We start from the raw sequence: 111,073 nt of genomic DNA, 5'->3' as shown, positions 1-111,073 counted from the left end.
CTTAGGAAAGGGGTGAGGTCAATAGTAGACAGTCTAAGGTTAAAGTTTTTGGGGTTTGGGGAAGAAACTACAGAGTCGGGTAGAGTATTCCAGACATTGACCACTCTATTGCTGAAGTCGTATTTCCTGCAATCAAGTTTGGTGCGGTTAACTTTGAGTTTGTATCTATTGTGTGCTCTTGTGTTGTTATGGTTGAAGCTGAAGTATTCATTGACAGGTAGGACATTGCAATGTATGATTTTATATACCATGCTTAAATCAGACCGAAGACGGCATGTAATTCAAGGTTTTCTAGTTCTAGAATTTCAAGTCTGGTGGCATAAGGTATTCTACAACGAGTAGAGGAGTGGAGAACTCTTCTTGTGAAATATTTCTGGACTTTCTCAATTGTGCTAATATCAGATATGTAATGTGGGTTCCAGACTGATGAACTGTATTCGAGTATTGGTCTAGCAAATGTTTTGTATGCTCTGGTTAGTAGTGTAATATTACCAGAGATATTACCAGAGACTTCAAGCCATGTCTCAGTCTGTTTCAAGAATAGAAAGTCCCATCTGCCTTGCAGTTGTGGAGAAGTCAAACTGCTGTGGGGGTTTTCTTTCAGTCCTGTTTCAGAGGTGGTGGTTTCAGAGAGAGAACTGGGCCTTTATGATTACTAGTATTTCTAGTAATCATAACCTTTTCTAGTAATCATAAAGTGCAGCTGAGTTACATTCGGGGATATCCGTTGCCATTTTAACTGATCACACAGATGTTTTATGGGGATGCAGAACTCAGGATGCATCTCATACAGAGGCTTCCATGCACACTTCAGTCATCTCACAGCACGACAGTGTGTGTCTTGCCCTCGGTTTGGAAATCTCAGCTTCAATAAAGACTTCACTGCCGCTGAAATGGGCCTGAATCATTTGTCTCTGCTTCACAGGACTTGTTTTGTGATTGGACAAGCCATATTTTATATTCCTATATCATCTCGTTGTTTGTGAAATAAAAGTAATAAACTGGTGTACTTGGCTGAGCAATGAGGCTGAACAGCAGAAAGGCTCTATATATTTTTTTCACAAGTTCAAACTGCTATAAAGAACCTCTGAAGTAATTAATATAAACACGGTGGAAGGACAGCATGCTAATGCAAAACACCATTAGTCATTCAGTAAGTTTGGCATAGTTGGCATGCAACATTGTGAACTTGATAGTAGTACTGTAGAAAAATTATTCCCATAAGAATAGTGCTATAAAACCAATGAAATTAATTCCAGGAGTCAGACTGAGAAACAGAGGGCAAGACTACATTACAGTTTTAAATCAATTTAAAGCCTATTTAACTATCATGGCTCTCATCCAAGGAGACTGGGAACTGTAGTTCCGTCAAAGGATTAGGAGTTTCTAATGAAGCTGGAATTCATTGGCATCTAATGCACCACTTGTGGCAGCAACTTTTTGCAATAATTTAAATCACTCATGGGAGTACTTTAGGCTGATGTTAGATGTGTGAATACACTTTTCTCAGTAGATCCTTTAATACCGCTTGATCTCCTAAAATAGAATCATTTGGATGTATATTTTAGTGCAATAGTGAAGATCAACAATGGGCTGAAATACATTTTCATGTATTGGTTTATTTCTGATAATTTGCAATAAATTGAGAGGGTTTCTATCTCATAATTATCAGTAAAAGCAATATGAAATGGAGAAAAACATCTCTTAGGGTAACCAAGATTGAATTTTTATGTGAAAAAAATATTTTTAATGATGAGATTTTGTATAAAATGCATGATAATTTCTCTGTTAAAATATTCTTAAGAAATACAAACTAATCTCTTAAATTGTACTCCAAAATGTACTTACTAGGAAATGAAAGATCAAGTCAAAAGTCCAGGGAATTTGGGCTGGATTCTGAGTTATTACACAGATATATTCACACTAGGGTTTTTTGTTAAAACTAACAGGGAAGTGCCTTATCACTGCCTTATTTCCAAATAAATATGCATGAGGTGATTTCATTAATAAAGTTTCACGGAACTCCTGCCAAAGAATTCTATGAGTCTACTCTTACTGAAAAATCAATCCCAGTGATTCAATAAGTCCTGCTAAAAGGCCCCACAGATATTGTAAAGCAAGTGAAGAAACAATTTGGGCATGTAAGTGAGTGGCATTCATTCATCTGATGGTAGGAAATATATCCATTCTGACTTAGCAGCCTATCTCACCAAGTAAGATTCTATCATTAGGAACTTCCTCATCACACTAAGCCCTGAGTTTGTTTCTATAGTGATTGTTTACTTCAGTGACCAAAAATATTTTCCCACTGTTAAAATGTATTTACAATTATGTTATGGGAAGTTTTATCCATCAAGTGTAATGAAAAGGGCTTCCTGAAATTCATCCAACATATTTCCTTCACCACTTCTCTATTTACATGATTGTTATGATTTTCTGGTAATCTAACACCGGTATGTAGCAATAATGCTCAATAACCCTGTTGATATAACATGCAAAGAAACCCTAAATGCAGAAGTCTACTAGGTTAACAGGTATCTTCACAATGTACTCAGGAGTCACTGGGGATGCAAAATGGGTACTGAAAAGATTCCTGTGACAACCAGGTTGTCTACCCTTATCCTAAGAGGTATCCTTAAGTATAGAATATTTTCATATGTTTTATAAAGTTAATATCCTTCATAGATTCCCATTGTTGGAACTCTCTTTTTGGAACTGTGAAAACATCCACTGGCCAATAGGATGCAGCTGAAAATGTATCAACAGGACATGAGTCCTCTGGAATTCCAAGAAACTATTATACTCATTCCAATTCTTAGAGCAACGAGAAGTTCTAAGTCCTTCATTTCTATGGCAAGCAGCCACTTGAAAAATATGCTGCTATGATGCATAGATATATTAATTTATATACGTAGGAACACAAGTTAGCACTCATAATGACTGCCAAAGGTCCTGCTCTCACATCAGATTTTCAGAAAGAAACCTTTCCTTAGATCTGTTAATTTTCATCATTCTGCTACAGCCTAATGTTTTGCAGATACATTTGTACTCTAATTTCAAAAACTGTTGGTCTGCATGGGCCTTGGTCTAAAGATCCCAGACTCTCTTTTTCTGTTAATCTGATCTTGTATTCTGACCAGAGACAGGAGAAAGGATGAGTTATCTCTTGACTTTATTGGGCTAATTTTCAGCATTCAAAGGTAATCTCTACAGGATTATTTTAAAAACTTGATTGTCCACACCACTGAGTTACAAGTTCCAGAATCTTCAGCCTACCTCGTAAAAAAATGCTGCCCTGTAACTCTCTATCTGTCTCTAATATTCAACTCCATGGAAATCCCATTCTGTCAAGGCCACACAACAAAATACGTACCATTAAGGAAATCTTCATTAGTTCCTAAATTTCATTAATTTTTTTCCTCCAAAATCCAGTATGTTCTTTCTCTTATGTGTTGTATCTAATTGCCAGAAATAGCTCTACCTTTCACTTACATTTGCTTTCTATTTTTGCAATAATAGTTTGAAAGACTTTTACCAGTAGTTCTTCTGCTGTCCTGATGAAAGTATGCCAAGATTAGAAATGAGGAAAGAGATGGGAGAAGCAAGTTATGTTTGTTTCAGATACATTTTTCTAAAAAAAAAAGAAAGTAGAGATGCAGAAGGGGGAAATTTGAAGGACCCTGAGAGCTATTCTGCACTTGCAATTGATCATGGTATAAACATACTGTAGCAACTTATTTTATTTAAAATATGGTTTTATTGTGCTTTATTATTTTTATAAATAAACCGGGCAGCAAATATGTCTAATACTCCTTCCCCCTCCTCTTTTCCCCACAACAACAACCTTGTGAGGCAATTTCAGCTGAGAAAGAATGATTGGCCCAAAGTCACCTAGCTGGTTTTCGTACTTAAGGCAGGACTCAGAGTCTTCTAAACCAGCACCTTAACCACTAGGATCAAACAACTCTTTTCTCCCGTCTCTCTATAACAGGGGTATCAAACTCAATTTCATTGTGGGCCACATCAAGGTTGTGTTTGACCTCCGGGAGGGGTGGATGTGGCTGGGAGGGCATGGCCAACTCAACATCACTCATGTCGGGGCACCTGTGGTGGCCCGGGCGGGGCTGGGGGGAGATCCATTGTCTCCAGTGGAGGAAGGCCTTCCTTCCCTTTCCTTCCTTCCTTCCTTCCTTCCTTCCTTCCTTCCTTCCTTCCTTCCTTCCTTCCTTCCTTCCTTTTCCCCCCCCTTCCCACTTCATTCTCCTTTCTTCTTCCTTCTCCTCTTTCCTTCCTTGCTCTCTTCCCATCTTTCCTTCTTTTTCTTTCTCTTTCCTCTTTCCCTTTCTCGTCCCTTCTTGGATGTTCAAATACAGAAGGGGAAACATTTCTCCTTTTGTTTTGTTTTGCTTTTACTTTGTTTTGCTAGCCCTCTGTCAGCGAATACAGAGCTTGGGGGAGACGTGCTACCCCCCACCAGGCCCGGTTTTCGGCCTGGATGGCCTCCTGCAGCTCTTTGCCGGTGAAAATGGAGCCACCATGGGCTGGTCCTTCGCTGTTTCCAGGGTGGCGGGCTAGGTCTAAGCACCCTGCAGACTGGATCCAGCCCATGGACCTTGAGTTTGACACCCCTGCTCTGTGATATTGCCTCCATCTCATCCTGAGCCCACAAATGAGACAGAGTTAAGGTCATCCTTAACTACACCAGTATTCACAAACTATTTCCTCACTTGTTCTGACAGCTTCAGAATAATCCATTATGCTTTGCCACTTGTCACCTTGGAGGGAAATCAGGGGACTGCAGGACTCACAGCAGAGACAATAGCCGAAGAGCTCCAATTTTTGCTGATTCAAGATGGACAAATAGTAGCTCAATTCGAGATGAGGAAAAGCCTCAGAGCTTTTCTCAAATACAGGTTTCTGCTATCCCCAGCCTACTAAAAGGGGGTCCAGATCCAGGATTTACTTAGGCTCAGGCAAGTGGAACTGGAATGGATTTTATGATGTTTTTCCTCTCAGCACCTGATGGTGGTACAAATCATTGTGCTGCTCTGTTGCCACTGGAGTGTGTAATCTCTTGATTTCATGGAACTAGTTTCATGATTACAGTATCTGGATGTTAGTTTTTGTGCAGCAAAAGCAAGGGACTCTTCTCTCTGTAATTGGGTAAATCCCTACAGAAAGAAATTCTCATTTAAACCTGGCACTTCTTCTCCCGACTATAGAAAGCAGGAAATGTCGCTGTATTTGCATATATATTTTTTACACAGAAAAGGGAACTAGCGGCTGGGAAATACAATGCTGTTTCCCTACTTCAGTAGACTCCAGTTTCAACAGGCCAACGTCATGTAGCCACAATAGTAAGGAAATTGCATCTTCGCTGGACTCTTCGTGATTGACAGAGGCCAGGGTGGCATTTCCAGGAAATTTCTTGATGTGGAGGAACTCCTACGCAATCATTCAGGGAACTAGGTTCAAAGAAAGGAAAGAGAAATATCATCATACAATTCAAAGAGGAAACCAAAGATACCTGACAAGTCTGAGTGTCAGAAAATATCCCAGTTTCTTCTAAAAGCAAACTCACTTTATTGAGAAAGTCAGGGACTTAAACCAGAATCATTCCAGGAGCCATCCTTTCTGGGAGCAAGACAGACTGAATTCAGATACCTAAATATTACTGCTCCAAATTTACACTGTAGTTTTTTAAAAGTCTTTTACAAGCACTGTCTGTGTAATCTTCAGAATTTAGATTTCAGCAAGGCATTCGACAAAGTAGACCACAACCTACTTCTTAATAAGCTAGAAAAAAGTGGAATAGATAGCACTAGATGGACTCGCAACTGGCTGGCAAACCGTACTCAACGAGTAGTCCTTAATGGGTCTAAGTCTACATGGAAGGAAGTGAGCAGTGGGGTGCCACAAGGTTCCGTCTTAGGCCCAGTACTCTTCAATATCTTCATTAATGACTTAGATGAGGGAATAGAAGGGGAACTTACCAAATTTGCAGATGATACTAAGCTGGCAGGAATAGCTAACACCCAAGAAGATAGGCTCAGGATCCAGATGGATCTTGACAGACTAGAATACTGGGGCCATATCTAATAAAATGAAATTCAATGTAGAGAAAAGTAAAGTCCTACACTTAGGCAAGAAAACCCAAAAGGACACATATAGACTGGGTGAAACCAGGCTCAACAGCAGTAACTGTGAGAGGGATCTTGGAGTCTTAGTGGACAACCAGCTAAATATGAGCCAGCAGTGTGCAGCAGCAGCCAAAAAAGCTAATGCAATCCTAAGTTGTATTAACAGAGGGACACAATCAAGATCAAGGGAAGTACTAATACCACTCTATAAAGCCTTAGTAAGACCACACCTAAAGTACTGCATCCAGTTTTGTTCACCACATTATAAAAAAGATGTTGAGACTCTAGAAAAAGTACAGAGAAGAGCAACCCGGATGATTAGGGGACTGGAGACTAAAACATATGAAGAACGATTACAGGAACTGGGCTTGGCTAGTCTAGTAAAGAGAAGGACCAGGGGAGACATGATAGCAATCTTCCAATATTTGAGGGGCTGCCACAGGGAGGAGAGGGGTCAAGCTAGTTTCTAAAGCGCCTGTAGGCCAGACAAGGAATAATGGATGGAAACTGAGCAAGGAGAGATTCAACCTGGAAATAAGGAGAAACTTTCTGACAGTGAGAACAATCAACCAATGGAACACCTTACCCTCGGAAGTTGTGGGAGCGCCATCAGTTGGGACTTTCAAGAAGAGATTGGACTGCCATTTGTCAGAAATGGTGTAGGGCCTCCCGCTTGGGCGGGCGGGTTGGACTAGATGGCCTACAAGGTGCCTTCCAACTCTGATTATCTGTTATCTGTTACTGCATAACTTTGTGTTTTCTGCATTCCTCTGTGCATGTGTGAGTGTGCAATCAGAACTAATACCTAAGATAAAACTCTGGCTTAGGCTTATGGCAGTTGTGTCTGGGTATCTGAGGAACCACCTAATCCCAAGAGACTAACCCACCCCACACATTCCAGAGGAAAGAGCCCACTTTCGATCCCTTCAGCCAAAGACTCTGTTATTCTATTCTATTCTATTCTATTCTATTCTATTCTATTCTATTCTATTCTATTCTATTCTATTCTATTCTATTCCTATTCCTATTCCTATTCCTATTCCTATTCCATTCTATTCCTATTTCTATTCCTATTCCTATTCCTATTCTATTCCTATTCTAGATGGCAGGGTCCAGGAGAAGAGCCTTTTCAGCTGTGGCCCCTGCCCTCTGGTATAATATTCTCAAGTCAGAGGTGAGATCAGCCCCCATACTCCTGGCCTTCCGGGAGAGGCTCAAATTTGGCTCTGCCAGTTGGCCTGGGGCGCTGACAGGAGCTTGCTACATTGGGCTGAAGGGATAGACAAGATTCCTACCTCCAGGCAGCCCATCATCTTGGATTTTCATTTTAAAGTTTACGGTAACTTTTTATTCTGTTTTAATTGTCTTTTGCACTTCCTAACTTTTATTACATTGTAAGCTGCCCAGAGTTGTTGTATTAGTCAGTTGGGTGGCATAGATATCCAATAGACAAACAAACATTTCTAAATGGCCCCAGATTAGGGAAAAGGCCAGAGTATGTTCACACACACACACACACACACACACACACACACACCTGGAAGAACAGCATATGCTTTGGTGGTCATGCAAAAGGATAGCTAATAAATGATAGAAGAAAAGTACTTGGCCTGAATTAAATGGTATAACGTCACTTTAAAAGGTTTAGGGGAACATACATTCAGTTGTATCTCCACTCCTGGGGATAAATAAAACACTCATCCGTCCAAATTTCAGCCGTTTTCCTTCCTTTCATTTTAAGCAGTATTTACTTCTTTTTTTTTAATCAGCTGGTTTGCCTGGAATTTATTTTGACATGATGAGAGCAGAATTCTTTTGGTTTCTAAGATGGCTGAGTAAATTTCTATTCTAAGAAAATGCTTTTTGGAAAATACCCCACATGCATGATGCGTGTACAATATGGAGGAATGTTTTAATCAAAGCAAGATTGCTACAACAGACGTTGACCATCATTCCTGTCTACCTCCCCCCCCCCCACACACACACACCATTGCCATTTCCTTCCTAAATTGGGAAGACACTCATTGAAGATGACAAGAAACACAATGTCTCATCTCACTGGCATTAGAATGCCGTCACCCAGGCAAACAGTCTCCATGAAGCTCCTCCAGAAATCTGAGTTTTGAAAATTTGAGGAGATGCCAGCTGACCATGAAGGGGAAACAGGAGGAGGGTTTTAGGAATCTTTGCCACCTTGAGTTACTTATAAAGTAATAAAGATGGGGTAACAGTCTAACCAATCGATCAATAAAGATGGGGCAAGCTGGTTTGGGGCTGAAGAGAAAACCTTACTGTAAGACAGCATTCAGTAAGACGAACTCTTCCTTCCTTTGTGAAAATTCACTCGTGGCATATGAGTCATATTCGTTTTGGATCTTAACCATGAAATAACGATATTCCAACAGCATCTTTTTTTTGCTTACAGTAGTTTGAATGGCATTGTCTTTCCTTCATCCCCAACCCATGAGTAAGGCAACCATATCATCCTTTGCTGTGCTGAAAAGGCCTTCTCTCCTCTGCTTCTGACACTCTCCGAGATGGAAGGAAGTCAGATGACTAGCAGCGATGGGGGACAAAGATAAATAGAAAAGAGATAGAAATTAGCAAGAAGGGACAGCAACTATCATATCGTTATGTTGTTTTCTGCTGACTCAAGGATGGTTGCAAAGCATTCTATTCTGGTCATGGAGAAAACCTATACGCTGGTGTTGGAAGAAATATCCTTCTGGGTTCAGTTCCAAGTGGGGGAAAAGACACTGGAAACATGGAGGCTGTTTAGAAAGATGGTTTAATGGTGGACAGGACCACGTGCCTTGGAACTCCTGGGTGAAAAGGGAAGGGATGCTGAGAATCCCTTGGTTTCATACCCTCTGTTACGTCCCTACCTTAATGTTTCCTGTTCTTGTGTAAGAAATGTATCCCATTGACTGTCAGACTCCCAGGGGCGGGGGTCTTAGCTAACTTTGTAGGCTTTGTCTGGACCACATGGCTTCACCTGAGTGCTGGCTACTGCAATCTTCCCAAGTGCCATGTGGTGAGATGGGTAATCCTATCATTTCCTGAGGGCCATGTCTTAATCCCATCACCCTGGAACTGAAGTGGGAGCAAGGAGCTGCAGGAAGCTGCTTTGTCTTTAAAACGTGTTTCTCCTTTTCTTCATCCAGGAAAATATAATAGTCTGCCTTTTTAATATTTCCTTGGATATTTCATTCTTCTAGGAGAGGGGTGGGTGCTAACTTTCTACACTGGCTATCTTTATTTGCCAAAAGAAGAGCATTGGATCCCTTTTAAATCTGTCATCCTGGGGGTTTGTCATTATTTTCTGGTGTATTTTTTGGTAACTCTGTCCTCTCAATAAATGCAAACACTCAACAGTGTGAGCGTGAGTACGTATTAAAATTGGGGCAAGTTATCTATGGTCACAAAAGGTAGTGAACTACAGGTAGTCCTCGACTTACTATCACAATTGAGTCAAAAATTTGTTAAGCAAAACAAAAATTTGTTAAGCAAAACAGTTGCTAAGTGAATTTTGCCTCATTTTACAATTTTTCTTGCCTCAATTATTAAGTGAATCACTGCAGTTGTTAAGTTAGTAACATGGTTGTTAAGTGAATCAAGTTTTCCCATTGACTTTGCTTGTCAGAAGGTTGCAAAAGCTTATCTCCTGACACACACACCGTCCCCCAGGACACTGCAACCATCATAAATATGAGTCAAACATCCAAATTTTGATCATGTGACATTGAGAATGCTGTAATGGTCGTAAGTAGCTACATAGCCAAAAAGGCATTAAGAGTTGTTAACCTAATCCTATGTAGCTTTTTCTCTGGTAATATTACACTAATAACTACAGCATACAAAACATTTGCTAGACCAATATTTGAATACAGCTCATCAGTCTGGAACCCGCATTACGTATCTGATATTAACATAGTTGAGAAAGTCCAGAAATAAGAGTTCTCCACTCCTCTACTCGTTGCAGAATACCTTATGCCACCAAACTCGAAATTCTAGACCTAGAAAACCTAGAACTACGCTGCCTTTGGTCCGATCTAAGTATAGTATATAAAATCATACATTGCAATGTCCTACCTGTCAATGAATACTTCAGCTTCAACCATAACAATACAAGAGCACACAATAGATACAAATTCAAGGTTAACCACACCAAACTTGACTGCAGAAAATACGACTTCAGCAACAGAGTGGTCAATGTCTGGAATACTCTACCTGACTCTGTGGTTTCTTCCCCAAACCCCAAAAACTTTAACCTTAGACTATCTACTATTGACCTCACCCCTTTCCTAAGAGGTCTGTAGGGGGTGTGCATAAGTGCACCAACGTGCCTACCGTCCCTGTCCTATTGTTTCTGTTTATTTTTTTTTATTTTTCTTATATGTATCCATGTATTCATAACTATGTTTTTACTTATACCTATTATCTTGTAAGCAATTGACAAATCAAATAAATAAAATAAATAAGTGTGAAAAAGGGTCATAAGTAAGTTTTTTTTCAGTTATGTTGTAACTTTGAACGGTCACCAAATGAACTGTTGTAAATCAAGGACTACCTGTATTGTAATTCTCTTGCTCCCTACACCTTCCATCACTTGCCATCAATATTAAAAGTCACAGAGTCTGTTTGTCATAACATTCTTCTGCATATGAAATGAGACAAAGTTATGGACTTAGCTATTCTATTATACCATCTTCTGTTAAAAAAATTAAAATGTAATAAAATTTATAACAAGAATGTATAACTATTTGTTGGAAGTGGAATTAGAAGAGGAAATGGGATCAAAGGGATCAATGATTGCCTGGGCAAAAAATGTAGGGCATAATATAAATTTAGAGGATGGGGAAAAATGTGGACTGATAACTGTAAATTGACATTGTCAAAAGCATTTAAAGAAAATCAATATAAAATGTTTTGTAGGGGGCACCTAGCCCCAGCAAGACTGGCCAAAATGTATCCAAACACAAAAGCAGAATGTTGGAAGTGTAAATATAAAGAAGGAACATTATTCCATATGTGGTAGCAGTGTCCAGAGGTTAAAAAATATTGGATGAGGGTACAAAGATGGTTATTAGAAATTACAGATCACAAATTAGAACTCGAACTGGAAATATTTTTATTAGGAATAATTAAGGGAAAACTGAGCATGGTCATCCGATACATCATTATAAATATCATAACTGCAGCGAGAATAGTCTTCGCACAGGGATGGAAGAAGGAAAAGATACCATCTGAAGAAGACTTGACACAAAAAATAATGGATTGTGTGGAACTGAATAAATTCACAATAGAATTAAGAGGCAAAGATGATTCAGACTATTACGCAGTTTGGGATAGGTGGTACAGATGGGTGGAGGATAGAAATAAGAGTTGATGTTTATGTATAAAAGGAGATGCATGTATTAATAATGACATGAACACTGTTAATGTGAATAGAGATTTGTATTTTTGTTTTTTAAAAATAAAACATTTTAAAAAAATTAAATGTAATCCTTTACATGGTGGAAAGGTTTGGGCAAATTTCAGATGCTAAATATCATCTTTTAGGAAAGTGAAATGAAAGCTCAGTTGCACTTTTGACCTCACACATGACAGCATCCCAGTCGCTTAGTGTCTTTCTGTGGTTCCTCTTTTATGCTCTACTCAAGCTGTCTGAGTTAAACTTACCAGGGCAGAGCAGCCTGGAAATGCTTTTGTTCCTATAGCACCACCATACAATGTGTCTTTTGACAACATACAGGGGTTGCTCTGGATCATACGGTTTTATAAAATAATCAGGTGCCAAGCTGCAGCTTCTGATAGTCTTCACAGCAGTTATAAATATGATTATATTATATAACCTCTTTCTTTAAAGATATATCATAACACTCTTTTTTTCTATATAAACCCTAAATCACATCTTCTTCTTTTTTAAGCAAAAGGTCCACAAGGGGTTTCCAGTCACCAATAAATTTCTCTAACCAAAGAAGATAGTTTAAACATCTTAGCAAGATTTGTCAATTTCATCAACCATCCCTCCATAGTGAGAACAGATAGTCCTCAACTTAATTCAGGACAGACCCCGCAAAAAGTGCTTACTACCCAGTTCTGAAGTTCCAATGGCCACCCCTCAATACAATCACATGTTGGTTAGGTTTATCTAGAGCTCAGCCTACCTTCCCAATGGCCTTGGTGGAACAATAAAAATGTAGTGTGACTCACAACAGTTGTGCCTCTGTAACAGGGGAGTAGATGGGAGGGACCCGTTTTATATGTAGATAATTTTAAAAGATTTTTCATTCTGTTTTCATTATTTTTTATAAATAATTCAAGGCAGTGAACATATCCATCATACTTTCCTCTGCCTATTTTCCCCACAGCAACAATCCTATGAGGCTGAGAAAGAGTGACTGGCCGAAAGTCACCAGCCAGCTTTCATGGCTAAGGCAGGACTAGAATTCACAGTCTTCCACTTTCTAAAGGTAAAGGTAAAGGTTCCCCTCGCACTTACGTGCTAACCATTTCCAGCTCTAGGGGGCGGTGCTCATCTCCGTTACAAAGCCGAAGCGCCAACGCTGTCTAAAGACATCTCCATGGTCATGTGGCCGGCATGACTAAACTCTGAAGGTGCACGGAACTCTGTTACCTTCCCACCAAAGTGGTCCCTATTTTTCTACTTACATTTTTGCATGCTAGGTTGGCAGAAGCTGGGACAAGTAACGGGAGCTCACTCTGTTACATGGCGCTAGGGATTCGAACTGCCAAACTGCTGACCTTTTTGATCGACAAGCTAAGCGTCTTAGCCACTGAGCCACCATGTCCCTTTCCATTTTCTAGCCTGGTCCAAACTGGCTCTCTAGGGGAAATGAAAGCTGAATCCTCGGGCCTCTCAGCATGAGTTCAATTGACTAGATGTTTTAGGGAGCACTTCTGTGCCATCCATAAACTAGGAGGGTTATTACACCTCTCCAGTAAGGATTTTTGCAGATGGATTCATTTGAAAACTGGCCCGAGCAACATGATGAAAAATGTAACATTTAGGCAAACTCACATGCCAATTTTATAAAGAAACACATGAGTTTGTTTATTTATTCATTTATTTGATTTCACCTCACCACAATCTAATAGACTAAGCAGTTTTCAAGTGCAATATATATATATATATATATATATATATATATATATATATATATATATATATATATATATATATATATATATATATATATATATGGTTCTTAAGTTTTCACGTAGTTCTTTTAAAGTTGTACCGTATTCAGCTTCATCTGCCACATCAGGTGTATTTTGTGTGTGTGTGTGTGTGTGTGTGTGTGTGTGTGTGTTCCACATCATTAAGTAGTTGTGCTTTTACTTTAAAAGCACAACTATAATGACGTGGGAAAATACCCGGACAAAGCTGAATACCATACATACACACACACACACAAAAAAGCCATCATAGCATCAGAGAACAAACATCCAGTAGAAGAGCCATCTTCTGGAAGCTAGCCAAGGTTGGAACAAGTCTAACCTCAGATGGGAGGCCGTTCCAAAGGGCTGGGTGTCACCACCCAAAAGCAATGCTTTCGACCATCCTCCTCCTTGACGTTCCAAAGGTGTGGAGGAATCAATACCTTGTTCTCACACGATTGCAACATTTGGACCAACGTCATTAAGGAGATGCAGTCATACATGTGGTTTGGTGCTGAGACATAATGCCTCCTGTATGTTAACTCTGGCACTTTAATTGTACTTGGAAGCCAATAGGTAACCAATGCAGGGCTTACAAAATAGGTGTCACGTATTCCCACTAATGGCTGCTAGGAAGCACTAGGAGTGTTGCAATCTGTATCAACTGAAGCTTCCAGATGGTTTTTCAAGGCGGACCCATGCAGAGTGCTTTGCAATAGTCATGGTAATGGGGATATAAGCGGCCATCACAAGATTCCCTGAGCCCAGGAAAGGCCACAAATGGTGCACCAGTCAAAGTTAAGCAAAGCCTCCACCTGCTGTTCTAGAAGAAGCCGCAATTCCTGCAGGCCTTCCAAATTGTGGATCTGCTCCTTTGGGGAGCAATGGCCTCCCGTCCACAATAATCACTGGGTCTCAAAGTGAATCCCAATGTATAAGAGCAGTTCTGTTGTGCTGGAGCTTAACGTCAATATCTACCTGTTTTCTTCCATCCAGGCACTGAGAGAGTATTTCAGCGGGATGAATTATCGCTCCAGAGAAGTCTGATTTGCAAGATGCAGCTGGAAAACAAAGGCAACTTCCTTGCTGCTTAAGTTCAATTCCTGTGAAATATACACTAGATACAAGGTCAGGATTGAAAACCGGCCCCAAGTTCCACATTCAGGATGCCAAGAGAATTGTGCCAAAGCTGAAGTTTATTTATTTGTTTGTTTGTTTGCTTGCTTGCTTGTTTATTTGTATAAAAAGGAAGGATTGTATATACATTTGCTATTTCTTAGAATTTGGTGCACAGGATTCAAAACGCTCATCCAAACTAGCCCCTGCAAAAATAAATTCGAATAATTGCTTTGGTAGTGGTGCAAGGATTAAATATAAGAAAACATGGGAAATGTGTTGCATAAACTGTCCTCATGATAATTTGAAAGGCCATCATTGTTTAGAGTGATTTATCCAGGCATCTTGTGATGCTTTATGCCACTGTTCTCTATTCACAGGATCACATGAAATACATGGCAGGAAAGTGAGAGGGGAAAAGATAAAAGCCACAGCCTACTTGATCCTGTGCATTAGATAAGGAAGCGTAAAAGACAGAAATGAAAAGTAGCTTTATACAGAATACAAAGCTTTTAGATGCTTGAGATAGCTGCTGGATGTTTCCACGCAGCTTGTCCTGCATTAACAAAAATGCTCCTTTACCAAAATAGTCACTTCCCAGCAGGCTTCGCAAAGCCTCTCTACTGCCCGTGGGAAGCTGGTGCCCTCCCCCCGCACCTTTGGGCGCCTGGATTCTCCCACTTGGCATATTTCCAGAACAAGTTTGCTTTGATTCCATACAGGTTGAGCAAGAAGTAGTTACTCCCTTCCTCCCTTCTGCCTATAGGGCAGCTGGCAACCAGTAAAAGTGGGTGGAATAGAGTTCAGCAACACTTACACAATTATACATGGGGCCTGCTTCCCGTCAGCCTGTACACAACCACCGCATGCTCTAGTTTTATCATCTGCATGTTCTACACCTATCATACACGTACACATCTACAAATCTAGTTCAATCACCACCCTTGATTCCTCTCACCTAGTTCTCAGGTTACCACCTTGGAATCAAAACACTATATTCTATGTTTCTCTCTAGAGGGCTCCTTGGTTTCACAAAACAGCTTTAAATGAAAGAAGCTGAAAAGGGTAAGGAGGGGGGAGGGGAGCCCCTTCAATGTTTTCTTCACATTTCTACCAATCAGGTATTTCCAGTAAGTGTGGTCTGTTAGCTGGCGATCATGGGAATTGGTATCTAATACATCTGTAAGATACCAGTTGGGGAAGAATTGCTTATACACTGCTTGATAAATATACTAAATGTTTTAGGACGGATTACTATTATCCCAATGGCATAACCAATATGCATTTTAGTCTATCCATTGGATGCCTGGTGAGTATTTTAAGGGTCTGCCCAGAGTATGGGAAACAGATCAGGAAAAATCCTAACAGAGCAAGGGAAATAAGACATAAGCATTACAGAAATGAGGTGAGGTGATACACAGTTGGAACATAGCCCTGCAAGACTACAACTTACTCCAAAGAAACAGACTCAACAGAAGAAATGGAAACACTATACCACTGTATATGTTAATCTATTTTTCAGTCACATGTATAGATCACTGTAATTCTAAAGGATTGTTGGTGATTCACAAAGATAAACAGAATAAATAGTTTGCAATTAAAATACACAGTTAAAAGAATCTGCAAATTAATTAATAAGCAAATTAATTGCATTAATTAATAATCAAAAAATGCAAAATGTATCAATAACACCATTCAAATTGGTGTCTGGGACATGATATAATTATAAAGCCTTCTAGAAAAACTGTTTTCAGGACAATAGTCAAAGTGGGTGCTAACTGGATGCTCATTGGGAGGCCATTCCAAAGGATTAGCCATACTGTCAATGGTGGCCCCTCTCACTTCTTGAAAGAAGGGAACCACTACCTCTAATCTCTAATCTCTGCTAGATTGAACTGGCTTGGCTAGGCCAGTTCTAATGAGAGAAGCACTCCTGCAGGTAACCTGGTACCAGATACACAGAGAAAGCATACGCCAGCATGGAAAATGTGGGTAAGGATAAAAGGAAACAAAAAGAAAATAATATAATCCTAGGAATTATTGTAGCCTACCTAGATAGGCAAAATGTATGGATGAGTTGTTTCTGTGCCAAGTAACCACAGAAACAGACTCTTTTAAAAAGTCAAGCAATTGTGACAATTGGAGATTTCCATTATCTTGATATCCATTGGAATCTAACTCTGACAACCATAATAGAGTTCAAGCAAACCCTTGTCCTCTTGCTGACAATTTCATTTGTCAAAAGATAGAAGAAAGAAAAAGGAGATCTAATCCTTCTAAAAAAGGGAAGGGATTGGAGAAGAAAGGTGACTCAAACCTCAAGGAGAAATTCTATGACTATATTCTTCAGTTCGTGATATCAAGGAGAGAAGAAATAGAAAAGGACCAGACTTTTATGCCAAACTTCAGAAGAACAGATTTCAACCAACTAAGAGGATAAGTCAGATCTAGTGGCTTAAACTACAGTACCATAAATGGAGAGCAAACCCCACTGCCTTCTAGCAATGAAGATGTTACCTAGTTGGATAATGAAACGTCTGCAAGAAAGCAAACAAGCTCAGAGAGCACGAAGGACTCTACAATTTTTGGATTTGTTGCAAATGTGTCATATCTGTTCAGAAGAACACCATGGACAACATACTGTACTTTGACTGCAGCAGCACGTTGATGGTAACTTCATTAATAAATCTGAAATATGGGCTACATTATTAGAAGCATTCAGGTAACAGGCTGAATAATCATAGTCAGAATATATTACTGCATAAATGGCTCCACATGAAGTGGAAGAATAGGGTCGAGTAGAATACCACAGTGTTCCCGCACCTTTCCACATTTTTTAAAATTTATGACATGGCTGAAGGGGTTGAGGCGATGGTTATCGTTTGCAGAGAATATACTGTAAAATTGGGGGAAGGGACTAAAGTATTAGAACAGAAAAGCAAAATTCAGGAAGATCCAGACAAGCTTGAACAGTACTATGAGCTGAAACAAGCAAGATGAAATTTAATAGCAAGGAATATAATGTCCTGTATGTGGCAAGAAAAAATGAAAAGCATAATATAAGACGGAGGAGATGTGGCTTGGCAGTAGTACATGTGAAAAGGTCCTGGGTGTTCTAGTATTACTGCTCATAAATTGAACATGATCCAAGAGTATGGTACAGCTGCTAAAAAGGCCAGTGGTATTTTGCAACATATTAATGGAAACTTACACATCAGATCATAGGATATAATTATTCTACTCTATTTTGCCTTGGTGAGGCCCCACTTAGAATCCTGTGTCCGGTTCCAGTTAATGGAGTACAAAATGGGCATTAGCAAAGGACAGAGTTCAAGGGAAGGCAAGCAAGATGATGACTGGAAATGATCCTATTGGGAATGTTTTTGGAACCTGAGTAAGTTTAGCCTATAGAAGAGAAGACTGAAGGGAGAGGAGTCACCAGGCTTCATATAATAAAGAGCTGTCATACAATGTAAGATATAATAAAGAGCTGTCATACAATGTAAGGACAAGACTTAGTTCTATGTCTTCCTGAAATAAAGTAGATTCAGATTAGATATTAAGAGGATTTTCTTGAGAATAACAAGGGGAATAAACTGCCTAATGAAATGGTACGGCCTCTTTCACTGGAAACAAGATCTGGATAAGCGGTTTCACAGATAATTCATCAAGCAGGAGATTAAATTAGATGACTTTTGAGATCTTTTTCAATTCGCTAATGATCCCATTTCACTATCCTTATGCTAAAATTTATCCTTGTCTCATTTAATTAAGGTATGTCAGTAAGGGGGATACCAGGAGTCAAAATAGAGTTAGAGCAGGTGTGTCAAACTCAAGGGGTGGTTAGATCTGGCCTGCGGGGCTGCCCTGGAAACAGTGAAGAACCTGCCCATGGTGCCTCTGTCAGCGAAAACAGAGCTTGCGAGGGCTGCGCACAGCCCTCCTGAGCTCCATTTTTGCTGGCAGAGGCCATCGCAGTTGAAAACAGAGTTCAGGAGCCCATTTTTGCTGGCAGAGCGTTCAGGCACCATAGGTGCTCTCTGACACGAGTGACATCATGCTGGCCACACAGCCCAGCCCCTCCCCCCCTGAGGTCAAACACAACCTTGATGCGGCCCTCAACGATATCGAGTTTGACACCCCTGAGAGGATCCAGAGTCACTCAACTTTCAGTTTAAGGCAGAGCGGTGGGACTTTTGATGCTCCAGATCTTCATACATTACAATTTCATTTATCACGTTAGTCAAGATGGATGGAAATTGGCAGAATATTTAAGGGTCACAGATAAATGTGCCCACTTCAATCACATATAGCTGATTTTCCCAACCGAATGTCCTCTGGCATTCTAGCCCCAATGTATCAAGTTGGTGTTATATTGGGTATCTTATACTGTAGACATGCACACATTACACGTCCCATTGGATCCAGTTTCCTTTAGCTTTACTCATTAAAGGATCTGGGGGCAGGAGATTGTTTGCTAGATATATTGTGCTAGCTGTAATTTAGTCACTCACATTTTACCAGTCTGCTATGTTGGATAAATCTAGCCTTCAAGTTACTGACATTTCAATATGTCTTGCAACCCAGACTACTGCATTAATTGGTTTAGTTAAATATAGATATTCATATGGTGTCATGTGAACACAGCAGTGAGTTATTTCCAATAGCTCTTAATCTGAGTTTTGCCTCAACAACTGTTAACTTTTCCTGCAAGGTCCATTGCAAACCACAATAATACCAAAATGACAAGTGTGCAATGACATCATCATGTAAGTGCTGTATTTTTGTATTTCTGTCCCCATCTCTGAGACAAGTATGTAAGCCACAAAATTATCATCATTATTCATATGATGCCCACTTGTTACCTCACAACATAGATGTCTTTCTTTTTATCAGTAACTAGAATAATTTATTGGGCACTTAAACACACATATATCATACATATTACCTTTGTAGGGTAAGTAATATTATAAAAAGGCACCCAAAATAGTAAGGAGTAGCAAATAAAAGATACTGAAGGTAGAAGATAAAATAAAAGGAAATTTAACTACATTTAGTTTATATGAATATCATTCTTTATATTTCTCCATATGTGTCTATCTTGCAAGTCATTATTGCTTTGACCATACCAATACTCCTGTGCATAGATTGTTATTTTTAAACTTCTCACCTCTTTCCTTCAAAGGGTTTTATCAGCTCAATCTGATAACCATCTCAAAACCACAATTTTCTCAGACCTTCCCCATCCTCTCAATTACTCCTTTTTCATGACTTTTGCAATTTATTCCTAATTCATTCATTGAAAATGTTGGATTAAATATTGACTGAGATATTGATATCTTCAACAATATTGAATATTCTGCAAATCGGTCAGGGTCTCAGCCAACAATAGTGCATTGTCTGCATAAAAAGTAACATTCAATCCCAACCAACACACCTTTAATGACATTACAATCATTCCTTACACTTACTTACTTACTTATTTACTTACTCACAAATACTGTACATTAATCAAAAATAAATACTGTGGAAATCATGAAGAAACCTGGATCTGTTGCTTTTTTTCCCCATCAGTATATTTAAGTCTGAATTATCTACAGGGATTGAAAGTATTAGTCTTTGTGAATCAGACAGGTACCTTTCCTATCTGGAGTTGCAGATTTTGAAATGGAAATCTTTGGCAAAGTTTATTCTATGGTTGCAGCAAGACTCATCAAGACTCAAACAGCAATTTTCAATACAGAAACTCAGCCCTGAAATATATGAAGTAAGTTCAAGGAAACAGAAGAACCATTGAGAAGATACAGAATGGATACCCTCGCCACTACAGAGCCCTCACAACCAAAAGACAGAAGGCAGAAAAGAGGGAGGATGAATGGATAGAGATACCTAAAAATTAAGGACTATTGGCAATAATCACTGTTACGGATAATCCTATAATGGCAAGCATTAAATTAAGTAGCTCTTGAGAGGATTAGAAAAGTATTGATCTATGTATCCCTCAGCACGTAAGTCCTTCTCTCTTCCAGCCAGTCCTTATACTATGCTTTTGTGGCTGAGTTGGTACGGGTGAAACCTAATTGAGAATCATGACTAATTTGTTCTTTGAATAACATCTCTGTACATCCCTCCAGAAGACGCTGGTGGGAATAAGAAAGGGAAAACTGAATCATAGCTCCTGGACAGCCAGTTATATTGCACAGAAAAAGGAAAAGAAACAGATGTTTGCCAGGACTTTGATTATAGCATACTACACAAGAACAACATGGGACTAATGTGTTTTCCCAACCCCCCATCTCACTGGGACCACCCAGGGCCATGGAGGCTTCCCTCTCCTACTGCCAGTTGCCATGGATCCTGTAAATAATGACCTCAGTAATAAACCATGAGACAGACTGAGTTAAGGTTGAGAGAGGGACACACCGTTCTATGTACATGAACCGGTACACATATGGCCTGTGTAAGGACTGGGGAGAAGAGAGGGCATGTCTTGCCATTCAAGAATCTATATGGAGAGACCGCCTTATTTTTAGACTAACCGAACCGAGGCAGACATCCCAGATGGTAAAAGGGTATAAAGTGGGCAATGGCAAAAGCCTATCCTGCACCCCTAAGTTAGCATGCTAAGGATAGTGCCCTACAATGGTGGGATTCAAATTGTTTTACTACCGGTTCTGTGAGTGTGGCTTGGTGGGCGTGGCATGGCTTGGTGGGTGTCGATGGCTTGGTGGGCGTGGCAGGGGAAGGATACTGTAAAATCTCCATTTCCTCCCCACTCCTGGGGGAAGGATACTGTAAAATCCCTCCCCACCCCACTAACCTGCTTTCCAGTTCTGTTCTCCTGTGCAGGGCAACAAAAGAAAACCCAGCCAATCAGCTGGGACTTGGGTGGCAGAGAATAGATGGGGGCGGGGCCAGTGCCAGTCAGAGACGGTATTTGCCGGTTCTCCGAGCTACTCAAAATTTCCGCTACCAGTTCTCCAGAACTGGTCAGAACCTGCCGAATACCACCTCTGGTGCCCTCCCAAAAACAAACCAAGATTTAACAATCAGACAGACAGCTTTTGATAACAGAGATAATGTGCGTGGAGAGCTCCTTGCCTTTCCAATCAAGGAGCAAAATATCTTAGCAGAGATCCTACCAATCTCTGGCAATTTTACACTAGCTAACTAAGCAAATGCAAGTCCTTCATAATAGAAGAGGCAAGTCATAGACATTCTGTCTATTCTGCCCCAAAGTCAGCAAGCAGAGAGCAGAGCTGGGAGAAGATCCACCCTTGGGTCACACACCCCCCAAAGAAAAAGGAAGAAGAAGAAGAACTGCAGGATGGGACAGGACTTTTCTAGCTATGCTTACATAGTGGAAAGGTTTAGAGTCTTTCCAAAATAGAAAGTGTTGTCATTTTACAGAAAATGAAATACCCATAGTGTTGTGAATCAATAAAAAAGTAACTAAGCCCAAATGCAAAGCGGGTTTTGAAAGCCTGCACACCTGATTGGTCCTTAAACAACGAACAAGGATTGGTCCATAACAAGTCCCTGATTGGCCCATATTAGGACACTTCTTATTGGGTATTAGTTGAACTTGTTGCACATATTATTGGTTAATAAGGTAGCAGCCAACCCTATAAAAGGGTTACTGCTGCCCATAGCCTTGCTCTGTTCTGTTCTATCTACTGTTATTAAAGAGTTGAAGTCACTGGTCAGATGTCTGGTCTCCATTATTCTCCCAACATAACACTGGCGACGAGGATGGGATACGGAGACCGAAGAGCTGACTGATCTACAGAGCAACCAACAGAGCACGTGGTCGAACACGCACTATCAACGGCAACATGGCCAGCGGTGCCGTACCACCCGCTCCATTCGACCCAGAAACCGAAGACTGGGAGTCGTACATGGATAGGTTCCAGATGTTTCTGGAGACCAACAACTTGAAAGATGCAACAGCCAGCAAAAAAAGAGCTGTATTTCTAACCCACTGCGGGCCTACCGTGTTTAAAATGGCAAAATCACTTGCCAAGCCAGCCGAAGTAAAGCGATGGACTGGGACGTCCTCGAGCCTTTGCTACGGGCCCACTACGCGCCCACCGTGCCAACCTTAGTCAGAAGGCACGAATTTTACCAGAGGGTCCAGCGGAAAGGCGAAAGCATTGCCAACTACGTTGCAGACCTCCGCAACCTTGGAGGCCTCTGCGGATTCTCTAACTTAGAAGAAGCCCTCCGAGACCGCCTAGTTCTGGGCCTAGAAGACTGCACGATCCAGAGCAAAATCATGGCTAAGGGGACATCAGCCTCACCGATGCCCTTAAAGAAGCCACTGCAGCAGAGGCGACCAAGAAGTCGGCAGCCCGAATCGCCGCACCAACGCACTGCTACGTCAACTCACCAATGATACCTCGCCTCGCTCAGAGAGACACCCGGTATCGACTCACCATGAAGACCTAGAATCCCCGTCAGAAAGTGATGAGGAAGAGGTCAACCGACTCCGAATGGAGCGAGACCAGTTCACACAACGCTCACTTCGACCTTGTGCAGGATGTGGGCGAATCACCCATGATCCAGCTGTAAATTCCTCGACGCACTCTGCGCGTTTGCGAAAAGAGGTCATATCGCAAAGGTTTGCAGAAGCAAACAAAACTCCAACTCCAAACCCCGACAGGCGAATGCCAGTCTTCAGGATTCATCGGCACACCCGTGACAAACTGAATCACCAATGGGGAAGCCACTCCTACAGAAACAAACCGTCCACCACTTCCACCAGGCGGGAAGAAACCAGGCGGGAAGAGACCCACCAGACAATTACCATAGGCCACGCTACATCCCTAGATGCCGGGAAAATCAGACTGAAGGTCGCTATCGAAAACAAACCTTGTGTGATGGAGGTGGACTCAGGATCATCCCTCTCGATGGTGTCATGGAAGACGCTCCAACAGCTCATTCCGACGATTCGCCGCCAAGACCTCAACCCTCAAAGGGTTATACTCAAAGATTACCAGGGTAACCGAATTCCCGTTGTCGGGTCCCGCCGATTCCAGGTCTCTTTCAAGGACCGCACTGTCGCACTGCCACTGACTGTCGTTGACCGTGACCGGCCTAGTCTCTTAGGCCTGCAATGGTTCAGACCGCTCGGAATCACTGTAGCGAGTCCACCGTGCGAGAGCAACGATTGGGAGGAAGCCCTCGTGCAAGAATTCCAAGACGTTTTCGCGAACGGACTAGGCAAGTACAAGGGGACCCCGATCTCATTTAACTTGAACCCTGAGGTAGCACCCATCCGCCTTAAGCCGCGTCGGGTGCCGTTCGCCCTAAAACCTAAAATCGACGAACAACTCGATAAGCTAATAGCACAGGGCGTGCTGGAATCCACCGACCACGCCCGGTGGGAAACCCCAATAGTGACGCCTATCAAGCCTGATGGGTCACTGAGAATTTCTTGGAGACTACCGGGCCACCCTAAACCACGCACTTCAGCAAAGTGCATATCCAGTGCCGGTAGTGCAACACCTGCTCCATTCCCTGGGCGGCGGGAAAGTTTTCGCTAAATTAGACCTAGCGCAGGCGTATCAACAATTGCCTGTAGATCCGGCCACCGCGGAGGCGCAAACTATCGTCACGCATAGGGGCGCATTTAAATGCAACTGGCTCCAGTTCGGGGTGAGCGTCACTCCAGGAATCTTTCAGAGCTTAATGGAAAGGCTGTTACAAGGAATAAGAGGGGTCGTACCGTATTTCGACGATGTACTCATCGCCGCCCCTAACAGAGACATTCTAGAAAAACGACTCCGAATGGTCTTACAGAGGTTCCAAGACGCCGGCCTCAAAGTTAAAAAAATAAATGCCAGTTATGTACCGAAAGGGTGGAGTTCTTGGGATACCTCCTGGACAGTCAAGGAATCCATCCCACTGAGGACAAATTAAAGGCAATTAAGAAGGCCCCCACTCCAAGGAACAAGGCAGATCTACAGGCGTTCCTTGGACTTATCAATTTTTATAACGTCTTTTTACCCAATAAAGCAACGGTAGCTGAACCATTACATAGACTCTTAGACAAAAAAGCAACGTGGGTTTGGGGACAACGTGAACAATATGCTTTCCAACAAGTAAAGAAATTGCTAACTTCTGATTCTGTACTTATGCAGTACAACGAAACTCTGCCGTTAACTATTACCTGTGACGCTTCACCTTTTGGGGTTGGAGCAATCCTGGCCCACATATTACCGAACGGAGCAGAAGCTCCCGTCGCGTTTTTTTCGCGAACTTTAGCTAAAGCTGAAAGAAATTATAGTCAGCTTGATAAAGAAGCTTTAGCTATTGTGGCTGCAGTTAAACGATTTCATGAATATGTGTATGGGCGTGCGTTTACAATAATTACTGATCATAAACCACTACTGGGGATTATTGCGGGTAATAAACCAACCCCGTATATATTGTCCCCCAGAATGACCCGCTGGTCTGAATTCTTGGCGGCGTACAACTACACCTTGCAACACCACCGGGAAATCAATTCTCCACGCTGATGCATTGAGCAGAACACCGCTCCCAGAATCGGTTGAAGATCCAGCCCCAACCATCACAACGCTGCAAATTGAGGCTCTACACGCGCCGCCATTGACGGCGAGACATTGCCCTCGAAACAAAACGAGATCCGACCCTGCAACACATCCTACGCTGGGTTGAACGTGGTTGGCCAACAGAACAACTATCACCTGAATGGGCGCCTTTCAAAGCCCGCCAAACCTAACTGTTTTCCCAAAAGGGCTGCATCTTGTGGGGCGATAGAGTCATAATCCCGGGCAAACTACAACGAACTGTTTTAGCGGTATTGCACGACGGACATCCGGGCATCGTGCGAATGAAAGCACTCGCACGGAGCTACGCCTAGTGGCCGGGAATCGACAAAAGAATCGAGGCCTGGGTCGCTACTTGTCAACGTTGCCAGGACGTCAGCAACGCCCCACCTAAAGCAAGCCCAACTGAATGGGAAACTCCGAGGGGACCATGGTCCCGTATTCATATTGACTTTGCGGGGCCTACAAAAGGGCACACTTTCCTTATTACAGTCGACGCTTATTCAAATTGGCTCGAGATCCATCGAATGAACACAACTACAACGGACGCAGTTATCAACAAATTAAACAGGTTATTTGCCACACATGGTTTTCCGGACGTTCTGGTTTCAGATAACGGCCCACAGTTCACAGCATTACCATTTGAACAATATCTTGCTGACCGGGCATCCGCCATGCGCTAACCTCGCCCACGCACCCTGCGGCGAACGGACGTGCAGAGCGCATGGTACAGTTTGTAAAAAGACCCTCCACAAAATGGAATTCGGCGACATTGATGAAAAAATCAATCGAATTTTATTGTTGCAGCACATCACGCCCCACAGCGTTACCAACAAAACGCCCGCCCGAACTTCTCATGGGGCGGAAACTACGATCGCACCTTGACCGGCTCCACCCGCATACGCACCCGAAAAGCCTTTCGGCTCCAGCAGCAAATGCCGGGAATTTAAGGTAGGCGATTTAATCTTTGCCAAAAACTTCTCCGGCGACCCTTTATGGATACCCGCAACCGTCACCCACCTCACAGGGCCTAGATCTCACCGCCTGCTAACAGGCGATGGGAGGGTGTGGAAACGCCACATAGACCAACTCCGTTCGAGATTACCACCCAGCGCCCATGGCTCCCGGGTTCACCAACTGAGGGGAGGAAATATCGAGAAATTGACTTCGATATGACAGATAGCAGGCCAACGGAAACCCTACGGCCCAGCGAAGTACCGGGAATCGAAGCAGGGAGGAGTTGACTTTCCCATGGGACGTGAACACGGGGAAACCGAACTGCGAAACCCGAAGAAACACTGATTGGTGGGGACAACCACAACGAAAGCAACACGGAATTTCCGTGCAGCGAAATGGAGCTTAACAGAGATCATCCAAACGCCTCACCGGAACCGGACTTTAGGCCAAACCCGGTGGAACCACGGAAATCATCCAGACAGACCAAACGGCCTGTCTATCTTGAGGATTTTGTTACAGCTCCCCTCAAACGAAGCCCAAGGGGGAGGGGTGTTGTGAATCAATAAAAAAGTAACTAAGCCCAAATGCAAAGCGGGTTTTGAAAGCCTGCACACCTGATTGGTCCTTAAACAACGAACAAGGATTGGTCCATAACAAGTCCCTGATTGGCCCATATTAGGACACTTCTTATTGGGTATTAGTTGAACTTGTTGCATATATTATTGGTTAATAAGGCAGCAGCCAACCCTATAAAAGGGTTACTGCTGCCCATAGCCTTGCTCTGTTCTGTTCTATCTACTGTTATTAAAGAGTTGAAGTCACTGGTCAGATGTCTGGTCTCCATTATTCTCCAAACATAACACATAGGAATGGTATGCTCCACCTGAAAGAATACAGTACAGGCCGTCCTCGACTTATGACCACAGTTGAGCCCAAAATGTCTGTTGTTAAGCAAGACATTTGCGATGAGTTTTGACCCATTTTACAAACTTTCTTGCCATAGTTTTTAAGTGCAGTTGATCACTGCGGTTGATAAGTTAGTGACCCGGTTGTTAAGTGAACCTGGCTTCCCCGTTGGCTTTGCAAAAGGTGACCACATGACCTTGGGACACAGCAGCGGTCATAAGTATGAACCAGTTGCCAAGCATTCGAATTTTGATCACTTGATCATGGGGGATGCTACCGAGGTTGTAATGTGAGAAATGGTCATTTTCAGTGCTGTTGTAACTTTGAACGATCACTAAATGAACTATTGTAAGTCAAGGACTACCTGTACTTTAAATAAACTTAACGTGAAAAATAGGCATAAATTTAGTAGTAATTGCCAGCTTTATATTTCTCACATGATTGTTACTGCACTTAAGTAATTTCTAATTAATTCTATGCAACCCTAAAGTTTCCATCCGTTACTTCTTGTCTTGTCCTCAGGTTCTTTGGAGAATAGATACCTGAGGGCAAGACAATAAACTAATCAATTAATTAATCAGTCAATCAGTGGAATGGTTTATTGACCTCTATTACAAAGCCATCCCATGGTAAAGGTAAAAAGAAAGAGGACATTGAAGTTACCATTATAATAGCATTTGAGCAAGCATGCAGAACATCCAACCTTTCCACAAGTATAGTGAGATGCATTATACTTATGTTTAAAGTATATCATTATTTCTGAAGTTGTTTCTGTACCAATCAATTAACATATGTAATTCTTATGCGAATATGCTTTGCCTTTTCTCCTCTTCGGGGGCAACATGTTTTCTCTTTTAGTAATGTAAAACTGGACACGCTACTCCTAGAGGTGTGGTTGTGAGGTGAAGAAAGAGACTTGCGATATTCATTACGAGTGATGATATCACAAGGTTACTCAGTAGGTCCCATGATCCTTACACATACATATTCCCGTAAAAAGGTTTTCACTAACTGGTAAAGGAACGAGTTTTTGTACTACAAAATACTGTATACTGGTTGCGGAAATAATTTTTAGAACATAGGAACAACAAAACATACTCAAATATTCATTCAGTAGATTATGTGATCTTAAATGTGTTTCGTGCATTCAAGAGCTCTTCGCCCAAGGGGGAAAAATAACACAATCACTTACAAATTTCAGCACAGAATACTTTCTGACAACTTGTGTCCGTTGCAGTGATTTTTTTTTTAAATGCCCTATTCTTGTAATAAAAGAAGAAAAGAACCCAGGGAACCGCCTACGTAAGAGAGGCACAATAATCTGCATAGTGCCAAAACATATTCACACACATTCATGTCTTGTTCGTTTGGAAAAATTTCTTCACAGCACCCCTCTCCATATCTACAATAATAAAACTACGAGTGAACCAATGGCTGGGAAGAGGGAGGTCTTGTCCTGACACTGACTAGGATCTGGCTCTCATTGATTTGCTGTTATTGAAGCAAGTAAGAGTGGATGCTGCGGTCGGGAACTCAGAAGCTCCCTTCAGGCATTTCCTGGAACAGGCATTGCTCATACGGCCTTCAGTTTCAGAAACTGCACACAAACACTTTTGCCTCAGATCTGGAATAACTCCCTTGCTTTTGCATAAATAGGTGGACGTGCATTTCTATATTCTTTGTGGTGTTTTTCTTTGGAAGAAGCTCCGAATGATTGTTTGTCACACTGTTAATTACACAGAAGACTTCTCTAGGGACATTTCCCCCACTTTTCACTTCTACCGTCTTCACAGCATTATCCAGCCATCACTTAAGTGATAGCTTGTTGCTTTGATTATTTATTTAAGCACAACCAAGACTTTTAGTGTCTTCTGGGCACTATACATTGCTATCAAGGAAATATTCCAAAGGGGCATAGCCAATTAACTCTAAATCCAGTTTCGTTCAAGATTTTCATAGGTTATCTCAGTATGAATTATTTTTAAAAATATTTCTGATGTCATGGAGCCATTCTTGTTACCCCATCTGTTTTGTCAGCCTAACTCAGAATAAGCTGGTGCCCAATATCAGCACAGAAGGTTGGCTCTCAGAAACATTCACTGGGAAACATTCAAAGAGTTTAATAGGTGCTTAGCTTTTGCTTACATTCCTAAGAGTCTAAATCCCTAAGTGCAGCCTTAGTAATGTTTGTTTGGCATATTTATAGGCCACCCAACTCAAAATCACTCTGGGCAGCACACTTATTGCATAAGGTTTTCCCCACCATCACCATCACTTTGTGGTATACTCTCCAGAATCATAGCCAGATCCATCTTAAAGTCCTGATTTTATCTTTAAAGCCTGATAAGAATTAGGATCACATTCTTTAAATGTCTCCTTATGAGCCTAACCTTCAAATCAGCTAGTCAAGAAATCAGGCTTCCTTGGTGGTAGTCCAGAAACCCCTTCATGTTAATTTGGGTCTTAGGCTGTACAACTCTTTAAGCAACTAAAACCTCTTTCTTCACCTCTATTAGATTGGGATTATTTTTTAAAAAAAACAACCCTGAGAGTTCCTGCCCTTTGTGAGGTTCATGGAATCTGAACAAGACAGCAGATCTTTTCTGGTGGTTCATGCACTATGGAACATACATCTCCTGGAGGCTTAAAGGGTTCCTTATTTTCGGGAAGAACATTACAACCTTCCTATTCCTATTTCTATTTGGCTCCATTTGACTGGGCACCTCTCTCTATTAATTTACAGTTTTTGTTAGGTTGCACTGGTTCTCTTTGTATGACTTTTGTTTTCTTTGCTGTACACTCCCCACAGTCAAATGATTGGGATGGTTTATAAATGTTGTAAAACCAACCAACCAACCAATAATAAACTTCACAAAGTAGTCTGTATCCCAAAGGCTACCATATTGTTGCAGACAGGGGTGGGATGCGACAGGGTTAACTATCGGTTCGGGATTTATGAGCTTCCCTGCACGCTGTGAGCCATGCGCCTATAAATCGTCATCAGCATGCTGTGTGCAGAGATGCAGCCTTTGAAACAGCCCTCTTTTCCTGCTTTTTTAACTGCAGCTGTGCCTCGTTCGGCAGCTGAAGTTGAAAAATCAGGAAATAAAGATCAGGTAAGAGCCCGGGTGGGCAGGTGAGCAAACACATCAGCAGACATAGAACCGGTCGAACCGGTAGAAACCCACCCCTGGTTGCAGCCTTCCTAGCTCTTGCTTCTACAAAGATGTGTGAATAGATAGGGTTAAAATACCAATTTGGTAAACACTGAATTAAGTAGATAGTTCAATCTGCTTAGGCCCAGTAAAATAAAACAAAATTGTTTTATCAATATTTTTTACCAATAAAGGAGACAGGGAAGTGGATTTTTTTTGTTCATAAATCAAAATGTTAAGACTACATATTTTAGGAGCCTTCATGTTCCAGAATTAAAGTTCCACATCTTGGAGCCTGGTGACTTGGTGCTAAGATAATTTTTCTTCTTCCCAGTCCATTGCCTCTCTCACTATCGTATTAACCATGGTCAATTGAACAGGGGTCCTAGCAGAGACGGCTAGGATCATGTTGGTATTTGTAGGAGGTCAGGTATTCTTCTCCCTAGGGATAAATTTTGTTCCCTGTCCATGAACCAACCCCTGGCTGGGCCCCAGGACACAGTCATGACTCACCTTTTGCCATCTGGTTCCTGCATGCTTGGGAGCATAAATGCATGATCAATCAGCTTGGCCACAACCCCACCCTCCCATTTTGTACATATTTCCTGGAAGTGAGTTAAAGTCACCCTTTCCAGTTTTGGAGGAGGGTGGGAAATGAATCATTGTCTTGTTGCATGGATTCCATCCATAATATCTGCTTTAAGGAAGAGTTAAAGGATTTCAAAATAACTCAAAATTAACACCATTGCCAGCTTTTGACAAGGCACAAGACTATGGTCTAGAAAAAGGCTATAGTGAGCCGTGGCCCAAAGAAAAAGCTCCGCTCCTTTGAGGTTGACAGCAAAACCCCTAAGCATTCAGAAATTCAAGCAAGACCATTCATGCAGGAGATTGTATCACTGCAGATGTCTCAGTTGAAGCACACATCTAAAACAAGAATTAAAAATACATGCATAATAAGCAGAGGTGGTATTCAGCAGGTTCTGACCAGTTCTGGAGAACCTGTAGTGGAAATATTGAGTAGTTCGGAGAACCAGTAGGGAAAATTTGAGTAGTTCGGAATACTACCTCTGACTGTCGTCGTCCCCACAATCTATTCTCTGACTCCCAAGTCCCAGCTGGGTTTTCTTTTGTTGCCCTGCACTGGAGAATGGAGCTGGAAAACAGGTTAGTGGGGTGGGGAGAGAATGGAGATTTTGCAGTATCCTTCCCCTGCCATGTCCACCAAGCCACGCCCACCAAGCCAATGCCCACAGAACTGGTAGTAAAAACTTTTGAATCCCACCACTGATAATAATAATTTAAGACTTAAGTCAGAAGGAGTGCCTAGAATAAATTACATTTATACACAAAATGTACATATGCCTTTGAGTTTCGTTTGGCAGAAAAATAGAAGGTAAATATTTAAAATAAATATAGATTCAGCATATATGCTGAACAAAAGAAGAAGAAGAAATATTTGACATTTTAGAAATTATTAACCCATGGGAATATGTGGATGGAGACTAATGACAGTGAACCCAGGGTTAAGATCTCAAATGGTATACAAAGAATAAATATCCTTAACAACAGACAAGCACAAAATGTATGTTTGTGTGAAAAAGTGAAAAAGAAAATGTTGAAGGCTGAAAATTGTGATTACAGATACTTAGCACAAGAATAGGAATTAGGATTAACATCAGTTGTTATCTCTGAAAACATCTGTTTTATGTCAAAAAAATCAGAAGGATATCAAAATATTCTGGTACCACTTTTCTGATAAATATATTTTATCAAAAGGCATAAATTTTTCATAAGCTGCAGTTCATTTCACCAGATACACCATTTCCAAAAGGAACACATCTGGAATATGTAAAATACAAATCTTCAAACACAATCAGAAGGAGTGAATTTCAATAGTGAAATAACCTGTCCGTTATTCTCAGCCCCGCATTGGAATTAGTGGGAAATATCTCACTTGTATAGGCTGGTGACCTGAAACCATGGATAAAACAAGTGCTACAGCCACAAACTTACATATATATTCTATGCTCATTTAGGGTGATCATACCACTTACTGAAAGTGCAGAACTGGGACTGAAATCAGCAAACTTGTTTCTGACTTTCCTCTACCTAAATCTGAACAAGGCTATGATTAAAAAGAATTCTGTATGTCTCTGGAAATAATATTTTCCTCACCACTTACATCCATGAGCAGAAAGAATATGCATTTGTTCCTATTTGCAACTGGTCAGAAAGGCCCTGCTCTTGAGCTTTTTTGCAAAAATGGGGGATATATAATGTCTATGTAGGAAATAAAGAAACAGGAGTCCTTTGAGATGTTGTATGACCAGATTGTGATATGCTGGAGACAGATTTCTTCAAATAAAACTCGTACAATAATCCTGAAAGGGCTTCTCTGTCTTTTGGTCTGGGTGACAATTGCTGGGAAGAAGAAATCAAGTTGAGGCTCAGAAACAGGCCTTAGCATGGGGTTGTCTAACTTCTAGTACTTCAACTCTCCAGATTCACTAGCCAGCATCACTGGCTTGGGAATTCTGGGAGTTGAAGTCCACAGGTCTTAAAGTGAGGTTGGACACCCCTCTGCTTTAGAGAAATTCTAAGCATGAGCAGGGAATGTTAATTAAAATCTTATCATAAGGTGCCAGTTCCACTACAGAACACTGTGTCTGTGTCCTATTTAGTTTTGCAAACATACTTATTTTTTGGACTGTTTGCTTGTGCATTTTTTCTGCTGTAAAAAGAAAAAGAAATTTGCTCTTTTATTTGCAATTTTGCTCTTCTCCCACTGTTTTCATCTTTTTCTTGACAGATGTTTTGAGCTTAATACCAGCATAATAGGTTGAAATTCCCTTTCCTTCCAGGAAAAATTGCACTTAATACGTGATAAACTGAATTTGTAACAGCTATTGTAATCAATTTTTTTTTAAAAAAAAAAAATGAAGCTGCAAACACTTAGCATCTTCTATATGTCTTTGGTACCATCTAGTAGTCATTTGGACTTTTACACCTGGTGGTCTTAGTGTTGTGCATTTCACCACCACAGAGACTCTGTCAAGAGAAGTACAAACAAAATCAGGAAAACTACCCAAGATTGATTGTTATAGTTGTCCTGACTTAGCCTCCTGGAACCACCCCAAAAGGCTGATTCCTAGGAAATACAGTGGATAAGATCAAAAGCCACACAGCCTTTACCTGGTCGCATGCCAAAAAGTTGAGGTGGCCAGGAAAAAGAAGTAGCTCACAGTAGAAGAAAAAAATTAAACTTGCTGAAATTAAATCACACCATTATTAAACTAATTAAATATAGGTAATATGATTTTCTTCCCATGCAACTAATAAAAATAATTAAGATAATTCAATTTACTCCAAATATAGCAAATAATTTTTCTGTTCTGACATATTAAAAATTATAGTTCATCAGCAAAGTTTAGATGGATTAAGGCCTTGAGGGTTTGTCCTGAGACTGGCAGGAGGTGGGGTGAAGGTGCAGGCCTGCAACTGTGGCACCACAGAAGGTGTTGCCTCAAATGGAAATAGTAAGATTAAGTTTGAACATCTCTAGATGTTTGGAGCCAACTTCCAGACTTCCTTTTCATTGTCTGTTCTGGCTGGGACTGTTGTGAGTTGAATAAAAGATAACAGGATTCTATCAGGTGGCTAATCCCTAATTTAGAAGTACTACGCTCAGAATCGACATACTTCCCCAAACTAGGTAGTCTTTTCTGTGAGACGCACACCTGCCTGTGTCAGTGCTCAGTTTCAACAAACAAACAAAAATCCATGGTTATCACTTTCTGTTCTCCTTTTGCAAGAAATTCCTCCTTTGTGAGAAATCCCCAGTTTCTGTCTGACAAAGGAAAAGAGAAGGATCAAAACTGTCTACAAAAAAAGTAGATAGTGACAACATAGTGAAAATGATTGCATGGTTCAGGATTCCCACAAATTGCTATGTCTCTACTCCCAACATATTGTGCAGAAAACACTTGCCTAACAAGTTCTTTGAAACATCAAAACAACCCAAATACTTAATATTCTTCATTCCTTCATAATTGGGTAATAGAATGAGGCAAAACATCCACATTTATGCTAATACACTTTGTGCTCCCAATATGTTACCTTATCTTTAAATTCACTAAAATAAACAAATTAACCATTAAAACTCCATCCCCCTCTTTTTTGGAGAAAAGCCAACCCAACCATATCCAAGTCAATTTTACTCATGGTGCCACAGATGAACTAATTGGCTTACTCAAAAAGACGCAGCCCCTTCCAATTGTTGATTTGAACTCTGATTTCCACTATTTCAGCATGGTCATCTCATGTTTATTTGATTGCTCTGTTTATCACTTTCAGAATTATATAAAGCAGGGGTCTCCAACCGTGGCAACTTTAAGACTTGTGGACCTCAACTCCCAGAGTTCCTCAGCCAAAGCTCCAAAGCTCCAAAGCTGGCTGAGGAACTCTGGGAGTTGAAGTCCACAAGTCTTAAAAGTTGCCAAGGTTGGAGATCCCTGATATAAAGAGACAGATTCCTCTGTATGGAAACGTATGTAGTCATTGCTTGTTCCACAGGCCCTTTCTAAGGCCAAGCCAAGACCTTGGTTTCTATTTTTATGAGCCTGTACACCATATAGCATTTTTATGGATTTCCATTAGGCAAAGTTTTCCATTTGTTCCTTGATTTTACTGTATTCAAAGGCAGAACACAGTTTTACCATCTTAACTATTTTGTACTTGTCGTTTCTCCCTGAATAAATTATAAAAAGGCTACTACTTGCCATAGCAAAGTAAGAATGACAATGAACGACAATGTAACTTCTATACACATATGCACACATACCTTTGCTACATTTTGACTGCACTGGACTATTTGAAGCATGGAGTGGGGAATTGCTATGGTGTTTTTTTTCTCTCCTTAACATCAAATTCGAAGAGACCCAGCCCATTATTCAGGGCAGGGTCTGCTAAAACATTTTGGACAGATGGCGATCCAATCTCTGTTTGAAGCCAGTTCTACAGGTTAGAATACCTCTTACATCAAGAAGTTTCACTTAATACCTATTCTCAATTTAAATCCCTGCAGATCAACACTTTCTGGTCCCACCCTCTGGGACAAGAGAGAAAATATTATTCCCTCCTATTTAGATATCTAAAGATATCTCAGGTTTTTTTTGGTGTGTGGGCTAAACATATTACAGAGTTCTTCAGCTGTTCTTCATAGGACTTAATTTACAGCCCTCACCATCCTAGTAGCCCTTTTTTGAACTAAGCCAGATCTGTCAATGCATGGAGCTTCCCCTAAAGCAGAATAGAGGAAAACCATTACTTCCCATGAATTGGACTCCCTTGCTCCCATAAACACATTCCAAAACAGCATCTGTCATTTTAAGCAGCTGCATCACGTTGGCTCATGTTCAACTGATGAGCCAGTAAAACAGAGAGGTCTTTTTGTATGTAGTAGTACCCGTCCAGATCTCTCCCATACTATTTTTTGTCCCTTTTGTTTTCTTCTTGTTAAATTCTGCCTGGCTTGTTTCAGCCCTTTGTTTCAAGCCTATTTATATCCATTGGAGCTTTTCTTTCTCTTCCCTTCCTGTAAAGTTATAGTCACTCCTCCTATTTTGTATCCTCTTCAAATTTAATAATCAAACCCTTAATCCCTTCAGTCAGATCATTAATAAAAAAATGGTGAACAGCACAGGCCCCAGGACAAAAGCTAGTGATATTCCATTTAACACTATTCTTTTAGCTGATGTGGAACTATCGATGAATTATCTCTGGGTGTGATCATTCACATCTAGCCCATATTTTACCTTTTTTTTTTTTTACTGAATGAAAAAACGTTGTCTAACATGTTACTGAATTCAAGATTACACCAAGTTCATGGAATTCCCCTGATAAATTATACTAATGACTCTTGTCAAAGAGAAGATGTTTCTAAGACATTCATTCTACAATTCTTAATTGTTACATTCTTACTTATGTACTAACTGATATACTATTTAATTATTTGCCCAATACTCTTTCTCAGTGTAGCTGACAGACAGACTTGTCATTTCCCAAGTCTTCTTTCTTCCTAATTTTAAGGACAGGGACATTTAGCCATTTCAAGTTTTCTGAGATTTTATTTTTGTTTTTTACAAATAACTCAAGGAAGTGAACATATCCAACACACCTTCCTCCTAGTTTCCCCAGAACAATAACCCTGTGAGGTGGGTTGGGCTGAGAGAGAATAACAGCTGGCTTTCATGGCTAAGAGGGGACTTGAACTCACAGTCTCCCATTTTCTAGCCTGGAGCGTTAACCATAGACCAAAACAGCTCTCTCCTGGAATTCTCAAAGACTGTTGCAGTTCTGTGATCTCTTCCTGCTGTTCCTTCACTACTGTAGGATGTAGGATTCATTTGGCCTTGGAGATTTGAACTTATTAAATTAGCTAGGTGTTTACACTTTGTCCTTGTTAAGCTATAATTCCCTCCTACTAATGTCAAAATGTTGGCCAGCTAGGGCTTTGTTTCCCATATTGGAGATGACAAGACATAAAATACAAGATATTATACTTGCCATCATTCCTTTCTCCTCACAGTGTACCTAGAGCTTTTTTCCTTTGTTTCTGACATATTCACACACACACACAATCCACCCCCCTGACCTTGGGATATGACTTGCAAGCCTCAGCACATTCCCACTTTAGCCTTTCCAACACATATCCTACAGCTTTTGACAATTGCTTGGTATTTATTATTATTATTATTATTATTATTATTATTATTATTATTATTATTATTATTATTATTATTATTATTATTATTATTATTATTATTATTAATTGAATGCCCATCCTTCCATTTCTTATGCACATTTTTTTTTCTTTTCAGCATTTTAGAAAGCTCTGGGTACATCCATACTGGTCCCTTTGGCTGTCTCTCATCTTTTCTGTAGTAGGAATTGCATGTGATTGGGCCATCAGTATCTCTTCCATCCTTCCCAGATCTCTTTCATCTCCTTTATTTCCAGTCATTGGACCTGATTATCTGCTGCTTGAGTTCACAAAAACTCACTCTTCTGCAGCCTAACACATAAGTCTGTTTCTTTTCTATTCTTCTTTGATTAACCCTTACTAAAAAAGAAAGCAATGTAGAAACAAAAAAAAGCAAATGCTTTCTTTCTCTCTACTGCTTCAGAGGATCACAGGAAGCTCACATATTGATGAAAGCATCCTCCATTATATGTACAAGACGCATCCGCATCTCCAGTGCTTTCATTTCCAGTCCTTTCAAAGCAGGTGCAAACTGACCTGCAATCATTTCCAATGCTGCCAACCTTGAAATGCAGCAAACATGTTGAGATGTCTAAGCCAGTCAATGCTCCTTCGAGCTCATCAATGGCGGGGGGGACAGAATCATTTAATCAGTGACCTAACCTTGTACCCTGCCTCCCATACTAGCTAAATAAATAGCTCCTAACAATACACTCGTGTTACTAGGAAATATTTTATTTATTTATTTATTTATTTATTTGATTTGCCAATTGTTTACAAGATAATAAGTATAAGTGTATACATAGTTGTGAATACATGAAATGGGTACATATAAGAAAAATAAAAGAATAAGAGAAACAATAGGACAGGGACGGTAGGCACGATGGTGCGCTTATGCACGCCCCCTACAGACCTCTTAGGAAAGGGTGAGGTCAATAGTAGACAGTCTAAGGTTAAAGTTTTTGGGGTTTGGGAAGAAACTACAGAGTCGGGTAGAGTATTCCAGACATTGACCACTCTATTGCTGAAGTCATATTTCCTGCAATCAAGTTTGGTGCGGTTTACTTTGAGTTTGTATCTATTGTGTGCTCTTGTGTTGTTATGGTTGAAGCTGAAGTATTCACTGACAGGTAGGACATTGCAATGTATGATTTTATATACCATGCTTAAGTCAGACCGAAGACGGCGTAATTCAAGGTTTTCTAGTTCTAGAATTTCAAGTCTGGTGGCATAAGGTATTCTACAACGAGTAGAGGAGTGGAGAACTCTTCTTGTGAAATATTTCTGGACTTTCTCAATTGTGCTAATATCAGATACGTAATGTGGGTTCCAGACTGATGAACTGTATTCGAGTATTGGTCTAGCAAATGTTTTGTATGCTCTGGTTAGTAGTGTGATATTACCAGAGCAAAAGCTACGTAGGATTAGGTTAACAACTCTTAATATGCCTTTTTGGCTATGTAGTTGCAGTGGGCTCTAGCACTTAGATCATTAGAGGTGAGTATTCCAAGGTCCTTTACAGAGCTTGGGTCATCAACAAGTTCTTGACTATTCAGCTTGTATTTTATTTTCTGATTTTTTTGCCAATATGTAAGACAGAGCATTTATTTGTTGAGATTTGAAGTTGCCATTTGTTTGACCATTCTGATACATAGTCAAGATCTTTTTGTAGGGTAGCAGTATTGTCTGTGGTATTGAACAGCTTTACATCATCAGCGAAGAGAACGCAATTGCTCTTAATATGATCACAGAGGTCGTTTATGTAGAGTATGAAGAGAGTTGGTCCTAGAACACTGCCTTGGGGAACACCACTATTGACAGGTACTGGATTTGATAGGGCGCTTCCGATTTTGACCATTTGTTGTCTGTTTGACAGGAATGCTTCTATCCAGTTATTCAGTTGTCCAGAGATACCATAGGATTTTATTTTTAGGAGTAGTTTGTCGTGTACCACTGAATCAAAGGCTTTACAGAAGTCTATGTAGATTGCGTCTATTGCTTTGCCCTGGTCGAGTTGTGTCGTCCATATGTTTTTGCAGTGTAAGAGTTGTAGATTACAGGATAGTTTTTTCTGAAACCAAATTGTTTATTGGAGAGTAGGTTATTTGTCTCTAAGTGGAGGATGATGGATTGGTTAATAATTGATTCCATGACTTTACAGGTGACACAGCATAAGGAGATTGGTCTGTAATTTTCAACTAGGCTTGGGTCTCCCTTTTTGAAGATGGGGATGACTGTGGCTTGTGACCATAGGTTAGGCAAGGAGCTGGTCCTGAAAGATTTTTCAAAGATTATGCTTAGAGGTTTGGCTATGGCAGTGGATAGCTTTCTTAAGAAGTAGGCACATATTCCATCCGGTCCAATAGATAGAGATGGTTTTAGATTGCGTAGTGATTTTTCAACATTGTCTTCTGTGAAATTGATATGTATTAGATCATTATTGTTATCTGTGGTACAGCTAGGAAATACTGGGCATGATCCATTGCTGTTTACAAATACTGAGCCGAAGAATGTGTTAAAGATGTTGGCTTTAATGGTGTCGTCGTTGCAGTCTTTACCATCAGGTCCTATCAAGGGAGGGATGGACCTGAGTCTTTTAGTTTGTTGTTTACAAAATTGTAAAAAGCACGGGTGGAATTGGTGCTTAGAAGGTTTTCCTCTTGTTTAATGTGATAATTGGTGCATTCGGTCTTTATCTGGTGGCATAAATTTTTGTATCGGTTTTGAAATTGGCAACGTGACCAGATTTGTTTTTCCTCCAGAGTGATCTCTTTTTGGATTGAAGTTTCCTTATTGATATGGGTAATCTGCTTTTTGTTTTGTTTTGGGAGTTGTTGTTGGTACATATAGTTTGATGACTCTTTTGACTTCAAGTAAAAATATATTGTAATGGTCTTCAACAGTATTGCATCCAGTGAATAGAGATTGCCAATCCAGGGATGAGAGATCGTTGTCTATAAGATCATAGTTGCCTTTTTGAAGTTACAATTGGGGATTACATCATTTTGGTGATTTTTGTGTGGACGTATGTTGAGACAAAAGTCAATCATATTGTGGTCACTACTGGAAAAGGGTTCTTTAGTTTGTATTCCGTAAATTAAATTCAAACTATTGCAGAAGATGAGATCTAGGCAGTTGTTTAGTCTAGTGTTGTTGGTTACTAGTTGTTCCAGTCCCAGATTTGTAATAGCATTGTAGAAGGTTGTGCGTATGATTTCAGTTGTACAATCATTTAGGGTCCAGTCAATATGAGGTAGATTGAAATCACCAAGAAAGATAAAAGGGTATGGGCAGGATGCAGCCCATGTTAGTAATGTATTTAGCTTGTTTACATGTTCGATGTCATAATCAGGTGCTCTGTAACATAGTAAGAATCGAATTGTGATATTTAAGGATAGTTCACAGATGATGGTCTCAGGAAGAGCAAGCTCCTGGGTAACTTGGATATTTTTTAGATGTAAGTTTTTTATAGAATATAGCAACACCACCTCCTCGACGATTTTCACGATCTGATCGGTAAACATGATAGTCTCTTACTGTGGTAATGGAGTCGGGAGAGATGCATTGAGCCATGTTTCACAGACAAATATAATGTCGAAGTTAGCCATATTTAGGAGGATGAGAAATTCAGGTATTTTATTCACGAGGCTTCTTGCATTGAGTAGTTTGCATTTAAGGCCAGCAGTAGTTGGAATTGAGGTAGTTGGGGCGTGCGTGCCTAGTCTTGGGTGATGGTGGATCGGTTGAGGTAGGGTTGTGGTTGAGGGTAGAAGCTGAGTATTGGGTTGCGTGGCTTACTTTTGATACCATACAAGTAGTCTTCAATTTATCATAACCTGCTTAGCGACCACTCAGTTACTACGGACCCTCCAAAGGTATTTGCAACTCAGTTCTAAAGTTCCAGTGGCTGCTCTCTGCCCCAGGGTCATGTTACATTTCGGGTGCTAGGGCACGGGTCCACATTTAAGCTGTTTGCAGTGTCCTGCAGTCATGTAACTGTGATTTATATTTTTGCTGAAAACAAATGTTTATTTCCACACAGCAAACAATGGGTTCATTTAACACTGTGGCAGTTGCTTAACAACTGTGGTGGTGGCTTTAGCCCCGTGGTATTCACTTAATGCTCGCCACAAGAAATGGTCATAAAATCAGGTCGATCACATGATGATCTGCTTTACAACTGTCACAACCATAACGGGCAAGTTCTATTATGGGCATAAGTCAAGGATTATCTGTACTAGGTTGTTTATGAAAGCAACTGAAGCTGTTAACATTAATAGCATTTTATACAGTTGCAGTAGAACCTTTTCCCACTGTCCTTATACATGGTTCTGTGCCATCTGTTATAGTGGCTGGAGTGAGAGAGAAGATCTTCTAAGTAATGAAGGAAAATGATAATATTTCCAATTTAAAATACAGGCAACATTGCTCTGGGCTGACAAGGGTTCTAATTGTCTGTGTACATGCTTTGGTTTCTTCTGGAGGATTTTGTGCCTTTCTTGAGCCATGCAGAAGAGGCCCACAGAGGCCAGATTTCCTGCCAAAGTGGGTCATCCCCAAATATCAACAATTGGAAATAATATGCCAATTTTACTCCAGTTTCAAGTGGAGAAAATGCAGCTACTGTATTTTTTTAGGATCAGAAGGGGAAATGGTCGAAAAACTCCCACTTTTCATTTACCAAACAGTAATCTTGGATTAGTGACTTAGTAGAGGACAGATAGTGTGCACCTGTACAGACACATACTTTAGGGCAGTGGCCCCCAACCTTTTTTGTGCCACGGCCCGGTACCAGCATCACAAAATCATCCGCGGACCAGTACCGGCATCAGCACGCATGACAAGGCAAGGCGAGCCGAGCGACCAGCCAGCCAGCCATCCCCCGCTTCTCCCCACCACCTTCAACTCCTCCTTTGTACCTTTGTCGATGGGCTTCGCTTCGGGATGGCTTTGGGATGGTTGCTCGGCTCGCCTTGCCTTGGGTGCTGAAAGAATCCTCGTGCCTTAGTTTCGTTCGAAGCCCTCCCCCCCTTCGATGAAACTAAGGTGCGAGGATTCCTTCAGGACCCAAACGCCGCTTTCCAACTGGAAAAGCTCACCCGGAAGCACTTTCTCGTCAAACAAGATGGCGGCGCCCAGCAAACCGGCGGCCCGGTAGGAAATGTTCCACGGACCGGGACCGGTCCACGGACCGGTGGTTGGGGACCCCTGCTTTAGGGAAAATGAAAAAATCCCCTTCCTTGACAGGTGTGTGCCATTCTGCTTCTAAGAAAATAAAGTTCTCTCTTGTGTCAACAAAGTGAAAAAAAGAAAGAGACTGGAAAAGGAAATTTTCTAGAATCACTTTGACTCTGAATTCCCCTCCAGTGCAGAGATTAAAGGTCTAGCTATGATCTGTGAAGTAGACAATCTGTGGCTGACAAATACAGTAAAGTGAAACAGCAAATGAAGAAATAGGATGTGAGGAACAGGGAAGAGGGACAATTTATAGAACAGGGTAACAAAAATCCAGATTCATCAGGTTTACAGATCATCCTGTGAGATTTTCAGTGCACAAATTATAATTACTTCTTAGGGATGATACACTTAACTTTCCACACATTCAGATCTTTCTTTCTTTCTTTCTTTCCTGCCTCAAGTTGAAATATCCACGCACCTTCTTTCTCCTATTTTCCTCACAATACTTGTAATATAGTGAGCTGGGCAGAGTGCCCCAAAATGATCCAAATGAGTTAAAGGCAGGATTAGAATTCCCTGTCTCCCACTTTTTAGTCTGGTACCTTAACCACTCAACCAAACTGGCTTTCTTATATTTAGGCATTCATCCTTGTATGGTTAGGAGCTGGAATAAGGAACCTCACAATTCAGTTCTTCTTTGGATTCAATTCATGAATTATTTGTCCCTGCTGAATTTTGGCTAGTAACAGAATTGAGAAACCTCTGGATCAGTTTCAATACCTGGGCTTAATGCTACAAAACATATACAGGTAGTCTTCAACTAGAAACCATTCGTTTAGCAACGGTTCAGAGTTAAAACGGCACTGAACAAAGTGACTTATGACCAGTCCTACAACTGCTGTAGCATCCCCATGGTTGTATAATCCAAATTCGGGGCACTTGGCAACCAGCATGTATTTATAATAGCTGAAGCACCCTGAAATCATGTGATCACCCTTTGCAACTTGCTCAGTCAGCTTCTGACAAGCAAAATCAATGGAAGAAGCCAAATACACTCATTGATCACAATGGTTCCCTTGACAACTGTAGCAAGAAAGATAATAAGAATGGGTGGAATTTGTTTAATAATTGATTATTTAGCCACCAAATCCTGGCCCCAATTTTGATTGTAAGACCTGTATGAAACATAATAGGTTGCAGACATAATTTTGATTGCTTTTTTCATGAAATTCTTGTAAGATAATCCTAGTCAAGCTTCTCATAGCATTATTACTTCGATCAACTCATTTCTGAAGCATTCTATCAAATGATACTTTTGTAAAATTTAAAAAAAACTCATTTATTTCAGAATGCTTGTTAGCAGTTTATTCCACTTCAGTATTTATTATTCAGTTTATTTGTTCAGATGGCATTGTAGCTTCCAAAAATCCAGTACGAATAGAGATTTTGGAGGAATTAATTGTACTTCCTAAGCCACTAGCCCTTTTTAATAAGAAATTGATGAAATTGGTATTTATTCATCTTCAGGGATAATGAGCTGGAACATTCTGGCTTAGTAAACTAAGAGAAAATTGCATTAAAACAATATAAAATTTCTACAATCTTCTGATGAGTTTAAGATAATGCTTCTGGTTTATTTAATGCCTGAAAAACATATTAATACCAGTTAGTTACACTATACTTATTGTTGGAAATATAATTCAGTATTCATGAACAACTCTGATGGCTAGATCTTCTTCTATTATTGTCCCTTTTTCTGTTGATATCAACAGAATAATTCATATGATTTTGGATTTTTGGATTAATAACAGTGTATTAGAATGCATATGTTCTTCTTGGCTAATAGAGCCATGGATTTTTCAGAAATTGGAGTTGGCTCAAAGAATTAACACTAGAAAAATGCAATAATGAATTTTTGATATATTTTCTGTCAACTTTGAATTAGTATTTTTAAATCATGGGACAATGAAGAATTTTCAATATGAATAGAAAGTCTTAGAATTGTTGAGTTCCTAACTTTTCAAGCCTTTTTCTCCACTTTGGTGATAATGAAGTTTGAAATTAACATTGAGACATTAGTACTGTTGTATCTATTTACACATTATTTTTGTTAATTCATTTAGCACAATAAAATTGTAAGAAAATGCGTGTCTTGTCTCTCAAGAAGCAAATTTCTCAGTGATGACAACCAAATCAGCAAATGCAAAGGTGACACATATTAAACAAAATATCCAGTAACCTACAATTTAATACACTCTAATTAGTTTTTAGAAGTAGCTATTAGAATTTCATTATTTTGTAAAGAACATGTAAGCTCTCTTTTGTTAAGGAGAATATGAGACAGTCATTGCTTCCAGACACATGTCTAGACATCAATAAGTAAAATATTACCAATCTGCACCTTGTGGGGAATGACATTGCAATCTTCAAGGAAACAAGAAGCCATCTTACTAATGTATGATCTTACTAACTGTATGAAAAGATATGCCTTAGTCAGCCCACGTTCACCAATGGAAAAAACTTTGCTTTTCTCATGTGTCAGTTCCACAGAAATGATAATTTTGCATGATCATAAGGATCAAGTCAGTATAGATATGCTGTTGCACTCCATGTCTCTCTAGCAGCTAATATAGGGTAGTCTTCGACTTATGACAATTGTGCCCAGTATTTCTGTTGCTAAAGCAAGACAGTTGTTAAATGAATTTTGACCCATTTTACAACTTTTTTGCCATAGTTGTTAAGTGAATCACTGCAGTTGTTAAGTTAGTAACACAGTTGTTAAGGAAACCTGGTTTCCCCACTGACTTTGTTTGTCAGAAGGTTGCAGAAGGTAATAACAGGAACTCAGGTCACGGCAAACTTCATAAATATGAGTCAGTTGCCAAACATCTGAACTGTGATCATGTAATTGTGGGGATGCTGCAATAGTCATAAATAAGTGTAAAAATCGGTCATAAGTCAGTGTTTTCAGTCCCATTGTAATTTTAAACAGTCACTAAATGAACTGTTTTAAGCTGAGGACTACCCGTAGTAGGAAGGAAAAGTGCTTAGTTTTCAAGGCAATTGAACTCTAATGTACAGCAGCAAAGAATTGCCAAATATTCTGATCCCAAGAGAGCAAATTTCCAGTATGCATATGCTTAGCCCAAGAAATGCCCTTCCTTAACCAATATGACTTATGATAGAAAGTCACACTAGGGCAGGGGTAGGGAACCTGCACTAGGGAAATTGAAACCACCTAAACTGAAAACTGAAGCTACTAAGTGGAAAAACCAGGGGGAGAATTTCCCCAAACAATGTAAGGCATCACTGAAAATATGTTTCTCGGGGAATGTTAAGGGTGCTATATCTTGTCTATGGCAAAATATTAATTTTTAAATCATCCATTTCGATCAAATTATTCCAAGAGTCACATATGCAATATATATCTCGTCAATGTTGGCTGATATTTCTAATAACAAAGGATTCAATTTTTCATTTAATCAACTGATTAAAAAATACTTTAGATAGAACTGCACACAAGATAAGTTATTTCCCAGGACACCATCAACCAGAAAGTACCCAGAAATTCAAAGGGATCAGTTCAGACTCGGGTCAGTGCGAATGTTGTGTATACGGGTGTGCACACAATATCTAAAAACAGCTCCAAAACAGTTTGTGATTGAATTAAAGAAGATCTAGCATATCTTTCAATATTTTAGGATTAGAAATAGGAGCGGGCTTGTGTCAATGGGTGCTTCAACATGCCTTTTCTTTCTCTGCAGTTAAGGGAGGACATCCAACCAACCAAACATCTTTAATTTAGCAGAGACTGGTACAATGGGGCTACTGTTTCTCTAAGCAAAAGTCGTATCTTTTCTTAAATTAAAAGTCAGGTGCTTGTTATGGCCTGTAACCTGCAACTGATTACAGATTTTTTTTTATATTTTTTGATTCCTGGTGACTGCCTTAATTAATTCCTACAGTTTTCTTGGCAAGATTTCAGAAGTGGTTGGCCGTTGCCCATTACCTAGAATTGAGACAGAGGTACTGCCCCAAAGTCACTTGGCTGGCTTTCTGCCAAGACCAAACTAGAACTCACAGTCTCCAGGCTTCTACCCTGATGCCTTAACCATCATTAAACCATCATTAAACTCACTCTTACAGACTTTTAGATGTGTGTGTGTGTGTGTGTGTGTGTGTGTGTGTGTGTGTATTGCATGCAGTAATCTACGTGAAATTATGGTATTTGATTTTAAGAGCTATGGTGGTGCAGTAGTTAGAATGCAGTATCGCAGATTAATTCTACTGACTGCCGACTGCCAGCAGTTCGAGTCCCACCGGTTCAAGGTTGACTCAGCTTTCCATCCTTCCAAGATCGGTAAAATGAGGACCCAGATTGTTGGGGGGAAATAGGCTGACTCTATAAACTGCTTAAAGAGGGCTGTAAAGCACTGTGATGCAGTATATAAGTAAGTGCTATTGCTATTTATCCAGTTTTTTCAAATATAGATTAATTGCCTATTTATTATATTTATATCCAACCTTTATTTTTGTACAACTCTACAGAATGGCCACATTCTGTTTCCCCCTCAACATCCTTGTGAGATGGATTTAGCTAAAAGAAAGTGACTGGCCCAAAGGCAATCAGCTGTGTTTTATATTGAAGGAAGGACTTGAACTAATGGTCTCCAGTTTCTAGTTCACCTCTACTACTAACTCTTGATTACACTGACATCTGAAATTCCCAAATCTGACTAGTATATATTTCCTAAATATATCCTTTCAATTAGTTCTTCTTGCACTAAAGTTTTACTAAGAAAGACTAAAGCATTATTACATTTTCAAATGGTATAAGAGATACTATGCAATCCAGCTCTCTGCATACCTCCTCAGAAGCAAGATTCATTAAATCTCGGGTTTCAAACTCTTCTTTTAATATATATATTTTACTGAACTCTGGTTAACAAAAATATCAAGTATGTTATTTACATAATGTAACATCTGAAATAAAAAAAAGATCGTTTAAAATACAAAAAAATTATAGAAGAAACAGCTACTCTACACATATAAATTTACTATACAAATTTATCATAGATATAAAATGACACAATATTAATCTATTGCTACGGAGATAAACTAGAAACTCCATTCATGTTTGACAGAACCTTCCTTTCATTATTTTAACAGTGCTTTATCTAATGTAGAAATGGAAAGAGTCTTTCTTAATTCACATCTCAAGTAAATCTTGGACTACAAACTTACCCATCCTTATCTTAACTAGAATAAGTTGTAATGACCTCAATCATATTTTTGCATAGATTGCCATAGGACAGGATGGTACATTTCTTTAACAATTCTGAACTACAGTACAGAAATTTGCTTATTTCCAATTCTCCGGATGTCTGCTATTTAACTCCATAAATGTAAGATTGCTTACGCTTAACCTTTTAAAAGCTTAGAAGTATTAGTTCCCTGATTACATTTAATTCTAATTTTTTTAGTATGGTGAGTTTTAATAGTGAAACAGTCAACTTTGGTGTATGCTATTTGTTAACTCCAGATCCTGCTGAGATGAAAGGTATTTTCCTCTATGCTATGTTCAATAGGAGTATGTTTTTCCAATATTTGTCAATATATGCGTAACCCTTGAGTCACAACTGATTACACATCTACTATTGTGGAGGGCATGGCCTGAGAGTAACAGCTGGAACGGGAAATACCTCAAGTTGTACCAGTTATTGGCATGCAGAATCCATCACATGGATATGATTCAGTTAAGGTAGATTTGTCATGGTGCACTTACGCTATTTATATGGATCATCGACACAGAAGGGCGTTGATAAAGGGATCAAAGTAGCAGAAAGCCTCAGGCCACCAATGACGGCCACCTCTGAGATTTGCTCCAGGATGTAATATGCCTTTTGCTTTTTGAAAATGTGGCCACTTCCTGCAGCAAAAGGTTGCAGACATCTGCTCAACTTGAATTGGGGATTTTCCAGCAAGGGGATGTCCTCCTCACAAACCATTGATCTTATCTTGCCAATAAATCTGAACATGTCATGGACAACAACCAATTATTTGCATGCATCAAAGCACACTTCTGCCTGACTATGAAGCTAAAGGCACCAAACCTAAATCAAAGAAAAAGGAAGAAGCCAATCGTTATTTTTCTTTGCAAAAGAGGTGGGGGGAGAGAGAGAGAGAGAGATAGAGAGAGAGAGAGAGAGAGATCTCAGTTGTTTTTAAATTCTGGATAAAAAGAACAATTTTGAAGGAATAAAAAAAGTATTAAAACATAGGTTCCAAATGGGTATATATTTTGTATTTCAGTTTTCTATTACAAGAAACAAGATTTATATTTGGTTTCTTTCTGTAACAAATAGCAGCACAAAGGAGAGGGCAATGTGGATTATGAAAATGACATTATGGGGAATATTAACCTCCTGACATAAAATGTTGCTGTCCCATTCCAGCTTAGTGTCAGTTGCTTTAGTCCTTGAAAAAGACTTGATTTGAACAAAGATTCACCTTTCTCATATTTAATTTAACTTCAGAATAAGTGTACAGTTGAAAGGGAATCTTGGTAGAAATAATCAGATTGCAGAATTAGGAATACCCATAGAGTCATAGATGAGAATATATATATATACCAGGAACAAACAAACAAAAAAGTATTACAAGAGTTCAGAAGAAGTCCCAGAGGTGGATGCTAGATGCCTATCTAACAAGAATTATGATCAATAACAGATCACTGACATCATGTAAATGCCTTCGAATGTTAATGTTATTATCACACTGAAATTAGGCTGAGCTAAAATCTTGGTGAGTCAGTTTGGTGTAGTGGTTAAGGCATCATGCCAGAAACTGGGAGACCAGGAGTTCTAGTCCTCCCTTGGGCACAAAGCTAGCTCACTTTCTGTTGTAGGAAGGAAGCAGGAGGAGCCTGGGGAAGATGAAGAATGATGCTGTACATTCATACCCTCCAGAGATGATCAGTGGCTCATTTTCGCGCCAGGGCAAGTTATTTCTACAGATAAGCCATAAGATAAAGGGTTCCACGCTGAACAAAGGTTTAAGACAAAGATGTGTGAATCTTCTTAGTTGAACAAACATACAAACAATATTTGTGGTTCTGTTAAAGGTGTATGTTTTGGGGATTTGAACGTGCATGTACTTTTGTATGCAGAGGATGCTCTGTGGTTGGTTGAGAACCCGGAGGTCTGGTAGGGAATATTAGACAGGTCATTTGAGGCAACAAGGAACATGGGTCTGAGAACCTGTCTGTGCAACATGAACATAGTTGTGTTCGACAAAGAAGATGGAGTACACAATTAATGGCAAATTGAGTGAATCAGGTCCTAAAAGCAAAATTATAAATGGCCCAAGCGTAGAGCAAATAGAAGAATTTATGAACCTTGATGGAACATTTACTAACAATAAAAAGAGATTGGAGACATTTTAAGTCATGCAGTTTCTGGTGGGAAGGTAATAGGCACTTTGTGCTTTATTATAATCTTAAACCAGAATTCATGCATATGTGAAGTTTAACCAAAAAGAAAGAAAGAAAACTGTATGACTGCATTAAGCATATACTGCATGTTACTTTAATGCCACCAAATGTATTGGCTGATATAACCTGGTGGTTGAGTTCACATTGTAGCTCTTTGATTCTAATCCACTGTTCAATCTTCTTATTTTACACTTGATTTTAGAAGGTATTCAAGGAGACGTCCAGTGGGCACAAAGCAAGCTCTCTTTCTGCCGTAGGAAGGAAGCAGTGGCAAACCACTTCTGAAAAACTTTGTCAAGAAAACTGCAGGGACTTGTCCAGGCATCTCCCTGAATCAAACACAACTGAACAGAAGAAAAGAAAAACTCAGTAGAAAAAAGCCCAAAAGGAACAACCCCACCTTGTGACACATGCATGGTTTTGATTGAGTGAAGATTTTACTCCAGCGCTCCCACAACAAGGACGTTTAGGGAAGATGGGGGAGGGGGAGGTCCCCCCCTCCCAGGGACAGGTGCAAAATTTCCTATTAGGTAGTCACAGAGAGAAACCACATTTGTCAGAATATGGAACAGGTAGACTTTCCATTAAGGAATGGTAAGTCAGGCCACCCATGTAGTAACAGGCCACCCATGTAGTAACAGACACTAGACAGAAGGTGATTTCTTACTTTTTCCCATTTCTGTGATGTGGTGAAGCTCAGGGCAAGCTTGGCATCAGCACTTGTTGTATTTGGGCTGAACCACTGCTGCATATCTTAAAATAAACATGAACATTTCTTGGAACACCCCCTGTATAATGTTGTTCCAGGACATAGTAGGAAATCACAGCAAGGGAAATGGCTAAAACCTGTGGCACTTTGAGGAGCAATGTTGCTGTTTCCATCGGTGGCACTAAATACAAGAAAGCTCATTGGGAGGGAGGAGAAATTAAATCATCAGAGAATATGATGCCAAAGATACCTTCAAATCTGGGACAGGCCATGAGTCATAGCCTCTCCGGCAGAAAAGCGGATAAATCCGGAGTTGTTTTACAGTACATGGTCATCATGGGAGTTGATTGCTTTTACCTTACTGTAAATCAAACTAGAGAACAAATATCCCGTTATTTAGCCCAGTTTAATACAAACCCTATCCCAATAAGAGCACGTTAAGACTTTATTTATTTATCTGCACAACAAGCCTATTGAATAAACTGTTCTTGTTAGCTCTGGAAGCGTGGGCGCAAGGAACGGAGATGAGACATCGAATAGTGACTCAACTCTTTAATAGTGACTTCGGAACAGAGCAAATAGCTAAGGCAGCAGCAGCTCTTTTATAGAGCTGGCTGCTGTCACAACAACCAATGATTTGAGTTTGCCGCTCTAAAAAGCGTCCAATCGGAGGCGATCCGCTGCCAGCCAATCAGATCAGTCAGAAACGACCAATCACGATTCGCTATTCGCGGGCCAATCCGAAGTGCAGGATTACGAGCCTGCTGTGGAAGAAAAACTATTAGGATTTTAAACGAACGCGTTTGCTTAGTTCGTAACACCCCTCCCCCCTAGGTTCCGTCTGAGGGGTGGGGTGACATATTCTCGCAAATAGGCAGGTCGTTTCACCTGTCTGCTTGATTTGCGCTGTTCCACCGGCTTCGGTCCTGGTTCTGGTTCCGGTGGGCTGTTTGCTGAGCTGGGTGGTGAAGACGGTCCCCCTGCTCCGTTGGATGACTCGGGGCTGTCATCACCACTTCCGTCAACGTTGTCATTCGGGTTCCTTGGACTTGCTTCTATGGCGGTGCTGCTTCGCGGCGAGGCAATCACCCGACTAGGTCCTCCATCGGAAGGTGAGTATCCCATGGTTGGTTGTGCAGTCTGCTGAGTTTCAATTATCGGATCGTCTGCTATTTCTTTTTCGGCCCCCTCGATTTCCCTTCCCCCCCTGGTTTGAGAGTCAGAGGTTGAGCTGGGGTTAGGTGCCAGTCTGGAGCGGAGCTGGTCTATGTGGCGCTTCCATAACTTCCCATCAACAGTTTGTAAACAGTAGGATCTGGGGCCCGTGAGTTGAGTTATGGTAGCGGGGACCCACAATGAGAAGTTTTTTGCAAAGACCAAGTCGCCTACCTTGAAAGCCACTTGCTGCTGGATCCCAAAGGCTTTTCTGGCGTGTAGGTAGGGTGTAGGCGATCAAGGTGTGAGCGAAGTTTCCGGCCCATCAGGAGTTCGGCCGGGGTTCTGTTTGTGGTGCTGTGTGGGGTGATGTGTTGGAGGAGAAGCATTCTGGTTACTTTGTCATCAATATCCCCATGTTCCATCTTGTGTAAGGTCTTCTTTATGAATTGGACCATTCGCTCAGCCCTGCCATTGGCCACAGGATGAGCCGGCGATGTTAAAGCATGGCGGATGCCCCGGTCTGCTAGGTACTGTTCAAATGCCAGGGCAGTGAACTGGGGGCCATTATCTGAGACTAAAACGTCCAGCAACCCGTGTGTAGTGAATAGTCTATTCAATTTTTTAACGACTGCTTCTGTGGTGGTGCTTTTCATTTTGTGGACTTCGAGCCAGTTGGAATAGGCATCCACTGTTATAAGAAAAGTGTGCCCTTTGGTGGGTCCCGCAAAATCGATGTGGATACGGGACCAGGGGCCACGAGGTGCTTCCCACTCAGTTGGAGTTGCCTTTGGTGGGGCAGCGCAAATTTCCTGGCACTTGTTGCATGTGGCCACCCAGGCTTCTATCTGCTTATCTATACCTGGCCACCACATGTAGCTTCGTGCTAGTGCCTTCATTCGCACGATGCCTGGATGCCCATCATGCAACATTTTTAAGACCTTATGTCGTAGCTTCTCAGGGATGACGACTCTGTCTCCCCACAAAATGCAGCCCTTTTGAGAGAACAGTTCAGTCTGTCGGTTTTTGAAGGGTGCAAAGGTGTCGTTGGGTTCGTTTTCAGGCCAACCTCGTTCCACCCAGGTGAGGACTCATGCCAAAACAAGATCCTTCTTTGTTTCTGCGGCGATGTCTCTGGCAGTCAGTGGTGGTGAAGGAAGAGTTTCAATTTGGAGTGCAGTTAGGGTTGGAGCTGGATCATCTATGGCTTCTGGTAGCGGAGAACGACTCAAGGCGTCAGCGTGGGGAATGGCTTTCCCCGGGCGGTGTTGCAGTTGATAGTCATATGCAGCTAGAAACTCTGACCAACGTGTCATTCTTGGCGATAGGATGTGGGGAGTTGGTTTGTCTCCCGCTAAAATGCTAAGTAATGGTTTGTGATCGGTGATTATGGCAAAGGTCTTCCATATACATATTCATGGAAACGCTTGATAGCAGACACAATAGCGAGAGCCTCTTTATCGAGTTGGCTATAGTTTCTTTCAGTCTTTGATAAAGTCCTTGAAAAAAAAGCAATAGGTGCCTCATTTCCGTTTGGCAGGACGTGGCTCAAAATAGCTCCCACCCCAAATGGTGAGGCGTCGCAGGTGACAGTTAAGGGCAAGGTCTTGTTATACTGCATCAATACAGCGTCTGAAGTTAAGAGATCTTTTACTTGCTGAAATGCTCGTTCTTCCCGATGTCCCCAGACCCAGGAAGCCTTCTTGTCGAGTAGTCTGTGTAGGGGCTCAGCTACTGTCGCCTTCTGGGGAAAGAAGATGTTATAAAAGTTAATGAGTCCCAGGAAGGCTTGGAGGTCTGTTTTATTCCTAGGTCTTGGGGCGTTTTTTATTGTGGTTAGTTTTTTTTCAGTAGGGTGGATCCCCTTTTTGCCAAGAAGGTACCCAAGGAATTCAACCTTCTCAGTACAAAGTTGACACTTGTCTTTCTTTACTTTCAGGCCAGCATCTTTAAATTTCTGGAGAACCATTCTGAGTCGTTTTTCTAATATGTCTTTAGTGGGGGCGGCTATTAAGACATCATCGAAATAGGGCACGACCCCTTTTATGCCTTGTAATAGTCTCTCCATCAGGCTTTGGAAGATGCCTGGTGCTACACTCACTCCGAACTGGAGTCTATTACACTTAAACGCACCTCTGTGCGTGACTATAGTCTGGGCCTCTGCAGTCTCTGCATCTACAGGTAGTTGTTGGTATGCCTGGGCTAGGTCCAATTTTGCAAATATTTTTCCGGCGCCCAGGGAGTGAAGAAGATGTTGGACCACAGGTACAGGATAAGCGCTTTGCTGAAGCGCATGATTTAGGGTGGCCCAGTAATCCCCACAAATTCTTAATGATCCGTCAGGCTTTATGGGTGTTACAATCGGGGTTTCCCATCGGGCGTGGTCAATGGGTTCTAACACGCCTTGGGCTATTAATTTGTCCAATTGTTCATCAATCTTTGGCTTGAGTGCAAAAGGCACTCAACGAGGCTTAAGGCGTATGGGCGCAACATCGGGCTGAGGCTAAACGATATGGGGGATCCCTTGTACTTGCCTAGCTTCTCGGTGAACACGTCCTGGAACTCCTGGATGAGGCCCGCTTCCCAGTCGTTGCTTCCGGTATGGTGGATGCCAGCTAGTTCAATTCCCAATGGGGTGAACCACTGCAAACCCAACAAGCTGGGCTGGTCTCGATCGACGATGGTAAGAGGTAGAGTTGCGGTGTGGTCTTTGAAGGACACTTGGACGTGGCTGGACCTGACAATGGGAATTCTGTTTCCTTGGTAGTCCTTTAATATGATTTTTTGAGTGCTGAGGTCCTGGCGACGGATGTCAGGGATCAGCTGTTTGAAGGTTTTCCAGGAGACCATTGATAGGGACGATCCCGAGTCGACTTCCATTACGCACGGGCGATTCTCAATGGTGACTTTCACTCGGATCTTTCTCGCATCCAGGGATGAGGCGTGGCCGATGGTAATGGTTTGATGCGCCTCTTCTCGTCTAGCTGACGTAGCAGGTGCTCGATTTCTGTAGTGGTTGTGGTTCCATTGGTGGCTCAGGCGGTCCCGATTTACAGGTGGGCTACCTGTTGTCTGGCGGAAGTTGCTTTCTCTTCGGATTGGACTAGAGCCTCGCTTGCTTCTGCAGACCTTTGCGATGTGGCCCCGCTTCCCACAGGAACGGCAGAGTGCATCGAGGAATTTGCAGTCAGATCGCGGGTGATTGGCTCCGCAACCTGCGCATTGACGTGAAGGTTTCTGGCTCCGCTGGTCTCGCTGGTCGCGCTCAGACCGGAGTCGGTTGACCTCCTCTTCCTCGCTATCAGACGAGGATTCGAGGTCTTCGTGATGAGCAGTTGTGTGTCTCTCGGAGAAAGGCGTAGTATCACTGGCGAGTTGGCGGTGCGGTGCGTTTGTGCGGCGCATTCGAGCAGCCGACTTCCTGGTTGCTTCTGCTGCAGTAGCGTCGGCGATGACATCTGCAAGGGCGATGTCCCCTTTAGCCATGATCTTGCTCTGGGTCGTGGGGTCTCTTAGACCCAGAACAATTCGATCCCTCATGGCTTCCTCAAGGTTTGCGAAACCACAGAGTCCCCCTAGGTTCCTCAGGTCAGCGATGAAGTTCCCAACACTTTCGCTCTCCTGTTGGTCCCTCTGGTAAAACTCGTGTCTCCGGATGAGTGTTGGCACCGCGGGTGCATAATGTGCCCGAAGGATAGGCACGAGGTTATCCCAATCCATTGTCTTGACTTCCGCTGTTTTTGCAAGTGCCTTAGCCATTTTAAAAACGGCAGGCCCGCAATGGGTTAGGAATACAGCTCGTTTCTTGCCAGGCGTAGCATCTTTTAGATTGTTGGTCTCCAGGAACATCTGGAACCTGTCCATATACGAGTCCCAGTCTTCGTTAGCCGGGTCAAATGGAGCGGGTGGTATAGCGCCGCTGGTCATTCTGCCGCTGTTGGTGCGCTCTTAGCCACGTGCTCTGTTTGGCGCTTCAGCGAGGGCTCAGTCAGCTCTATCGTCTCCGCATCCCATCCTCATCGCCAGTGTTAGCTCTGGAAGTGTGGGCGCAAGGAACAGAGACGAGACATCGAATAGTGACTCAACTCTTTAATAGTGACTTCGGAACAGAGCAAATAGCTAAGGCAGCAGCAGCTCTTTTATAGAGCTGGCTGCTGTCACAACAACCAATGATTTGAGTTTGCCGCTCTAAAAAGCGTCCAATCGGAGGTGATCCGCTGCCAGCCAATCAGATCAGTCAGAAACGACCAATCATGATTCGCTATTCGTGGGCCAATCCGAAGTGCAGGATTACGAGCCTGCTGTGGAAGAAAAACTATTAGGATTTTAAACAAACGCGTTTGCTTAGTTCGTAACAGTTCTGATGACTGCAGAATTTCTGATTTGCCCACATATGAAGACAGTTCCAGATACAATATCATATTCACCAGACCACTCTGTTTATAATCCTTCGAATGGAAGTAATTTGTTCCACCTTGTGAAATCCCTTTGATGTCTTGACTGCCAGGAATTCAGCAGAATTCATTTCTATTTCCCCTAAAACTCTCATCTCCTCCTAGTGGCCAGTTTTTGCAGAGATCTTCAGATGTAGACGTAACTTTCTCATTGCTTGTGAACCTCCTCAAATGCATTTTTAATAATGGTGATAGCAATCACTTTTACAGAAGGCCCAACACAATATACCAAGAAGGAAATAGTTATCTAGACCCAAGAAAATGATTACTTTGCCAATGAATTAAGTGATATTCAGAGAAGAGCATAGACCACATACATGAGTCAGATAAACAAGAAAAACCACATATGCACAAATATATTACAATACTAAATAGCAGCAAGGATGCAATACTATACAGGCAGTAGCAATTTTCGCTTATTTCAAAGATAATTAATTCAACACAGGTGAGGTTGTTTTTCACATTATCTAGCATAGATATAGTTCCTATAGACCAAGAACAGAGAATACTGTCCTGCAGATTTTAAATTCCAAGTTTCATCAAAAGGTCCTAACTGGGGAGTATGAAAAATGTAGTCAACAATCTAAATAAACTAGGATTCCTCATTTCTTGCTATAAATACTTTACAATTCTCCCACCCCACAAAAAATGTTCTTTGTGACTGTTCCCTTCCTTATTCTTTTCAAGCTTTTAGCCATCTTTTTCTGCTATTGTGGAATAACACCAAAAACACTGTCACAGCACATGGGAAGAGAAACACAGTGGGAAGTTTACATAAATTTGTACAAAAACAGGACATCCAGTGTTCTGGCTTTCAACTTCTGTCAAACAGATATAGTACCAAGATGTGAAGTGTAGGTATGTACCTGCGCACATATCTATTAATTAATGCAACAGAAGTCTGTGGATTAAAGGGTTTCAGGGTTGCTAAATGTGGCCACTATGGTTAACTGAGTTCACACCCTGAGGATTTTCTCTGCTTGTGGAAGTGTCACTTCTGCTTCAGCAGCTTGATCTTTTGGTGGTGGTGTGAGACGACAGCCTTTCACTTCCTGAAGATCACCAGATACCCACAGCACCTGATCACCACACCACAATTGAGTCAGACTATTTCCTGAGTGGAAAGTTTGTGAAAGTGATGTGAATTGTAGGTGCCTGGTTTTTGTGCGTCTGCATGCCTACACGGGCATGCCCTATTCTTCCCATTTGCACTCACAAACAATAACTATACCACCCCACCTTGCCACATGTATGGCAAGACATGCCAAAGGCCAGAGAAAGAAGCTCTTTGGCCTATTAGGCTGAGCCTCTTGGATATACCCACACTAAGTCTTGCATGGATGTTTGCTATGAATAATCATACAGGTAGTCCTTGACTTACGACCACAAGGAAGGCTCAAAATTTCTCTTGCTAAAGCAAAACAGTTAAGTGAATTTTGCCCCAATTTATGACCTTTCTTGCCACAGTTGTCAAGTGAATGTGGCTTTCCCATTGACTTTGTTCATCAGAAGGTCACAAAAGGTGATCACATGACCCCAGGACACTGTAACCAGTGTAACCACCATAAATACAGTAGCCAAATGTCCAAATTTTGATCACATGACCATGGGGATGCTGCAACAGTCATATGATCATAAGCCACTTTTTTTCCAGTGCTGTCATAACTTTGAACAGTCACTAAATGAATACTTATAGGTTTTTTTACTCCACTCATATGAATGAAAGGCAATTTTCCAAGATAACAATATCTCTGGGGTTTGTTTTTTTTTAAATAAAAACATTCAGATAATAGTTAAATGTGCAAGTTTAATGATTGTAGAAAACAGTGTCTTTCTATCATCATTATAATTTAGCACAGGTAATTGTAAATGGGGGATCTAGTGGGAAAACAGATTTTAACACTTCTAAATAAGTTCGTTCCCAGTAGTTTTTAATCCAACCCATCCCATCTGACAGGGACGGGCAGGCTCTGGGTCCCCTTTGTATAGCAACGTCATCCAGTGTCATCTAAAAAGAGTTCTCTATCCTGATGCCTGCCATATAAAACTATCTCCTCCTTGAGACTCCTCAATCCAGCTTGCCTGAAAACACAGCTTTTCCTCCAGGCATCGTGATCAGGAAATTTAGTGGAGCCCAGAATGGCTGTGTTTATGTTAGAGCCATTTTTAAGGAGCCTCTACTAGACTTTTTTTTAAAGGAGTTTGCACATTTGTGCTTTTGTTTCCTGTTCAGAGTTCCTCTAGTTATGATGGGCAACCATGTAAATGTGCTTAATAAATACTGAAATAAATAGAAGCTTATATAAAAAACTATTTTCCTCTACCCCAGGGATGTCAAACTCATGTCGTCACGACAGCGTCACGTGACGTATTGGGACCTTTTCCCCCTTTTTCCGAATTCACTTGAGTGTCTCACTTACTATAGCAACAAAAGGTTTGGACTCAATTGGGGTCATAAGTCAAGGACTGCCTGTACCTGGGAGATTGACCTGATTGACCACAGTTATGATGAGCAGCAGAGGTATGTCTCTGTGGACCCATCTGGAGATAATCATGGCATAGGTGAGACTGAAATTTGGAGCATAAGAAGAACAAACATAAAATAGCAAATGACATGAAGAATAGGAGGCGAATGTATAAAACTAAGGGCATTTCTACAGACTGCAGACATTTTGCATAAACCGGCTAGAAACAAACCGAGTTTAAGGAATTCCTCTTCTCCTTTCAACTCTTTCTTCCGCTTTGGCTCAAGTCATGGCCTTCTATTTCTAAACATCCTCCTTGACTGATGGATTCTCCTGCTTCTTCACCCTTACGAAACCAGTAAAGAAAAACAAAGAAAACACCATGGTTATACCAATTTTCCCTCCTTACTTAGTCTGGAAGAGAAAGATGGAAAAACTCTTCCTTTTCATTGATTAAAAACAAAACAATCAGAAGCTTCATTTCCATTAGTAAGCTTGTAAAGACAAGAGAAAGAAACCTCAACTTCGAAAACTGGCTATGAAGGGCATTAACCAGGGATTGAGACAGGATTGTCACAATACACACAGTGGTCAAATGGAGTGGGTGCATCTACCTACAATAAAACAAAACCCAGCAGGCAAACCAGTCAGCACCACTTGATACAGCACAAGTCACTAAATGCAAAGCAAACAAGCAAGAAAAGAAAGAAAAAAGTTTCCTGCCCAGGAGCCTGGGGAAGATGAAGAATGATGCTGTACATTCATACCCTCCAGAGATGATCAGTGGCTCATTTTCGCGCCAGGGCAAGTTATTTCTACAGATAAGCCATAAGATAAAGGGTTCCACGCTAAACAAAGGTTTAAGACAAAGATGTGTGAATCTTCTTAGTTGAACAAACATACAAGCAATATTTGTGGTTCTGTTAAAGGTGTATGTTTTGGGGATTTGAACATGCATGTACTTTTGTATGCAGAGGATGCTCTGTGGTTGGTTGAGAACCCGGAGGTCTGGTAGGGAATGTTAGACAGGTCATTTGAGGCAACAAGGAACATGGATCTGAGAACCTGTCTGTCCAACACGAACATAGTTGTGTTCGACAAAGAAGATGGAGTACACAATTAATGGCAAATTGAGTGAATTGTTATAAAAAGCAAAATTATAAATGGCCCAAGCGTAGAGCAAATAGAAGAATTTATGAACCTTGATGGAACATTTACTAACAATAAAAAGAGATTGGAGAAATTTTAAGTCATGCAGTTTCTGGTGGGAAGGTAATAGGCACTTTGTGCTTTATTATAATCTTAAACCAGAATTCATGCATATGTGAAGTTTAACCAAAAAGAAAGAAAGAAAACTGTATGACTGCATTAAGCATATACTGCATGTTATTTTAATGCCACCAAATGTATTGGCTGATATAACCTGGTGGTTGAGTTCACATTGTAGCTCTATGAGTCTAATCCACTGTTCAATCTTCTCCTTATTTTACACTTGATTTTAGCAGGTATTCAAGGAGACGTCCAGTGTGCAATTTATTTTATATTTCCCCACACTTCATTCTGCATCTTTCTGGTACTATTAGTAGGAGCAGATTGAGTTTAGCTAGACGAATAAGGTTATTTGACTCCCTGTTCTAGGGAGAGTAACTTCTAATCTCAGTGTCCCATTTGAAACCAATTTAGGTGTGTGCAAAAGGGTTCTTAAGTACATGTCTGTTTGTTTTGACAGTAGCAAACTGGAAACATAGATGGGATATGGTCTATTGCAAGAATAAATTGTGGAGGGCTTAAGAACATTCGTCAAAAGAAATAAAAATGTGTTTCTGCTCACATGATACAGAAGCGAGAGTTAGGTATGTCAGGACATGTATAAAAGTAAGCTGAATGCAGTGTGAATGGGGTACTTAAGAAAAGTCATTTTTAAAACAAAAAGAAATGGATTCAGGAAGGAATGGGTATTGAATGAACTTGGGTTGAATACAAAATTAGTGTCTCACATGAAGTAAGTATACTGATATGGTTTGGTCACATGAAGGTATGAATGAACTGTAAGGATGGATGAATAGGTTGGGAGGAAGTGAAAGGCTATGGTTAGCAGAGATAGAGATAGCACCCCAAAAGAAAAACAGTAGAAACCAAAAGCACCAAAAGCAATGTATGACGTTATTATGGAGCTGGTTGAAGCAAGGATAATATAAAAAAGTATGGAGAGGGATGGTGAAATATGTCGGTAGATAATACAATAGATTTAATGTACCGATATTTTTTTTTATCTTTTCATTACATCATGACTTTAATTTCTTTGTTTTGCTATTTTTTACTCATTTTTTTATGCTTTCCATAATGCTGCTTACCATAAAAGGGAATAGCTGGTGTGTGTTTACACACATAATTACTCAGGGTAATTTCTTTTAAATTTCATTCAAAAACAGTTCTGTGCTCATAAAATATGGACAGTTGATTGCATTCTACATGCATTTTATACATGAAGATAAATTATTACATGTATAATTATTTCTGTTTGGAAACAATTTGTATACTAACTTTATTGTTTATACAACTATGGAATGTCCCTGGAATCCAAGGCAGCATACCCTAAATATTGGGTGCCAGTGTGCAAAAGAGGAAGAAGCTCTTCTCATGGCCTCCTTGTGAGCTTCTTAGTATATGTTGTTGGCCTCTAATGCTAAGTAGGTCTTTGGCTTGATCCGAGCAGGGATAATCTTAAATTCTTAAAAAAGGAGGGATCTATGGGAGTGCTAGCACATCACTATGGTAAAATGGAAGGTGAAGTTGGAAATGAAATCCAGAAATGAGTAAGCAGCCAGATCAGGTTCTACATTCTGACAGATATACCAATAGACAACTAGACCCACAGTCAGGTGAATTTATAATCAAGGGTCAGATAATTTATCCAAGCACAAGTAATCAACCCTTTCAAGAAGAAAGCATGTTGAGTGATTTTTGCTATGTTGTTGGCATCAAAAATTATCTAAGAACACAGAGATCTTAACAAGATCTAATTACTTACAAGACTGTGAACATTTTTTTTTCATTTTGAGAGTATCATTAGGCCTTGTTATGGGTGCCCTGGTTGACTACCAATTCAAAGTAATTAAGCTACTGAAACTACATAGGCTCATGGTTTAAACATAAGGTTCTGTATGTATATGTGGTTCATGAACAAAGTCAAAACCAGCTAGAAATAATTATTGCTAGGCCTAGTGACAAACAGCCAATCAAGCCATTTGACTAGGAAAGGAAAAACTGTCCAAGGATATCAGAGGGCAGCAAAACTTATTTTTTCTTTGAACATGCAATCTGGAATGCTTTGTACCACTAAAGCCACGAGGTGGACTTCTGATTAAAATTCCTTAAGACTATGATATCCACATCTATCTGGGATGCTTCCACAGTTTCCTTATTATGCAATGTTTCTGCTTCATTTATGGAATTTTATAGGGAACAGATTCAGACATAAAGTTCTTCTCGATCAACCTGTCTCCAAGTCATTCTGAACCCAATTTAAAGCACCTTCAAGATGAAACTAATCTGTATTTGAGAGCAAACCATGCTACCTAAGCATACTACTGTAATATGTTGCCAGTGAAAATGGCTTGAGAGTTGCATTTTCCCACCCATGGATGCAATGCTAGGGGATACGTTGAAATTGTTCACATTCACATTTTATCAATGAGGATACCCTTACCTTAACACTGAAACTACATCTCTTTATGTAAGGGCTCAGTGTCCTCTATAACAGGAGGAGAGATCCCCAGCCAGAATCTTAAAAGGGAAAGAGTAATAGCTGAAGGATGCCTTTTGATTAATAGTGATAAGAGCCATCTGTTTGGAAACAGCCTCATTGTGCAATTCATCTTAATCCTGGCAGAGAGGCAATTCAAAACAATAGAGCCAGAATGAAATGTGCATAATGGGGATTACATTTAAAATATGGCTAACATCTGGTTGAGCTGGATTAGATGAATCTTACATTTTTAAAATCCCTTAACTTACATCTTCTTCCTGGAATCTAGGAGTTCAGTGTGATTCCTAAAGAGCCATTTCCAAGAAACTCAGCTTTCTTTTCTCTTTACCAGATGCTGATTGCTAGGATTAGCCTCACTGGATCAATTTGCAGTGACTTGCCTTGGGGGTTGATATAGGTTTAATGCAGCACAGCTGCCAGTTGTTCTCCTGCAGGTTTTGTTTGAATGTAGAGCCTACTTCAAGATCTGTCTGCCCAAAACAGACAGGTGGTAGGGTTAATCCATTTAAATATCCATATCATGTTGCCACCCTCCTAAGGGGAAAAAAAATCTCCACTACCTTTAGCACACTGCTGGAACTGAGTAAAAACAAAAGCTCAGCCTAAAAGGGTGTTCGTAAGAAAGGCTGTGTTTGCTCTCTTGCAGTTCTAAACACCTCTCGCTTCCAGGATCCACATTTGCAACAGATCCTCCAGACTTGAAAGCTCCCTTCCCTGGGTGCCTTCTCCCTCAGGAGTCAACCGTATGGACTCAACTGTTCCGTTTTCAAAGCAATTACCAGCAAGGGGCTTTGTAGGCTGTGCTCCCTACCCATTAACACTGGGTTGATTTATAGGAAACCGATGGTTGGGCTTGTCAGAGTATATTAATGGCTGGCAGAGGAACAAGTCAAACAGCCTGGCCAGTGAGAAAGGAAATCCTTGTCTGAGCCTCAGTAAAGGGAAGAGGCAAATCTCCAGCCTCACTTGCATTCCAGCTGGAGACTTCAAAGCTGCACCAGGCAAGGGATGCCAAGGAAATATTTAGAGGAGGCTTTCAAATCAGAAAACAACAATCTGAATTCAAGAGGTCTTTCAGAAAGATTAGCTTTTATAATGAAGAACCACATCAAGAGCTTCCTAAGAGGAGAATTTTATTTGGTTGTTCTTACTATTATATAAATGAGTTTGGTCTGGTGGTTAAGGTACCAGGATAGAAGCTGTAGAAAGATAGCACCCACGCCTCTCCTAGAAGAATGGAGTATTCTAGGAAATATTAAAAAGGCAGAATATTATACCTCCCTGGATGAGAAAAGGAGAAACATGCTCTTGGAAAGCAGCCCCCACCTTTGTTAATAGCCCCAGAAAGACTGAGCCATCTTATCTACAAGACAAAAGACATCTTATCTACAACAGAAAAGACCTGCAGCTCCAGGATGATAGGAATTGCCCAAAGCCCCGTCATTACATCACCCAGCAAGATTCAACCAAGCCTGGGACTCAAGACAACCTACAAAGTTACTCCTGCATGGCCCCCATGGGAATCTGACAACCAATCAGGATACATTTCTTGCTACAAGAAGCAAGTTGATACCCCAACAGAGGGTATAAATCTCTCTCCCTCTCTCACCCCTGCGTTCATTTTTTGCCCAGGACCTCAAAACCATGTGGTCATGCTGTCCACCATTAAACCATCCTTCCAAGCAGTCTCCGTGTTTCTAGTGTCTTTCTTCCCACTTGGAACTGAACCCAGATGGACATTTCTTCCAACAAAACCAAGGAGGCTGTGAATTCTAGTCCTCCCTTAGACGTGAAAGCCAGTGGGATGACTCTCTCTTAGCCCAACTCACTTCACAGGGGTTCTTATGGGGAAATTAAGGGGAAGAAGGAATATTAGGTAGATTCCTCTCCTTGAGTTATTTATAAAAATAAAACGGGGTGGGGGAAAGTCCAAATCTAATATTATCCAGTATAAGGAACTTATAAATGTTAAGTTTTCCCTGAACTTCCTCACTTCCCTCATTCCCTGCCTCCTCTGAAGATCAGAGTTCTCAGCAGAGCTAAAGTTAGTTGATTTAAAATTATTTTTAAATCTCCTGATTTGACAGTACTTTGGGGAAGAATATGAAGTACCGTGTGTGTATATGTTTCTTCAGGCAGTGCCCACTTAAATCAGCTGGAGTGTGGTGGCTTAACTGTAGCACAGAGCGTGCCTTCATTACGGAACTAAGTACAGAGCCTTCAATGGGAATATAGTCACTGATGTGCTGTAATGATGCCCCTTGAGAGATGGCCATTTGTTTCCCAGAACAGCGCCTCTCATCCATCAAATAAAACCTCAGGATCGCTGGCAACAATCATCAAGAGCCAGGCACCCTCCCATGTTCTGATTGCTATGCTGCACTGTGAAGCATGAGACTTTCCTGGCAAAGCTGCAGACCATGAGGAAATCCCATTTTCTGGGAATGCAATGGGGGAAAAATAATAGTGCCGTGAAGGTCGTTCAAGTATTGCTGGGATAGCTATAAAAGTGCTAATCTAATTCAGTGTTTGACTTTATTTACATGAGCGTGTTGGGTGAAACACTAAGGAAAAGCCACAGAAAAAAATAATCAGAGATCCCTCATAAAATAATTTCTATCAAAAGAATCAGGGGTACTCTAATAAAAACTTGCATCCCTTGATGATTCCTCTCTGTGAGAAGCTCCCCACCCTTAGAAGAATGAAATATTTTGGAAAATATTTAAAAAGGCAGAATATTATATTTCCCTAAAGAAGAGATGGAGAAACATGTTTTTAGAAGCAGGAAGAAGTCCCCAAGTTTTCCTTAATAGCCCACAGCAGATGCCAACACTTAAGAGATAAAGAGCTTATTGAAAGAGAAAGACAGGTGTCTAGATAGCTCTACTCATAAGCAAAGCAAATACGACAGGCAGAAATCCATTCAAGACGAGATATTTTGAAACTCCCTGCAGCCAAGTCTGAACAAAGGCAGAGTGATAAGATAAGAAGCAGCCCCTCACCCAAGATCCAACATAGGATGAAAGCCATTATGCCACAATAGGAATTGCCCAACACCCTTTCAGAACACAAGCTCCTTCATTGCACCGTCCCAGAGCAGTCCAAACTTCAAGTCTGGGAGCTCAGATAAACAATAAGCCAGATGTTGACCAGATTAGCTCAGACAAGCACCTACCAGTAGGATTTGCATTTCCTCTTTTACCTATAGAGCCAGCTATGACCCCTACATAACTCCTACATGACCCCATAAGGAATCTGACAACAACCAATAGAATATTAAAGCACATGTTCTTGCACAGGAACAGAAAGCTCAAATACAAAGCCCAAAGAAGGTATAAAAAACCCCACTCTCAGCTGCCCAGAACCACAGTTCCTGGTGGTTCTGCTTCATCAATAAATGGACCCTCTTTCAAATCATCCTCCAGCCTCCGGTTTGTTTCCAGCATCTTTCTCCTAGCTTGGAACTGAACCAGATGGATTTTCCTTCCAACAACTCATTTAACACTTCTTAAATCCTGGTTTGCTCCTTTTATGGCTAAGGCAGAACTCGAACTCTGCCTTCGCCATGAAAGCCAGCTGAGTGACTTTGGACCAGCCACCTTCTGTCAGCTCAACCAATCTCACAGGGTTATTGTGAGAAAACAGGGAGAAGGAAGTGTATGTTCACTGCCACTGCGCTATTTGTAAAAATAAAAGGCGGGATATAATTTTTTTAAAAAAAAATCTGACTGAGTTTTTTGTTCTGCTGGAATTGAAGCAAGAATTGGGTAAACATTCCCAAATAGTATCATCGTTCTCAGTGGTTGCTTGCTATATACATCAAGATTAGTTAATCTTATTCTTTTGCAATCACCTTAGTTAAGAATCAACCTTCCTTGCAGTCAAATAACAACCCCCTCATCAGATACAGTATTGCATTCTGACAAACAGATGTGGCCAAATTCCCATTCTCAGAAAAGGATGTTCACTGTGGAGCTGTAGGAATTATTTATTCTCTTTCCAGTCAGTGATGAAATGGAGGCAAGGAGCGGCCCAGAGCCACAAGGCTTTGCTCTCAAGAGTCATGGCAGAATGCCCCCTGCCAGCAATTCTGAGTTATTTCACACTGCCTGGGTTGATTTAATGCAGACTGTTTTCTCATTAAAAACAACAACAACCCAACCCCCACCCCCAAAAGTGGAGGCATTGTAGCCTGCCTACTTAATGTTGCAACAAGTAACTGTAACCGCGAATTCAATGGTTGTTCTGTTGTCTTACCAGGCAATATGGGGCTTGTTCCATTATGGAGCTAAACAAAAGAAAGAGGAAGTTACAGCCCTAGCTCAGAGGCACTGCGTGCCTTCCCGCCCATTCCAGTTGTGTGGGCCTGAGTAGTTTACATGACAGAGATTCCCCACTCACGCACACACAGTTCAGACATTCCTTCCATCGCCTCCAGAGTGTTAAGGAGAGCTCTCGGGGCCTCAGAGGAAACCTTTCAGGCACCCCCTCCTCACAAATGGGAGAGAGAGAGAATGCCAAGCCTTCCCACCCAGCAGACTGCAACAATTCAAATACCATATTGGAGAAAGCATAAAGGACAGTTTTGGCCGCTGCCGCTGCAGGACCAGGAGGGCCTGATCCTTGTAAAGACCTTGCTCAGTTCCCAAAGCATCCCTTTCCCACCCTCCATCAAAGGTCTTTCTTAGCCATACCCTTCGAGACCACTAGATGGCAGACATGCATTAGTGTTTCCATTATTGCATGACTGCCCTCTGTTGGTCGATGGGAATTTTGCAGATCCAGAGGTGGTATTTAACAGGTTCTGGAGAACCGATAGTGGAAAGTTTAAGTAGTTCGGAGAACCGGCAAATACTACCTTTGACTGGCCCCGCCCCCCATCTATTCTCTGCCTCCTGAGACCCAGCTGATTGGCTGGGTCTTCTTTTGTTGCACCGCACAGGAGAACGGAGCTGGAAAGCAGGTTGGTGGGGTGGGGAGGGAGTGGGATTTTGCAGGAACCTTCCCCCAGGAGTTGGGAGGGAATGGAGATTTTGCAGTATCCTTTGCCTGCCATGCCCACCAAGCCACGCCACACCCACCAAGCCACGCCCACAGAACCGGTAGTAAAAAAAAAAAATTGAATCCCACCACTGTGCAGATCATGTATGGATTGTACTGTCACTTATGTTTTTATGCCTCCTTCATCTGCTGTAGGAGGAAGAGAACAAGAAAAGGAAGAGAGCGGTTGGTAGCCATGTTCAGGGAAGCTGCCAGAGTCTCCAAGGTCTTTGTTTCTGGCACACCCCATGGCTGATTCCATGGCATCTGCTGTAATCGTTCTACTGCCCTGTCTCTTGCAGGTCTCCATACTTCCTGTGGGGACCCACTAGGGCTTGCAGAAATCTGGACTGCCAGAGACATGGCAGCAAAGAGATAAAGCTCTTTGTTGATATCTAGTGGTCATCTGGAATTGGCAATCGTGAGGGTTGTTAAAAGGGCAGGCAAAGAGTGTGAAATCTAAGATGGCCACATCTCCTGTGTTTAATCTCTTAGGCCGCTGATCATCTTATGAAAAGTTATTTGCTGTCAATAATAGCTTTAATTAATTCCCCCCAAAGACCTCTCAATTATTCATCCTGGTCTGGGCTGCAGAGAAAACAATTAAAGCACTTTATGTCTCTGTGCCATCCCTACTTCAGAAAGGAAATGAAAGAGGCAAATGGCATTGTATGGCATCTGCTCCAACCTGTGGCCCTTTAGAAAATTTCAGTATTAAGTACTATTAGCCTATAATATCAATACATTATTTATATTAATATATTAAAATTATTAGATAATACTATCCTATTAGCCAGCTGTTCTGCAGCTTCAGTTCTTATTTACAGGGTTATGGAGATTGACTGATTGATTGATTTACCCATGGAATTAGATTTGTACAACAATATACAGTGTGCTCCTCCATAGAATAGAAATATGAAATATACTAATCTATGTAAAACTGTTTTATCATGTCATAACTTTAATGGAAAGATGAATGACAAAGGTGGTGGAAAGATACCAGCCTGCTGGAATTTAATAAAAGGAAAATATAATATCATAAATGTTCTGCTTCTCAGGAAAAAGCACCCCCAGTTTTAGCACAAAGGGGGAAGCCAAAGAATCAACCAGAATAAAAAACCACCTCCTTCTATATAAGGAACAGCTTGTCCCTTTAAACCTGATAAGAGAATGATGATTTTCTTACTCTCACATTATAAAATTAGGACACTATGCCAGACTAAAGTTAAATGAGGGAGAAAGAAGGAAAGTCAAAACTATACACACCACTCTTCTCTGTCTAACTTTACACTCTTTTTTGCTTCTAGACTAACAAAATTGTTTACTACATTAAAGGGTGTTCTGCCCCTGGGAATAAGAGTTTGGATAACTATAATAAATAAAAAAGAAGCTATACCTGACAGCAGAAGGCAGAACCATTTTGCTGCGACCTGATCATATTTATTTCCAATTTACCCAATCTACATTTAGATTTATGTTGATTTTGCCTGACTCCTCCCTTCTCGCAGACCAGAAAACCGCACTTAAAGAGTTCAGAAACTGCAATAGATGAAAATGGATAGGGGAGGGCTGGGAGTTCTCCCACAATTATAACTGCAGCCAGAAGCTGAAGCGATTCTTTCATAAAACCTTAGGCACATAGCGGGGCTACCTTCGTTTACCACCCAAGCACTTCCGCAGCAGACCAACCACCTTTGTTCTCCATTCTGGCCTGCCAAGGGTTAAGAGCACAAATAATTAAATAAACCCTCATTCCTCTTCCTCAGCCCGCCATCCACTATGCAGCCAGAGGGCGGGGCTGTCGGGAAGCCCAGAATTCTGCAGGGGGTTTACTGGAAAAGTTGTTGTGTGGCAGGTAGGAGGGAGTCACCATGGCAACACCAATGGCAGAGCGGGTGGCATTCTACTACTACCAGGACTACTCCTCCCAGAGATCCGATTCATTAGAAAACACCAGAACAGCAAAGACTGCCAGTGTTTAATTTCTAAGGAGGGAGGGAGGGAGGTGAGAGAGAAACGCATAGGAGTGACTGGGACTACTCAGAAAGGAGGACTCAGCCTGCCTAGAAACAGTGTTTCATTGGCATAACTTCAAAGTTTCCAAGATGATGCCTCATTATCGCACTCATTATCAAGGTTACTGTGAATCAGTTTAGAACCCCAGTAGGGGTGGAGTTAGGTGAAATGCAAAGAATTTTTGTTCTCCCATTTGACTGAGGTCAACTTCCCCCATGCTTATTCCTGTACTCTTTGTTGTTGCCAGTTGAGTTTTGGCTGAGAACTCAGATACCAAGATTGGTATCAGAGAAGTCCTTCATTAGATGGCAGGCTTTGTATCCAATTGGGGCTGGATACAACGTTTTCCATGAGGATAACATGGAAAATGAAATGCTAAGAGATTCGTCTTAAGTAGAATTAAGCAGCTTGGCCCTCTCCACATTTGCTCACTACAGGTAGTCCTCGATTTACGACAACCATTGAGCCCAAAATTTCTGCTGTTAAGTGAGGCATTTGTTAAGTGAATTTTTCCCCATTTTTACGAACTTTCTTGCCTCGGTTGTTAAGTGAATCGCTGCAGTTGATAAGTTAGTAATCTATTAAGTGAATCTGGCTTCTCCATTGACTTTTGCTTGTCAGATCACAAAAGGTGATGAAATTATCTTGGGGGACACAACAGTCACAAATATGAATCGGTTGCTAAGCATCTGAATTTCGATCAGATGATCATGGGGATGCTGGAAATGTCATAACTGTGAAAAACGGTTATAAGCCACTTTTTTCAGTGACTTTGAATAGTCACTAAGCAAACTGTTGTAAGTCAAGGACTACCTGTATTGCTTATATTAACTGGAGCTGATGAGGAGTCCAAAAGACAGAAAGGAGTAAGGTTCTCTAGTCTACTTCATGGGTTTTAAAGATTTTGGACCAGATCTGGACCAAATATAAAGAAATGTGATACTGCTGACTGTACAACTCTGGATTGCTTGTTTATTTGTGATGTTATAAATGCCCCAATCCCAGAGGTGCTATTCAGCAGGTTCTGACCAGTTCTGGAGAACCGGTAGCGGAAATTTTGAGTAGTTCAGAGAACTGGCAAATATCACCTCTGACTGGGGATTTTACAGTATCCTTCCCCTGCCACGCCCACCAAGCCACGCCCACAGAACCAGTAGTGAAAAAAATTTGAATCCCACCCATATCATCATTTTCTCTGTCAAACCTGGGCAAGAGATTACAGCTGTACTAATAGAAGCTATTATCAAGTCATTTTATAAAGCCGTGGCATCACTTCAGCATCTCCATTGCCAAAAGGATCTCTGGCCATATTAGTTCATACGCTGTGCTTTGGCCATTCTGCTCAACTTCCCATCAATGTGTTATTCTGTCTTGCAATTTGAAAACTGAAGTAAGCAGCCAAAGATGATGCAAATGATGGGTGCGCATTTTATTTAGCAGAAGTCAGCTTAACTCCAGAATACACCATTTTAAAATTATTTATTTTATAATATTAAAGCCCACTCCAATCCAAACAGAATCAGATGGAATAAACAAACATGAACAAAGAAATACAAGCAATTCACTGAAATCATCAATCAACATGAGTCGGGCTCCTGTTGTATTATTTTTCCCCAGAAGATAGTGCTAAGACTGCTGTTATATCTGCCTGTCGCATCAGATTTGGCAGAGAAGGCATGCTGCAGACCCCGTCTGTTAGGGAATTTACATTGGCAGGTCTTAGGAGCTGGACTTTCTTTGCCATGGCAACTGCCTTATGGAATTGTCTCCCTCTGAAAGTGAATTTAACTCCATCCCTGTTAACGTTCTGGAAGTCCCTCAAGACCTAGCTATTTCATTAGGTCTGGGGATCCCAGAGGACCGATGAGATCTTTGGATGGGTCCCTTATTGCAAGTCACACTTATCCTGTTATGCCTTGTGCTTTTTCATATTTTTAATAATAATTTTATGTAGTATTTTAATTAAATGTTAACTGCCCAGAGTCGTTTTTTCCGGGATGAGCAGCCATACAAATTTGATAAATAAATGTATTTTGTATTAATCTAAATGCTTTGTATTTAGATGAACAAGATGGGCCTTATTTTATTGACTGTTATATTCTGAACAGATTGTGGAAAACTGAGCAGGAAAGAATGAACCAGTAGAAGAAAATATTCACTGGCTACACTCAGCAAATCAGGCAGGATGTAAATCTGGATAGAATATGAGTATGAAAAATAACAAGTTGTTGACTGATGCAGGGTGGAGCTAGAGTATATCTTACTCCAACCAATGTTGCCTGGAATCAATTTATAATGGTGGTATGGGAGGATAGGAATGGATGTTTGCCTGAGAGAAATGCACATTATTGGCTATGAAAAGTCAAAGGGGAGGAGATAACAGATGTATGCAACTTTCAAAGATTTGGTTGCTACGTGCCAGCAAATGAAGCAACCCTGAGATACAGCAGCCTTCTCCAGATTTGACTCACTTTCAGCTATCTGGGCTAAACCTTCCAGAATTCTCAAACCAGATGCATGAGCTAAAGCTGTGCATGCTTCAGAAATGATTCAGAAGAAGTGTTTCAGGCTTTCCATGAATTCACATAAATCTCTGCTTTTTATTAAATCAGCCCTTTTTTTTTCAAAACCACTGTGCAATCTCTCCAAAGGTAGCTACGAAACTATCTTGCTGCTTTTCCTCTTCTATCCTGGGCTGTCGCCATGAAGTTCTTTAGAAAGGTTGAAAAATAAATCTAAATAAAAATGGATTTCCCTACTCCATCCTCTCAAGAAACAGAAAATCTCCCCCCATCACCACCACACACACACTCAGGCTGTGGAGAAATTTTAGCTCTTTTTTTTAAAAGCTTCACTTTATTTAATGGCAGCGTTTAATTAATTTGAGGTCAAATTAGATCTCCAAAAGGAAAGCAAGGTGGGCAGCATTTGCTTGCTCTTCATTAAAGCAGCCTGCCATTTTTCAAGGTTCCGTGGAGCTTGAGAAAAATTGTGGCTACGTTTAAGAGATACATTAACTTAAATTAGCCCATTGTTGTGAATCAATAAAAGTGAATAACCTAAATGCAAATTAGGGGTTGAAAACCTGCACACTTGATTGGTCCTTATACAACAACTCAGGATTGGGCCAGAACTAGACCCTGATTGGCCACGTTTGGAACACTTCTTATTGGTTAGTAGTTTGAACCTGTTGCAAATTTCATTGGTTAATAAGGTAGCAGCTAACCCTATAAAAGGGTTACTGCTGCCCATAGCCTTGCTCTGTTCTGTTCTATTACTTTTATTAAAGAGTTGAAGTCACTGGTCAGATGTCTGGTCTCCATTATTCTCCATACTTAACACTGGCGACGAAGGTGGGATCCGGAGACCGAAGAACTGACTAACCTACAGAGCAACCAACAGAGCACGTGGTCGAACACGCACCATCAACGGCAACATGGCCAGCGGTGCCGTACCACCCGCTCCATTCAACCCAGAAACCGAAGACTGGGAGGCCTACATGGATCGGTTCCAGATGTTTCTGGAGACCAACAATTTGAAAGATGCAACAACCAGAAAAAAAAGAGCTATCTTTCTAACTCACTGTGGGCCGACCGTGTTTAAAATGGCAAAGTCACTTGCCAAGCCAGCAGAGGTAAAAGAAATGGACTGGGACGTCCTCGAGCCGTTACTACGGGCTCACTACGCGCCCACCGTACCAACCTTAGTAAGAAGACACGAATATTACCAGAGGGACCAACGGAAGGGCGAAAGCCTTGCCAATTACATCGCGGACCTCCGGAACCTAGGAGGCCTCTGCGGATTCGCAGACTTAGAAGAAGCCCTCCAGGACCGCCTGGTTCTGGGCCTAGAAGACGGCGCGATCCAGAGCAAAATTATGGCTAAGGGGAAATCAGCCTCACCGATGCCCTTAAAGAAGCCTCGGCAGCGGAGGCGACCAAGAAGTCGGCAGCCCAAATGCGCCGCACCAATGCACCGCTACGTAAACTCGCCACTGATACCTCGCCTCGCTCGGAGAGACACCCGGTATCAACTCACCACGAAGACCTAGAGTCCCCGTCCGACAGCGATGAGGAAGAGGTCAACCGACTTCGAACGGAGAGAGACCAGTCCACACAACACTCATTTTGACCGTGTGCCAGCTGTGGAGCCAATCACCCACGATCCGGCTGCAAATTCCTCGACGCACTCTGCCGCCATTGCGGGAGACGAGGTCACATCGCAAAGGTTTGCAGAAGCAAACAGAACTCCAAACCCCGACAGGCCGAATACCAGTCTTCTGGATTCTTCGGCACACACCGAGAAAAATTGAACCACTCCTACAGAAACAAGACGTCCACCACTTCCACCAGACGTGAAGAAACCAGGCGGGAAGAGACCCACCAAACAATCACCATAGGCCACGCTACATCCCTTGATGCCGGGAAAATCCGAGTAAAGGTCGCCATCGAAAACAAACCTTGCGTGATGGAGGTAGACTCAGGATCTTCCCTCTCGATGGTGTCGTGGAAAACGCTCCAACAGCTCATTCCAACGATTCGCCGCCAAGACCTTAACCCTCAAAGGGTTATACTCAAAGACTATCAGGGCAACCGAATTCCCGTCGTCGGGTCCCGCAGATTCCAGGTCTCATTCAAGGACCGCACCATCGCACTACCACTGACTGTTGTGGATCGAGACAGGCCTAGTCTTCTAGGCCTTCAATGGTTCAGGCCGCTCGGAATCACTGTAGCCGGAGTCCACAAGGCCGAAAGCGTTGATTGGGAGGAAGCACTCGTGCAAGAATTCCAAGACGTTTCGCGAACGGACTAGGCAAGTATAAGGGGACCCCAATCTCGTTTAACTTGAACCCTGAGATAGCACCCATCCGCCTTAAGCCGCGTCCGGTGCCGTTGCCTTGAAGCCTAAAATCGACGAACAACTCGATAAGCTGATAGCGCAGGGCGTACTGGAACCCACCAACCACGCCCGTTGGGAAACCCCGATAGTGACGCCTATCAAGCCTGATGGGTCTCTAAGAATTTGCGGAGACTACCGGGCCACATTAAACCACGCACTGCAGCAAAGTGCTTATCCAGTACCGGTAGTGCAACATTTGCTCCATTCCCATGGGCGGCGGAACGTTTTCGCCAAACTAGATCTAGCCCAGGCGTATCAACAATTGCCTGTAGACCCAACCACAGCCGAGGCGCAAACGATCGTAACACATAGGGCGCATTTAAATGCAACCGGCTCCAATTGGGTAAGCGCCGCCTGGAATCTTCCAGAGTTTAATGGAAAGGTTGTTACAAGGGATAAAAGGCGTTGTCCCATATTTCGACGATGTACTCATCGCCGCACCTAACAAAGACATTCTAGAAAAACGACTCAGAGAGGTTTTACGAAGATTCCAAAATGCAGGCCTCAGAGTAAAAAAAGATAAATGCCAGTTATGTACCGAAAAGTAGAATTTTTGGGATATCTCCTGGACAGCCAAGGAATTCATCCCAATCAAGACAAATTACGAGCAATTAAAAAGGCACCCACTCCAAGGAACAAGGCAGACCTACAGGCTTCCTTGGACTTATCAATTTCTATAATGTTTTTCTACCCCACAAAGCAACAGTAGCTGAACCATTGCATAGACTATTAGACAAAAAGCAACGTGGGTTTGGGGGCAACGGGAACAACATGCTTTCCAACAAGTAAAGAAATTGCTAACTTCTGATTCAGTACTTATGCAGTACAACGAGACTCTGCCGCTCACTATCACGTGTGATGCATCACCTTTTGGGGTTGGGGCAATTCTGGCCCACGTGTTACCAAACGGAGCGGAGGCCCCCCATCGCGTTTTTTTCACGAACCTTAGCTAAAGCTGAACGAAATTATAGTCAGCTGGACAAAGAAGCTTTAGCTATTGTGGCTGCAGTTAAAAGATTTCATGAATATGTGTATGGCCGATGCGTTTACAATAATCACTGATCATAAACCGCTACTGGGGATCATTGCGGGTAATAAACCAACCCCGTATATATTGTCCCCCAGAATGACCCGTTGGTCTGAATTCTTGGCGGCCTACAACTACGCCTTGCAACACCGCCCGGGAAATCGATTCTCACGCTGATGCATTGAGCAGAACACCGCTCCCAGACTCTGTTGTGGATCCAGCCCCAACCATCTCAACGCTACAGATCGAAGCTCTACATGCACCACACTTGACGGCTAGAGACATTGCCTTTGAAACGAAACGTGACCCTGCGTTCTGCAACACATACTACGCTGGGTTGAACGGGTTGGCCGACGGACCAAATAGCACCTGAATGGGCGCCTTTCAAAGCCCGCCAAACCGAGCTGTTTTCCCAAAAAGGCTGTATCTTGTGGGGCGATCGAGTTGTAATCCCTGGCAAATTGCAACAGACTGTGTTGGCGGTATTGCATGAGGGACATCCGGGTATTGTGCGGATGAAATCACTCGCACGCAGCTACGCTTGGTGGCCGGAATCGACAAAAGAATCGAGTCCTGGGTCGCTACTTGCCAACGTTGCCAGGACGTCAGCAATGCCCCACCTAAAGCAAGCCCAACCGAATGGGAAACGCCGAGGGGACCGTGGTCCCGTATTCATATTGACTTTGCGGGGCCTACCAAAGGACACACTTTCCTGATTACTGTCGACGCCTATTCTAACTGGCTCGAGATTCATCGAATGCACACAACTACAACAGACTCAGTTATTAATAAATTAAACAGACTATTTGCCACACATGGGTTTCCGGACGTATTGGTCTCGGACAACGGCCCTCAGTTCACTGCATTGCCCTTTGAACAATATCTTGCTGATCGGGCATCCGCCATGCGCTAACCTCGCCAGCGCACCTGCGGCGAATGGACGTGCAGAACGCATGGTACAATTTGTAAAAAGACCCTTCACAAAATGGAATTTGGCAACATCGACGAGAAAATCAATCGAATTCTCTTGTTGCAGCACATCACGCCCCACAGCGTGACCAACAAAACGCCCGCTGAACTTCTTATGGGGCGGAAAATACGATCGCACCTTGACTGGCTCCACCCCGCTTTCGCACCGGAGAAGCCTTTCGGCTCCAGCAGCAAATGCCGGGAATTTAAGGTAGGCGATTTAATCTTTGCCAAAAACTTTTCCGCGACCCGTTATGGATACCCACAACCGTTACCCACCTCACGGGCCTAGATCTTACCACCTACTCACAGACGATGGGTGGGTGTGGAAACGCCACATAGACCAGCTCCGATCGAGATTACCACCCAGCGGCCATGACTCCCGGTTCACCAACTCAAGGGGGAGGAAGCATCGAGGGAATTGATGTTTTTTATTTTTTATTTTTTTTTAAAACAAGTTTTATTAATTTTTAAAACACACAAATTATCATTATTCATTACATGTTTAAACCTTTTTTCCATTGTAAATTTAACAAGTCAGATAAATTATGATTCTGTTTTAAACCATTTCCATATAACATACCAAAACCTCTTATTCAATTTCTCTTTACTTCTCTTTACTCTTATTCAATATCATTATTATTATTTCATCTGTTTCTTTCTGACTTAGTTACCATTATTCTCATTCTATATTTCTACAAGTTTTTACTAATTCTCCCCCCCAAAAAGACATATACACACAACACACAAAACATAAAAAAATCTTTTTGAAAGTAACTTGGACCCAGGTGTCTCTCTCTTCATGGACTTCAATTATATTCATGCTCATCTTACATATCATTACTTATTTTATTTACCATTCTAAGCCTTCTATATTAACTTCTCCACATATTTCACACTTCTTAATTCTACCTTAATTAATCATCTTAGTTTGAATCATTATATTTGTATCTTTTGTCCATTTTTATCATCCCTTTGTCTTATTCCTTATAAAAAAAAAAGAAAATCAGTTTCTCCTGAAATCATTAATCAGAGTATGATGCCTTTCTATCTCCCCCTAAGTTAATCAAATTAATCTTTAAAATAATATCTAATACCCAATCAGATTTTGCTTGGTACATTCTATCTAACTAATACATCCAACACAATTAAGTGCATAATTAGACAATAAATCCAAATATTAAAAAAATACTATAATAAAAATTTTATAATAACATCAATACCATAATTTTATTAAACTCTTTAATTAAAACAATATTCTAAACCTCTCCTATTATTAAGCTTTAAAGCCAATCATTTTTAAACATTTTAACATTTTAATCTCTTATCAACTCTTAAACCATTGCAATACTACCATCTCATCTTATGTACCTTGCAAAATCTTTTTTTTAAAAAAAAATTATACTTTATCCATTATCCATAAAAATTCCTTTTTTTCATTTAATTTCAAAACATTGTAGCTTTTCTCCACCTTTTCCCTTTCTTTCTTCTCCCAACAAACCTTTCTACCCCCCTTCTTCTAGCCTCTGCCTTACCGGCTTCCCTTCTCTGTCGTATTCCTTTTCCCCTTTGTTTACTATCATCATATTGGTTTTGCACTTTATTTTTCCCTTTCTTAAATGTTTTTTAGATCTTAAGTCCTTAAGTCCTTTAGTTTTCTTCTTTTCTCTTCTTTTCTTTTCTTTCTCTCTTCCTTCTTTCTGGATCAGATTCTGAGATTCATTAAAGATGGCTCCTTCCTTTCTTTCTTGTTCCTCTGCTGTCTTCATCTGTTGTAATGTTTGTTGATAATTAGTAAGCGCCATTTCTAAGAAAAGAAAAGCTTCTTCCACACCATCTTTACCATTTTTTTTTGCTTGTTCATATTCTTTTCTTAGTTCCTCAACAGAAAGAGCCATTATAAATCTTTTCTTTTCTTTTCTCCTTCTTTCTTCTTACAACAACCAGAATATTCAAAAGAAAATAAAAAAAGATAAAACAATCCCAAAGTTATCAATCAGTCCAAACCAAGGCAGAGTTCTCACTTTCTCCTTCTGGGGTAATATCAATCAAAGAGAAAGAAAGTCCAAATCTGTTTAAAATCTTATTACAATATATTCTAGTCTTCAAATCCTTAAGGCATCTGCTCCAACAAAGTCTTAGCATACAAATATTTTCTTTTTAATCCTCTCTCTTCCCACTCATCGCTTAAAACCAATTTCCACCTAAAAAAATAGGTTTCTTAATATCCAGTTATTTATTCCGTAGGAAAAGAGGGAAAGCTATCCTTTCAGCACCTTCAAACAGCCGCTTTTTTCCTCTTCTGGCAGGTATTATTCAGAAAGTCATACTTTTCAGGAATTTTATTAAATATGTCTTAGAGTCCTAGGAGCCAAGAAAAACTTTCTCCTCTCAATCACTTTCTCCACTTCCTCCTGCGCATTCTTACCCGGCTGCCAGCTTCTTTGTGGCGGCCATTACAGACCGCCGCTGCACCGTCCTGGGAAAAGGGGGTTCTGCCGGCCAGGGAGGGGGTCTGCAACACCCCCAGTCCCTTCTCCGGATCCCCCCTACCTTCAGCTGCCCCTGCAGGGCAGCCTAGCTCCGTACCCGTGTGGGTCGGAGCCCCAAAAACGGCTAGCGCGGCAGGGATCGCGCAGCTTCGCAAATCCCTGCCGCTCGCGAAGCCGACAAACCGGAAGTTCCGAGGGAATTGATGTTGATACAATTAATAGCAGGCCAACGGAAACCCTACAGCCCAGCGAAGCACCGGAACTTGAAGCGGGGAGGGAGCTGACTCTTGCAGGGAACTTTAATACGGGGGAAACCGAACTGCGAAACCCCGAAGAAACACGGAGTAGCAGAGACAACCACAGTGAATGCAGCACGGAATTGCCGTGCAGCGAAATAGAATTTAATAAAGGTCATCCAAACGCTCCACCGGAACCAGACATTGGACAAAAACCGTGGAGCCTCGAAATCATCCAGGCAGACCAAAAGGCCTGTATATCTTGAGGATTTTATTACAGCTCCCCTCAAACGGAACCCAAGGGGGAGGGGTGTTGTGAATCAATAAAAGTGAATAACCTAAATGCAAATTAGGGGTTGAAAACTTGCACACTTGATTGGTCCTTATACAACAACTCAGGATTGGGCCAGAACTAGACCCTGATTGGCCACGTTTGGAACACTTCTTATTGGTTAGTAGTTTGAACCTGTTGCAAATTTCATTGGTTAATAAGGTAGCAGCTAACCCTATAAAAGGGTTACTGCTGTCCATAGCTTTGCTCTGTTATGTTCTATTACTTTTATTAAAGAGTTGAAGTCACTGGTCAGATGTCTGGTCTCCATTATTCTCCATACTTAACACCCATAGTATATTTGTAGACTAATGCATTTGATTTAAGGGCCTAAGCTTTCATGAGCTACAGTTCACTTCACCCAAGGCGTGATGATGTGCAGCTCAAGGAAGCTGATGCTTTTTTAAAAAAATGTATTAATCAGAAAAGGTGTTCCAAAATGTCTCCTGATGCAGTTGTACTCCTATGGTTTAAAGTTAACTTATTCCTTCAAACAGTGATATTTTTTCCCAGGCTGGTCTGAAAAAAGACAGGTGTGATTTAATGAAGGGCAGAGAGGTTCTGGGCTTGTCAGAGGTCCAGAGAAAGTTCTGTTTCCAACACATTATTCAAACTCGTGAAGATCAACAGTTCAAGTCTGTTGTGTGCCCCATGTGCTGACCACTATTTTTCAAAATATGCTTACACCGAAGCTGCATTTAGCTGTCACTGCTAATAGCTAACATCCTCACTGAATATGCTTAACATCAGATTGTTTAATACAGAGTATGTCTTAGGAAATCAAGGAAGAGAATGTTTCTTGTTCTCTTAAAAAAAGAAAAGAAAATTACAACATAGACTTGCTCTGTCTGAGAAATTATGTCACTAATTATGCCCAAGAGATGAACTATGGTATTTCTGCAATTGTGGCCCCATTATTTCTTCAGAAGATCGAAGTTTTCTAACTAAGAACCACAGTACAATTTTCCTGGCATGAAATATTGAACTTTGCTCAGAAAGTGTAGTTTCTGCTAGACTACAATAGAGTCTGAGCAAAAGGTGACAATACTGTAGGAACCACATGAAAAGTGAAATTAATCGCCACCCACAGACATGCACAAAAAAGACTGTCATATAATCTTCAAGTAATATTCTACTCTAAGCTCAGCAGAAAAGCCTCAGAGTTAAGAGCTCATTCATTCATCCAAGTTGCACAGCCTTTTTCCAGGTCAGGAAGACAAAAGCAGGCAAGGCAACCCTGGTTTGAAAAGACAACAATTGGTGAATAGTAAAGAAGGGAGCAAAGGATGAATACACAACCCGGAAGAGTTACAGTGGGAGCCTCTCACTCCCAAGAACCTTCCATTCTGAACAGGGCATAACCTAGTTTCTCCAGGTGGCTTCTAGTCTGGCCAATGTCTTCCTGGCCCTCTGTGGTTTAATGAGTTAAGAATATCCTTTGCAGGGGTAGGGTGGATCAGGCAGCTCTGCTCTCACTTCTTTAAGAAGGAAGGGTTGATAACTGCTGACTTCCTGGCAGTCCTTCCTTTGATTAATTGCCAGAGCCTTTGGAGATGTAAAAGGATGCAAAGTATGTTTGCAAAGGGTCTGGCTTCTTCCAATCTACACAACATACCCTCCACAAGACTTTGCTCTGCCTACTGCTTTAGTTTCACACCCAAGCTATTGCTTTCCAGTTTCTACAGGACCCTAACAATCTTCTGGACAGATTTATGCAGTTTCTTCCTGATCTCTCCCTGCCCCCTTTTAAGTCTCCTTGCCTCTCTTCTTTGCCTTTTCTATGCCAATGCCACCCACCCAGCCGCTGGTATGCTGTTTGATCTCACTGCCCTGCTTAACCAACATTTAAGTGGCCGGTGAAATAGTCAGGAAAGGAGATACATGTGGTAGGATAACTCTGTGGTGTAGCACTAGGTTCCCAAGCCTGTGCCCGCTAATGGGAAGTAGTTATTTTCAATGACAGTAAATCAGACTGGCAAGATTAGATGCTTCTGGCTGCCTAATCATGAGCTACTTGGGCAGGACAAGTTACTGGAACTGAGAGGAAATAAAAGTAATAAACAAACAGAACTGTTAACATCTGGCCCTTGTCATACCGTGAACAGTTTCTGCAGGATGGGGGTGGGTGGGTTATCATTTATTCTCTGACTTTGTAGGGCTTCATGGTGTAAGGAAAGAGGGTAAGAGCAGTAGAGCATAACACACTGTGCTAAAATCAGGATGTGCATGTGTGAGTGTATATACACCTACATATAACTCTTCTGTGCATTCACATTTATATTCAAACAAGACCAAGCAGGTCAGGTAAGTAAGAAGGCCATTTGGGCAGCTCAATTTCTAAAAACTCAATTAGCATTGTGCTCCAAATGCCCTGCAGATCCCAAGGATAAAGTATCGTGCATCAACTTCAGAGGGAAGGTTTATAGAAAGCTCATTATGCAGCTGCCCTAGGAGCACGGGTCAGCTTTGCAGTGAAGACTTGTCATTGCAACTGGGAATAGACCAATTTTCCGAGCAACAAAGTTCACATCTCTGACTTCCTTTCTGGTAATAGCTAAAAGAACATTTTAAATATGTCCTCCCTCTTCCCGCCCCTCAACACCTCCCACAGACACCCTGTCATTGTGTGTGAGAGACATTGCAACATGGGCCAAACTAGCCTATCTCACCAGAGAACAAGCAAATCTGTGGGTATTTTTTCAAAAGCCTGGCACTTCTGCAAGCAAAATCTCAACTATAGGAGAAAACAAAGGCCGTAACTGGGTACATTAGAATAGAGTGAAAGAAATTGAAACAATCATTAATACTGGAAATAATACAAACAAAAGTAACCGACGCTCATGATCTTTCTCAACTTTAGGTGCCTTGCAAACAAGCTCAATGCATGTTTCCCAACTAGCATCTAAAGAGAAGTAATTGGGGAAATTAGACCTAACCCATTTCTCATCTCCACCTCCAGCCAGTTTGGACTAAGGGTTAAGGTGTTGACATAGAAAGGAGGCTGTGAGTTATAGTCCTGCCTTAGGCATGAAAGCCAGCCGGGTGACTGTGGGCCAGTTACTCTTTCTCGGCCCAACCCACAGGGTTATTGTTGTGGGAAAAACAGGAGGAAAAAGGAGTATGTTTGCCCCATTGAGTTACTTATAAAAGTAATAAAGATAGGATAAAAAATTAAATAAATAAAGCTTATTCACATGTAAAACAAGGCCTTCCAAAATCTCAGTATGAGCCTCAGAATTCTTCAAAAACAGCCACTGTGCTTTGAATGAACAACATCCCTATTAATTCACACACTCAAAATTACAATGACTTCTGACCTCTTCACTTTTTCTTACTTCTGTCTCAGAGGCTGCTGAAGTATCCTTCCTATTTCAGCAGTGATTTGTGTTGTGAATGAATAAAGTAAATAAGCCCAAATGCAAAGTAGGTTTTGGAAGCCTGCACATTTGATTGGTCCTTGAACAGCGAACAAGGATTGGTTCATAAAAGCCCTGATTGGCCACACTTAGGACACTTCCTATTGGTTATTAGTTTGGACCTTATGCACTATTATTGGTTAATAGGGTAGCAGCCAACCCTATAAAGGGTTACTGCTGCCCATAGCCTTGCTCTGTTCTGTTCTATTTACTGTTAATAAAGAGTTGAAGTCACTGGTCAGATGTCTGGTCTCCATTACTCTCCAAACGTAACACTGGCGATGAAGGTGGGATGCGGAGACCAAAGAGCTGACTGATCTACAGAGCAACATACAGAGCACGTGGTCGAACACGCACCATCAACGGCAACATGGCCAGCGGTGCCGTACCACCCGCTCCATTCAACCCAGAAACCGAAGACTGGGAGTCGTACATGGATAGATTCCAGATGTTTCTGGAGACCAACAATTTGAAAGATGCAACAACCGGCAAAAAAAGAGCTATATTTCTAACTCACTGCGGGCCTACCGTGTTTAAAATGGCAAAATCACTTGCCAAACCAGCCAAGTAAAAGAGATGGACTGGGACGTCCTCGAGCCTTTACTACGGGCTCACTCGCGCCACCGTGCCAACCTTGGTCAGAAGACACGAATATTACCAGAGGAACCAACGGAAAGGAGAAAGCCTTGCCAACTACATCGCAGATCTCCGCAACCTGGGAGGCCTCTGCGGATTCTCCGATTTAGAAGAAGCTCTCCGAGACCGCCTGGTTCTGGGCCTAGAAGACGGCACAATCCAGAGCAAAATTATGGCTAAGGGGGACATCAGCCTCACCGATGCCCTCAAAGAAGCCACGGCAGCGGAGGCGACCAAAAAGTCGGCAGCCGAATGCACCGCACCAACGCACCGCCACGTCAACTCGCCAAAGATACCTCGCCTCGCTCAGAGAGACACCCGGTATCGACTCACCACGAGGACCTAGAATCCCCATCAGAAAGTGATGAGGAAGAGGTCAACCGACTCCGAACGGAACGAGACCAGTTCACACAACCCTCATCTCGACCTTGTGCAGGATGTGGGGCGAATCACCCCGATCCAGCTGCAAATTCCTCGACGCACTCTGCCGCTTATGCGAAAAGAGGTCACATCGCAAAGGTTTGCAGAAGCAAACAAAACTCCAAACCCCGACAGGCGAATACCAGTCTTCAGGATTCTTGGCACACCCCGAGACAAGCTGAATCACCAATGGGGAAGCCACTCCTACAGAAACAAACCGTCCACCACTTCCACCAGGCGTGAAGAAACCAGGTGGGAAGAGACCCACCAAACAATTACCATAGGCCACGCTACATCCCTTGATGCCGGGAAAATCCGAGTAGAGGTCGCTATCGAAAACAAACCTTGTGTAATGGAGGTGGACTCAGGATCATCCCTCTCGATGGTGTCCTGGAAGACGCTTCAACAGCTCATTCCGACGATCCGACGACAAGACCTAAACCCTCAAAGGGTTATCCTCAAAGATTACCAGGGTAACCGAATTCCCGTTGTCGGGTCCCGCCGATTCAGGTCTCATTCAAGGACCGCACCGTCGCACTGCCACTGACTGTCGTGGACCGTGACCGGCCTAGTCTTTTAGGCCTTCAATGGTTCAGACTGCTCGGAATCACTGTAGCCGGAGTCCACCGTGCCGAGAGCAACGATTGGGAGGAAGCCCTCGTGCAAGAATTCCAAGACGTTTTTCGCGAACGGACTAGGCAAGTACAAGGGGACCCCGATCTCATTTAACTTGAACCCGAGGTAGCACCCATCCGCCTTAAGCCGCGTCGGGTGCCGTTAGCCTGAAACCTAAAATCGATGAACAACTCGATAAGCTAATTGAACAGGGTGTGCTGGAACCCACCGACCATGCCCGATGGGAAACCCCAATAGTGACGCCTATCAAGCCTGATGGGTCACTGAGAATTTGCGGAGACTACCGGGCCACCTAAACCACGCACTTCAGCAAAGTGCATATCCAGTGCCGTAGTGCAACACCTGCTCCATTCCCTGGGTGGCGGAAAGTTTTCGCTAAACTAGACCTAGCCCAGGCATATCAACAATTGCCTGTAGATCCGCCACCGCGGAGGCGCAAACTATCGTCACGCATAGGGCGCATTTAAATGCAACCGGCTCCAGTTCGGGTGAGTGTCGCTCCAGGAATTTTTCAGAGCTTAATGGAAAGGCTGTTACAAGGAATAAGAGGGTCGTGATCGTATTTCGACGATGTGCTCATCGCCGCCCCGAACAGAGACATTCTAGAAAAACGACTCCGCATAGTTTTACAAAGGTTCCAAAACGCAGAGCCTCAAAGTTAAAAAAATAAATGCCAGTTATGTACCAAAAGGGTAGAGTTTTTGGGATACCTCCTGGACAGTCAAGGAATCCATCCCACTGAGGACAAATTAAAGGCAATTAAGAAGGCCCCCACTCCAAGGAACAAGGCAGATCTACAGGCCTTGGACTTATCAATTTTATAACGTCTTTTTACCCAATAATGCAACCGTAGCTGAACCATTACATAGACTCTTAGACAAAAAGCAACGTGAGTTTGGGGACAACGTGAACAAAACGCTTCCAACAAGTAAAGAAATTGCTAACTTCTGATTCTGTACTTATGCAGTACAACGAGACTCTGCCGTTAACTATTACTTGTGACGCTCACCTTTTGGGGTTGGAGCAATCCTGGCCCACGTATTACCGAACGGAGCAGAAGCTCCCGTCGCATTTTTTCACGAACTTTAGCTAAAGCTGAAAGAAATTATAGTCAGCTGGATAAAGAAGCTTTAGCTATTGTGGCGGCAGTTAAAAGGTTTCATGAATATGTGTATGGGCGTGCGTTTACAATAATTACTGATCATAAACCACTACTGGGGATTATTGCGGTAATAAACCAACCCCGTATATAAACCAACCCCAGAATGACCCGCTGGTCTGAATTCTTGGCGGCGTACAATTACACCTTGCAACACCGCCCGGGAAATCAATTCTCCATGCTGATGCATTGAGCAGAACACCGCTTCCAGAATCGGTTGAAGATCCAGCCCTACCATCACAACGTTGCAAATTGAGACTCTACACGCGCCGCCATTGACAGCGAGAGACATTGCCCTCGAGACAAAAGCGAGATCCGGTCCTGCAACACCTCCTACGCTGGGTTGAGCGTGGTTGGCCAACAGAACAGCTATCACCTGAATGGGCGCCGCTTAAGCAACGCCAAACCGAACTGTTTTCTCAGAAGGGCTGCATCTTGTGGGGCGATAGAGTCATAATCCCGAGCAAACTGCAACGAACTGTTTTAGCGGTATTGCACGACGGACATCCGGGCATCGTGCGGATGAAAGCACTCGCACGAAGCTACGCCTGGTGGCCGGAATCGACAAAGAATCGAGGCCTGGGTCGCTACTTGTCAACGTTGCCAAGACGTCAGCAACGCCCACCTAAAGCAAGCCCAACCGAATGGGAAACCCCGAGGGGACCATGGTCCCGTATCCATATTGACTTTGCGGGGCCTACAAAAGGGCACACTTTCCTTATTACAGTCGATGCCTATTCAAATTGGCTCGAAATCCATCGAATGAGCACAACCACAACGGACTCAGTTATCAACAAATTAAACAGGTTATTTGCCACACATGGTTTTCCGGACGTCCTCGTCTCGGATAACGCCCACAGTTCACAGCATTACCATTTGAACAATATCTTGCTGACCGGGGCATCCGCCATGCGCTGACCTCGCCCGCGCACCCTGCAGCGAACGGGCGTGCAGAGCGCATGGTACAGTTTGTAAAAAGACCCTCCACAAAATGGAATTCGAAACATCGATGAGAAAATCAATCGGATTTATTATTGCAGCACATCACACCCTACAGCGTTACCAACAAACGCCCTCCGAACTTCTTATGGGGCGGAAACTACGATCGCACCTCGACCGGCTCCACCCCATACGCACCGAAAAACCTTTCGGCTCCAGCAGCAAATGCCGGGAATTTAAGGTAGGCGATTTAATCTTTGCCAAAACTTCTCCGGCGACCCTTTATGGATACCCGCAACTGTTACCCACCTCACTGGGCCTAAATCTTACCGCCTGCTAACAGACGATGGGAGGGTGTGGAAACGCCACATAGACCAACTCCGTTCGAGATTACTACCCAGCGCCCATGGCTCCCGGGTTCACCAACTGAGGGGGAGAGGAAATATCGAGGAAATTGACTTGATATGACGGATAGCAGGCCAACGGAAAACCTACGGCCCAGCGAAGTACCGGGATTGAAGCGGGAGGAGTTGACTATTCCATGGGACTTGAACATGGGGAAACCGAACTGCGTAACTCCGAAGAAACACTGATTGGCGGAGACAATAACAGCGGAAGCAGCACGGAATCACCGTGCAGCGAAACGGAACTTAATAAAGATCATCCAAACGCTCCACCGGAACCGGACTTGAGAACAAACCCGTGGAGCCACGAAATCATCCAGACAGACCAAACGGCCTGTCTATCTTGAAAGATTTTGTTACAGTTCCCTCAAACGGAACCCAAGGGGAGGGGTGTTGTGAATGAATAAAGTAAATAAGCCCAAATGCAAAGTAGGTTTTGGAAGCCTGCACATTTGATTGGTCCTTGAACAGCGAACAAGGATTGGTTCATAAAAGCCCTGATTGGCCACACTTAGGACACTTCCTATTGGTTATTGGTTTGGACCTTATGCACTATTATTGGTTAATAGGGTAGCAGCCAACCCTATAAAAGGGTTACTGCTGCCCATAGCTTTGCTCTGTTCTGTTCTATTTACTGTTAATAAAGAGTTGAAGTCACTGGTCAGATGTCTGGTCTCCATTACTCTCCAAACGTAACAATTTGCATGATTCTACCCACTATTATTAGATAGCAAGGGATGAAGAAATGATGGGAAAAGTTCACTGGTTTTCCATTATGGGAAGAATGCTTTTGTCTGCAAACATATCACTGGGCAGAACAAGAGAAAGACGTTGCTGAGTAGTTAGTGGAGGTAAAGACAATTTCTTCCAATTCATAAGTATGAATTTTTAGTTTGAATTAATAATTAGGTTGCCAACATGCTGTACAAAACGCATTAAGGAGTTACTTGCTCCTTATGTCAGGTGTCCAATGTCTGAACATATTTTCTATTACTAGTCTAACATCCAATAATATTCTTATTAGTAATTGGTAGGATAAACTCACAGAATGGAAAACGCAATGCAGGGCATCTTCTTCAAGAATGTTATCGCCATCCCTGCCCCGATGCAACTTTTTGGCAGGTGTGAATATTTGTTTAACAGATTGGTTTATATAGCAAGGATCATCTACAGGTAATTTCATTGGTTTTTAATTTGTCAGGATTTAGATGTAATTTTCCAAAGCAGTGCAAAGTTGGATGTGAGAGTTAAGAGTTTCTGTATTGAAGACTCAACCCTCTGAGGAATCCCTGATGCCAGAATAAGAGCAGATATAAAGTACCAGCATGACTGCTAAGCAGTAAGGCAGTCATGAACATACAGGAAAAAAGCATACTTGCATAAGTGTGTGCCCTTGTGGCCCACAGGCTCAGAACCCCTGTGTCCCCTAGCATTTTTGCTAGATTTAAGATGTTCCTCCAGCGCACAAGAGGCTTTCCTGGAAGAGATAGAAGACAAGGGAAATCCCTCAGTGCACTGGGGAAACAAATCTCAAATCCAAGGTTCCTTCTTCCTGCAACCTGCCCTGCCAGCCTCCCCATTGATTTTCTGAGGAAACCGGTAGAGAAGATTGCAAATCATGTGATTACAGGGAATTGGGCAACCAGTCATAATGCAAACAGGTTGTCACGCATCTCAAATCTGGTCATGTGATATTTGGTGGCTGGTGTGATTGCCAGAAGTATTTTATCAGCTGTAAAGGTCAGCAAATAGTCATTAAATAATCAGTTGGGAGAGGATACCTGTAACATACATAAAAAAATGTTTTCACCTAATAACATAACATAACAAAGGTCACTTAAATCTTGGAAAAGGGAAGTCCATATATCAAATGCACTTATTTCCTCACAGGTTAAAAAAAATGGAGCCAAGGGAGGCACTTGCCAGCATCACACCAAAGTATGGTAAATGGTGTACATGCCACATCCAAAAGGGCAGTGTAGGGAAAGGTGAACAAGAGAAGGAAGTGGGTGGCCTTTTGTCTGCCCTCTTTCTGGATAGCTCGCAATAATGGAGTTCCTGAAAGAAAACATGTGAGCCAGAAGAGACAGCCAGTGGGATATCCACGGGCTTTTCCCATTTGCTCTTTATCTGTAATCCTTTTGGAGGTTCTCTCCCTGCCAGCACCTAACTGTGGCAGGAACATGCTCTGATTGGGGAGAGGGAACACGGTTGGCTTTGTCAGCCATTATTCTAGAGACAAGTTCAATCACTGAGATCAGAGGCCATAGAATCCAAATAGAGATTGGAAATAGAGAAAGCAAGTTTCATACCAGTTGTCATGTGCTTGCTGATGACCTATAGCAGTGTTGGTGAACCTTTGCTCTTCTGATTTCTGGTGCAAGCATTCACACCAGCCACCTGGTCTTCCAGTTTCTGGCAAGCATGTGTGCACGAAGACCAGCTGGCCGATGCGCACGTGCACACCAGAAACTGGAAGATCATCTTCTTGGTATGTGCATGCATACCAGGCAGCTGCTCTTCTGGTTTCTAGCAGTCCCACATGTATGAAGACCAGCTGGCCTGCGCACCGGAACCCAGATGATATGGCTCTGCCTGCCACTTCTGGAACGTGTGGCAGAGGTTCGCCATCATGGATCTATAGCAAAACCTGGATGGAGATGTTGCATTCATCCCTGTGCTTCTTGATCTCTTAGGAACTTTCAATATTCTTGTCCCTGGTATACTTCTGGATAGGTTTTGGGGGTTGGGAACTTGGTGGTACTGTTCTTCTATAGTTCTCTTCTTTTCTTCAGGACTATCAACTTTTGTTGATAACAATAGTACTTAGACTTATATACTGCTTCATGAGCTTAAATGGACTCCAGAAGATGGTAGAGAGGACAGGAAGGCCTGGAGGAACATTGTCCACCCATGGGGTCATGATGGGTCGGACAAGACTTCGCAACTAACAACCACAACAATAACAACTGCTTCATAGTGTTTTATAGCATTCTATGAACAGTTATTATCAGTGTATTGCCCCCAACAATCTGGGTCCCCATTTTACCAACCTTGGAAGGATGGAAGGCCGAGTCAACCTCAAGCGCAGCAGAATCAAACTCCAGACTGCGGACAGAGTTTGCTGCAATACTGCATTCTAACCACTGAGCCATTACTTGATGTTGGTTAGGGTGGGGGAGTCATTCCCTAGACCTTTCCTTTATGAGCTGCTTCAGGGCTCCGTGCTTTCTCAACTCCTGTTTATCATCTCCATGAAACTTGAGGCCATCTATTAGTTTGGGACTTGATATCATAAGTATGCTGATGATACCAAATTAATCTCAATTGTAGAGATGGGCCAAGTGAAGCTATCAAAATCCTGTCCCAGCTTCTGAATGCTATGCAGTCACATAGGGGGAGGGAAAAAACATCTTCAGCTCAATCCTACAAGACTTAATGGCTACAATTGTTAGGGCCACCTAAATCCAGGGAGATTGCAATTTTCACTTTGTATAAGGTTGTACTTCTCCAATCATTAAACAATCTGGTGGTCTTCTTAGACTTAGACTCATAACTCCTGCTTGATAGTATAGCAGATGGTACATGTGACTAAGAAGCTTTATCTGGTTCATCAGTTGTGGCTTTTCCAGGATCAGGAGGCCCTTCAATCATTCATGACCTAATCAGCCCATGGCTCAATTACTACAACATGCTCTACATGGCACTGATCTTGAAGACAGCTCAGAAATTTCAAATGATTCAAAATGTAGCACTGTAGCAATGATTGGCAGGTCTCAGTATACTTATATGAGACCCTGCTCTACGAGTTGCACTGATTACCAGTCTGCTTTTGAATGCAATCCAAAGTGCTGGTTATGATGCATAAAGCTCTACATGCTAGGAACCATCTTACCTTCCATGGTCTTTGTACAGCTCATACAAGCTAAGCCTACCAGATCTATGTGTCTCCTGCATTGAGAACGTTCCAGAGAGTCATGATGATCTGGCTTTTCCCCCAGAACTTGAGATTACATTGTTTCGAACTAATTTGTGAGTTTGATTTTCCATCTTGTGGGCATGTGTTTTAATTTGCTTTATCTTTTTGACAGTTTGTTTTTGAATTGCATTCTATCTTATTCTTTTGTACTGTGTGAGCCACCCAGAATCATTTGGGGTCAGGTGGCACTTGAATTGATCGAGATAAATTGCTTTTGGCCCATCTAAAGGACGGCTGACCACAGTAGCGCAATAGCTTAAAAGGCCCTGAGAAAGCAAGAGAGCAGAAGTGGCTGTTCCTGCGGGGAAAAGCTGCTTTATTGTTTCACTTGCGCCTTGAAATAATGGGGTGGTGAGGAGTATTGTACAATAGCGGGGGATTAATAGAGAGGCAGGGGAAAGAGCACTCTACTTTTTGCTCTCACTTGGAGACACACTCCTCACCATGTGCAATTTTCCAGTTTTCTCCACCACACAATGCCAAGAAAGCACCATTCTAGTCAGTGGCGGATTAAGGCACACTGGTGTCCTAAGCACTGACAAGTCATGACGCCCCCTTCCTTTGTACATACTGTACAAAACGAAGCCAAGCTTAGGCTACATAAAAGTTTTTGTGGTGCCCCCTTTGGACCTGGTGCCCTAAGCACGTGCCTATTAGCCTGCTTAATGGTTAATACACCACTGGTTCTAGTTGCTTTCCTGGTGTGATCCACAGTGGCAAGAGAAAGGCCTTTTCTTGCCCACTCATCCCTCTCCACGAAGAGCACAAAGAATGTTCTGGACTGTGGCTGCTCCCGACAACTCACCTCCCTTCTCCCTGGAGCGATTCCACCCAGTCCTCCCCCGTTTCTCTTTGGGTGGCCCGGCAAGAACGTTAAGGCCGAGAGACTCCACAACGGGAAGAAACAAGGGAGAGGCAGCTCATGTGGCTCGACCTGCCCGCCCTTCACCTCCATCCAGCTCCCTCAGGGCACCGCGGTAAGGAAACCTACACGCATAGCTCCGGCTCCTCCTGTTCGCGCCTCAAGCCGGGCTAAAGAGGGCGCGAAATATCGGGACCCCGCGAGCAGCAGCAGAAAGCGAAGCGTTTCTTTTTTGCTGGCGGCCCCGTCTCGGATCCTTCCCCGGGAAGAGCCTCTCTCTCCCGGCTCGCTGTCGCCTGCCTACTGAGTCCAAAAGGCCCCAGCGCAAAAAGAGGGGAATAAGATTTAACCAATGGCCGCCCCCCTTACTCTCCCCCCCCCCCCCGCGGCTGGAAACCTGAAAACGAGGCGGGTGGGGGGTATATTTCTCCATGCCAAGAACCGGACCTGGCCCCACATCTGGCCTTCCATAGGCAAAAACCTAAAAGCCGAATGTATAAATACATCCCCCTCCGCAGATGCCCTGTCAGGTATTTTGAATACCGTAATGGAGTTGGGATGACTGGTGAAGCCGTGCAGTAGTAAGGAAAGAAACCAGCCGTTTGGGCTCTTTCCAAGGGAGACAAGGCCGTTTGGGGGCGGTGGAGGCTAGATTGAGCAGGATGGTAGACCTGTAAAGAAATAGATGGAGTTCTGTACGAGGAGCCTCCCTGCTCTCACTCCTCTACTTTGGCACCCAGCACTCTGCCCTCTGCCAACACTAAGTTGGAAAGCTGAGACTACAAGCAACTGACAGGTGGATTGTCTTGAATGCAGTCAGTCACCGGTGGAGCCAAGGAGGGGCTCAGGGTTGGACCCAGCCTGGGAACATAAAGCCAGTTTAGGCTTTACAAACCCAAACCCTACACAAACCTTGGGACTTGTGGCAGGGTGGTTACTACCTTTTGGAGCAGGAATCGGGGCAGAAATTCCATAGTCTGTTCAGCCAAACCCAGACAAAGAGCCAACCTCTTAGCATCTGCTAAGCAGCCTTGCTTCTTGAGCATCATATCAAAAATTACAGCCAGTGTGTTCCTGACCAAGAAAGTATCATTAATCTGGCAGACTGAATATATCTTCCCTTGTCTCATATATAAAGCTTAATACTCTAGTAGTTACTGCACCACGGAGACCAATTGCTGTGTGGCAGTTCTACAGAGAAACTGGATAAATCTGCCTGGCCCAGACAGGAGTTATTCTATGGCTCAGGCAGAGATGGGTGATGACCCTACGCAAGCAGAAGAGGCACCCCGTGGCAGGATTCACGTTGCAACCATATTCTGAACTTGCTGACAGTTTTATATGCGCGGCTTTTGCTCGTCTCTATGGCAAAGAGTACAGGTAAAACCACTGAGCACCAGAGAATTGGTATGTGCCCAGGGATCGCATGGCAGCTGGAAGAATATGGGAGAGAAGAGCCACCATGAACATTTTTAAAAAGGAAGCATATACATGTTGATGCTTGTGTTACTGATGGTAGGACACTTTCACTCCCTATAATTATAGTATACTAGTTCTATCAGTGGATGCCTCCAGAGGCAACAATAAACAACAATAAACTACACACTTTATGACTGCATCTTATTTAAAGGGATAAAATGTAATCTGCCATCAACACTTCAAAAAAAAAAAGTAGATGGAACTTTAATCCTTCGTTCAAGTATGAAACTAGTACACTGAGAGCATTTGCACCAAGACAAATTCCTTGTGTCTCCAATCACACTTGGCCAATAAAGAATTCTATTCTATTCTATTCTATTCTATTCTATTCTATTCTATTCTATTCTATTCTATTCTATTCTATTCTATTCTATTCTATTCTATTCTATTCTAGTATTTATTAAAATACTTGTCTCTGACATCTTATCTTTGTATTTTCCTATACAGATAGCATTTGACTTATGACCCACAATTGAGCCCCAACTTTCTGTTGCTAAGTGAGACATTTGTTAAGTGAGTTTTGCGCCATTTTACAACCTTTCAGTTAAGTGAATTGCTGCTGTTGTTTTAAGATAGTAACTCAGTTGTTAAATGGATCAGGCTTCCCCCACTAACTTTGCTTGTCAGAAGGTCGCAAAAGGTCACAAGATCCTGGAACACTATCATAAATATGAATGAGTTGCCAAGTCCCCGAATTTAGACCATGTGACCATGGGGATGCTGCAGTGATGGTAAGTGTGAAAAAAAGCCATAAGTCGCTTTTTTTCAGGGCCATTGTAACTTCGAATGGTCACTAAACACATGATTGTAAGCAGGGGTGGGATTCAAATGTTTAACAACCAGTTACGTGGGCGTGGCTTAGGTGGTGGGCATGACTTGGTGGTCATGTGACTGGGTGGACATGGCTTGGTGGACATGTTATTGGCTGGATGTGGCCAACTCAATATCACTCACATCGAGGCACGCATCTCCTTGCCTGGCCTCTCGTGACTGTGGGGATGCTGCAACAGTCATAAGTGTGAAAAATGGTCATGTCACTTTTTTCAGTGCCATTGTAACTTTGAATGGTTACTCCACACAAGCAAAGTATCAGCAAAGGAGGGGGGGAAAACTCCAGAGAAAGGAAGTCTAGTTCCTGAGACAGGAAGTCTAGTCCTGCCAAGAATGTAATAAGGGTTAATGGAGAGACAGTTTCTGTAAGCAACACCAGAGTGTTTCCTTCCTGCCTTCCTTACAGGATTAGACCAGTAATTCCTTCTAACAACCAGTTCTCCAAACTGCTTAGAATGTTAACAACCGGTTCTAGAGAATAGGTGCAAACTGGTAGAATCCCACCCCTGATTGTAAGTTGAGGGCTAACTATACAATTCCCCTCTCGCCACAGAATCTGTCACTTCACAGTTGTTCTCTTAACCATTTTCAAGTGTCACTGTTATGGGCAACAAGCAGACATAAATGCTGTTAAACCCTGCTGTGCACAGATTTGGGCCAAATTGGATTGATGCAGTAAATCCTGATTAGTAGATGTTCAATACAGAATACTAAAAATGCATCTGAACTTTCCTCTTTCTTTCTTTCTGTTCATGCTAAAGTATACAACACTAGGAGACAATTTAGAACAATTGAATGTATATTTCAATCCACATGAGTTTGATATAAAAATTAGGAATCTATTTACAACTAACATAAGAAAGTTATCTCTGTCCTTATAGCAAATAGGACCCCTGAAAGAAAATAATAACCATTTCTGTTTCAGCATAGTTCAGCAGAAGGGATTAATTGCGTGGCCCACTAGAACAGGAAAATCCGAACACCAGTTTGAGGGTCTTAGCACTGCAATTGTTAGCCTGTCAATGCCAGTCTGAAACAAATTGCATCTGAAGTAAATGAATAAACTTCAGCTATATCAGAAGGTAACTTGGGTGAGTTATAATAAATGTTGCTAACAGTTATCAAGTTTTGGGGATGTTACAGTTCTGCAAGATTTAGAGAGCTGATTTGCAAAGTTTGCACACACTTAAATGGGATGCCTACAAAAAGACAGAGAAACCTGGTCATTGGTTTCCCTCTAGTGGCCATTAATACAAGCCACATTCTGTTCTCCTGGGAAAGGTACATTAATGAGATGTCCTAGGATTTTAATAATTTGGAGGTGCACCAGACCGGGGTCTCCAACCTTGGCCACTTTAAGACTTGTGGACTTCAACTCCCAGAGTTCTTCAGCCAGCTTTGCTGGCTAGGGAATTCTGGGAGTTGAAGTCCTCCAGGCTTAAAATGGCCAAGGTTGGAGACCCCTGCACCAGACCATCCCATGAAACTGTGCAAAGACACTTGAGACCTGAAAGAATTGGCAACCTCTAAACTAGATAATTCTATTTGTTCTCCTCTCTCCTCTATGTCCCCTGCACTGAATCCAAAGTACTATTCTCAAAGGCAGACCTTCTTGTGATGCAGGAGGAAGAGAAAATGAAGATTGTCACCATCCAGTAGCCCTACCATGGTTTTAGCAGAAGGGCTCTTGAATAGGCTGGAAGCAGGGGTGGGACTCAAATTTTTTAACAACCAGTTCTGTGGGTGTGGCTTAGGTGGTGGGTGTGGCTCGGTGGTCATGTGACTGGGTGGACATGACTTGGTGGTCATGTTATTGGCTGGGTGTGGCCAACTCAACATCACTCACATCGAGGCAGGCATCTCCTCGCCTGGCCTCTCATGACTGTGGGGATGCTGCAACAGTCGTAAGTGTGAAAAATGGTCATAAGTCACTTTTTTCAGTGCCATTGTAACTTTGAATGGTCACTCCACACAAGCAAAGTACCAGCAAAGGAGGGGGAAAAAACTCCAGAGACGTTCCTGAGACAGGAAGTCTAGTCCTGTCAAGAATGTAATAAGGGTTAACGGTTTCTGTAAGCAACACCAGAATGTTTCCTTCCTGCCTTCCTTACAGGATTAGACCAGTAATTTCTTCTAACAACCAGTTCTCTGAACTGCTTAGAATGTTAACAACCAGTTCTAGCGAATAGGTGTGAACCTGTAGAATCCCACCCCTGGCTGGAAGGGTATCTGCCAGAAGAAAAATGTAATCTCGGGAAGAAAGAGATGGGGAATATCTATTTCTTTGTTAATGTGCACATTTAATGTAACTATAAGAAAGGGATGGGATTTTTTTTTTCCCCTGCCAAAGTGATTGTACTGTTCCTAATGTACCAGGAAACCATATGCAAAAGCAAAAGGGGTCTAAACAAAATGTAAATTGGAGTCAACTCCACCAGATATTTTCTCAAAACGCACACACACACACACACATACCGGTATATATCCAACTCTCCATCCTGAAATTAGCCTTTTAACCAATTTTACTACAAAGATAGGTAGTTTGGGCTCCTGCTAAACCTATCAGATGGAACTCCAAGAAGCTGTCCTCTTTAGACTCCTAAGATCTTCTGATTTCTGGACATGAAATATTAAGATGGAACTTATCAAGAGCCTTCCTCAAGTCAAGCTTAACTCTCAGTGATGACATGGACATGTTCCATGCTGCTTTTTGACGATGTTATGAAAATCATTTATCAATGGCTTTTCTTTTAGTTATTTTGTTTTTCTGTTCAACTTTCCAATCTGGCCTGCAACAACTTCCTATCTCGATATTATTAAAGCAGGCTGTGCTGCACTTCAGATTTGTTCTGTACAAGGTGTTTCAGAGTGTAGAGGTGTACACAGAGTACTTAGCTTCTTCTCTGGTAATATCACACTACTAACAAAACATTTGCTAGACCTATACTTGAATACAGCTCATCAGTCTGGAACCCATATCATGTATCTGATATTAACACAACTGAAAAAGTCCAGAAATATTTCACAAGAAGAGTTCTCCACTCCTCTACTCATTGCAGAATACCTTATGCCACCAGACTCGAAATTCTAGACCTAGAAAACCTAAAACTACACCACCTCTGGTCCGATCTAAATATAGTATATAAAATCATACATTGCAATGTCCTACCTGCAAATGAATACTTCAGCTTCAATCATAACAATACAAGAGCACACAATAGATACAAATTCAAGGTTAACCACACCAAACTTGACTGCAGAAAATACGACTTCAGCAACAGAATGGTCAATGTTTGGAATACTCTACCTGACTCTTGTGGTTTCTTCCTCAAACCCCAAAAACTTTAACCTTAGATTGTCTACTATTGACCTCACCCCCTTCCTAAGAGGCCTGTAGGGGGCGTGCATAAGCGCACCAATGTGCCTACCGTCCCTGTCTTATTGTTTTTTATTTTTCTTATAAGTATCTATCTCATGTATTCAAAACTATATTTATTCTTATACCTGTATCTTGTAAGCGATTGACAAATCAAATAAATACTAAAAAAAATACTTGCCCACAACTCTGTAATTATCTTTAATTAGAATAGCAATTATATTAAAATTCTTGTGCTAAGAGATAATTAAACAGAACTGGTATAATGGATCTACCTTATTTCATCTACCCACTTCATCCTGGAATAGGAAGTTGGGGTCCTTTCAGGTTCCTCTGTTGGGATCATGAGTCATGATGAATTGGAATACAAAACCGGCAGATGCACAGGAATAAGTACCACCTTCACCTTGAGCCCCTCTGCCTTGAGAAGGCAGATTGTTCAGATGGGGGGAGGGGAGAGACACAGAGACGTTGATTCATTCAGTAACTCCCAAGAGATAAATCTTGAGAGCAAGCCAACTAATTAACCCAACTAATTTTTCTGAAGAATCATCTTGGGTCACTTTACTAGCAACAATATGACCTACAACACTATCTTGCATTTCCACCTCACTGCTTCCAAAATAATAACCTTGTAGTGAAAAGACTAGTAACTTCTTACCCAAATCTTCTCTCACCCCCATGATGTCTCCTGTACCTAACAAAAATGGAAACACTGTGATCATTACTTGGATATACTGCTAAATTGGATGCTTGGATAGAGCGATCTTAGTGGAGCTTGCAAGAACCAATAGATGGTTGCAACAGAAATTTCTCAGGGTTCTAAACAAGGCCTCTAACTGGATTCAGTGGGGATTGGCTTCCTCATTCCCCAGGGCCTTTACATGTGGCCTCCATTTCTTTCCCCTTTTGTTTGACAAGAGGTAGGTATCCCCTGCCAGGAGTCCTCTGCTTAGAAGCAAGGAAACCCATCACTGAAGTGTAGCCCATGAAGAGGAGGAGAAAGGCAGGTTCTGACAGCAGCCCCATTGTTAAACTGTATGGATGAAACACTGAAAAGTGCCCGATAGACTTGCTCAAAGTACCATTCCTGCGAGGAGGAGAAAGAGCAAAAGAGTTTTGTAGTTAAGTTGTGTAGTTGTGGAGTACATTTTCTCCTGATGGTGCAGGTGCTGGGATGTTTTTCAGTTATGCAAGTTAGAGCCTTCTGCAACAATTTCTCAGTCCCTTCCTCCTAGTAGGCACAGTTTTTACATGATTGAAAATTAACGTGCTTTAGATGACCTTTCTGACTTCAGAATTCATCTCACCTTTCTGACTTCAGAATTCTTCTAAAGTGGTCTGCACCTGTAATTCTCTGTCCTATTCCATCAGTCCAGCAATGGTAGCAACCGGTATTATCAGGGGTTATTCATTCCTGCAAGTTATGTGAGCTCATGAAGCTATGCATGAGGAAGGTGCTGCCGTTATGGGTGAAGTGATTAACATCCAACTCATCCCATAGGGTGAACTCTACCTAAGTGCTCTCTGGCATTGTAAATCTTCAGGAAACATCAAAGAAGCAGAGCTTGGGTTACATATTTTGGAGAACAAGTCAATCTGCACACCAGAAGTGAAGTTGATGCTTGGAACACCAATCTAGACTACATCAAAATATGCTCAGCTTGGCTAGTGCAAATTACACTTACTTAATAAGATTCCAGCATGGGTATTTCATTCCATTCCATTCCATTAAAACTTTCCTTGACTACTCCACAGCTATAAAACTGAAACAGATTCTGTTTTTTTTTTAAGACATGGTATGTTTAGGGAAACCTGCTTCTCGTCCTCTGCTCCCAGAAGACTCCAAAGGCTAAGGCAGAAATTGATCTAATATGTGTGCCATATATCTACTAGATGAGGTCTGGAGAATCCAATTTTCATAGCACCGATAACTACTTTATACTTGTGACACACGGAAGCTACATTTTCCTTTTGCTTCAGGGAGAGAATAAGAAACTAGCAGCCAGATGTTAGATTTGCTTGCTTTATTTCAAGAGACCCTGGATTAATCAGAAGGTAGAGATTAACTTATACTTTGAAGAAAAGGAGAAATAAGGGATGCATTAAACAATCAGGGCAAACTAACCAGGTTTGTCACAAGTCTTGGAGAGGCAACAAATCCCGGCTTGCATGCCTTAATTCAATTTGCACAGCTCAATTCTGTTCTCTGCCGATGTTCATGAAAATAGCAATCAGAATTGGAATCATGATGTCTTTTAAACAGAAGTTTCCATTTGAGCTGCCCCTTAGCGTTTCACATTCACCAGGGATTCTTCTACCATGGGCACAGTCCTGTCCCTGTAGCCTCACAGTCTATCTGTGTGTGCTGTATTTACACCAGAGCAGGGCATTTCCTATAAGAAAGGAAAGCAGTATTGCAGAACAAGAATTATTTCACAGGCCTGGCACTGCCTCATTTTCTTTCCCACCTTCTCCCAGGATTAAATGTCTGCTGAATGTGCCTCCAGCTTCAGACGGAATCCCTGAGCAGCCAGGAGTAACAGGATGCCAGCCAAACCCTCTGTGCCAAAAGAGAGCCACGCAAGTGCCAGGGACCAGCCAAAGGTAATATGGACACGGTCAAAACGCTGCTGGTCAAACATACGCACTGTCTCAACGAATGCGGCTTTGGAGTAGCAGATATAGGTGCTTGTCCCTGACAAAGTCAGGAGTGCTAAATGGGAAGAAAAGTGAAGAAAAAGTCACCAGAGCAGCAATTTGAGTAGCAAATATAGTTATTCTATTGGTATCAATGGAGGTAAATGGAGCAATCCAGATCACAAACAGATGAGCAAGCAAAGAGGCAGGGGTACCATCTCCTTGTTTGCTTAGAAATTTCTAGAAGCATTTGTAAACAAGATAGATATCTGCATTCTAATAAAGCAAATTCTTAGATGCCACACCTTCATAAAATAGTTTCCAGAGAGCTCTTGCTGTAAGTATCCAAAAAAAAAAAAGTCACACAAAAGAGTGGTCCCTGCCAGAGAAATGCTTGAGGATTCTGTCCAGAAAAGACCTGGATAAATCTAGCTATCAACTGTGTTTCAATCATGTGTCCTATTGGCTTCAGAATAAATTAGTTCTTTATGGCTTCTATCATAGTGAATATGATTGTCACAGCAATCTCACCCCTTCATTTGCTGGCAATTTGAGCTGCTTACTATGAGATGTCTCACAGATAACTTATGTCCAAGTCTATATTTGATATAATAAACCAAGCATGCACATTGTCATTTGAAATGTCAGATCCAACAGGGAGTAGCAGGCAGGCTCATAATGCAGAGATGCTGGGGGATTCTTCAGAATCTTTCCAGACATAATATCACTCACCACCCAACAGAAAATAGCAGCCTGTGAAGAGCAGAAGCCAGGAAATCTGGGCCAAGGAGCCAACGATCCCACAGATCCAGCCAAAAATAATCAAGATGAGGCTGAGTGGCAGCAAGATCATGAAAGCTCGATGCATGTCTGACAAGGGGAAAAAAAACAGTGGCATAGCAAAAGAAGAAAGCAAAATCATGGAAGTTGAATAAAGGGATTATGTCCATTTATAAGAATCTTTCTGCCGGAAACATCACTTCTTCTTAAAACATCTATCAATGTTTCCTCTTAAAGTACAAATATTCCCTTTATGCCCACCTCCAAAAATAAAAACAGTGCCTACTTCTAGAAATAATCAGTTTTACAAAAGGCTCCGTCCTCCTTTCTGAACTTAATGTTTTTACAGAGGACAGTGTGAATTTCCAAATGGGAAGAGCTATATAAAATTTCCTACCACTGTCAAGGATGCTGAAGTCACATAAATCTCTCTACTCACTGATAAGATGCTGGAGTGATGCTGGCACCAGCCAACTCTCTGCGCCAAAGGGATCGATCAGGGGCATACAGGCATTTTGTCCTGAGGAAGCAGTAAAATAAGAAAAGCGACAGGCATGTAGCAATGAGGTTTACGGTGCTGGATTGCTGACCAATGCAAACTCAGCAACAGGTATGCCCTAGTTCAGTAGAAACTTCAAAGAGACCACAAGCCAGAACTAAACAGCAGCAGTCCAACAAACATTTGTACTGAGTGATAGTACTTAGAGGCGTTTATTTATTTCTTTTTGTGTCAAGATCATTAACTTGGCTTCTTCCAGACAATGAAAGCTTTTTTTAAAAAGCCAGAAAGGGCATTCAATTTTTTCCTGTGATAATATCACAATAGGGCCACTCTTTCCTCATTTCATACCCAGTTGCACGATTCTGACATGACTTGAGGAAGAACAAATGAGAACGGGGGATGTGATTTGCCTATTGCAAATCTCTCTTGATGGTGGGCACCCTTTTCTCCTAGCTATGCAAGTAGATAACTGTATATGTGACCATAAAAGTTCTTCCCCCTCCCCAGATTATGTCATATTGAGAAATGAGGCAATCGCAACATCCCTACACTTAGAAGAAGGGGTCGCAATGCTACAGTCAATTGTAACAAAAGGAAGCAAAGCTCAGCAGACAGAAGGTGGCTCTGTTTCACAGCCCCATGCAAATGCCTGCAGATGCTTAGGATCCAGCTTAGGCTTGGGATCCAGCATATAGGCGCCATTTCAACGGGAATCCAGTTGACAATGGGAGATGCTGAAAGTCATGCTAGGCATCCGAATGTGATAGCAAGTAGCTTCCCAACGAGTAAGGCTTGCACTTTTTTTTTTTTTTTAATTCTTTAGAACTGATGGCTAAGGAAGCAGACAGCAGCCGTTGGTTGCACGTTTTCTTCATTGTCTTCTCCTTTGCCCAGATCAGCCTTCTCCTCCACTCCGGGCTCCTCTTCTCTTTAAGGCAGTATTTCTAGAGCTTGCAGACCCCAGCTCCTATGGGTACCGGAAAGGCATACAGAATCTAGGGATGGGGTGGGTGGGGAGGCCATGAATGAGCTACAAGGAAAGCCACAAAAGAGTTAGGAGCACCCCCTCCAAAAAACACATTCGCATTTTTCGTCGAACCATATATCATATCATGCAACTAGCAGGGGAAAAAACAGCTGAGGAAGCCCAAATGTGCTATGGTGGAGGGTGGGGGGACGGCCGGGATGAAAGGCCAGCTGAGTTCAACGTCCTGAGACGCTACTCGCTCGCCTCAAGCGCTCAGCCTTCAGTGGAGGCTGTTGCTCCTAGGAGGGTGCAGTTTTCCCTGCCGCATAGGCTGAACACCGCCGCCTGGATGGATGGATGGATGGATGGACGGACGCCACAGATCGCCCGGATCAAATAGCCACGGAGTCCCGGTCCCACGCCAAGGAGATGGCATGGGACGGCGGCACCGGCAGGCAAGGAGCAAGCGAGGCTGCCCCATCCCTTCTTACCTTCGCAGAGTCGCCAGAGCCCCGAGTGAGAACTCAATTCCTCGCCATCCCGAGCGCTGCTGCCGTTGCGCCCAGCCCCGTCCACGTGGATCAAGTACCAGTAGTCGGTGCCGATGGCCCCGGCCAAGAAGCCGAAGCTGAGTAGCCCGTTGAGCGCAGCGGCCAGACAGAGCGTGCCGGGGGACAGAGACGCCCCGCACTTCGGTGCCATGACCCAGTTTCCAGCACGGCGAGAGCAGGAGCCGAGAAGCTGCAGACAGAGAGAGAGAGAGGGGAGAGAAAGAGAGAAAGACGCCCCCTTTGGGGACGCGGCTCTGCCTTCTGAGTGACCTCTGAGGAGCCCACGAGAGAGGAAGGCTCCGGAGTCGCTCAGTCCATTGAAAACAAGCAGTTGCTGCCGGCTTTCATCCTTCAAACTGGGGAAGAGCACAAAGAGCGCGTCTATGGGCAAAAGAGCAGACCCCAGCTTCACCCAAAAGAGAGTCTGCGCCACTGGACCGCGAAATCAGATCTTGGAAACCCTACTAGGTGTTACTTGGTGGCAGAATCTCCCCGGTTCATTTTTCATCTACTTCCATTCCATCTAGAAATATAATTGAGAGCCATACAACACCCTAAAACCTGGGATGGGATGTCCAGGTCAGGTTTTTTGGGTGGGTGGGTGGGTGGGTGGGAGTAGGGGTGGGGGTGGTTATGCCTTTCGAGATGAAAAGTGTGTTAAAGACGGGTTGGGGCTGAGGGGTTCTCTCTCACCTTTAATCCAGAGACCTATAACACATTACTCTACTATCATCCTTGGAATAAAACTGCAAAATTTGAAAGAAACATTTTCCCTGTACTCTAATCTTTTCTGATTGGGACAATAATGCTACAGGTGATCAAGCAAAGGAAATTATTAGTTATGGGAACATTAGGAAATAGAGGAGGATAATAGCAAGAAAAAGAACTTACTGTCTGAAGTGAGCAAAACTTCAAAGCACTAAAACACCTCAGAAGTACCCAAAATATTTATAAAGCTTTGGATTCTCAGGTCATACCAAGCTATGGTTTTATACTATATTGATTTTGTTTATTGAATTATCCATTTAGCTGGGTTAGTAAACATGGTAACTCAAAAATAGTTGTCAGACTCAAAATATTTCAGCTGCACTTCTCAGGTTTCTCCCAAGATGCCCCCATCCTCTTTGTGTTCATTCCCTATATTCAGTTTGAAACATCTGCAGCAATCATGCTAACCAAATAGAAGGTCCTTTAAATTTCTCCCCAAAACTCATTATTTCTGAGGAGCCATTAATCTCCCTAATTCCTATTATGTTCCAATTGCTCTAATATATCAATAATTGAAGTAAGCGCATTTCTCTTTTCCATTTTTTTCTGCGTGCTTTAGAATTACACAGAAAGGATTCGAGAGGCTTGCAAAGTGCCATTCACAAAGGCAATATTATGTCCAATAATGTAACAAACACTCTGTGTTGCCACCTTATAATTAATTTGTTAAAAAAAACTAAAAGATGCTTTGCCTGAAATGGAAAATTCAATATCCTTTTCCATCAATCACTAAACCTTCAACACCAGAATGCAAAATAATTGTTGATTCACTGCCCTTCAGCGGCATCCAAAAACTTGCCACTGGTGGTGGAGAGGCTCCACCCTGTCTAGCTACAGGGCTCTTTCTGAACTGAAAGATGGTTGCAGCCACCCTGTCTCGTTAGAAATATCCTGCTGTGGTATGAATTAGTGCAAATGTATCAAGAAACTGCAGTGCCCTTGTTTCAATTGTATTGCAGTTGCACTAGGGATCAATCTATTATGGTTCCAGAGCATAGTTAACATTCTAGGAAACTCAGAATGCTGCCCATTGCAAACCATTGTTGGAGGTCATTAGGAATGCTCTCAACCCTTTCCAAGCTGTTTACTTCGCTTGGTAAGCTTTGCAAGAGTATGAGGGAACTTTACAATCCCACAACGTGGGCAATTTCTGGTCATGCTGGAGATGTTGTATAAGAAGGCTGCCTACTGTAGTAAAAAAAAAAAAAAAAAAGCTCCTACTAAACAAAGCCAAAGCAATACGTGGCCTGCCTTTGCCTTTTTGTCCATCTCTACCTGAAAAGTGAATTTTTAAAGGAACAATAGAAGTCAGACACTTATTACAAAATAGTTGTTCACCTGCCAGACCAGACAATACCAAATATTCTTGCCATAAAGCTTTTGTATTACTCAAAGAATGCTTTGTCTGAATATACTGTATATTGCGTGGCTGTTATTAGTACTGATAATACCACAAGCTTTCAACTACAACTGGACTGGTTTTTCTCTGTAATATTGTTAATTATTGAAGAACAGGATCCATTTTAAGTTACAGTGATAGAGCAGTTCTTGTTTTGAGGGGCACAATTAACTGGTCAATCACATCATTCAATTCCCAACAGAATCCGATATTTTAAGATCTACAAATGAAGTAAAATCAGTACTCTTTAGCTATTTGGCAAGCAACTAAATCCCACATCTATTTTAACCACCATCATTTATAGAAATTAACACCCTTTCCATTTTTCCTAAACCTCTGAAAAGGTAGTCTAGAGCAATATTGCTTACCGAGGAGTGAATGACATAATTGTGAATCAACATCACAATTAATATATGATTTTATCAACATTGCACAACCAGAGGACCTTGAGGTTAATATGGAACCAATGACAATTACTGAAGTCCAGGACATAATATGGTTGTTAAGAAATGACAAAGCAAGTGGCTTGGATCAGATATCCATAGAGCTCTTAATGGTGGAGACAGATTAGTAGAAGAGCTACCTATTTTATTAAGCAGCTGTTGGCGCTAATAATGTGTACTGGAAAATTGGAGGTGCGGCAGTAATAATTAAAATACCAAAGAAAGGGAACCTCAGTGATTGTAATAATTGGAGGGCTATAATGTTGCTATTAGTCCCTGGAAAAGTTCTATACCTTGTGCTACTCAGGAGACCGCAGCATCAAGTGGATGCATACCTGTATGAAGAACAAACAGGATTCAGAAAAGGACGCTCTTGTAATAACCAGATCCTGACCTTAAGAAATATCATCAAACACAGTTTAGAATTCTAGAAGACAAGGGTAGTCAATTTTATTGACTTTTGAGTCGATTCATCGAGAAACACTACGGAATATTGTAATGTCCTATGGCATTCCACATAATTTCATCAGTCTTTAAGAGCCTGTATTATAATTCTAACTACTGTGGAATGTGGCAACACAGCCTTCTTTAACATCAATACAGGAGTAAGACAGGGATGTATACTATCACCATTCTTCTTTCTCCTCTCCTTGGATTCTGTTACCCATAGAGCAATGGTTAAGCAATCTAACAGGTTTAGATTTTGTGGATGACATTGCACTGCTTGGGGAACAAAGGCATGCTTGCACAAAATGATCACCAGTTTAGATAACGAGGTCAACAAAATTGGCTTACGTATAAATTTTGAGAAGACCAAGTTTATGCAAATCAGAAGTGCTCGGGATATGCCTATAACAGTCAATGGCCAGGCTATAGAACAAGTCCAACATCTACTTAACTTGGCAGCATTATATTTATCAATGGAGGCATAGCAAAGGACATTACTTATATTGATTGGAATGGTTGCAGGCAATTTGATCTATGTTAGATATATGTATTACCACAAAGAAAAAACTCTTCAAGAGTTTCCAATATATGCTTGTGAAACATGGAAGTATACAATCAAGATGATTACATGGTTAAATGTTTTCCAGCAATGCTGTTTGAGAAGAATACTTTGTGTCTCATATCATAACCGCATCACTAATGAAGAGGTATTACAAAGATCAGATTTAGATCACCTATTGAGATGTGGATGAATGCCGAATGTGGCTTGTTGGCCATATCTTACGTATGCCTAAAGACCAGAATCCAAAAATTGTTCTATGTTGGATGTCTCCTGGAAGAGAAAATGAGGCCAGTCTTGGAAAACATGGCACCAAACACTTAAGGAAGATCTTAATACTATTAATGTCCCTTGGGACAAGGTCAAAGTTGCTGTGAGTGATCAAAACCACCGGAAAACGCTTGCTGCCCAATATGTTCTGCACAGGATCTAATGATGATGACAAATCAATGACATCACCGTTCATCTGATATATCCAGTCAAATCTTTTTTGCAAACTAATTTATGTTATATCCTCAACAATAAATTTTGAAAGTTAGTTGTGCATTACTTAAATATTTACATTATTGAAAGTTCCGGCACTCCGTTTCATTTGATGATTGCAAGTCAACTGAAGGATAATTTTCTCTGTTCACTTTCTCTTACAAGCAAAGCAAAATTTGATAGGATATTTGAAATCTTTTCTAACATCTCTTTTTAGTTTATGCCCATGAAATATAAAGCCTGCAAGTCTATAAATGTTTTCTATTGCCTCTAAGCTATATTTCTATTGCCTCTATATTTCTATATTACTACCTATAGTAATACTAATATAACAATGTTTTCTTCTTCCCAACACTATTCTGCTTTAATTCCTCTCTAGAATTTCTTTTGCCTTTTTCTTTTCTATTACTGGCCAGCATGTAGAATATTTGCAATTTTCCATATTATGCTTTTGTACTTAACTTTTCCTTGATGTGCCACTATTTTTGCTGTGCTTCTTTTCCTCTGGATTATTCACTACTTTGAAGGGAAAATGTCTTCTTTTGTTCAGCTGCTTTTCAATTTGCTGGTAGTTGCAGAGCTTCCAAAAGGCACATCCCCTATCTCCACCTATATCTGTTCAAAGGTTGCAGCTTTATTGGCAACTCTACAGTGCTGATGTAGGGGGAAGGCTACATAGGAGATGAAGAATGCAATACAAGTGTGTGCATTTTTTCAAAGCAGCCTGCACTTTTACACTACCCCCTTTGAGGATGACCATTGTAAAGAACCAAAGACATAATCAAAACAAAGCAATTTCCTAAGAATGCAGTTCACCCACTTTTCTCAGTTGATCCTGTTTTCAAGAATGGGTTAGTAGAGGGAGGGAGGGGCTTGAGCGGCAAGGTAGAGAAAGCCGCCGATACCCCTGAAACCGGATGGTCCCAGTGGACCTGAACCGTCCCGAAGAGACGGTAAGTAGAAGGAGCACGTCCTGTCGATCCCAGGGACACCGCAAAGTCCCTGATTGATCCAGGAGCTCCAGCGGCCCAGCAGCGATGGGAAGCAGCCATTGGTCTCAAGCCGCTAAGCTGTGCCAGCCCCGGAACGAAAGAAGAACAGAAGATGGTGTGTCGGCTTGAGTGAGAACTTTCTTTTTTATGCAAAGATAAAAAAGGGTACCCTAAAGGGAAAAGAATTACCAAAGAAAGAAGACAGAAAAGTATAGCGGCGAATTATATGGGGAACTGTCAAATCTTATTTAGAATTCTTCTTTTTTAAAGATTTTTTTTTCTTTTTTGCCTTTGACTAACTGGAGTGGATTGGACTTTAAAATAATAATTTTGAGAAGAAATTGAACTCTTGCTTACAAGTTAAAAGCCTCTGGAGTACTTTGCTTCTTTTATTCCTAACTACTTTTACTTTTTAAACTACATGGATACAGTGTAACCAGGAGAAAGTGAAGGGGAAAGCTAAACAACACTGCCATCTAGAGGTCACAGAAAATAATAATAGACTTTAAAGATTAAGAACAAGTTACTTTGACTATAGGTTGTTTGGAAGTGGGAAAAGATAGGGAGTGAGCACTGGATACAGGTGCTGCTCTCACACATCTTGTAAACAACCAAAAAGTTGATTAAGGCAAGGGAAAGAAAAAACAGTGACCTTGGATAATACACGTTTCTAATTTTGGCTTTTTGGCTTGCTGGATGTTACACTGAGACTTTGGCTTATTTTGTGACATGGATTTATAAATTACAGCTGATACTATTTTTATTTTTTTTCGCTTCTGCTGGTGTGTACGCTGGTCTTTTTTTCTTCTTTTTTTCTGTTAGCTTGAGTTCCTCAGCTTGGCTTTATTTTGGAGTATTGAACTCTTTTTTCCTTTTCCTGTTCCTTTTTCTATTTTTTTTTTATCAACTATTTGACTAAGAAGTGGATTTGCTCTCCCTCTATTTTTGTTGTTTTTCTTTCTTTTTCCTCTTCTATCTAGAAGTGGATGTATCTGTAATTTTTTATTGGAATTTCTTTTTTTTTAACATTAGATTCTTTGGATTTTATACAATATTACTCTATCTATTTTTTGGATTTATAGTTTTTATTTTTATTATTGGATTTTTTTACATCCATCCCTATTAGATAGAACTGGATTAAGATAGAGAAAAACCTGAAGACTTTATTATTCACTTTCTTTTTTTTTGGAGGGGGGATCCCCTGCGAGTGGATTATAACTAAATAGATATGAGAAAAATAACTGCCACTGGATCATCGATTCCTACTTCTCATTCCCCAAGCCCAGCTGGTCAATGATCCATTACAACTATGCTTCAACAGGAAAAGGAAAAAGAAACTTCAATGCAAGAAATAGTTCATGTTCCAAGTAATACAAGATCAAGGGAAATGTACAGATGACAGAATTGAGAGGATGGAAGAATGGGGAAAATGGATGAAAACACAACAAATGATAAACGATATATGGAGAAAAAATACAGAAGATGGAGGAAAGAGGTGATAAAACAGATAAGAAAGTAGGAGAAATAGACAACAGACAACAGTTGAAAACAAAAAAGGGAAAGATTCAATACTTTGGGAGGTGGAAAAAGCTGATTTCTATTTAAGATTTCAAAATATTGAGGAAGAAAAAGAGAAAATCTCACAGAAATTATGACAGAAATTTTGGCAGGACCTCTGGAAATAACTAAAGAAAAAATGGATGGAATGGATGAAATATAGCAAGCATATACGAGATATGCGATGAGAAATAAACTACACAGAGAAGAACATGTGAGTTTCACTAAGAAAACAATGAGAACAGAGATCTCTGAAACAAAAAAGCAAGAGATGACACATTGAAGTTCAAGGGAAAGGAGATCATAGCACTGAAACGAATTCCAAGGAAAGTGAGAGATCTAAGAGAATACCAATTCCTGACAAAGATTTTAATTAAGAAAAAAGTGAATTACAGAGGGTTGATCCTTGAAGGCTTGACGTTTATTTGGCGAGAAGAAAGACATAGAATAGACTCAGTTAAGAGAGCAGAACTATTCTACAATGAATATTTTAGAGGAGCAGAAGACGAGAGAGCAAGAGAAGAGGAACTTAAAATACGAACAGAGATAACAAGAGAAATGGAGAAGGGAAGGGAAGAGGAAAGAGAACAGGAAGAGGGAGCAGTAGGTGGTAAAGTGGCAATTAGAAAACCAAGAGAACAAAGAACAACGAGAGCAATAAATCCTACATATAAAGTATAAATAATGGAAGAGGGAAATAAATTAGTTACTATAAATATAAATGGACTAAATTCGGCTACTAAAAGGAAAAAAATATTTTGCAAACTAGAAAAATTAAAAATGGATATGATTTATTTACAAGAAGTACATATCAAAAAGCAGTATGCATATTTGTTGAACTGTCCTAGAATTGGCAATTTATACACATCACTGGCATAAGAAAAGAAAAGAGTTGTTGTATTATATATTAAAAATACAATTAAAGCCAAGTTAATCTACAGATGATGAAGGAAGAATACTAATGGTTGAAAAATAGATAACTCCAAGGTACTCTTAATCGCAATATATGCATCAAATAGCAAGCAAGATGAATTTTATAAGAAACTACATTAAAAAAATTGAATTGGAATATGATATGTATTCTTGGACACTTTAATGTGATTGTAGATGCTGAACTGGACTACAAAACACAGAAAAGAAACAAAAAAAATAATAGAAGAACGTTACCAAAATCGTTTCTTAAGATGGTAGAGGAGTTGAATATTAAAGATATATTGAGAGAGTTGAATGGCAAAAGTAGACAATTTACATTTTATTCAAATAGGTACTTATCACGGTCAAGAATAGATTTGATTCAGATGTCAGCAGACGTAATTCCTAACATGCAGGAAGCAAATATTAATATAAGCACTTGGGCTGATCATAATCCAATAAGGGTCAAATGGAAGGACCAGAGGAAAAGATCAAGATGGACTTTGAACAATTCAATCTTGAAAGAAAAAGAATTTATTGATAATATAGAAAAAGAATTGGCCTTCTTTTCTTTCAATAAAATTTTCTTTCACCAAAGACAACCTCATTAAAAAATGTATGGGACACGATGAAAGAATATACTCGAGGTGTGATTATAGCTTATGCAAGAAGAAGGAACATTAAAAAGAGACAAATACAACAGACCTTAGAAGACTACAAGAAACTGGAGAGGGAGTTACAACAATACCCACAATATAAAAACATTAAAAGTCAAATGGATATAATTAAACATAGAATAGGATTAATGGAAAAAGAAGAACTGGTGCAAAGGATTAGAGGAGTTAAACAGAACTATTTTGAAAATGCAAACAAGCCAGGTAGATAGCATATAAATTGAAGAGCGAAAAAGT

The 111,073-nt window shown here is 41.7% G+C and overlaps 1 protein-coding gene and 2 long non-coding RNA genes across 3 annotated transcripts; 1 reads left to right on the top strand and 2 right to left on the bottom strand.

Annotated features, from left to right (window-relative positions):
• Positions 1 to 5,438: 5,438 nt before the first annotated feature.
• On the bottom strand, positions 5,439 to 68,493 carry LOC148132202 (uncharacterized). The gene is made up of 4 exons (XR_015747689.1): positions 68,452 to 68,493; positions 58,479 to 58,592; positions 49,590 to 49,792; positions 5,439 to 5,465 (listed from the first exon to the last, which is right to left on the bottom strand). It is a non-coding gene; the product is annotated as an uncharacterized LOC148132202 (long non-coding RNA).
• On the top strand, positions 15,385 to 50,245 carry LOC148132203 (uncharacterized). The gene is made up of 2 exons (XR_015747690.1): positions 15,385 to 15,506; positions 49,669 to 50,245. It is a non-coding gene; the product is annotated as an uncharacterized LOC148132203 (long non-coding RNA).
• A 30,695-nt stretch (positions 68,494 to 99,188) lies between the features above and the next one.
• On the bottom strand, positions 99,189 to 102,753 carry TMEM235 (transmembrane protein 235). The gene is made up of 4 exons (XM_026667242.2): positions 102,543 to 102,753; positions 101,022 to 101,102; positions 100,535 to 100,672; positions 99,189 to 99,878 (listed from the first exon to the last, which is right to left on the bottom strand). The coding sequence occupies exons 1-4, from the start codon at positions 102,751 to 102,753 to the stop codon at positions 99,646 to 99,648; spliced, it is 663 nt and encodes a 220-aa protein (XP_026523027.2). The 3' UTR covers positions 99,189 to 99,645.
• Between the last annotated feature and the right edge of the window lie 8,320 nt (positions 102,754 to 111,073).

Source organism: Notechis scutatus, chromosome 2 (assembly GCF_049901735.1).
Source record: "Notechis scutatus isolate UNSWTSFEM ecotype Mainland chromosome 2, rNotScu1.2, whole genome shotgun sequence".
In the NCBI taxonomy this organism is placed as follows: Eukaryota; Metazoa; Chordata; class Lepidosauria; order Squamata; family Elapidae; genus Notechis; species Notechis scutatus.
The sequence above is the reverse complement of the archived record's forward strand: the minus strand, read 5'-3'. Positions and strand labels throughout refer to the sequence as shown.

Excerpts from the sequence above, each read along its gene's own strand:
- TMEM235 (XM_026667242.2), bottom strand. The coding sequence starts at position 102,753 with ATGGCACCGAAGTGCGGGGCGTCTCTGTCCCCCGGCACGCTCTGTCTG. Across the intron at positions 100,673-101,021 it reads ATCACTCCAGCATCTTATCA|ACATGCATCGAGCTTTCATG; the intron begins GTGAGTAGAGAG and ends TCCCCTTGTCAG. Across the intron at positions 99,879-100,534 it reads CTGCTATTTTCTGTTGGGTG|CACTCCTGACTTTGTCAGGG; the intron begins GTGAGTGATATT and ends CTTCCCATTTAG.